This window comes from Carettochelys insculpta, chromosome 26, assembly GCF_033958435.1.
Source record: "Carettochelys insculpta isolate YL-2023 chromosome 26, ASM3395843v1, whole genome shotgun sequence".
Classification (NCBI taxonomy): Eukaryota; Metazoa; Chordata; order Testudines; family Carettochelyidae; genus Carettochelys; species Carettochelys insculpta.
The window spans coordinates 7,459,883-7,581,778 of NC_134162.1; the positions used below are offsets into that span (position 1 = coordinate 7,459,883).

The following is a 121,896-nucleotide window of genomic DNA, read 5'->3' on the forward strand; positions in this document are numbered from 1 at the left end:
AGGGCTGTGGGGCATCCCCTCTTTCTCTTCTATGATGGTTTACCTTCCCTCGATGGCAAATCTTTGACGTGTTGTATTTCTAGTTGCTTCAAACCAGGAGAGAGAAGGGGAGGAAAAGGGAGCCGCAGAGACCGAGATCAGTCACTAGTCAGATAACAAATTCACTGACACAAGGAACAATTTTTCCCTGATGCTGTCAATTCATTAATGACTTTGATGCTGAGGGCCTCAAAGGCAGGCGAACTTTGACTCTGCAAAAAAAAATCTCTGCCGAAGCAGAACTGTTTTATTTAAGGATACATCTGACGTATTTAAATATTAAAGGCTGAGCAATAATGGGTGATGTTGAAGTCTAGGTTGTTAGTGCCAGTCAGAGCCCTGGTTTACTGGAGGTTGTGAGCAGGCGTGTTTGATCTACTGCTATGGATAATGTGGGGGAATTTCTGAAGAACTCTGAGAGGAGTAACCTCAGTGCAGTTACTCCTGGTTTACATCGGTATAGTGCACAGCAGAATCTGACACATGCTATCGGGTCACTGATGCAAACTGACAGTGCTCCATTGATTTCAGTGCACATCTGACCTACCTTTATTACCACTTCTTTGTATACTGGCAATGCCGAAGGGCATCTTTCAGGTTTAAGGCCGCATTGTGCATGGTGTCTGCAACACATATTAGGAGACAGTCCCTGCTCTCACAGGCTTGCACCACCAATAAAAACATGCTGCCCACTGTGGGTGCCTGTGGGCTCTCTGCTAATTGCTGGGCAGCCGCCCAAGTACTCAGCTTAAAGGGAACACTGGTGGGAAGGGGAATGGAGGCTTGAGGCAGGGTCGCGTAGCAGTAACACCAGTGATAAAAAACCAAATCTTCTGCAGCCCAGTCCATTGCTCTGCCCACTAGACTATCTCACCTCTCTGCTTAAGTCTCTACCCAGCCCGACACAGTCAGAACATCCCCCGTGGAATGTGTTATAGAGTTCATCCTGTAATAGAACACGCTCATTGGCGTGCTAACATTTTGAATTTAGGAATAACCTGTGTGGCACCCACTGGCCACCTGGGATGGGAAGTCCAGCATCATGTGATGGATTCTCCCTTGGCTGGCTTTCCTCTTGCTTTAATGCAATGCTACTTCATTGACTTAGGTGGTGTCATTCCCGATTTGCCTCCAGATGGGTGAGAAGTGAACCCAGCTTCGCTGAGGTAGTCAGGAATAATGCTAGTGCAGTTCGCATGCATGGTGTTTTGCCAAGACAGAATTCCATTAATATAAGTGCATGATCCAGTTGATCAATAGCGCTGAAGTCCAGGGATGTTGCCCAGCTGCTGGGCACCTGACCCTGCCATGTGCTGAGTGCCTCCTGTGAGGACGAAAGCTTCTGAAACTTGTGCTGGCTTTGCTGGGAGATGAGGATGTTCGGCACCTTAGAGGAGTGGGCCCTTAGTCTGCACCTTCTCCTGGATCAAGTGAAACACGTCTGCCCCTGAAGTGACTTGGCTGAGCGGGAGAGAGATGGCCCCTTATGCTTCTCAGAACTGAGTGTTTTCTGAGACAAGCATGATCCACAGGCTGTCACAGACACAACAGCCAGTTGCCCCCCCCCCCCCCCCACCAAATCACTCTGGCCTCCTTTGCTTACACTGCTGGAAACAGCTCTCAGATGAGAGCATAGATGGTCTTTTATTTTTGGTGCTGGCTAGCCCCAAGAGGGTAACCCATGGGTCAGTGCATGCCATGTGTCTCTCTTTGTGCCTGATATAGAGAGGGTGTGATAGTATGTTCTCAGTATGCTAACCTGGCTCAGCCCTGGAGATGCCCAGTCTGTCTGCCAAGATGGCTGCAAGTCACCCTAAGAGAGCCCAAATGGGTGGCTAAGGCCAAGCACAGCTCCCCTGGAACCAGTCAGTGCTGCTCTAAGCATCGTCCAGTAGGAGGTGCTCAAGCTCAGCACTTCCCGAGGTGCCTTGCCTACATGTAACTGCCCACAGGCAGACTCGAACCTGGGACCAGTACTGCAGGAGCTGCTACAGTCGGCACTAAAAGCCAGCTGGCTCTCAGCTAAAGCTCTTGAGAAAGAATGAGTCTTCTCTGAGTAAGTGGTCTAGGTGCCACTGCGTGGGAAGTGAACCATACCCCTAGGGGTGTGTGTGTATTACATATGCACCTGTCTATGGCGAGTATATGAAGTAAAACTTGGGGCAGGACAGTTATTGAATCCTCAGGAAGGTCTGTTTCCCTCCCATCTTGGAGGGGAGAGGGGGACTATGGGGGACCCCCGGATCTCCTTTTCCATGATGCAGAAACCCCAGCTAAGGAATCAGACAGACACACCTCCCTTCTTTGTGCTGCTGGGTGGCTTTTTAATCCCTACGGTTCAACTTTATGAAGTCCTCATGCCAATACATGGATTCATATATAAAATACGTGCGGGAAAGCCCTGTGGGAGCTCTCACACCCTCTAGAGTAGGGCCACGCTCAGCAGCGAGGAGTGCCAGTGAAGGGTGTTCCTCTCCTTGGAGGGGAAGGATCGGGTTGAAAAACACATAACCATTTCCAAGTACACAAGCAAATATTTACAGGTTCTGAGACACAACATACATCTCCAGTGTCATGTCAAGGAGAGAGGGGAGAAGCAGTGCTCCATTTGTTATATTGATTTAGAAAGACTAAGTCTATTGATTTTTCACAGGCTGGGCCTCTGTTGAGGATGCACAGCTCTGACTTTCACCTGTGCTGGCAAGGGGTGGCAGAGACTGCTCTGGCCGCAAATATGGTGCTCCAAGTTGTGTAGAGTTATGGAACAGTACCTCTGAAATACCTCGCCCCCCCGACACCATCCAGAGTAAATGCCACACAAATAGGGAGTCCATTCCAGGTAAGGAAAAAAGTCCAGTCTGAGTGTTCCCCAAGACTGTGCAAGTTTTAATGCAAAGGAAGACTAGGGGATGTCTTTTCAGGTAAGAAGCTCAAAGGCAGATCTCTACTTTATTAGAAGCAAATAGGAGACCCTGGGCTGGATTTCTGTGCCTGCCTGGAATGGATGCATTTGGGGAATGCGCAAAAGTACTTCTAATGGGATTTGGCGGTCCGGATGGCTTGTTAGCATGGGATGCATTGAAATAGCCATGAATTAGCTAAGCAGAATGTGAGGTTAAAGGCTGTTCACTGACTCGGAACGCAATAAAAAATGCTTCTCTGAAACTAGATCCTGACGCCACTGCAAAATCCTCACTGATCTGAATGGGACAGGGATTTGTCCCCCTACGGCGTCAAGTTTGTGTTGAGGGTAACTCAGATTAAATCTACAGTTGGATAAAGTTTTCCCATTACTTTAGCCTGAACCACAATGGAAAATCATGCTCAGCTTGAGTCTGGATCTGGCTTAAACCCCGGAGCAGGGAAAGTTGCTGATTTATATCAGGTTCTGACCCACTGCATTGTATCTGTTCGACTCCATCCTGCTGGGAAGTAATGCAGAGATAGGTGTTGCTGCCCTGCATGCAACCCCTCCGGTCCTCATACAACAGCATGGGGTGCAGCCAAGCCAAGCAATTGGGTAGTGTTCCTCCTGGCCACTCTGAGTGCGAGGGCAGGAAAGATAGTAAGGAACAGAGAGGGGGAATTGCAGACCACCAAAACATGCTAGTGGACTGTTGTGCTGTGCGGCAGCTTCCAACCGAGGAGAGAGCATAATGCCAGTAACCAGGAGCTCTGGTGCAAATGCAAGGGAGAGATGTCTTCCTGTCCAGCAGCTGCTCACACCCACGCTTTCAGACCTGCAGGCATACACATGCTTGCACTTGTGTGTGCATGTACTCATACACTTGTACACACCTGCGGTGTTGGTCGGTGATCACACTTAATCCTATCTCTACTTACACTCAGTTCACACACATGCGCAAGCACTTTAGGCAGGGGGGAGGTGAAAGCTAGCCCAGAGTTTGCTCTTCTCATGCTCTTCCTACCAGGCTGTCTTCCAGGATCCACATGATTGCTGAGCTGTTCCCTCTTGCTTTGAATCATTGGTAGTGGTGCCTGGTGGTAAATACACCAAAAACTCCTGCAATTCCCTGACCAATGAGAGCTATACATGTTCAGATGCAGCTAGCATGGCTGTAGGGAAGCACGATACCCACAGCTGCTCCCACTGAATGGTCACGGGCCACTCTAGTGGGCTGAGAATGAGAATGGGAGCCAGGAACTCCTGACTCCTAATCCCAGCTCTGCTATGTGGCCTTGATCACATCATTTCACCTTTCCATCTTATCCTTTCTGCAATGGGCATAGTGATGTCACCCAAAGGGGAGTTATTGTAGAACTGGAGCAATAGCAGCAGCCATTGAGGATGGAAGCTGAGCTAGGAAATGTGCTGCTGCTGGCTTGTTCTGATTCTAAAAGCACCCATGTAGCACCCAAGTGCTGGACAGCTCCCTCTCCACCGATGTCCGTTACCACCAGTGCTATTTCCCGCATGACACAAGCTGCTTCACAGAGTGTGACCCACGTGCAGCACAGCTCTGGGGGTCGGGGGGGAGTAGCTTCTGGGGCCACTCCTCACCAAAACTCTTCAGCCCCTGCCAAACTAAATGATGCTTTCTTTCCTTATATATATGTGCACAGGGAGGCAGGAGGCGCTGAACAAGTCAGCGCAAAATTGACTGCACAAATTGATAGTGTCTTTGCGTGAGTGTGTGCAGCAGGGCATGCAAGGTCTTGTGTGAGAGGGCTCCAAATGCATTATTTGGTATTTGCACAGAGGCCTGCTTGCACAAGTGGTTTGCATATACACAAGTGAGCCTTTGCATAAGTGGGTTCTGTGTGTGTGCTGCTATTTGCAGGGAGGGGCCACATTCAGTACTGACAGCACTATGCTCACAGGGGAGGGCTCTTCTGCACACACCTGAGCAGGTGTAATATGTGATGACAGAGTACTAGGGCATGATGGCAGGAGATGAGACCAGCGGATAGGTGGGATGCATCAGTGTCTACTTCTTGATCCCTGAGTGCAGCAGGTCTCCCAAGTTCAAACTGTCCGTGCTCTATGCTGGCGACACTTGGCTGGAGGAGACGGAAGATACCTCGGTCTTGCTCTGGGATACAGTCGAGGAGACATCGTCGTCCCCAAAGGGGTTCTTGCCACAGCAGATCGTGGTGATCATGCAGTTACGGAACTGAAGGGAGAGAGAGAGCAGTGGCACCTTTGTATGGCACAAACATCTGTGGCGGAGCCGTCTCTGATCACGAGATAAATAGCACTTTGCCGAGCTATCTACAACACCTCGTCCACTATAGAGAGAGGGTCACTCAGCTGTTCTCGCTGCACAGGCAAAACTCCACAAATTAAGGCAGAAAGCAAAGGTACCAGATTCAGCTGTCCTTTGTCCTCAGAGCAATATGACAGTGGGAGCTTAGACAGGAGGGAGGTGATTTACAGCACAGTTGGAATAGCAAGAAGACTTAGATCAGGATCAGAGTGCATTGGCAGAGGTGAATGAGAGGGAGGAGTTAGACCATCAGGCAGTGGGGCGGGTCAGGACTGAAGTGCGTTGGCAGAGCAGAGGGAACTCAGAGCTGGAATGGCCAGGAGAAAGCTGCACATCAGGACTGAGGTGCATTAGCTGGGGGTGTAGCACTGCAAGAGCAGCAGGGGTGTGCTAGGCCAGGTTCAGGTTGTATGCCTGAGAGTTTCGGGGGAGACCTGGGACAGGAACAGCTTGGGCAGGGAAGGTTCCTCCGCTGGCCCTGGAAGTCTCACCTGTTTGTTCATGAGGACGTAGATGATGGGGTTGTAGAGAGAAGAGCTCTTGGAGAAGAAGGCAGGCACTGACATGAGTGTGGCGGAGAAGTCCGCTCCCTTGTTGGTGAAGATCCAGAATGCCACCACGGCGTAGGGTGTCCAGGCCAGGAGAAAGCCCAGAACCATGAGGATCACCATGCGGGTCACCTCCTTCTCGGCCTTCTGGGTGCTCGCTGACTCCTGTTGCTGTGCAGCGGCCTGTGGGAGTGGGAGAGGGCAGTAAGTTGAGAAGCAAACTGCAGGGCTGAGCTGTCTGTCCCCCACAGGCGAGCTGGGGAGAACGGGGTATCTGACAAGCAAAAGCCAGGGAACAGGCAGCGGGTCTGGGAGAGCTGAGCTCCCAGCCCAAGACATTTCAGTTCATGTGGTATCATGCCCAGAAGGGATCCAGCAGAACAGGGGCTGGGACAAGATCCTTTTCTCAGAGCCTGGACTAGCCCTGGAGCATGGACCATTTCCACAGCTCAGAACACATACTAGAGGCAAGGGCCTGGAGCAGATCCACAGCTCAGGATGTGGGCTGATACTGGAGCACAGCTTACATCTACACAGCACAGGCCATGGACTACCTCGTACCCAGACAGAACCCTCCCGGTTGTAAAGTGCAGCGGATAAGCTCTTACCCAGAGAAAGGAGGGGCTGAAAGGGATGTGTGCCTGGCCCTGGTGTGCGCTGATGGAGAGTCAGCCCTCCTTGAGATCCCTCTCTAAGGCACTAAGTCCCCGCAGCGCCTGCTTATAACTTATGGGTGGGAAATTTTACACCTCTTGCCTCTTTGCTAAGCCCCTTCCAGGCCTGTCTTCCAACGTGCTGGGGAAGGGAATCAAGAGAACACCAGGGGGCGAATCCTAGATTCCAAGGCGAGAAGAGACCACTGTGGTTGTCTCGTGTGACGTGGCCCAAAAGTGTTACGCTGATATGCCCAAGAGCCTGTTCTGCAGCTGTGGACCAACACCTCATGCTCCTTGCCCCTCTCAGCTCGACGCATACTGTACCTCTCGGACTTTGCATATGAGCCGCCCGTAGGAGAAGAAGATGACCACCACTGGGATGATGAAGTGACCCAAGAACATGTAGATGACGTAGGATTCATTGTGGTAGTCAGGACTGTGGGTGTAATAGTCCGGACCACAAGAGCACTGCATGCCCTCCGGAATGTATCTGCCAAACCAGAGCACAAGGGAAGCAGAAGAGTTAGGTAGCGCTTTTCGCAGCGGCTTCTGAGTGCAGCCTGTTGCCAGAACTGGGTGGAAACCAGGGATGGGGCCTAGAATCTTTTCAACAGGGGGATTTATCCATTGACTGAAGAGCCTGGGGCTAAACCAGCCTTCAATTGTGAGCTGAGCCCTGCAGGAGAGCACCCAGGTGCTTCCAGTGTGAAAGGCAGCAGGCTCCTGCAGGCAAGGTGCATTGACGAGAGTAGCTGGGGTTGCCAGAAGCAAGAGGAAGGCTGATGGGGGTAGCTGAGTACATGGGAGATTGTGTGGCACTGGAACTGGTGGAAGGAACCTCTTTGGAGAGTGTGTGTGTGAGAGAGAGAGAGAGAGAGAAATCTCTGGAGCCCAACCGAGTCGTTAGAGGGAGAGTAGGGGCAGAACAGCCACAGAGGCAAACCTAGCGCTGATAGGGCACTTGGCAGGCAGTCAGCAGGCACAATGCTGCATTACCAATTCCCTGAGCCTCTCAGAATTATAGCACCAGCCAGAGCCCTCGTGGCTGCGGCCAGGCATTGCGCAGGCTCCTTCCAAACTTCTCTGCCCATTCCCTTCAGTTCTGCTCTGCAGCTCCAACCCTACTATGTGCCCACATCCAGCTCTACCCACCTGCGCTGACACCCTCCTGCCATATAGGTGAGAAGCAGCAGTGAGTATTTCCGCATGGGGCTCTGCTGAGCCTTCCCTGGGTGATGGCAGCTGCAGTGAGGCACCATGCCCCAAGGCCAGGCAGAGTGGGAGAGGACCAGGCTGGGGCAGGGGTGCCTTCAGGAGAAGCCCCACACATGCCATTTGTTCTGGGATGACACGTTGCACTGGGGTGTGTAACAGTTTGTTGTGATGCACGTGCCTTCCTACAGGGCACAAGGTGTTTAGTCCCCTCCTTCTACAGCTGAGCCTTCAGCTGCCAGATGCCACCTGCTCTTGCTCCTGAGATGATGGGAAGCCTCCTATGGTTCGGGACAGGTAGGGGGATTTCCTGCCCATCTTGGCTGATAGTGTTAGTGCTTCTTTAACTTTTTACCTGTAGAATTCAATGCAGAATAAGATTCTTTCCATAGGGTTTTCATCACATTCTATAGAGCTCAAAAGAGAATCCTTTCCCTGCTCTAACACTCTGTAGGAAGGGCTTTTTTTCTAACTCAGCCAGGGGTCAGCAACCCCCAGCACAGGTGCCCAGAGTGGCATGCAAGCTGGTTTTCATTGGCATGCAAGGCTGGAGCTCAGCCCTGACCCTAGTACCCCATGCAGCCAGGAGCTTGCTCAAAGCCAGGCCACCTGTGGATTAAATATGGCAAAAGACCCACTCATGCTACCAACCAACGCCAGAACAGGAAAGCTCTGTGTCAGCATTTATTTATGACCGCAGCTGTTGTTGGTAAGACTATTCAGGACTTTAAAAAGTATCACCAGCACTGGGACCGTATAAAGAGGTCAAAAGGTCAAATTTTGGCCCTTTCTCAGAAAGGTTGCTGACCCCTGCACTAGAGCAACAGGATGGATCTCACTCTCTATGAACTTCCAGTGGGCTTCAAAGCAGCATCAGTTGTGGAGGGAGCTCCCTGGATCCTTCTGAGTGAAGGGTTAGAGACCTGATCCTGCACCAGCAGCTCACGTTCCTGTAGCATCCTATTGGTTTAATCTCTGGTCAGTTCTCTAGTCCTTTGCCATAAAGAGTGGAATTTAGGGGAAAGGACCCAAATGGAAAACCCCTCTGGTATTTCTTAGTTTGTCAGATTTGGGGTGCCTGTGACTCGGAAGCAACTTTGTTATTTTGATAGCTCATGTTCTGATCTTTGCAGTGCCATGTTAAGTAAGCAGGTAGACTTGCTGCCCGAGTCTTTTTTGGGATCAGGTGGCACTTTGCAGAAAGAGAGCTGCAGTCAGGACAGAAGCTTTGCCTGTGCTGGTGGGGAAATGACAAGTGAATGCACATGGAAGGCACCAGATTGACAGCCCCCCTTAATGCTCAAAACCCATGTTTACTTACAGAGCTTAAACTGTGCAAGCTTCCCATACTGTGCTTCAGTCCTGCCTGCCCAGTTCCCAACCAACGTGATATTTGGACTCAACTTGAAACGATAGTGTCTGCACCACTAGTGCTCCCTGTAAAATGAGCACTTGGGCAGCTGCTCTGGAGAGATTCAGGTGCTGCCTAGAGGATTAGCAGATCCCCCACAGCCAGCAGCCTGTGTTTCTATTGGAGGCGCACATCCACACATGCCTTGGTGTGCATAACCAAATGTATTCTGACCCTGGATGGAAAAAAATCAGAGGGAACTCTGCACAGCGCCTGTAATCTTCATCTTAATTAATTGGTTTCACTGGGATTTACTGTCCTAGGTAAGAGTTAACTGTGTAAGCTGCTGGTGCAGGCTCAGGTCCCTAACTCTTCACTCAGAATTCTGCTACAGCTGGGCTAGCCTGTATTCATTGCTGGAATGGGGACAAGCACGTGAGTGTCTGCCTCCCCGAAGGAGAATACAGCTGCTTGACCGAGCAAAGCAGGTGGTTATGGCACCTTATGAGCAGCCTGTGCTCCCTCCAAGCTCACAAGCAAATACAGAGACTTCTCTTTGCTTGGAGGGCCTGGGCTGCTGTTTTCCCTTCCTGCCCTGGTGATGCGCAAAGAGCATGTAGGCTTCTATTTGCCCTTGCCATGGTTAGTTCTTCACTCCCATGGTTCAGCTGATGCCCAGAGCTTTCTGGACTCGAATGGCTGGGAAAGGGGCTGCAGGTCGGGATTGCGGTGTCCCAGTAGAACTCTGTGGGACTCAGACCAGGTCCAGCAGAGCACACGTGGGGCCAAAATGAAATGTGTTGGTGGAGCTGGGGTGAAATCCAAGACTGGAATATCAGGAGTTGCTGAAGGTTAGGACTGAGGTGGTGCATTAGCCAGGCAGCGTTTAGGGAGTTTAGGAAAAGAATGACTGGAGGGAGGCTGTAGGGAAGGGTAAAGGAGCATTGGCTGGGCTGTGTAGGGAAGCGTGTCATACTCAGAGGTTACATTTTCAGGAAGGATCTCAAAGCCGAGTCTAATTCTGCTCTCGTGGCTGGTGTAAATCAGGAGTAAGTCTATTTAAGTCAAAGGCATTAGACCCGTATAAACCCAAGGTAAGCAGATCAAGGTAAGATCTACAACTACTCCCATGCATCAAGTGCTCCTGCATGGAGAGGACGCCTTGGTATTGGGATCTGAGCATTTAGACGATGGTCTTTGGCCAGGTATATGTAAACACTGTCCGGGTTTTGTATTACTCACCTGGACCAGCCAAACAAGGGTGGAGCAGCACAGGAAAGGGCCATTACCCAGGTAAAACTGATGCCCATCAAGGCATGGGTGGCAGAGAAGCGGAAGTTGCCCATGGGTTTGCAAACCACGATATAACGCTCTATGGCCAGGACGACCAGCGACCACAGGGCAACCTGACCTGGGGAGTAGGGAGAGAGCAAATGTAACATGAGCAATTGTACAAACTGTTCTTGAGTGAACAGAGGGGAAGTGTGGCCTGGTGAGTACAGCACAGGACCTGGGGCTGGGGTCACAGGCCTGAGTGGGAACTGATGCACTGGAGCGTCCCCATCTCAGTGTGAGCAGAGTCTGCTTGTAAAGTGCCTAAGAGCCTGCCCCCCAAATCACCATAGAAAGCACCCCAAAGCCCGTTTGAGTTGCTAAGTGTCTCACTTCGGGGCCTGGTCATTTGTCATCCCATGAAGTCACTGGGCCAAGCCTCGATCTGATGTAAGGAAACACAGCTGTGAACCCTCCCTTGCACCAGTTCTGAACCAGTCCCTAAGTACTGGGAAGGAGTGTTCCCACTGCAGGAGGATGAACCCAGGCAGGTGCTGGTGTGTTTATCTATCACAGGATAATCAAACTTCAGGGGATTATTATGGGTTAGCTTGTGCCGTAAGCCTGCTAATGCCCCTGGCATGTGCTTACCTGCTGATAGCTATGCCCCACACCCTTCCCTCTTAGGGTTTCGTGGAGAACTATAGCTCTTGTTGCTTCCTGTTAGCATAGGCTTTCTTTGCCCCCACCCAAAACACACACACGCACAGTTCAGACCCTCCTCCTCCTTTGCTGGGAGCAAAAGAGGAGCTTTGATCAGCCAGAGGGCCTGAAAGAGCGTGAAAGGTTAGAAGCTTTCATCAGGCACAGATATGGGGCCTTGCCACTGGAGGAATTAAAAATCACATTAATGGCCCTTAATAATATATATATATATATATATATAAAATATAAAAAGTTCCCTGCAGGAATCTGCTTTCTGAAGGGTGTTTGGTTGGCCAGATAAGTCACTGGGTATCATAGCCATTCGCTGGTTGGATGAGCACAGAGATGTACAATTATTTCATGCTGCTTGGAAATGGACTTTCTGACCAGCTGTTGTGCCACTGAGATTTGATCACCATCCTGTCTGCAGGAGTGAAACATCAAAGGGTTGCAAACATGGTCAGACCAGCTGGTTTTGAAAACTCTCTGCATGCTTTGCACAGCTCTGCTCAAATACGGTCTGAGCTCAGTTTCTGGTCCTTTGTACTGAACAAATCATCTTTCCTCTCACTGAGAGCTATCACACCTTCCTTCAGCTGACTGATACACTATTAACCCTCATTCTGCTCCCTGATTTCGCCCTTCCCTTTATGAGCATCAAACTTCTTCTCTCTAGCCTGGGGCGGACTCATTTCCCCTTCCCAAATATAGGTGGGATCATTCCGTCTTTCTCTGATACTGACTGGATATTCCTCCTCCCAAATACTGACCTGGCCCTTCTCTTGTATAAAAAACTGCCCTTGCTCCAAACTTCAGCATTGCAACTGTAAGATGAATTGCCTTAGCCCAGTGATTCCCAGCCTGGGATCCTCACACCCCTTGGTGTGGGAGGTATTGCAAGGGGTCCGTGAAAAAACGATAAATAAAAACGATAATAGAAAATAAGTTTTCAATAAATTGCAAAGTTACACTATTCTTAATTATTATTATTAAATTATCTTCCTCTAATGTTAATTGCTGTCTGAAATGCTATGCTGTGGTTTCCTAGTTCATTGAATGCAGTGGACGTAATGGCTAGAATTGGCTTTGATGGGGTTCTGCGAATGGTTTTGGGGTGATTGGGGGTCCGCACTAATGAAAAGGTTGGGAACCACTGCTTTGGACTGCTGGTTTTATATAAAACCTAGAGCACCTCCTGTGAGAACCTGGGACAAATTTATGTGCTCCAGGAGGTATCAAACTTTATTTTTTGCGTACCTTGTGACAGACTTGGAGGTGGGCGTCTTCCATTTCTCCATTGAATGTGGATGGTGAAGGGTAAGTTTCCTGTGCTAATAGAACCATCCTTTGGGAAACTCAGTCTTTTGGACCTTTTCGGTCCTTGCCCCTTCCGCTGAGGCTACCAACAAAGGGGCCCAGCTAATGTTGGTTGTGATGCTTACTGCTGGGGATAAAGACCCACCTACCCATTTGATGCAAGCCACTGACATGGTCTCCGATGAGGTATTAATGTCATGGTGTGATTAGCATAGCCCAGGCGGAAAAAGCCTCCATGTTAGAGAGCTCTATTCAAATCTGAGCAGCTGCATTCAGGTGCTGTGTTCTGTATGCCAGATGCCTCCAGGTCAGACCATGGGAGGAAGAGTCATTTTCACTCAAAAGTGACCTGCTGGGAAATAGCCCTATTCTGCACAATATTCAGCAAGGGTCATTTTCAACAGAGGTGGAGGCTATTTCAGAGACCATGGCAGGTTAATCTCAGGGTGTTCTTGCCTTTGCGTGGACCCAGGTGATGGGCTCACACCCAGAGCTTCCCAATTCAAACATGTAAATTTTGGATCCTTTGCTGCTTGGGCTGATTTCTTATCACTGCCCCTTTCTGACACTCTGGCATGGTTTCAGCCATTGTGGGCTTCCAGCAGAATTTTTAAAAGTCTATTTTTGGCATTGTAGTCTTGGCTTGCCACTGTGCCATACCAATGCATGAGGCTATAACACAGCCATTTCATTTCACTGCATGGTGCCTTTGCATTACAAAGCAAGCTAACCCTTCAGGGAGCAGCATAACATGCTGATGCCATGTATCTACACCACATTTGAGGTCTGTGATTAGAGTACACGTACATGAGCTCAAATCCAGCTGGCTCAGGTATCAAAACAGTGAAGTCACAGCAGCATGGGCCTGTACAAGCATGCCTGGGACTCCCAGTAATTACTTGCAGGTCTATTATCTATTACTGTGCTGAAATATGCACTGCCTTGGCTTCACTGCTTTGGTACCTAAGCGAGCTAGATTAAAGCGAGCTTCTGCTTGGCTTTGTCTACCTGGGTTGCAGCGCGGTCATACTCTGACAAAGCAGAGGAGTTTAGGAAGCAGCAGCCAACAGGTGCAGCCAAGAATGTTTCAATGGGGGAGAAACTCAGCCATTCCCATGGAATGGGTGTCATGCTTCCAACTGGAAATAAAGCCAGGGCAAATGCCGACTTTCTATCCTCTCCTCTGGCAAGGCAAGTGTGCATCATTTTCCTCCTTCCCTTCAAACCCTCCAGTACCTCCTGCCAAGCTCTTACCTCCCAGCGTGGCAAAGAAGCCTTCCACAGCACAGCCCGTGGGCCCAAAGACAAAGTAGCCATTCCAGGCTGTGTAGAAGGTGACGGTGAAGCCAAAGCAAGCCATGAAGAGATCAGCCACCGCCAGGTTGACCAGGATGTAGTTGAGCGGCTGCCTCAACTTCTTGTGCTTGAAGGTGACGAGGAGGGTAAGGAGGTTGATGGGGAGCCCAGTGAAGATGAGGAAGAAGATGTAGCAGCACACGATTCGGTACTTCCAGGGTTCGGCTAGGTAATACTGTGGGTACTCAAAGGGGCTCCGCACCAGCCCTGTTTTATTGGAGAACGGCACATAGAAATTGATACCTTCGGTCCCGTTCATCCTTCTGCTATTTTAGCAGCAGCTCTTTATTATTGAATTATTTCTTTTTCTTAAAAAAATTAATTTATTGTCAACCTCAGTAAAAATATAATAATAATCCCTCCCACCCCCCCAAAAAAAATCCTCCAGAAAATGCAGAGCTAGTGTGTCATCCCTCATCTACATCCCAGAGCCGGCAGCGGCAGGGTGCCATGGGGGTTTTTATATCCTTCGCCCACTTTGGCTGGAGTGGAGGAGGGAGTGAGGGTAGGAGGGGAGGATTAGGGTCTAGGCTAAGTTTGTATGACAAGGGCAACGGGATTGAGAGGGGCTGATGGTTTAAGCACCTTCTAAGCAGCTAGTTGGCCCCAAAACCTGCATTAAGGCGTATTAATTTCTATTAAGTGTTTAATATCTTGGAAGGAATTTGGTTTGTTTGGAAGTGAGGTGAAGCAGGAGCAGAGCGGTAAATTGGCAGGTGGTAACCATGAAAGAATGATATGTGGGTAGCACAATATAATAGAGAAAGGAGTGGTGGAGAAGGATTTCTGTACCCATTTGAATTTCACCCAAATGACATCCCTTGGGACTGGCCAGTAGCTAATAAGGTGAGCTGGTCAAATTATTTGAGAAAAAGGAGGGTCCAGTGGTTATTGCACTGGCTTTGGATTTGAAAGACCTAGGTAAAATTCCCACACCCTATGCAGTCTTGGCCATGTCACTTTAGTCTGTTTAGGCCTCAGTTTCCCATCTATGCAATGGATTCTCTTCCACCAGACTACTGACTTTATTTCTAGGCTGATCCCAGCTTTTGCAAACCTATTGCTAGTTTATAATCTTCAGCAAATAATTTGGAAAAGCAATTTCTACATCTGGGTTGTCTGTAATCTGCATCCTTGGACTGTGCCATATTGGGTCTTAGCTGTGTTGGGTTGGTTACTTGAGTCACATGGTGGGAGTTTTTCTGCTCCCTTACTAGCTGGCTGAAACTTCTTCAGACAGGGAACAATGAGATCTCATCCTTCCTATGGTCAGAGTAATTGTTCATGCTAAAATTTATGGAATTGTTGGGTTCCATGAACACTGGAAGACTCCAATGTGCAAGTCATTCTGTAATACTGAACTGTATTCAGAACAGTCAGGTTCTCCCACCACAGAGATGAACGAACCAGCAGCACTTGGATTTTGGATCAAAGCTGCAGAGATTGGCAAACCTGACCCTGCACCCAAACTGGGTCACAATGGAATGGTGTCTCTGTAGGTGCCTTAGAACAGTGCACCATTAAACATACATTTGTCACAACATCAGCCTGAGACAAGTCCATGTGTTAGGAACCAACCAGCTTTCTCCTTCTTTCTTGTCTTGGCCAGCCGCGCCTGCCCTTCAGGAAGAAGTTGTTTACTGTGTGTGTTGTGCTAGTGCCTAGAAGCCTTACTTAAGGCCCATGCCCCGGTGTGCTACAAACGGAACAAAATGGCTGTCCCTGCCCTCAAAGACTTTTCAGTTTAAATAAGTACTGGGATTTCTAGGCTGACGTCTCAACTGAATGACTTCATAAGCCAAAGGCTGTTGCAGTGCCAGGCTGTCAAGTGGAACTAGGAAAGTCTGGGTTCTGGGAAAAATGCAGATGGTTCTGCCAGGCTCTCCCATAACATCCTTTCTTGCAGCCCATGCTGCAGCTCAGCTGGGAGGTGGGCCACAGGGCCTCTTCGTTGCAGTTAGGTTTCTGAAGTGTGTAACTGAACAGCTGAACTGTCATGTGGAATACACTTGTGCATGGAAGCAACAGACTGACTGGAAAGCGTCTCTTCCTTCCACTTTGCCGGGTGGGTTGAATTTATAAGCCTGTCCCCTCATCCTCTTCCTGCCCTGCCTCAGGGATGTGCTTTTAAAAAAGAATGTCAGAGAGTCAACTCCATCAGCTCATTCCTTACAGACTCCTGGAGGAACAGTGAATATTAATTCCCGTGCCTGCTGGAGAGTTCATGAACCAGAACTCCTGGGTGCGTTCAGATCGGAATCTAAACGTGGTAGTGTGGGACCATCTCTTCAGAGGGATTTGAACTAGAATGGCCTTCTCCTATTTTACTGGCTTTGGGATGTGGCTAAAGCTCTAAGCATTTCACAACTGGGCTGAATTCAAATCAGAGATTTAGAAGCGAAAATCTCTCTAGGCTCTGCCATGTCATTTTGCCCTGGAGATTCTGAGCCCACCTCTCCAAAGAGACGCATGCCAACCAGCATGTGCCTGGTGAAAGCACAGAATCCCCAGCACCTCCAAGCCACAAGCATGCATTTGTGTGTGCTATTAAGAGGGTTGGTTTTTATGTTTAATCTCTATGAGCTAAACAGGCTGTAATGTGAACTTTGATAACAATGTTTCTGGTTTGTCATTGGTAGAAGGATTGGATTTTCCCAGGTCAGGAACAGGAAAGAGTTGTGAAGTCAGGTAAGTATCACTGTCCCCATTTTACAGATGAGCAAATCGGGGTGTATTGCATTATCACAGTGAGTTTTTATCAGAGGTGGGACTAGAGCCCAGGAATCCTAACTTCCATGCCTGGTCTCACCAGTAGCTCACATGTACTCCTAGCTATGGAAATAGAATGTAGAAGTCTCAAGTCCTAGTCTCATCAGGCTGTAACCCTAGAGGGCATTATTTAAATAGGTTTAGGCCAATGGGTTTCCACCTGTTTTCATTCGTGGGCCCCTAAAACATTTCGAATGGAGAGATGGATCCCTTTGGAAATCTTAGATCTAGTGTGTGGATCCACAGACCATAGGTTGGAAGCCACTGGCATAGGCAGTAGATAACAACTACTGTCATCTCAGACACACCCAACTGTCTCGATCCTGCTGGAAGTCAATGGTAAAAGACTCGTGGTCTGTAGTCAGTGACCCCAGCTCACCCCTGGGGGTGCAGTAAAGTCACTGGGTTTTTCAGTGGAGCCTCCTTTGGCTTCCCAATTCTGGAAGGGGGAGCAGAGCACAGGAAGGAATCAGTCTCTCAGCTTTGCAAGGACTGAATGACCAGAAAGTAGAACCAGGCAACATGGGGTAGATCACTCAATAAGTTGTCCTGTTCTGCTCTTTCCCTCTGAGGCATCTGGCACTGGCCCCATACAGCTGTTCATATGTTCAAGGAGGCTCCTTGGCCACAGCTCTAAAGCCAGCTTGACATCTTGCCATAATTTGTTCAAGACATGGCAACTGGAGAAGGGGAAAGCATTGTAGTTGCCTTGGGCATCCTGCATTCCTTCCCTGCCTGTCTCCTTTCCCTGGAGTGGCTCAAATCTTCACTTTCAGCAGTCGCTCGATAAGGAGTAGGACATCTTCATGTCCTACTCCTATTTATGGCGGCTGAGCTTGATTCTGGAGCTGCAGGTCTTATCACAGAAGGGGATGGGTCGGTAGCTGTTGGAAGGGCCAGAGGCAGTTTTTGCTGCTCTTTTCTTCTCCTCCACCTCTCCTTGTCTGCACTGCGGCAGGAACTCTCAAATTGTGCCACCGCATCACAGATGACAGCTCTCCACTGGGCATGGTCCTGGGCAAGGTTCTTCCAAGTGTTGACATGATGCTGCCGTTTTTCATCTGCCTTCTGCATAACCTTATATCACTTCTGCTGGCCCCCAATGCTCCTCCCTCCTTCCTTCAACTCAGAAAACAGAACCTGTTTTCAGAGGCACTGGTCAGATATCCAAACCACATTAGGTGTTGTATAAAATTCACTACAACCTACCAGCCAGTTAGGAGTCCTCCCATTTTTCTGGCTCTGGACTGCCCTGCAAGAACCTGTATGATCTCTGAATATGCCTTGGCAAGCCAAGCTGCTTGAATTAACCCATCTGGGCCTTTCCTGGCTTCTATGACTCATTCCAAAAACCCGAGATACAGTGGGTCAGCATTTAATTTTGCAGCAAGCTGGTACTTTTGTCTATCATACTATACATCTGTCTGTGTTCATTGCCATCGAGCAAAGCATGGGAAAACACGTCCCCAGATTTCACAGGAACCTGAATATCTCATTGTTTTATGTTCTGTTTTTCTTGGGCTATTGTCTGTATTTGCATTGGGGATGAAATATTGTGTGTGTGTCACCCAGATTTAGGAAGGGGTGAGTCTAAGTTCCACTTTAAGGTCTGGTCCATATAAGAGAAGGCATCTATTAGGGTGCGTTTTTACAGTAAAGTTATTTCAGAATAATGGCCGCTATTCAGAAATAACTTTGCGAGTATCTACACAGCAAAACTGCTATTTTGAAATAAATGATAACCCTGCTAGGCCTCTAATAGCTCAGTGGTTTGAGGATTGGCCTGCTAAACCCAGGGTTGTGAGCTGAGCCCGTGAGAGGGGTGCTTAGGGATCTGGGGCAAATAGATTATTTTAAAAAAAAAAAAAGGTCAGGGAGAGGGTGGGAATGATGCTTGGTCCTCCCAAGAGGGTAGGAGACTGGACTCAGTGACCTCCCAAGGTCCCTTCCAGTTCTATGAGATGTATATCTCCATATTGTAGACTCTATTTTGTGTGGAAGTGCTATTTCAAAATAGCTAAGCAAGATTTTGGTGCACATTTTGGTGCACATTTTGGCTACGTCTACACTACAGCAATCTTTTGAAAGTATTTTTTTTGGAAGATCTCATCTGAAAAATCTTCTTTTGAAAGACTACGTCCACACACACACAAAAGGATTGAAAGCTCAATCTGCTGTTGATAGTGTGTCCGCACAGTCCTCGCTCTTTCGAAACAATGGACAGGGATCAAAAAATCCGTCACTATGAGGACTGCTCTTTGGAAGAAAGGGCCCACAGAGCATCTACACATGCTTTTTTTTTTTAAAAAAAGAAGCTGTTGAAAGGAGGCATTCTTTATGATCTGGGTGTGGAAGATGGCTTCTGGAAGTAAAGCTGCTGTCTTTTTCAATGTGGGCTTGAAGGAGCATGTTTTGTGTGTGGACACTTTGCTTGCTCTTTCGGAAGAGGGCCTGATTTTCCAAAAGGACTTGCTAGTCTAATCATAGCCCTAGTGTGTAGATGTACTATCTTGAGAGAAGCTGTTCCAAAAAAATCTCTTCTGAAATAGCTTATTCCAAAATAATGCTTTCTAAAGGGGTTGTTCCTTTACCAGTAACAGCTTGTGTTCTTTAGAGCTGAAGGTCCAGGGTTCAAACCCCATTGTCCCCTCAAGCAGCATCGTTACATACATTTTAGTCTTAGGTTGGTGCCTTTGTGTAAAGTATTGCAGTAGGTGACAAGGGCCAGCTGTTACGTTATTTCAGTGCTGAGGGGGAGAAAAGCCATGTAGCTCCACAGCCAACCGAGGGTTCAGTAAGTAGACTGGGGCAGACCCAGTGTTTGAGTATCGTTGTTGTTTAACATTTATATTGCAGCACTGCCGAGAGCTGGGGTGGGCAATAAAATCCTGGCGGGCTGCTGCCATATTTTCCTGCACCTCTGCAGGTATCCAGGGCTGTCCTTAGGATTTATGGGGCTCTGTGCAGTCCTACTGAAACAGTGCCCTGTGGCAACTGGAACGCTCAGGGAGCGGGGAGGGAAATAGCAAATTTTTTAGAGATGCGATTTTAAAATCTTCAGCAACACACTATTGAAATATTTTTAAACAAATTTTAAACTAAGGTCCTGTCGACGAACCCATTAAATTTAGAAGCTGACCGTACATACCTGGGGTTGGCAAATGCCTCTTCAATAGGCTTCATTACCACTTGAATGGCTTTTTCCCAGCTTCCGCTAATAGCTCTGGCTGGCTTTTTTCACTTTTAAGTTAATTAGATCCTCTCCAGAGAAGCAGAGACACAGAACAGGGATAGGAAGAGGCAGGTGGTTGGAAATTAAGACTCATTGGTGCCCCACAGCATATAGGTAAGGATGGTTCTGCAGGTACCGGGCAATAGCAGCTCTCATTGTCTGTGAATTGCCATTTGCAGCTAATGGGAGCTGTGGGAAACAGTGTCCCAGTCCGCACCACTTCCGGCCACTTCCATTGGCCACGAACAGCGATATATAGATATAAATATAGAGGTGTGGGCCCACCAGCGGCTAATCTTGGTGGACTGGATCCAGCCCACAGGCCAGGGCAGCAACTTCCAAGAGGAAAAGCAGCTCAAAACAGCCCTGGTAATCAGGCATTGTGGGAGCAGCCAGGGAAGAGGCTGCCCTGAATCAGTTAGGGCCAGCTGGTCTCACTTGAGGCTGCCTTTTGAAAGTTTTCTCCCAGTAGGGCGGAGGGGCAGAGCTCAGGAGGAGTTTGGAGAGGAGTGTGGAGATTTAAACAAGCAAGAAGAGAGAGAGAGAGATGCAAACAACTAAGGTAACAGCAGAGGCGATGAGCAGCTCCTGCTGGTAACCAGGGGACTCAGCTTGACCACACCAGGGTGCTTTCACCCCGCTACCCTTTGAGTTCAGGGACTAAAAGTCAAACTTGGGCAAGGGCAACCAGGGACTGAGCAGAGGACTGGGGCCCAGAAGATACACGGACTCTGTCACAGCAGGTATTTACCCACCCTGGGCTAGAGGCATCAGCCAAGTTAGGGTTCCAATGTGCTGGGTGCTGTATGGGAATAGTTATTTATGGCCTGATTCTGGTTGGAAAGGGGAAAATACTGTGTTTGTACCAGCAGCCAAAATATCTATTGTCTTCAGTGACTGGAATATTAGTAAATGTCTTGCTTGGGCGCTAGGCAGAACTGTACCCAACCAAGGAGAAGGGACATCTCTGAAGCAGCAGCTGGAGAGGCTGGTGCATGATCTGCAGTGAGCAGGTGGCTGTTGAGGGGCAGAGAGGCTCTGGAGATGGTTTGAGAAAAATTGGCAAGGAAAAGTGTGACTGTTCCAGACTTCAACTGAGGAAGCAAGTGGGAAGGAAAGGACGGTGTCATGTCATCTCCTCAGCGATGAATTTGGGTCAAGGGGAGGTTACGTCACTCCATGAAATCCATCAGAATTGGGTCAGAACTAGCCTCGAACTCATGTGCTCATGTCTTTGTCTGAGCTCCTCCCTTCTAGTTCAGGATGCTGGACACTGCAAGAAGGGCCTAAGGCTTCTTAGCAGAGCTCTCCCACTAATCTGAGGCATATGGTGGCGTACGTGACCCTGATCTGTTAATACTGTAAGCCCCTGTCTCTTCCCCTCCCACCCGCTGCCCTCTTCAGAGATGAGGTGGATGGAAAATGTCAGTGTTGTCTCTCTGGAGAAACTAGATTGTCCCAAAAGCTGTGGACACGTTGGGCAGGGGCAGGGGGAGGTGTTAGTGGGGGCTGCAAGGCGGGAACAGAAGGCCACAGGGTAGAAAGAATAATATCTTTATCGCCAGCATGCTCTGATCCTCCAGCTTTGGACTGAGTAGGATGTGGCTGGCGGAGATCAGAATAATCAGGTCATTGAAGCAAGGAGTGCCCTGGGGAAAGGGTTCTGGCTCAGAAGGCTACCGTGGGAAGGGGGCTAATGTCATCTTGGTACACAAGTGAGCAGTGACTGTGGTGCATGAATGAACCCGCCTGATTCCTTTCTTCTCTCTGGGGTCTCCTCCGGCTGCTAGCTGATGAAACACAAACATCTCTTAGTTCCAGAGAGCTCCCTGGAAGATGCTCTTCCTTGAAGGTATTTTATAACCTCTCCTGAGGGAGGAGGGAGAGATTTTTAAATGCACCAAAACTAGATTCCCCCCCCACAATGAGCCTATTTCTGTTTGTGTGTTTCTGTAAACTTTGGTTTGCAAATAGCCAGGACCCCTCCAGCTATCAGCAATTGAGGGAGCAGCCAAAGGCAGCAGGTTCTTGGGTGGCTGATTTGGCCGAGCTGCTCGTCATCATAACAGTGTATGGTGTTGCAACCTGACATGTGGCATCATAATGTCATGCAGATTTTCCCTGTTCACCCAAGACATTAGGGAGGGGCAGCTGGGCCAAATCTGCCACTGTCGGCCTGTGACATGTGGGGCTGACACTGAAGTTTTGCCTGGGGTGGCAGATAGTCTCAAGCAGCCTCTGAAAATGTGGGCAGGGAATCTCATGGGAATGTGACTTTCCACCTTTAAGACTTATTTTCACGAGAAGAGCCACCCTGCCAGCATTTTTGTGCTTCCCTGTCCTCTGCTCGGAAGTGTAGAGGGACTCACAAAATGAAGAATAATTGGGGAAGTAGGAGAAACTAAACCAGATGGTTTTGGACCGCTAGGAAGATTCAGCTGGAGTTTGGAAAGAAAGCTGGAGTTCATCCAATGAAATCCACACACCCAGATTAGTGAACATGAAGGACGAGGTAGAAGTCCCTGAATTTACTTACGTTCCTCTTGACTTTTACTGTCTCAAACTGTATGTGGGTTTGAACTCAGGTCCTGTTATGCAAAAGATGAGGGTAGTATCTCAGGGTAGGTCTACACGGTAAAGTTATTTCAGAATAACTATCCTAGCATCTACACAATGCAACCAATATTTTGTAATAATTTCAAAATAGCGGTTGGCTAATTTCAAAATTGGTAAACTTCATTCTGTGAGGAATAGAATTTTCAAATGCACCCAAGTCTTATGGGCTTTCAGTAGCTCTCAGGCTCCTAAACCGCCAGGCATAAGTTACATATACGATGTCCAGGTGTTGATGAATTGGTGGGCTCTGTGCTTGCTGGCACCCAGAGATAAAGTCTCGGGGCCACAAACCCAGCCAATATAACTCAGAGAAGCCCCATCGACTTCTGTTCAGGCTCCAGACATGAGGCTGGCATACTTCTTTCCAGCATCATCATTCTTTCTGGGAACTCCATTTTCTCCCTTTGCAGCATCAGGTTATCATGGAGGGAGCAAAAGGCTCAAACTAGGTGCAGCAAGCTCTGGTCCTTGACTGACATGGCTTTAGAGTTCTCGTGAGGTCAGCAGCTGTCCGACTGATCTCTAAAGGCCTCAAGTCAACTCAGAGAAGGAAAATGATAGTGGTTGGATGGCCGTTTTCCCCCAGGGTGTGAACTCAGGTTCTCCCAACCAGAAATAACGAAAACAGAAAGTGAGAGCATTAATCCAGTGTCTGTTAGGGCAGGAAACCTCATATGACACCTCTTGGAGGGACCAATGTAATTTAATGAACAGGTCAGTGGTGAATTTGGGCTGTGATTTAAAGGATGCAGAGAGTTAATGGCTCCCTTTTTTGCCAATGCAGTTCCACTGCTGTTTGTCCTCAGTTAAAGGAAGGGGGTTGCCCCCTGTGCACATGCTGTAGTGTGCTCTTTGGGGCAGAACTTTTGTAGAGCATTCAGCACAAAGGGGCCCTGATCATGATTGTGGGTTATGGGTCAGCAATGGGCAGCCAAGGCTAGTGAGTGGACCACTAGTGGCTCTCTTCCGTCTCAGTGAGCCACATGATTGGCAGTGGTGAGCAACGTGCAGCAGATGGACCATTGAGGTTCCATGCATGGCCCGTGCGCCCACTGTCTGCCCCCTTCACTCAGGCGTCTCGTGTACTGGGGCACGGGAGCCCGTCACTTCCTACTCCTCCCTCTCTCTCCCAGAGCTGGAATGCCATGAAGAGCTGATTTGCAGCATTCCAGTTCCGGGTTGGAAGGGAACAGAGCAGAAATCGGGCAATTCACCTGCCCGGAAAGTGCTGGGAGGCAGGAAGAGAAGGAAGGAAATGTGAGGGTCTGGGGCCCTGGGGCAGGAGAGGCCTGCTCACGAGAGGGGAGCAGCTGGGGTCCGCGGGCTGCAGGTTGCACGCTACAAGTCTAACTCCATTGCTATGGATACTCATTTCCAGCGCTGAGGATCTGGCCCCATAGTTCTTCTTTTGCAGCCGAGTTTTCATCAGGCAAAAGCCCAAACTCTCCCAGAGTCTGAGTCACAGACAGCTCACAAGTCACGATTCCTAATTCTTATTTCTTCAGAGGCCAAGGGCATTGGAGGGAGATGCAATTCCAACTTCCCTGCCTTGTGCTAATCAGTACCCCAAATGCACCCTGTCCCTGTCTAAAAGGGTCACATGCCTTGGTGTAACGGACCCTCCTGAGCTGTCTCTCCACTTCTACCTTTGTGCTGAATGCTGGACCCTGATGTGGTTCGCTTGTGAACGTCAATGACCATCCCCTTCCCTGCTTACTAACAGCCTCGTGCTCTCAGCCCGGAGGGTAGCAGTTAACAAAGGGAGAATGATTTGGTGCTGTCAGAAAGGGAAAGGTGCTGATGGTAGCACAGCAAGGTCTGAAATGCCCATTGCTGCTCTCAGGGACACGCGAGAATAGCAGGAGGAGTTGTCGGGAATGATGAAACTCAGTTCCTGTTGACTCAGCTGCATGGAGGAAGGAGGCCTTTGTGTGCTAAGTGACAGGAAAAGTGATTTGTTAACTGTATGGAGGGAAGTTTCTTAGTGAACACACTGAGTCAAGCCAAAAGTGGTGTCTTCCCACTGGCTCCAGCACTTGGGTCTGATTCAGGGGCCTGGTCTGCAGTAGAAAATTGTCGGCTTAAAAACGTCACTTGGTATCAATACACACACACTCTCTCTCTCTCTCTGACCAAGTAACATTGTTAAAATTACCTCATCCCCTTTGAGTCCAGTGAGCTAGTAGTTCCTCTTGGGAAGGTGGATTACTTGCTCCAATGGGAGAACTGTACCACGATAGCAATTCAAGTCTAGGCATGACCCCAGTCAAAGTAAGGCCCCCGTAGGCTGCTGCCTGAGCATAAGGGGCCCTATAAGTGAGTGGATATGGCCCCATTAGGTTAACATCCTCCTCCCAACACAACTGAGAGGCGGGGCTCTTATCTCCAGAATATAGATGGGGAAGTGAGGCACAGAGAGCCTAAGTGGCTTGCCCCAGCTCACACAGGAAGTCTGTGGCAGAGCAGGGAATTGAATCCAAGACACTGAAGCCCCTGCCTAGCACCCGAATCACTAGCCTGTCCTGCTGATGTATGCAAAGAAATGAAACTTAAAAAAAGACTTTCTAAAACCCTTCGCCAGCCCATACAAGCCCTGGTCTCACAATGCCCCACCCCCCAGAACATAAACATTCCCCCCCGTTAGTACCTGTAACCCCCAACTTGACCCTCACCCTGCCCCCAGCAAAATCAGTCTGTTACAGTGGGTTAGTCTTGCACTAGAATGTATTGTGGTAGCCTCAGTAGAGGCATCTTCCTGCTATTCTAGCAGCTAGACCTTCCTAGCGATTGTCAACCACTGTAGGTCGTGTGGATAAATGTGAGTGGAATTATTCAGGGAGGGAGGAGGTGGGATGTACAAAATTCTGCCGTCAAAAACCAGAAGCCAGTGCTCCTGCGTTGGGCCAGATTTAGAAATAATACCCTGACCTGGATAGTGCTTTTCACAAAGGTTTATATACTCCTCCTGGGGAGGGAAAGAGCAAATCTGGAGCTGTAGCATGATTCCTTGGTACCCACTCCTTTAAAACAAGTGCCTTTCTCTGTGGCAAATAGGAGCTGTGCATAGCTGGCCTGTTGAGCAGCTTATCCCTGGCTTGAGAGCTCACCTGATGGGAAAGGGGTTAAAAGGAGATAAATCCAGCATGTTGTGGGGACCATATGGAAGGGGAAGAAAACCCTTGAGCCTGTAATTGGATTCATTCCCAGAAGCTCCCGGCGGAGGTGAGCCTGAGTGGAAGTGACAGGTCGTGATCTGCGAGCTTCTGTCAGCTGGGCTGCCCAAAGCAGGATGTGTTTGCACAAACCAGTAGATCAGTCCCTTAGGCTGGATCAAATAGATTTAAGTGTGACAGTGAGAAGTGGAGCACAGCTCTAGATTACGGTTCAGTTTGGTGGTTTCAAGTCAGGATTAACTCTGCTGCAGGCGACATCTCTAAGCAGAAGCTCCTGGCCCTCTTGTGGCTAGAGGGATGCCAGCGGTGGCAGGGTGCTGCACACTCTTTGTCTTTGGCCCAGGTGGTTTGTCCTGTGTGTCCATGCCACAGATACAGAATGGGAAGCGACTATCTAGCAAGGAGTACTTCAGACAGGGATCTAGGCATCATAATGGACCACAAGCTAAATATGAGTCACCAGTGTGATGCTGTTGCAAAACCAAACATGATTCTGGGATGTATTAACAGGAATGTGGTGAGAGCATTTTTCTGCTCTACTCTGGTTAGGTCTCAGCTGCAGAATTGGGTCCAGTTCTGGGCACCTGCTCAGCTCCTTCTCCAGGTTTCTGGCTGGGATGCGCGTGTTTGCAAGATACACAGCAAGAAGGCAAGAGCCCTAGAAAGATCAGTCAGCAGCATGTGATTTTATGTGGATTGAGTAGACCTCATTCCTGCTCCAAGGTTCCCTCTAATTTTTTCCATCCACAGGCAGCGTTATGGGCACTCAGGCATGTGCGGCTGTGCACCATCAATAGAAACACATGTTGCCCACTGCGGGTGGCCCTGGCTGTTCTGCTTATCAGCTGGGCGGCATCCGAATCTCTCTTAGGCAGCCGCCCAAGCACTCAGCTTACAGGGAACACTGCATCCCCTCCCGCGCCTGGGCCTCTCCTCTTACCACTGCCGTGCAACAGCATCTCCGTGACAGCCACAGTACTTGCTTACACGGAAAGGTAGGAATCTCTGGAACATGGTCATCTCCTGCCCACAGAATGAGGGATCCCAGAATGACTGCAGAATGTGTGTGGCACTGTCAGTGTTTTCTTTTAACAGACTAATGCGATATATTTTATAGGGATTGGAGGAAAATGTTTTGGGGGAATTTTTGTTCCTGTTTAATTTTGGAAGTTATCTTTTGTCTTATCTATATTAATGTGACCATTATGGGAGCAAATTCCTCTAACACAGGAATGGCCTCACTTAAAACAGACTTGGATCTTCCCCACCCCCAGAAAGTGAGAGCTACAGAATATGAAATGGTGTCTTCGGGCACTCATCCCAGTTTTAAAGAAGTGTAATTCCCTTACTGCTAATGGAACAACTCTTCATTTCAGTCTTGAATGCAAGGGGAGAACAAATGTTACCACCTCTTGCCATTATTTTTGTGAGTCTCATTACATTTGGTGGTGTTTCTTGAAGCCTCAACTCCTGTACTCATATGGTTGAGAACATCAGCTTTTATTGAAAAGAGATCAGTTTCAAGTCCTCGTGGTTTCAGAGAAAAGCTTGCAAATATCATCTGTAAAAGTTCAGGAGTAAGAGAGCAAATAAAAAGAACCCAGGATTCATTTTCATTTTTTTTTTAAATTGTGATTGTGTTAAGGTCCTGATTTTTGGACAGTTAGAGCTTCTTGGAGAATGCCAATTGTCTTTTCTGAGACATTTTGAAAAAAATAGTTTTGAAAAAAGTAGGCTTTTTCTTTTCAAAATATTCCAGGCACTTTTATTTTGCTTTTTTCCCCTCAAAAACTGAAACAAAAAAGGTTTCTGAAAAATATTTTGGTAATTAATTTTGCATTTACAAAAAAAACAAACAAACATTGTTTCAAAAACCAAATTACAAATATATGAATCAAAAATAGACCAGTAAACTTAAAACACTTCCCAAACTGTATTTACCAAACAATTAAGGGCAGGGAGGTCAGAAGTGTAACATTTCAACCAAAAAGCCATTTTTCATTGAAATGTTCCAGCCAACAAAAATATGACCGGGTCTAGTGACCATGCCAGGAGAAGCTGATCTAAATTACACAGAGGCTGGCATGAGAATAGGGACTGGAAGCTGCCTTCTGTTAAAAAGAATCAGGAAGCCTCTAATTTTGGAGGTGCCTTAAATATATATCCTTGTTTAAATGGGGGAGGAGCAAACCAAGCTTTTGTTTTGGACACTTTAATTTTGCCGCCTTTTCATTGCCCTTTTTTTTTTTTTTAAAGCCTGGCAAGGATGTACTCCAGACCACCTCCTGCACCTTCTCTCTCTGTCCTTTATCCTGTAATTGAATTCCTTCCTTCCTTTTGGCTCAACTTGGCCTCTTCTCTGTTCCTTTATGTAAGGGGCCTGACTCTCCACTGCCGTTATGTAGTCAATAGCAAAATGCTGCCACAAGTGGAAGAGAGCAATGGATTCTGATTTGGCAGCAGGTTTACCTACTTTGCATAGGTGGAAAAGGTGGCACACCCTTCCCCAGCCTATTATGCCTGACTCCTCTGCAACTGGGCTAGAGACAGCAGGTTAATACACCAAATGGAGCAGAAGCAGAAGGTAACAAGGAGACAGTTACCAACAGCATGATCATTCTTTCTCCCTGCCAATAGTTAGTTGTAATTCCGTAACTCTACTGTTTCACTTAATCATTTTGAGGTTGTTCATATGAACAAGGCCCTCCTATAATGGCTGCAGCCTGCAGTTCATTCCTGAGGCAAGCTTCCCCTTGATCTGAATGGGACTTTTCCCAGATTGGGGGCAGATCCTGCCATCGGCCTGTTGCACCCATTCAGTTCAGCCTGCTGGATCAGAGAGTGAACTCGCTGTCCCAGCAAAGCTGAGTGGGTGGGTTGCCATGGATGATTTCATGCAGGTTACAGCCCTACATTGCAGCCCTGGGTGATTCTTTCTGAGGAGATTCTTTGAATTCCACATTGCCCCACATTGTAACTGTCTATCCACCACATCTGAGCTAGATACTATTATTCTGGCTGTAATCTTGCCTCTTGGTCCCCCCTGCAGGAGTGTGTCTGGATTTTCCCATATCCCCCTTGGAACGAATTAATGCCCTGCCAGTGTGAAACAAGATAAAGAAGTAAACAGAGAATTATTTGCCCTCATTGCAGATAACCATGACGTTCACCACAAAAGGTTCCTGGAATGAAACAGGCCTGTCTCCATTGGAAGTGCTAATAAATCCTGTGCATTCAAAGCTGGCTTATTCTATCAGGAAAATCTCTAGGGACTCAGCAGCACTGAGAGCCGCTCTTTCTTGTCATGCTACAGTTCGCACATTGGCAGATAATCTCCTTGGGCCAGGCTGATACAACACTCAAGGCTGAGCCCCGGGGTTCTTTCCTCTGTGAATTGAGACTTGTTTCTCCCTCTGGGAAAACGTCCATTGGCTACTGGGAGGATTGTGCCCAAGGAATGACTTGGCCTGGAGTACAGTGATCTCAGTCTCCTACCAGCTAACCCAGACCTCACTTTGCATCCTTGGTGTGAGAGAGACTTGCAGATGATCTGGCCAATCCAGCTGTGCAAGAAGCCCGTGTGACTGAGCTATTTAATGCACTTCTCAGGGCCTTTGCATTTCATCTGGCTATGCTTAGCCTGATCTGTTGCTGCTCAGTATGGGAGCGAAGGACAGAAGGCAGGGAGGGAGAAGTAATAAGAAATAAAAGAGCAGAAGGTGCCTTGTGTGTTTGAAGGTTAAATTGCACCTCTGTGATATCTAATAAATGTAGGGAATGTGGCAGAAGGAATGCAGTGCTGCTGAAGGCTGGGAGGAATGAGTCTCCCAGAGGTCATCTGCATGAGAATGCAAAAGGTGTGCATGTGTGATACCTTTTCAGGCAAAGCCTAATGGGTAGCAAGTAAGCCATGAGATTTGGTCTATTGTAAACGTAGTTGTAAAATCACAATTTAAGCTGACATTTAAGGTGGGAGTTGTGAGATCTCACCCATGCTCTGGGTTGTTGTGGGGGACAGGGCAGTCGCCTTAGCTGTGTAAGACATTGATTACACAGGGCTCCCTGGTTTAAAGCATTGTGAGAGAGCAAGGGGAGGGGTATGGGTTGAGCCAGCTTGCTGAGTGCCTTGGCCCTGCCTATGCCTTGGCCATATAGCTATAAGCCTGGCTTGACTAACCCTCCCCACCTGTTAAAAAGATAGAGCTGGATACTAGGGTGTTTGGGAAACCCCACACTAGAGATACCAAGAGCTGAAATCACAGAGTGGCAGCTGAGGCCACACAGAGCTGAAATCACTGGGTTCTGCCTTAGGGCAATCCCAAGCAGTGGGGTTAGGACCGGCGGACAACAGCAGGACCAGCGGGCGGCCGGTAGGAGCGGTGGCGGTGGCGACCGGCGGGCGGCCGGTAGGAGCGGCGGCGGCGGCGACCGGCGGGCGGCTGGTGACAGCAAGGGGAGGCTACAGACAAGTGGACAGCTAGTATTGCCCTGGTGATGTATCTGTGGGCTTTGAGTTTGGGACTGCACCGCAGAGGGTACACCCTGTAACTGTGTGTGTGTGGAAAAGGGCCAAGAGACTGGGTTCTACTGCATATGGGGATGGTATCTGGGTAAAAGGGGTTTTGTCTCTTCTGTGCTGAGATATACTGCATCTGTCGCTGTAACCTTGGAGTAGGTTACGGTCATTAAACAAGCCATTTCTGTCTCAGACTCTGTGCTTGCGAGGGGGGGGAGAACCGCCTTACAGGCACCCAGCAAGGGGGTGAAATTGTCCCAGGCCACTGGGTGGGTTGATTGTATCCTTGATAGGGAAACCCCACAAGAGTTGAACCCGGCCCTTCTGGCAGGCATCTGGCGTTAACAGAAGGGTTACATAAATATTCACCGGCAGTGGAGAAATGAACTCTTTTCTGAAGCACTAAGGGACTTACCTTGCTCCTGGAATTATAGGAGAGGACTCAGATGGTCAAACAACACATGATGTTTTCTGTTTACGAGCCTTCCCCTTGCTGCCTGGGAAGGCTTTGCCCAGTCATCCATCACGTGTGACAGATATTTTGCAACCCTGAGCAGTATGGCTTGGAGGGCTTTTATAGTCAATTTAGGTCTAGCTGTGTTCTGTTCCAAGGGGTGGGGAAGAAGGAGAGTTACTACAGCTCTGTCAAGCACTAAAACACATGGGGGTTGGTTATGGTGAATCATGTAGGTGTTAAACTCTCAGAGTAGTTAACCCCAGGAGGTTTTTCCAGGAGCCAGCAGAGAAAATAGTTTTTCATTATACAGAGGCTGGATTTAAACTGACATGCAGCCTCTCTCTGATCCTGCAGACAGACAGGCCGTTCAGTCCTAGGGCTCAAGCTTTACAAAAGGGATCAGAAAAACTTTGGCCTGCTAAGTCCCCATGAGACTGGCAGGTAACCTCAGGTGAGCTTTTAGCAGCCCTATGGGATCTGTTGGTGGGTTTTTTGCATGGTTCCTCTGTAATATTTTTTACCTTAAGCATCAATGTGCTTGCTGAGAACAAACAGGTATAGTAACTGCTGGCTACAGACTGTGGATAGTCCTTGGGGAGAAAGCAATTACAGGCAGTCTGACGTGCTGAGGATCCCAGTGTAAGATAGGGAGCTGTGCAGCCTTGGGTAAGAGGGAGAGACAGGTCTCCACCCATGAGAGGTGATGGCTAGGAACCAGAAACCTTATGTGAGTGCCCTTGAGAGACCACAGAGGAGGAATACATCTGCAGTTATCCTGAAACACTGATAATGTGCCATGTGGCCTAATTCCTGCCACATCCTTGAAATTTTCAAAGCTACAGGGTTACAATGCATGTAGTAGAGGGGGTGCAAGGCACAGAATGGGATGGGACTTTGAAAAGTTATCAAGTCCAGTCCTGACCATTGGTGAGGAGGTGTGAATACTGAGAGAGGAAAAATTGCTTTTGCTATGAGCCAGCCATTCTCAGTCCCTATTCAAACCCAGATTAATAGTGTCAAATTTGCAGCTCTACAGTTTCACTATAAAGTCTGATTTTGAAATGTTGTTTGTAAAGGATGGCCACTTTTAAATCTCTTCCTGACTGTCCAGGGAGATTGAAGTGTTCTCCTACTGATTTTAGTATGTTACCATTCTTGATGTCTGATTTGTGTCCATTTATTGTTTTGCTTAGAGAAATCCGGCTTGTCTGATGTACACAGCAGAGGTGCATTGCTGGCACATAACACATTAGCAGGGTGGCTGGTTGAATGAGTCCCTGGTAGAGCAACAAGCTCTAGGTTTGTAATAACCTGGGAATACCAGGGCTGTAAGCAGTGTTCACTTTAAGCTGTGCAGTTGGGCAGCTGCCTAGGATAAATTCATAGGCCACTTAGCTAATTAGCAGAGCACCCACAGCCGGCAGTATGTGTTTCTATTGATGGTGCACAGACACATGACTAGGTGCACATAACAAAATGTATTCTGTGCATGGGAGCAATAGAGGGAACATTGTCTGTAAGGGTTAAACAGATTTCTGCTTTAAGCTGAAGCTGGGATTGCTGGCTTTAAAATGGATTTTCCACAGCCAGGTACTACGATGGCAGCTGATTCAAAATTACGCCCACTATTTCTTTTGGTATCCATTCATACGTAGCTTTGATTCAGCTGCTGTGGGAGCCCAATACACAGCTCACTGCAGTCAGTGGGGAAACTCCCAGTGATTAGGCTCTTGGCGTTCTGGATGTGGTATGTAAACCAGGGGAAGATGCTGTGGAGAGAGAGAGAGAAACCATGACAGATACACTGCCTGCTAATCTATGGTGTCACTGTTTGCTGCTAGAAGCAGAAGTGTGAAACGGTGTCTGAAATCAGCAGGAGTTTAATCCCACTATTGATTCTTTCTCCCATCCCTGCTATGCATCAGTGAATTAACATGAATTACATCACCTGACAAGTTGGAAGAAATTTAACCAGTGTACTTGGAGGGTTTGGGAACATGAGTTTAAGTCTGTGCTTTTAAAATATTTATGCCACAAATTAGCATGTGTTCTATGAATTTCAAATATTTATATAGCTCTAATATTAAGAAAACTTACTGAATTTTCCCATGGGCATTTTATATGTTAATAATCCTCCATGCTTGTAGATGACACTTCTGCTTGGTGATGCAGCCAAGTAAGAATCTGGAGAGCACAGGACAAACCAGGAGCATGAGTTGCCTAATGCAGGGGTCAGCAAACTTTCCAAGCTGGCCTGCTGAAGTTTGACCTTTTGATCTCTATGTACCGGCCTGAGTGCTGGTGATACTTTTTAAAGTCATTAACAGTCCTACTTACAACAGCTTCATTAATAAATAAACTAAGAGGCAGAGCTTCAGCATTAAAGTAGCATTAGCTGGTCTTTGTGAATCCAGGGGCGGCCTGGCTTTGAGCAAGCTCCTGGCTGCATGGGGTAGGAGAGGTGTGGCTGAGCTCCTGCCTCATGTGCTGCTCTTGGCACGCATGCCAGGGATTGCCGATCCCTGCTCTAATTCTATCAGACCGAGACTTTCAAACCTGGGTGCCTCAGAAGAAGCCCACTTCATCCCAGTCAATGGGCCTGACTTCCAAATGCTCTGAACTCCCATTGAAGGGGATGGGAGATGAAGCGAGTGCAGCGCTCTGAATGTCACACTGCTCATTCCGGTATCCAAAGATGGACTTAACTGACTCATTTTCTGCCACTTTAGGGGGCTTAAATTTTGGCCCACATCTTCCCCCAGTCTGGAGCGTTCTAGTAAAACCTATACAAACGTTACAGACAGATTGAGGATATCCAGTCACTGTAAATTCACATCCCACTGCAGTCAGATTGGGTCACTGCTTTTCCCTAAAGGTGAAATTCAAACAGCCCACAGCTGGCTTTTCCTGTCCTGTTTGTATGCAATTATCTTGCCATAAACACTCCAAGCACAACATGAAAAGGGCCTGGGTGGGAAAGGGGTGCAGAACTTTGCAACAAGAGTTCAGTGCTGCAGACCTGAGGAATTAATGTTGCCAGTATCGCTGGACATTACAGTTGAAATACATTTCCAGAGAGTGGACAGACACTGCCTGTTCTCTGCTAAAACCACCCCCACGATATGGTTAATTTTGAGCCTATTTTATCCACACAAGCAGTTTGGCATGTTTTTAGCTTCCAGTCCCTGTTGTCACTTTGCTCCCTGCAAGGAAGAGATCTTAGAGGGCGGGCAGCTTTTGAGTCATTGAAGCCCATAGCCTGGGTGGGTGTTTTCCTTTTTGCTTATACTTCTCCTGTAAGATGCTATAATACAGATCCTCAGCTGGAGACCACAGTCTTGGGGCAGAATTCTGTTGTGCTAGGTGCTGTACAAATATAGAACCCACTAACAGTCGCTGCCCCAAATCTAGGCAAAGGTTCTATTGAAGCCAAAAGAGTTGTCCCCTTATTTCTAAGTTCCGTATATGCAAGCACTGTTCCAGGTAGGGTTATGCACTCTGTTCTGAAACCTCTCTCTTCCTGTCTTCATGCCTATCTTTAGCCTTTCTAACTAGCTTAAAGGAGCACAGGTGCATCCATCTGAGGTGCCATCAACCTGCAATTTCAGAGGAGCTATATCTTGTTACATGGGTAAATGGGGCCTCATCCTCCAGATGAGAACCTGACTGCTAGTACCCACTTAATGCAAATCTAATTAATTCTATGGTCGTCTTGCCTATTTTAAAGGTTGTTCCTTTGAAGAAGGAAATCTCGTTGCTGATGAACTGGCCTGCTGACAAGCTGCCACGTTGTCCTGGTAAAAGGGCTTGAAGTGTGCACATTTGGCCCTTGGAAAGAGGGGCTTTTCTTGGTAATTACTTTGCCACTCCCCAACTTCCTCTGCAATTTCGTCAGCTGCATCCATCATCACCATCAAAAATGAAAATTCAATTGAAAGGAAAGCCAGTGTCAAATGGGTTCTCACCTATTATTTAGGAAGAAAAGAATGAGTGATAGCTTCCCTTGGCCCACAATGCACACATGGTCTCTGGGGAAAAAAGCTATTTGACCTCTCATGGAGTTTTACAGCTGCACCCTCATTGCTGGCCCCATGATAAGCTGTAATAAATACAGCGGGATCTTGGAAGCATCTTAACTACTGGCACATTTTTCCAGCAGTGTTTTGGACCAAATGGAGAGTTATTGATTGAGATGACAGCAGGGGACCTATTGTAAAACACAGGTGAGGCTCCAAAGTTTGTAGCTGTTGTATTGACCAGCTGTAGTGAGAACAGAAAAGGAAAAACATTTAATTAACTTGTTTCACGACTCCCTCCATTCTCTCACACACAGAGCTTGTACCTGGCAAATCGTGCTGGTGCTCAGTATGCAGAGAAAGGCAGGAATGCTACTTCAAACAACAGATGCAGCATGCTAGAAAGCCGTTAAACAGAGTAGGATTTAATGCATTTGCCTACTTGTTTATCCTTTTGTTTCAGTATCTTTTATTTTTGGGTTTCCTTGTAAGCTGTCAGCAGGCAGATGAGATGTGACAGCGAGGACCTGGCCAACACCGTGGAAGCTTCAGGAGAGCCACCGGCTTCCACCCAGTGACCCCAATCATATGACACTGGCCCCACAGTTGTGCCGTTCTGCAGGGCAAGATATTCTTCCAGTCTGGGCCTAAACTTTGTGCAGTGTGCCATGGAGGGCTGACCCAATGTCCACGGGAATCTTGATATTGACCACAGTGGGTTTGAGATCAGGCCCTAAAGAAGCTGATTTCTTTTTCCCCTAGATGCAGCCATATTTCAATGGTGGACGAAATGAGCCTTGTTTGGGATTTTATAAGCTGGCAAGGCAATTGACTGGCCTGCTTCTCTGTTGCTCGTCATCCTGTCCTCATTTACACCGGTGCATGGTGGGTGTAAAATGCCACAATTCTGGCCTGGTAGCATCTTACATTCACTTTGCATCTCCTTTGCACAGGAGTAAATGACAACACAAGGTGCTGCAGCATGACAGGATCTGAGTATGTGTAATGGAATCTAGAGAAGAAGGATGAGCCAGTGGTTAAGGCACTAGCCAAGGCTAGAGAGGGTTGTATTTGCATCCCTGCTCTGCCACAGACGCCCTGTGAGACGTTGGGCAAATCAGTTTCCTTGCCTCAGTTTCCGCAACTGTAAAATGGGGATATCAGAACTGCCCGACCACAAAGGAGTCTTGGAAGGTTAAATGTATTGTAGACTGGGAGTGACCCAAATATTTTGGCAACAGGAACCATATAGATAGATAGACAAACCTCCTGGACTACTTAAAAAGGTTCAAGCTGTCTGTTCAGTACTTTGGGATGAATGATGATGATAGATTAAATATGTAAAGCTTTACTTATTATTTTGATAATTAACTCTACTTTCTTCTAGGTCATTCATTACTTTAAATCTATGCATTTGTAACATTTTATCCTGAATTATATTTATTTCAGTGGTATCACTGTTATTGTTTGCATGTCGGTTTCATTGGCAGCCCCCAGTCAAGATCCAGAGTTCATTGTGCTAGGTGCTGTGCAGACACATACTCAGAGATAGCCCCCATTGCAAAGTGATCACATGATAAATGGACCAGATGAGCAAAAGGTGGGAGAAAGGAAGGCTCATTACCCCTCTTTTGCAGGTGGGGAAGCTGTGACACACAATGATTAAGCAACGTGGCCATGGTCACACAAGGAGTTTGTGGCAGAGCCTGGTATGTGTTCCAGGTGTCCCAAGTCCCAGTTCATTGCCGTAACCTTCCCTTTTGGCAAGAGGTATAGCTTGGCTCTGAATTGGACACACAGGGTCTTTTCATAGAACCAAATCCTCCAGCGAGAATGAAAGTTTTGCCATTGTCTTAGGTGGTCCAGGATTTCATTCATGCTGACCTCACACAAGCATTGCTTTCCTAGGTGATCAGAGGATGGGAGCCAGCCTAGGAGTAATCCTACCCATGCAGTGCAAAACAGTGCAGTGGGGTGTGTGGCTGTGCAAGTCGTTGAGATGGTTTTCTTACCAAGACCCCTGAGCTAAGATTACTACCCTGGTGAGGACAGCTCTCAGAGCAGCTGAGTCATTCTGACAACAGCCATTTGTCGGGGAAGGGAATGACTTTTCTTGGAAGCTGGGAACTCTCTTACAAAAAAAGCCTTGCAGAAGAAGTTGCTGCCTGCGCAACATAGCCGTTTCCACGCACCCCAAGTATCCAGGGACTGTCTCTGTGGAAGCCACAGGCAGCATCAGTTGTTAGTGATGTAACTGGGTGCTTGTGTTGGGGCTATAAAGGGCTAAGAGAGAGAGCAGGAGCACAGAGGACAGACCAGAAGGTCCTGAGTGGCCAGGGGAGGTTGCTTCACTGTGTAGGTAAGTGATGAGTGTCTTTGTGTCAGCTTGTGATAATGCTGCAATGGACTGTCAAAGCTCAGGGGTTTGAGAGGGGGCACTATCACTGTCAGGAGGATGGACCTTCCATTTCATAAAGGGTCTGGAGGTGTCCAAGCGTAGGTTCTTTCCCAATGGAAGCAGGAAATGAAATGTTTCACAGAATGCTCCGTGAAGGAAGATTCAGGGAGAGGGAGGTTTAGACTGAATCAAGTCCAGGGTCAGGCATTCTTTTCTAACTGAACCCCAAAATCATTTCAAAATGAAAAATCACATTTGTAAGATGGGGACAATGGAGTAAAGCACTTGGAAATCTTTGGAGCTTACATTCTAGGTCCGTAATACAAAGTGTTATATTAGACCTTTTTATTAATTATTAATTATCCAGCTAGCATCACCCCAGCATTCATCAAGTGCTGTATAGACGGCTTAAAGTGCAAAAAACTGGTGTTATGTCAAAACCTGCTTCTCGGACACAGGCACATAAACCGGAGTCTGTTGGAGGAGTTCTAGGCAGAGCTGTTGTGGAACCTTCCCTTTCACTGTCTAAAGGCAGGATTTCCCTTGTCCCCCATCCTTTTCTGTGGTCATCTGCCAGCTCCCAGCTCCTTGGGAGTCAAGAGGACCATGGCTTGAACTGCATAGAGGTGCTTGGAAGTGGTCCTGGCTCAGAAAATGAAGCTGCCTCCTTGTTGAGGAAGGCCCCAGTCCAGCAAGGGTCTTACACAGGCAAGGCGTCTCAGCAAAGTTAATGGTCCAATGAACAAGTGGGTCCCTTGCTGATGCAAAGCTTAAAACTGTTGCATTCTAGAGGCAGGAGTCCAGAAGACTAATCAGCTTCATGTCCCACCTATGAAGAAGATGGGGCTGCCGTCAGTCATAGCTGCTGCAGGTTCAGATGAGTTTTTGTGCCTTGTAGGATGATGCAGAGTCAAAGCAGCCTGTCAAAATCTGGCACAGTTCCAGACTCTGCTTGCCAAAAGGGAGATGGTACAGATGTCACAACCCTCTCAACGCGGGGAACTTAGTGGGTGTGGGCGCCTTGCCAGGATGTCATTCTAATTAGAAGCAATCCTGTTTTTCCCGTTGCTGTTCGCTGTAGAGCTTAAGTTTAGGAGAGTAGTAAGCAGAGGAAGACGCCTGTGCGTGACTTCTCTTAACGTGGGGGGACTGTTGCACTGCAGCCACCAGACAATCCTTGAGGCCCCGGTCCAATGGCATGGGATTCATGCTGACTTGGAGTCTCCTGTTGGCTGCAGCCTTCTTCCGCCTTCACAGCCCCTTGTAGCAATAGCCTTGCTGTCCTCTGCCTGCTCTGCAGCTTAGAGACTAACCATTGTATTTGGTCATGAGCTTTTGTGGGTAAAACCCATGTCATCAGAGGGAAATGGAGAGGAAAACAGAATCCAGGTTTATGTAGCAGGAGGAGCAGGGGGAAGATGAGAAGTAGCCTGTCACTAGTTGGACCGGTCAATGAAGCAAATTAAATTAGACACGTCTCCTGCAAATATCAAAGGTGGGGAAATTGTTCTTGTCATGCACAAGGGCCTTCTACTTAGAGACACGCAAATGCACACTTAACATTTCAGGGCAAGTTGTGCTGGCAGTTGTTCTAGACCGGGGGGGTCAGCAACCTTTCCGAGGCGGAGTGCTGAAATTTGAGCTTTTGACCTGTAAGTGCAGTCCGAGGCCAGAGACTTTTTAAAGTCACTCCTACTCCTACAAACAACAGCTTCATTAATAAATAAATTAAGATGCAGAGCTTTACCGGCCTGGCTTTGAGCAAGCTCCCAGCTGCACGTGGGAGAAGGGCAGGCTGAGCTCCCGCCTCATGTGCCAATGAAAATCTGCTCACGTGCCACTCTTGGCAGCCCTGCTGGGGGTTGCTGACCCCTGTTCTATACGTTTTTAAACCAAGATTTTTAAAAGCAGCTAGTGATTGCAGGTGCCCAGCACAAAGAGGGCTGACATGCAGGCAGTGCTGAGCCCACTGGAAACAAGCCCCTTTCAGTTGTCTCAGGTTGGGCCCCTGAAATCACCAGTCACTTCTGGGAATCTCAGCCCTAACCTTGAGACAATCATTTTGTTCCACAATGCAGGGTTCTGGGGACTCTGGGTGAAACATTCCTTCCAGATCACTTTCCAGCCGCAGGGCAGCTGCCAGGAGAGCACTCCCCCGTGCAAAATCTGAGTGAAAATGTTGAGACTCCAATGCCATTTTCACTTCTGTATAAACTGAGAGATGCTTCCCAGTCAATGCAAGTTTCCCAGCTCTGTCCTGTGCAAAGCAGATGTAAGCAAACCCAGAGATCTTTACCCAAGTGCTTCCTGGGAGCACTGTGCCTTTTGCCCCAGATAAGAATCCTCAGCTGCCAAATCTCCTAGTCTGGGGGTAGACCACATGTGGGTTGTGATTGCCAGATGTTTATCAGTCTTAACACCAGGCCATTAGCTGGAGGTCAGGTCCTGGAGGGGATGTTAGATCGTCACTCAATACCCCATGTCGGTGATGAGAACTTCTGGGAGAGGAATGATGAAGGCTATCGCTATTGATCAGGAATAAAGGCCAAAGAAAATTGCTTATTGAAGTCAAAGTTCTGGCCCAGAAAGGGTTGAACTATAACACATGGTTATTCCTGTCTAGGTGGGGTTCATTGGTCCGGACGTTGTTTGAACTGCTGTGCATTGCACTGACCTTCCCTCTCCTGTATTGCTCAGGCTTTTCCTACACCATGATGGTTTCAAGAAAGGTGGTGGCTTCTCTGCTGGTGGTGTATGTGGTGGCCATGCTGGCTGAACAGACTGAAGGCTACCTGGCTTTCTTCACTCGCAGTGACTTTGAGCGGATGCAGGTAACCCCCTGAGAACCATACCACAGTGGCTGGGTGCCCCGGCATGGTGCAGAAAGATGCACCCTTTTCATGCTCCCTCCAGTGCCAGGCTGATGCTGTACCAGCCCTTTGCACCCTCTGAGCAGAGTGTGTGCTGGTTTGATGGTTGCATGATGTTGACAGTCGGAGATTCATAGATGTAGATTGAGATGTAGTCTGACCACCTGTCAATCAGAGGCCACTATGCACAACCCAGTCACTTCCATGCCATTCCCAGCCACCAGAATTAGATCAAAGCATCACAGCCTTCATGGGACTAAACTAATCTGTGCCACAGGCAGAGGCCAGGAGGTACTGAGAGGTGCACTAATACCTGAGGCTCCTGCGGTGGGGGGGAATTAATTGAATGAGAATATATCCAGATGATACCTTTGTCATCCACAAAGGTTCTGACTGAGAGCAGCAGACCCATTTCTCTTATGCTTTGAGCCACCTGCTCTATGCACCCCAACCCCCCCCCATGCAACACCTATGTGGGTGGGAGGGCAACTTACAAAATTCTCAAAGTTGAGAGCACTTTATTCACTAATCCCACAGAGGCCTGTGCGTGATGGCCATTCCCCAAAGCTCAGGATTAGACTGCAAGAGCCAAAATCCTACTGAATGTAAAACAAGATAGTGGAAACAGAAGGCCAGTTTACAGTCATGGATATTCTTTAACATTTTTATTTTTACCGTTGCTACTGACTCTGTAGATCATGGAGAAGCTGCAGTCTCCTGTTATTTGGCTGTGCCTCTTTGTTCAAACAAATAATTAACTGTACACCAAATAGACTTCAGTTGTGGGGGAAAATCTTTTTTTCTTCTGATGTGAAACTGATGCTGCTGAAAAGGTGCCAAGCAGACAGCCCTGAAAACGCAGAACAGACAAGCTTCCCATATACTCTCCTGCCTGTTCTTCATCCTGGAAATACCAAGGGTCAAATCCCAGCCCCACTAACACTGTTAGCAATAGTTCTGTGGGACCAGCATGTTTCACCCTGTCTAAGAATGAGACGAGATGGCCTATTCCTCCCTGGGTGTCTCTGCTGAGTGACCATGCAGCTGCTTCTTGGGCAGAGCATGGCCATTCTGCACCATTATAAGAGGAACAGGAAAATTATGTGGATCCAGTTAAATAAGAAGACCAATTAATAAGAAATGGGAAGCAGCCATGAAAGCTTCCCTGCAGTGTCTCAGCACTGGCTTATACAATGAAAATGATGTGAACTTTTGCAATGTACTTGTCCATCTTGTCGCACTTGTCCATCAAAACTCAGGGTACCCTAAGGGCGAAAGGGGAGTCCTTATTTTTCATCCAAATCCATCCATCCAAAGTCTGGCTCACTCATTCTCAAAATCCCCCTTTTAAAATTCAGTGTAGCAGATAGAACATCACTATGTGTCCACCTCCCACAGACACCCTGCCCTGAGCAACACCCCCCCCCGACCACTGTGTATGTTCCCAACCCTATTATCCCTAAAACCTCTCAACCCCTCTTGATTCCTGCTGCTCTCCTGGGGTTTGGGTGGAAGAGAGATTTTACTGCATCTATCACAAAGGGACAACACGACGTGTCCCAGAAGGGCCTATTGACAACGCATGGCACAAATGAGGTGCCTGACATGGGCAAACAGGCTGGTTAGGCATAAGCTAATTAAATGTCATTGCCACTTCAGCAAGGCTGCTGAGTGCCCCTGTTTAGTCTACAGATGGGGAAATGGAAATATGGGAGCTGACAGGACTTCCTCAGGGTCACATGGGGTTAGGGTGCCAGCAGTGCCAAGTTTAAGAGTCAGAAATACCTAAATCCAAGCTCAATCCACTCAGCTTCTGTACTACTTTGGCCACCAGGACACATCCGAGTCTCTTAGCTGATCAAAGAGCTCACCTTTTACTGCAGCAGCGGGCAACCTGTGCTCCACAGATTGCATGCAGGGCCTATCGGGGTTCTATGTGTGGCCTGTAAGACATTTTATTCACCACTGCCTATGTGAAGGGTTGCCCTGTTCCATCGGTTTCCATCTCGTTTTTCCCTATCGGTATTAGTAAAGTGACATGCATGTAAAGCAAGGGCACGTGAAGGAAGGTGTGTGCTGATTGCTGAGCCGCACGGTCTCCCTACATCCAGTCAGAGTACTGCTATTAGCACACCCTGCAAATTCTAGGGACACAAGTGCAGTGTGGAAAACTTCCCTATCACGGGAGACCATCTTGGTTACTTGTCTCGGAGGGTTATCTGTGTTAGTCTGTAACTTAACAAAAAAAACTATTACAAGCAGTCCTGTAGTACCTTAAAGACTAGCAATTTTATTTATTAGGTAATGAGCTTTTATGGAAAAGAACCACTTCAGATTTGGAGCAAAAATTGGTGGGGGAAGGGGGAGCAAAGAGAGGAGGGGGAATCACTTCTCATTCATAGGACCTGTGGAAGAAGTACATTACGTGGGATGTGTGTGATTCTAGACAATATCAAAGCTGAGGAAATTGTCCATGTAATAAGTGAGATAATCAAGATCTCTGTTAAGCCCCATTTAAATATGTCAAACTTGCAAATGAATTCCAGTTCAGATGTCTCCCTCTGTAATCTTGAAGGCCACTGAGACAAAGGAGGGTGACTCATGTGGCCCATTCACTAGCCTGGGCTGCCCATTGTTGTTCTACAGTGTCACCTCATAAGGCCTTAAACTGTGAACTGAAAGGTTGACCTGAGCCCAGGGCCCACCCAAAGGTTACCTGCTCCTTGGCTCTTTGTCCTTGGAATATGGTCTTACCCAGTGGCCATTGACATCAATGGGAGCCTTTCCAATAGGCACTGGATCAGGACTGCAGGGAATAATCCAGTACTGGTTCCCAGGGGATGGACCAAGGATAACTCAGTAGGTTTCTCTGGTTTCTTTGGTTCAATGCCCTGGTCATTTTTGCAGCTCTTGTAGCTGAAGCATACACTAGCTGGCACCCTTCATCTACCAGGGGAGGGGCTTGATAACATGCCCATGTCCATGCAAAGACAGCTGGTGTCATGTCAGAGTGGCACCAGCCACAAGGACCGGGTGTCACCTGTAAAAGATAGTCAGTGCAAAGGGAGCAGGGGATTTGTAAGGAAGAGAATTCCTATTTGCAAACTCACACCCAAATCCTGCCCCTGGTGCTTACCCCAAGTAACTCAGCTTTGTGCTGGGGGGCTCTCCTCCCCGACCACCTCTCAGCCATGGAGCTGCTCCATTGACACTACTGCAAGGTGTTTCGCCTGTTGTTGAACAAGCAGCCATTCTTCCAGTGGCCCTTGGAACAGTGCCCTGATCCTGGGTGTTTGTCCTTTACTGTGCCTTGCCCCGTAGCTCCAGGAGAGAGAGAGGAACAAAGCGCAGAAGAAATCGCTGATGTTGCAGAAGCGATCGGAAGGGAGAGATGTTACTGAGCTCTCCACAGAGGATGTGGCCAACGGCGAGATCATCAAGGTGAGGAGAATGGTGCGGGGAACCTAAAGTCTTTGAGGAAACCGCACGGGCACAGTGGGATGCCCAATAACAATGTCCATTGACCAGATGCAAACAGATGAGGCTTTGCTTCATGTGTACGCTGTTGTTAGGTTCTGGTGGTTTCTGCAATAAGAGGACAATAAGCGAGTGCCACTAGCAGGCTCTCAGGAAGTGCAGGCTCTCAGGAAGATGCTATCCAAGGCTTATAAACTAGACCCAGATTTTGACCACATTTACTGCAGGGTGCACTGTAGCTTTCCAAAACTGTCTGGAAATTTAGTAGTTTTGCTCCTGAGTCAACTTACCCAGCCTGGCACACTGATGGTGAAAAATCTACTGGTATTTTATTTTCTAATGGTGCCTAACACTCAGTTCACTTTTTAACTGCTAGTGTGCATAGCGTGGATTTTTTCCGAGAAGTATCCACAATGATGCCAAGATTTCTCTTTTGAGTAGTAACAGCTAATTTAGCACCCTCTCATTTCATATGTATTGTAGAGATTGTTTCCAAATTGCATTTATCAACATTGAATTTCATCTGTCATTTTGTTAACCAATGATATCACCAAGTGCTATGAAATCCTTTTATAACTGTTTGCAGTCTGCTTTGCATGAAGCTAGCTTGAGTAATTATGTATCATCTACAAATGTTGTCACCTTGCTGTTAAGCCCTTTTTCCAGATCATTGGTTCCAGCACAGATCCCTGGGGCATATCTCTATTTACCTCTCTCCATTGTGAAAACTGACTGCTTGTTCCTGTCTTTTAAACCAGTTAGTTATTCACGAGGGGACCTTCCCTCTGATCCAATAACTGCTTAGTTTGCTTCAGAGCCTTTGGTGAGGAACCTTGAGCTGATCTGAGCTCTTGGAGGGATGCATGCTCAGTCACCCACATTAGAAAATTGGGCTCCTCAGTTACAGCCCCAGGATTGTTTCACCCATCAGTCAGTGCAGTCATTTCTAGGTTGGAAGCACGGCTATTCTTCACCACCGACAAAGAGAAAGGAGAAAGCATGTGGATCCAGGGTAAGTATACCTGGCAGGATATCAAGTCTAGCTGAGCTGGAATTGGGCCAGGACATGAACTAACATGCCTGCTTTTCCAAAACTGGGGTTTAAAAAAAATTAGTATTTGTGTCTAAACACTATGTATTCTCAATATTAAACATCAAATGCCAGGCGCATTCTGGTATGTGACACGCGCACCGCTACAGCCGTGGCCTGAGAAACACCAATTACGTGTACCAGAGGGGTAGTCATTTTAGTCTGTAGCTGCAAAAACAATGAGAAGTCCTCTGGCACCATATAGACTAACAGATCTATTGGCACATAAGCTTTCATGGGCAAAGACCCACGTCGTCACATGCTGGCAGTGGAAATTCCAGTTACTTGTGTCACATCCAAGGAATAGATGGCCTGAGGTGCTGGATGCAGAAATGTTCCTCATCTTACAGCTCTTACTCAGGCATTGGAGTCAATAGCATTAGTCTGAGGCAGAGTTGCAACATGGGGGCGTACGAAGATCAAGGATCACTGTCCCCTTCACGGCCTCTGACAATAGTGGAGGCTGTACACTGTTTGCTGCTAGGGTCCTATCCAGTGTTCCCTCTAACTTTTTCCATCCATAGGAAAATACATTTTGTTACGTGCACCAAGGGATGTGTAGATGTGCACCACCAGTAGAAATACTTGCTGCCAGCTGTGAGTTCTCTGCCAGTCATCTGGGGTGGCCTTTGAATCTCTCCTGAGTGGCCCCCCACATACTCATTTTACAGGGAACACTGGTCCCATCCAGCCTACATTTCCAAGCCAACATCTAGATGATCCAATGGATTAAAACTCCAGGAGACCTACTACCCCAAAGAGTGAATAAAGAGTTCAAGGACAGCCCTCATGACCACTGATCTCTTATGAAGACCGAGTCTATGTCAGTATCTACCATACTGAGAGTGCAGTCCCTCTTCCTCGTTGGTGGCAGTGGAGAAACACCCACTGATTTGATGGATGGAGGATCAAGCCCCAAAAAGGGGAACAGATCAGCCCAGCTTCATTCCACGTGACGGCATTTCCAGCTCATTCCTGATGCTACAGTGTTCAGTGGTTGGCTACGGAGTTGTCGGGGAAAACCCCAGCAAACAGTAGCACTTAATTCTGTGCAGAAGAGCTCTAGTTCTTCAACATCAGCAAAGTTGCCTCCCTTGCCCTTTGTTTTTCTTGTTTGTTAACTATCTTTTCCTTCCCAGCTGACTGCTCCTGAGGAAAGTGGAATTCGGCTCAGTGCTAGGCATTTGGAGAAGTACCAACATGTCCTGGAGGAACTGCTAACTGAGATGCTGCTGGACGCTCAAAATGGTATCATGAGGAACTTGACCTGTGCCTCTCTCCCTCCCTAAGTGATATTTGTATTCTGGGAATGGCTTTTATGTCGTGTGTTCTCCCTCACTCGTTTCTCCTCCACACCATGGACATGCTTTACCCTTAAGGGAGGTAAACGGCCTTCACATTGTCTGTCCCATCCCGTGGTGCGGCTCTTGATTGTTGCCGCAACACCACACTATTTCCAAGCAGTCACATGGGGCACCTCTCCCCATGTTCACATCCCTCCTCTGTGGCCAGGGAACAGGCTTGCAAACACATTGTTCCTGCTGTTTGAAAAGGGGTCAGCACAAATGCCAGATGGGGAGCTGCCTTTGAAGATTTGAGCTTTCTCTCTCCCGCATGCTGATCATGGAGACTATAAGAGGGATCACAATCCAACCCTTACTAGGGATACTAGGGCAGAGGTGATAGCAACCTCCGTCGGGCAATCAGTCCACCTCACAGGTGTGAGTGGAGCTTTGTCTCCACCCCAGAATACAATCAATGCAGTTGTGTCAGCATGTTGGGGACGTGCCCTGTGTATCAGGGATGGAGATGCTATGGATATCTTACTGTGTTACAGTGGTGGGCAACCTGCTGCTCATCAGGGTTATATGAGTGGCCCATGAGACATTTTGTTTACTGTTATCCATGAACAGGCAAATTTGCTCAGATCGGAACACTTCATGAGAGGTCCCACCCACTGGGAAGGCTTGCCTGTACTGGGCAGACTGGATTTGCTAGAGGCCAACAGACAAAGAAAAGACTTTGGGATAAATTGCCTGAGTTTAAAGCAACTCTGGTTCTACTTTCAGATCCATCAGTTTTACAGGACCTTCTGTCCCAGGGACACATCTGTCCTACCTGGAAAGGGTTGAAAGGACTTTTTCTATCCATGGGGGTTCTTGTTCTGAGCTTGTAACCAAAGGAAACCTGCTTGGTGGGACTGTAAAGGCTGATCCCTACCAGAGCCCTTCTTGGACATGGGAAAGGGCTGTGATCTCCAGTAGGCTCTTTAGCGAGGGTAGGTGCTGTCACTGTGTTGTGGTTTTCTCTGTAATGCTTTCACCTTAAGAAAAAATGCCCTTGTTTAGAAAGGGCTGTGTGGTAGCTCATACCTGTGATCAATGACCTTCCTCTTAGCCACTGTGGGGAAGCAAACGAGGCTTGCTCACTGTCTGACTTTCTGGGGAACTCGCAGTGTAGGCAGGAACTGTGCAGTCTGGTAAAACCCCGTCAGGAGGGGGAGACATGCAACTGCACCCAAGAAACGTGACAGCTCAGGAGTTAGGAGCCCAGAGTGGGTGCCTGTGCTAGACCACATGGGGGAAATTCAGGTGCAGTCGCCCTGAACTGTGAGACACTGCACCAGCCTGACACCTCATGCTCCTTCCTCCCCTGAGGATAGAGAAACAAGAGGCCACAATGCTAGGGGGTCACCAAATGAAATGGATGGGTAGCAAGTTTAAAGCTAACAAAAAGAAGTTTTTCTTCATGCAGCGCATGGTAGGCCAGTAGAACTCCTGGCCAGAAGCCATTGGGAAAAGCAGGACTTTAACAGAGTTCAAAAAAGAGCAAGATAAATTCATGGAGGTTGGGTGCATCATTGGCTGTTAGCTAGCATGGGTAGGAATGGTGTCCCTGGCCTCTGTTTGTCAGAAGCTGGGAGTGGATGACAGGAGAGGGATCACTCCATGACTGCTTGTTCTCTTCACTCCCTCTGGGGCATCTAGCATTGGGCACTGTTGGAAGACAGTATAGTGGGCTAGATGGACCTTTGGTCTGACCCAGTGTAGCCGTTCTTATGTTCACAGTCTGCTTCCCAGTCAACTGCTTGGGTAGCACAACTCAACACAATTTAGTCTTTCCTTTCTGTGCCAATACCCACTGAAGTAAAAAGGGAACTTTCCATTGTGTTCCACAGGCAATGGATCATACCAGTATAACAATTACACAGCAGGGTGTCTTCATCCTCTTCAGCACACACATTCTGTTTACAGGGGTGTAACAGAGCTCAGAATCAGGGATGAAGTTTTCCCAAATTGTAGGTATTTGGGGGAATGTTGCTGTGCACAGAAACTCTAGCCTTGAAATCAATGGGGTTTGTCTTAGCAAGGACATAGGGCCAGATTGTGGATCTCTTATTCACACTGTTGTCCCCATATGCAAGTTGCACCCCTGCTCACCCCAAAACCAATGGGACTACATGAGTAAAAGCACAGCAATATGCAAAAGGACTGCACAATCCAGCAAGTAAGCAAACAGTGAGCGACAACGAGGGACAAGATTTAAGATGAGATTTTCAGTAGAATCCAGCACCCATAATTTAGACCACATTGGCAAAATAGCTCAGCACCTCCCATCAGGGCCAGATTTTCTAAGGAGTTTGGTGCTGAGCTCTCTGTAAACCTGGCCTCTACTTAAGTGTCTGAATGAGAGCTGAACTCTAAAACTCAGACCCCAGTTGTGTTACTGAGCACTCAAAAACCTCGCTCTCAGCTCTCATGATATCCTGGCCCTTAGTCTGCCTAAATTAGAGGAGAAAATATGCTGTGACGGTAAGTTATTTAATCAATTTATGCATGCGCTGTTGGGCAGTAGTATGGGCTTGTTATCTACAGTGAATTATCTGGGGCTTTATCTAGTCTAGGTTTAAATAACCCTAGCAACAAGGCATCCAGCCTTTCTAACAGATTACTATGCCAGTTGAACTGAGCTGGTTTCATTCAGTGAGGGTAGGTGTTGAGGAGCCAGTAAAGGACTAGAAACTCTGTGGGGTTTATAAAAGATTGGTAATGGTATGTAAAGGACTGACTACTGTAGATGGGTCTTGTATAAGGCTTATAAAGAGCAGGACATTATATATAAAGGACTGGGCAATATATGTGTGGTTTATGAAGGGCTGGGAATATAATTAATATCCCAGAAACTTAAGAATGTTTGTTCTTTCCTCTTTTAGCAGTTAACTGATGTTCTCAGCATCAGAAGACCAGTGTGATGCTCCTTTCTTGACTACAAGTCTACACTTCTGAAATACTAAATCTGGAAAACATTTCAAAAGAGAAACAATCTGATGTGAGCTAATAAAATGTGCAATTGAATTAAATGATTGACTTGTTTCTTTACAACATCTTTAATAACTGATGATGAGCTCCAAGTGCATGAAAGACTCTAAATGGCTTTACATCATGATTCTTTCTAGTTATATAGAACAGCACCTTTTGTCTGAGAAACTCAAGACATAAGGCACATGCTACATAATTAGGCCTCGTTCACGTCAATGCAGATAAGTCTTTTCATCTCATTTTACAAATGGGGAAACTGAGGCAATGACTTGCTCAAGGTCAAACAGCCAAACCCCTGAGTCCCGCTGACTGACCATCCCTGGTGTAATCACTGGAGGATGTTGCTTTCAAGAGCTTGGACTAGGACCCTGGAATCCTTAACTGTCCGCTCCCTTGTCTGACCCCGTGGAAGACACACACTTCCATGGCTGGGAACAGAACTCAGAAGTTCTGACTTACTACAGAACACAAACTCCAGCTGGATCGCACATCATGGTAACACCATAACTATATGAAGATCCATCTTTCTGACAGGTGCACTTTACCCATAGCTACGACACTGAGTGTACACGACTTATGGTCCATGCTCACTTCTGCCTTGCGATAGCACAACAATCCCTGTGTATTTCTAGTTTGCAAACACATCTGAGTGTCAGTTGTCAATTCCACTTGAATGTAACATTAATTAGGATGCACTTAAATGCCTTTTGTTCAATTAAGAACAGTCATGAAATTCAACATCTGGAAGATGTTAAATAGTGGACACAAATGGTACAGCTGAGTGACAAGTATCCAATTCCAATCCAATCTTATCCTCCCAACTTAACACAAATTCTGCTATTGCTGTGGATCATTTAAATACCTGCTGTGTTAGTACCAAAATAACACATGTGCATTTGGAAGTGCTCTGTGCTTTGTGTTTTGAAAGCCAGTCCTGCCCTTAAGAGAAGTGAAATCTCTTCCCGCATAGCAGTACGTGTATCCATGAGTGCTTGCCAGCATTAACATGCAATTCAAACACACATTTCCATTCCACAGAATGATCAGCCTAATGTAGCTGGACGTTTGCAGGGATTGTTGCTGAAGAGCGAGTTATGCTAAGAAATCACCGGTAACTGAATCCGAGGAGGCAAGATAATAAATGTGGTGTGTTCAGCAAGGCTGAAATGAAAACAGCGCAGTCTCTCAGGGCCAACGCCTTGGCTAGTGTAAATCAGCTTTCAATGGAGACAGTTCAGTTTGCATAAGCTGAGGATCTGGCCAACTAACCTGCCAGATTTATAGCATGAGATCGGAGACCGACTTGTTCTTAATGGGGCGTTCTCTACCAACCGGAGAGCCTTCCCCACGCTGTTCCCTCCTATGACAGGAAACCCACACGAAAGGATAGGAGAACTGGGAGAGGTGCTTCCTGAACTCAGTCGTAGGACATTCTGTTCCCGAGCCCTGTAGATCTTAAATTTGTTCCAAGGGCACGGCTGCACCTGCCCGATTTCTAGACTTCTCCAGAGCTCCATGCCACACACGGACACTACAGAGTGCAGAGGAGGCTTCCCAAAGGAGTCACAGGCTCAGCATTCCCTGTAAGCTGAGCGCTTGGGTGGCCACCCAGGAGGGATTCAGGTACTGTCCAGCTGATTAGCAGAGCACCCACAATCGCCCACTGTGGGCAGCATGTATGGTGGTGAACACGTGCAGCATGTGTCTTGTTGCACCTAACAACGTTTATTCTGCCTATGGATGGAAGAGATTAGAAGGAACATTGCTCTGGCTGTACTAATTTACTTGAGCCTCGTCCTCAGGGTTGAAATGGGGCTGAGGCACAATCTCACTGTCCCAAGGGTGGAGCCCACAACCTGGGGAAACGTCCATGGAGACTGAGAGTGGCATCGTGATGGTGACTGAGGCATGAGTTCCAGAGCGGCTCTACGGTGTGCAAAACCCCACCTTCAGATTTTTACCTGGGCAGAAGATGGCTTCACCCATCAGGACTTAGCTCGTGACTCTTCAGCTGACACACAAACCAGAGGAGCACCCAGCTCCTTCTCCAATAGCTCTGCATGCTAAGAAGGAGCTAGACAGACAGAACATCCTTTTGTCCCTGTCTGGCTGATCTGGCTCCAGAGACACACACGAAGCAGGTCAGAGCAGTAAGAAGTGGGCATTTGTACAGTTAATTTTCAAACCCTTACCATCTGCAGGGTGTGGAGTCCTGTGGTACGTCAAAGATTAACAAATGTACATAGGCATCAACTTTTGTGGGCAAAGACCCACTCCGTCAAGGCACTGAATTAGCTATAAAGGCTTGTCATTTTCAGCACCAGTCCCTTTCTAGGCCTGATCTGTTTTGACAGGGACCTTTCAACTCTCCTTCCCCTTTCTGCGAGTGCTTGGTGCACAGAGTCACGTTTCCTTTCCCTTCAGGTGTCCTGCCTCTGATGTGCACCCATGTAATGAACCCAAACAGAAAGCCAGCTCCTGCACCCATCTGTATGCATAGCATCTCAGCCGGCTGCTTAGAAGTGTCGGGTCTTTTTTTTTTTTCCCCCTTTTCCTTCTATTGTCAGCATTCGATTACCACCATCAGCTCAAATAATTCTTTTCACTAGCAGCAGCTCATCCAGTTTCCAGGGCAGCAAACTCCATTACCACAAGCTGATACATGGGTAGCTGTGAACTCACCTCACAAGAAACTGAGCACATTTTCTCTGGCTAAGCTGCAGGGTGGTCAAAAGAAAAAGAGGAACTAAATGCTCCTCAGAAAGCCAGGCAGACTCAGGATATGTCACATGATCTGGCCAGAGATAAGAAAAGTTCCAGCCACACCTGTGCTATGTGCATCCATGATAGGGTGTCAGGAAGGCAAAATAATCTGCACGTATCCTGTGTTATTGAAGAGTAATTGTAATGAAGGATGATTGTTAAAATACCATGTAACCAGACAAGGTTGGATCAGGGTTGGGAGTTCCTGTTCTGCTTGTATTGGTGTGGGTTAATCTGCTAAACTCCTTTTCATGGTGTGATATGTTTTCTCTAGCCCCAGAATCCATGAGGTGCAAGGGGATGATGCAGCCATGAGACCACATCCATCGGCTCAGTCAGAACCTTCCTTTCCCTTCAGGTAAGGAGCATCAGAGAAGCAGCTCTAGCTGGGCTGATACCACAATCCAGACAGGTCTGGTGCAGTCAGGTTGGTGTGGAGGGAGTTACTCCTCCCTGTTCCCCCACATGGTTGTGTTAGTCTCAGGTATGGTCTGTCCTACAGTAACTGAAACATAGGTGTTCAAAGCTACCATGAGACTTGAAGGCCCAGTTTCTGTTCATTTTAATGGGAACGGAGTGTCCAAACTGAAGAGGCAGTTTGAGATGTTCAGAGCCCATTTCTGCAAACTACCCAGGCCCTGATTCTGCCATCTATTCTAATACTGGGTGGCACTTCGCTCTGCATGTTACCACATTGAAATCAGTGGGGCTACTCATGGACTATGGTATCCCACAATGCGTGCAGGAGTGACAGAAACAGGCCTGTAGAAATTACAGTTAGTGCCAACAGCCTCCATAACCTGCACTCTGGGTGAGTCATTGGGAATTAAGAGGCAGCTGCTTAGCTGCCAACGGTATATTGCCAGTCTACAGCCTCAGACACAAATAGCCATCTATCATTTTAGACTGTTCCCATCACCATGGTATCTGTGCACCTTTGGCAAGGGTAAGTGGACAGTCATGTCACTCCATGAGGCATGGCTTGGCCTAGTTTTCTTCAAGGAGAGATTGGGTTTCACTGAAGGGTACTGGGTGGCCTACACCAGGAATGGATGCCTCATCTTGCATAAGGTCAGGCTCCTGCATTCCTCATGTAGGCATTTTCATCCTCCCCTCTGTGTTAGGGGCAAAGTGACTGAGCCATAAATTGCCCCCGCCCTGCCGCCCCTTTCTCACCAGCCACTTCTGGGACCCTCTACTCACTGACGGAGATGGGTCAACTCAGCCAATAAGTAGCTATGTAATTATCTCACTATTGCTGCCATTCCACTGCCAAGAATAATTACCATGGAAATGGAACCTGTCTTAAGGGTTCACTCACAGGACCAAAAGAATCAGCAGCTTTAAAAAAAAATCATAGAATCATACATTACTTGAATTGGAAGAGTCCTTGAGTGGCCATCCAGTCCCCTGTACTCATGGCAGGATCAAGTAACATCTAGACCATCCCTGACAGAGGTTTGTCTTTAAAGATCTCCACTGATGGAGAACCTCCCTAGGCATTTTATCTCTGTGCTGAGCCATCCTGACAGGAAGCTTTTTCTAATGTCCAACCTAAACCTGCCTTATTGCAATTTAAGCCCTTTGCTTCTTGTCCGGCCCTCAGAGGATAAGGAGAATTTATTTTTCCCCTCCTCTTTGTTCACACCCTTTTAGGTACTTGAAAACTGTGATGACCCTTCTCAGGCTTCTCTTTTCTAGACTAAACAAACCCAGTTTTTATAACCTTCCCTTGTAACTGTTTTCTAGACCTTTAATCATTTTTGTTGCTTTGCTCTTGACCATCTCCAGTTTGTCCACACCTTATTCTAAATGTGGTGCCCAGAACTGGACACAATACTTCTGTTGAGTCCTAGTCAGCACAGAGTAGAGCAGCAGAATTACTTCTCGTGTCTTGTGTGCAACACTCCTGTTAATGCATCCATGAATGAGTTTGCTTTTTTTTTGCAACAGTGTCATGTTGTTGACTCATATTTAGCTTGTGGGCCATTATGCTCCCTAGAGCCGTTTCTACAGAACTCCTTCCTACACAGTCATTTCCCATTTTGTATGTGTGCAACTGATTGTAGTACTTTGCGTTTCTCCTTATTGGAGTTCGTTCAGTTTATCTCAGACCATTTCTCCATTTTGTGCAGAGCATTTTCAAATATGATCCTAAAACAGATGGAGGCAGGACTGCGGGTTGACCCCAGCAGTTGGCCTAATTCTGAGTTCACTTAAGTTAAAAATAACTTTGCTCTTACCATCTGAATCCTACCAGCATTAAAACTGATGTAAGGGTGATCAGAATAAAACCCAGCACGTTGTGTGCCAGACGTCAGACTAGATGATCATGATGGTCCCTTCTGGCCTTCAGGAATATGAGTTTGTATTTCAGGATGGTTTTTGAAGAGAGGCAGTCATCTGTTGAACTGTAAATGGTGAGCCACACTCATTCTTGGCATACTCCCCTGAGGTTCATGTAAGGTATGAATGTGGCTTGGTCTCTGAACTAGGGATGGGTGCCCTTAAAACAGCTGGCATTTGGGCAGGGTTTGCAGTCTGCATACATAGCCTCAGCTCATCCAAACAAGCTGAAACGCCTGATCCTGCAGAAATGGAATAACAGCAGAATGTTCTGGTTCTGTATTTACACAGCCTCAAATTATTAGCTGTTAACTGTGCTTTTCAGTTAGTGAATACAGGAGGTAAAGCTTAGCATCTCCAGACTTTTCAGCAAAATAGAGTGAGAGTCTTCACTGGGCCATCTGGCCATCTGTTAAGCAGCTGTTTGCATTTGTTAACTGGTTTAAGAAATTGTAGTTTATTTTGCAACCATCTTCTTCAATAAATCAGTAAGGTCTAGACAGCCTTGTTCTGAGGGCCTAAATTAGAATAAGTGATGAGAGCAAAATGAGTATCAAAGGTAACAGACGCATCCTGTACGGTTTCCGTGAGTGATTGAGCTTTACAAGAGAAAAAGTTGGTATGGTTGCAACTTCCAATCACACAATGTGAGTCTGAAGTGGTTCTGCAGGCTGTTCCATCCAACTGTGTTCACTGTAATCCTACAGAAGTATTGCATGCTTCAAAGGTCTCCTCTTAACTTGAAGAAGAACCTAAATTGTGTAACTGAGGGCAGGAGGAGGAGGATGTTTTTGTACTGATGGCATCAACCATGATAGGCTTTGACATACTAGCACCTCGTCAATGTCAAGCTAATGTCACCTAGAATACCTGTGAGGATGACAAGCTGGAGCACTGTACGTCTAAGGTCATTATGTTTGCCTGCAGAAAAGCATCATGTAATTACCATATTCATTTTACCCAGCTTGGCGGTCACTACTTGGTGGTTCTCCTAACTCTAATCATGAGAACTCCTAAGTAGTCACTGTGCATGTGTATTAGTCACAAGGTCCTCATTGCCTTTAAAAAACATTCCAATAAAACAATATTTCAGCCACTTTGATTACATTATTACATTCAACAGCAAAAAAGCAATTACTCGACATGACTGATGCCAAATTTAATTTTCAAGTCAAATCTGGGTTTTTATGCGTCAATCAATTCTCTCTCCTCCAACAACTGTGGGGGCTGGCCCCTGCTCTCATTAGCTTCAGTGGTGCAGGTTCATATAATAAATTAATGATGAGATTCAGAGGTAGCCATGTTAGTCTGCTTCAACTAAAAAAACACCTTAAAGACTAACTATTTTATTATGGACTAAGTGGACACAAACCAGACATCAAGAATGGTAACCCAAAAAACATTTTAATATCCCTGGACACGTAGTCTGCATCTACACTAGCAAAGTCTGTGGCAATATTTTTCGAAAGAAGGGGCTCTTTTGAAATATCCAATGGAGCATCTACACACACAAAGCATTCTTTCAAAATTAAATCAAAAGAACACAGTGCTCCATTTGAAAGTGCTCTTCCACTCCCATTTCAGAAAGAGCGCCTTCTTTAGAATGCTTTCAAAAGGAAACATCTGTAGGTGTTCAGGTTTTTTTTTCAAAAGAGCAGTCCTCTTGGTGCCTGATTTGATCCTTGGCCCATTCTTTTAAAAGACTCGGGGGGTCGGGGATGTATGCTCTCTATTGAAAGAACAGGTGACTATTTCAAGTCGCTTTTTTGTGTGTGGATGTACTCTTTTGAAAGAAGTTCTTCCAGAAGAGATCTTCCAGAAGGACTTCTGTCAAAAGATCGCTGTAGTGTAGACACAGCCATAGTTACAGATGTGAAAGTTTCACAAATAACAAGCAGTCCTGTGGCACCTGTTAGCAACTGACAAATTTATTAGGTCATGAGTTTTCATGGGTCTTTAGATGAAGAAGTGGGTTTTACCCACAAAAGCTTATGGCCTAATAAATCTGTTAGTCTCTAAGGTGCCACTGAAGTGCTTGTTGTTTGTGAAGCTACAAACTAATGCAGCTCTGAGACTTGAAAGTTGCCATCCTCAAGCAAAAACAAAAAAAAACCCACAAAACCATGGTGCAATGTGAAACTGCTGAACTGGACTTCATTTCCAAATTTGACAGCAGCAGATTGGATCTAAATGGAGATTTGGCATGGCTTGCTGATTACCATAAGTAATTTTCCACTTTAGGTATTCTCATCATCTTATCCACATCCACCCTGACTAAAATAGCTCTAATGTAACAATCCCATCTCTATATGCCTGTTATCTATGTCTTTTACTTTCCCTTCATGTGTCTGATGACAGGAGTTGCAACTTACAAAAGGTTATGCCATAATAAAATGGTAATCTGTAAGGTGCTAACAGACTCCTTGTTCTTTAAATTAATCCATCTACCTGCTGAGGAAAGCTGAAAGGGGGCTCAATAGGGAGAAAGGTAAGTGGGGCAGTGAGAATTGAGAAAGGACAGCTGGAGTTAAGAGGTGGGGCTCTTTCTCTTCATTACTGTCAAATATTGGCAGATTCCCCATTCTTTTCATTGTACTGCTAACATCCATTGTCAATGAACAGCAGCCGTGTCTACCCTAGCCCAAAACTTCGAAATGGCCATTTCGAAGTTTACTAATGAAGCACTGACATACATATTCAGCGCCTCATTAGCATGCAGGCGGCCGCAGCACTTTGAAATTGACGCGGCTTGCCGCCGCGTGGCTCATCCAGATGGGACTCCTTTTTGAAAGGACCTCGGCTACTTAAAAGTCCCCTTTTTCCCATCTGCTCCTAGGAATAAGGGGACTTGGGAGTAGCCGCGGTCCTTTCGAAAAGGAGCCCCGTCTGGACGAGCTGCGCCGCGGCGAGCTGTGGCGATTTCAAAGTGCTGCGGCCGCCTGCATGCTAATGAGGCGCTGAATATGTATGTCAGTGCTTCATTAGTAAACGTCGAAATGGCTATTTCGAAGTTTTGGGCTAGTGTAGACATAACCATAGTGACAGGTATGGGAAGGTGCACAGAGTTAGCAAGATTTTCTGGCTTCACTGATGTCATGATAGTTTCAGTCTGAAGGGCTCAAGTCTGGCTCTCCTGAAATGAGGGACATTCCTTTGCTACCTAGTTCACTGAGAAAATAAAACAGCAAAAAGAGTCTGTTTCTAAAGCAGAGGCATTTTAGACAGCTTGCAGTTTCTCAGAGGACAAACTGGGTTGCACCCGCGATTGCAGTGGTGACACCTCAAGCATATCAGCTTGCTGTTCTGAAATGTGGCATAAAAGAGTAATGTGGTCAGTAATGGCACAGGGTACAAAGAAGCTGTTGCATAATGATGTCAGGGAGCACAGCTGTCTCAGCCAGTCACCCAGTAGCAAAATCCACCTTCAATGTCACTCTGCAATCTGGTGCCAAAGCCCCACTTCCCATCATGATGGGCCTCCCACCAAAGCCCTTGGCCCGTGGCAATGCAACGTATCATTAGCCACCCTCTGCACTGCAATGGGGCAGCGCTCATGCTCTATGATGCCATGTGGAATTGCAATGCAACTTGGCATTGGTCATTATCTGTGATGCAACGAGGGCCTGGTCACCCTCTGCAATCCCATGTGGCCTTGGTCACCCACTGCCATCCTGCATGGCATTGCTCACGGTGTGATGCAGCGTGGCACCCATGGGCATCCAGAAGCACAGCCATGAGGGTGCGAGGCTCCACCAAGTAAAGGGCTACATTCCCCAGCTTTCCCTCCCCTCCCTGCGGCTCACTTCTCTCCTGTCAGGTGCAGAAAATTGCCACCTGGTGCTGCCCCTTCTTGGGAGCAAAGCTCTGACCTCCCCAGCATAGCATCCCTGGGGGGGGGGAGAAGCGGGTTTGACCTTCTCCAGATGGCGCGCACAGCCCTCCGGAAAAAGTCGTCGCAAGGGGTCTGTTTTCCAATCGACCTTCTCAAGGGGGAGGCCGCTCTTCCGCCTCTCCCAAGATGGCGGCGCTCGCGGCCCGCCTCTCCCAGAGCGCTTCCGGCCGGGGCCAAACAGTTCCGGGTATGGCCGGCCTGTCGGACGCGGAGCTCGTGAGGGAGCTGCGGGCCTTGGGCGTCCAGCCGGGGCCTGTCACGGACTCCACCCGGCAGCTCTACGCGAAGAAGCTGAGCCGCCTGCGGGCGGAGGGGGCGCCGAGGGGGCAGGTGGAGACGGCGGCGGCCAGCATGGCCGGCCTGTCGGACGCGGAGCTCGTGAGGGAGCTGCGGGCCCTGGGCTTCCAGCCGGGGCCTGTCACCGACTCCACCCGGCAGCTCTACGTGAAGAAGCTGAGCCGCCTGCGGGCGGAGGGGGCGGCCGGCCGGCGGAGCCGGGGCAGCGCCTCCCGGCCCGAGCAGGCCTCGCGCCGCACCCCCACCCCCCTGGCGCGCCGGGCCCACGGCCAGAGCCCCAGGCAGAGCGAGGAGGAGGATGAGGAGGGGGACTCGGAGGAGGGGGACCTGTTCCCCTGCAGGGAGCCAGCAGGGGGGTTAACCCCTCGGCTCCAGCTGGGGAAGGCGGCAGCCACCAGGGGGCGCGTCTCCAGCACCCAGTGGGGGGCAGAAAAAGAAGTGGTCCCCAGCACCCAGAAGAGAACAAGAGATGCGGGGCTAACCCCCAGCAGCCAGTGGGAGATTGGAAGGGGCGTAACCCCCAGCACTGACTGGGAGACTGGAAGAGAGCTGACCTCCAGCAGCACCCGGTGGGGGGTAGAAAAAGAAGTAACCCCCAGCACCCAGCGGAGGGCGAGAGATGTGGGGCTAACCCCCAGCAGCCAGTGGGAGACTGGAAGGGGCTTAACCCCCAGCACTGACTGGGAGACTGGAAGAGAGCTGACCTCCAGCACCCAGTGGGGGGCAGAAAAAGAAGTAACCCCTAGCACCCAGTGGAGAGCGAGAGATGTGGGGCTAACCCCCAGCAGCCAGTGGGAGACTGGAAGGGGGCTAACCCCCAGCACCCAGTGGAGAACCAGCGATGTGGGATTAACCCCTAGCAGTGAATGGGAGACTGGAAGAGGGCCAACCCACAGTAGCCAGTGGAGAACCAGAGATGTGGGGTTAACTCCCAGCAGCCCGTGGGAGACAGAAAGGGGATTAAACCCAAGCACCCAGTGGAGACAAAGAGATGTGGGGTTAACCCCTAGCAGCCAATGGGAGACAGAAAGGGTGATAACCCCCAGCACTCAATGGAGAACAAGAGATGGGGGATTAAACTCCAGAACCCAGTGGGAGATAGAGGGGGGTTTAACCCCTAGCACGCAGCAAGGGGTAGAAAGGGGATTAACCCCAAGCACTCAGTGGAGGATAAAAGATGTGGGTTTAAAGCCCAGCAACCAATGGGGGACTGAAAAAGGCTTAACCCCTGGTACCCAGTGGAGAACAAAAGATGGTGGCTTATCCACCAGCACACAGTGGAGGACAAGAGATGGGGGCTTAACCTCCAGCACCCAGGGGGGAACAGCAGCAACAGGAGTAGGGGGGTTAATCCGCAGAATCCCATGGAGGACTGGGGAACAAGGAGGGGTAACATCGATGAGTCAGTTGGCAGGGTCAGCTTCCAAGCAGGGGGCAGTAGGAAAAGGCAAAGGTCTGGAGTTCTACCTTTCCTGGTTCCTGTACCTGGCCACCCTGGTGTTGTTCCTGATTTTCCTGAGCATCCTTTGGGTGAAGATGATCGGGCCTGGCGGGCTTCTGGGGGCAGAAGAGAACCGTACGTGGGGATTAACCACTTCCTTAAATTGCTTCTCCCACTTCCTCTCCCCTTTCTTTTCAGTCCTCTCTTGTTTCCTTTCCCTTGGGTGTCCGTGTTCACGTTCACTGCATTTAATTTTCTCTTCCCTGTCCTTATATGTTGCCTTTGTCTATTGTCTCCCCAGTCCCTTTCAAACCTGGGGCACCTTGATAGTCATGGAAAAGTGTCTTGATATTGGGGGCTTTTTAATATTCTCCCCTGCCCTGGAGGGCTGTGCTCTCCCCGACAGGACTCTGAATCTCTGTGTACCACCTGCCCTAGTGGGACTTGGCCAGAGGTGTCACTGCCTTCACTCACTTAGTTTCCCTGGGGCTCCACAATAACCTTGACAAGGGCCAGACCTGGGGAAAGCCTAGGCTTTTTCCCCCAGAGCAACCCTATATTCACTTCCCCCCACCCCCCAAATCCAGGAGGGACATAAGAATAAGGTGCATTGTGGCATGCACCCCTACCCTAATGGCGTAATCTGAAATACTAAAATCAGTATCCTTACTGTTCAGGGGTCTGCCCTGCCAGTAGCAAATATTTGCTAAGTTACCAAGACCATCAATTTGCCTAAATCCAGGGCACTGTATAGTTTACCTTATACCCTCTATGGGCATTTCAGCAAACTACCCGCTTTAACCCCCCCCACCTTCCACTTGAATTTACATATAGTATTCACTAGCCACCCATGGGGCACTACTTGTATTCTGGGCAGCATGGGCTTATAGTATGCATGGGTCACCCCCATGGGATAAGCAATGTAACGTGGCAACGGGGCATGCAGTCAGTGCATTAGACTCCAGTGTCACATTATTGCAATGTAATGTCAGAGAGAGGTAGCTGTGTTTAGTCTTCACAAAGCAGAAAATGCAGTCCTGTAGCGCCTGAAAGACTAACAGATCTGAAGAAGTGAGTCTGCCCCACAAAAGCTTATCATCTAATAAATTATTTTTTTATTCTCTAAAGTGCTACAGGGCTGCTTTTTGTTTTGCAATTTAATGTGTACTCATCCTCACTTCACCCCCAAACACCTGCCACTGGATACCCTATCAACTTGAGTGCTGTTAAAACCTGTATTCTAAAGTTTATTTGCAAGCATTCTCTTAACTTGGCTTGAGAGTCTTCAAAACCATAGGTTTTATGGGGAGTTAAGTTATCATCTAATAATCAGAACATATTTTATGATCCTCCATCATAATGATTTACTGCCTGTATAAATGCCTATTATCTGTTTTTCTGCAAAGCATAGTCAGCCATTGTCTTTGATCTTGACCGCATCAGAAGTACAAGATGTGTTGTCTACTGCTGCTTACCTCTAAGAATATACCAAGTTTAAATATGTAAAAAAGGACATCCCTAGGGTAGCAGATAAATTCTCCTGCTGTGTTAAATTTGCAGGATTGTTCTGTTTGTCTGGTTCCAGGAGGAAAGAACAGGGTTTGAAGAAGGAGGTTGCAAGGTGTGATTGCTAAACCACAATGTGTGTGCACATAGTCCTGTTTTCTCAGTCACTGAGTACTGCAAGAGCATATAACTATCCTCTAGAATTATTTGTAAATGCTTGGGAAAGTCTATTGTATTTGCCTACTGAAAATTCCTAGTTTCTGCCCGAATAAGTCTGTTACTAATTTAGGCTTCAATAGGGCTTACCTTAGTTGTTAAATAGCACTGTTTGACTAGTAAGGTAATTACTAGTGGGATGAATCATAGAAGACTCAGATGCTTAACGAAGTAGTTATTTTTAATTGCTAGTTATTTTTCTATCAAGCTTTTATTTTACAGTTAACTCTTATTCTTTTTCTCAGTTAAACTGTTAACTGTGGATTGTGAGACAAGGACAGATGACGTAAGTGTAAATTTAAAGGGTCTTATTTTAAAATCCATGATGGAGGGGCAGGCATCTCACCAACGGTTAACTATTCATGCAAATTTTACAAGCTAGTAACTATCAATATCACTGCCAAATCGCCTTTATCGTTTTAGAGGTGGGAATTTGGTGGCTTGCCAAAGTTAGATTTAATAAGCTTTTTTGGCAGGCCAGGCTGGACTGTGACAAAGTAGAAGAATCAAAGTTCTAATTTTAAGTTATTGAGATCTGAATCACTTGGTGTTAGTTTCTTTAGTTAATGGTAACATAAGCAACTTTGGTTTGTGACAGAGACTTTACCTGTATAGTCAACTTTTCCAGTAGAAGTTCTAATAAAGCTTAAATGCCTAATCTCTCCTGGAATGTTTATGCACCCTTGATTTATTCCATAATGCCCTATTGAGAGAGAGAGACTTCTATGCCAGAGTGGTGGTGATGCTGGTAAACTGATAGTTGATCTCTTTTGATGTTCTGCGGAAGCATATCGTAAATCTCATATCAAAACAAAAAGCAGTCGAAAGCACGTGGCTCGGCGCAGCTACACGGGGGTCCTTTTTGAAAGGACGCCGCACCTTTTGAAATCCCCTTATCCCGATCAGTGAGCAGGACAAGGGGATTTTGAAAGGTGCAGCGTCCTTTTGAAAAGGACCCCTGTGTAGCCGCACCAAGCCACGTGCTTTTGAAAGCAGCACTTTCGAAGCGCCGCGGCCAGAAGCGTCCTAATGCTAATGAGGTGCTGAATATTCAATTCAGCGCCTCATTAGTAGTCTTCGAAATGGCCATTAGCATGGCTTTTTTGAAGATTTGTGCCCGTGTAGACACCCCCTTGGAATAGAAGGCTCTGGCATTAGAGAGTGGGAAACCCTTACGTTTCACAGATGAGGCTCTGCAATTGACATCATTATGCCCAGAGACATTTTGCCTTGGTAATCCTGTATTTTAATTTTTCCAGCTGAAGTATTGCATAACTGAACAATCACTTCTAATGCTGTTTTAATTTTTTTATATTGAATTCTGTTAATTTCTGCGTTGTTGCTGTTGATGCATTTATATTTATCTGTTTTTGAATTTCAGTTCTGTCAAGCTAAACGGAAGGACCTGTTAATGACTATGCTGTATGAATTATATAACTTCCTGGCAATACAAGCTGGTGAGTGCTGATTTTCAACATAAAGCACTTCAGAGTGTTCCGCAAACTGCATCTCTCAGCTGGTTGGACATTTTTAGCTTTATTTTGAAGAGAGTTGATCTTCTTGAGTCTTAAACTCTTAAGTACCTAAATCACTTTTGAAAATTATACTGGGTAACATAGTAGCCAGTATTTAATGTGTCCATTCAGGGTTCTTTTCAAGCTACATTTTCATGTTCTGGATTAGTGGACTTTCCTTCAACATTTGTCTTTGTTCTAGTAGAAGGTTGAAGTGGGGAGATACGGTCCACCATAACATTGCAACTAGATCAGTCAAGATCATCATAATACTGCACATTGATCATCGACCATCCCTGATGGAAAGTGTCTGTCATGCATTTGGCCAAACGTTTACTTCTGTGAAGTGAGATAACAGCATTCTTCCCATCTTCTGTGATGGGTAGACCATGCCTGAAGCAATAGATTTGATTGCCCTTATCTGAAACTATAAATAGCAGCTATAAATGTTATTAAAGATCATAAAACTATCTTGCTAAAATATCTTCTGTATAAGCATTTTGTCTAGAGCTAAAACCAATTTAAAAGAATAACCATTCCAGATGGTTCAGTGTATTTCCTGACTGTCCAAGGGTGGTTGTTATTTTTTTCCTCCCAGGATTATATCTATCTATTTTGACTTCTCTTCTAGGTAGTTTTGAGTGTGGAAACCCTGAGAACCTAAAAAGTAAATGCATTCTGGTTAGCGAAGCAAAGGATTATGTGGTGGTAAGTAGGACTGGAATGAGTGTTTAATTGTTGCATATGGTAGTTAATTTATTTCTATCTGTTATTTATTGCTTTATAAAACAATGTACCATCTGTTTCATTTCTTAATCCAGATCTGAGTCTTTCCAATCTTTTCAGCTGTTCCTAGCAGTTCTTTCAGAAAACAGTCTTCTATTCCATCTTTCTGACAATACTGATATGTGTTGTAAATATAACTAATGTTGTTCTTCCACCTTAGTTGTCAGTCTTTTAATACCAACCCTCCCTTCCCCTTCATATTGGGGACTGGCAGTGCTATGATTTTTTTTTTTTTTCCTGGACTCTCCTCAAAGTGATTGGAGGCAGGCAACTTTCATCTAATGTTCCACTTCTTCATAGAAAATTGTCAGCAAGATTGTGTGGTGTTCAGCAGTTAATCTCAGAAGTGTATGCACTGTATTGTTTTACAGTGTGTTTCATGTATGATACACCATATTTATAAAATTCTAGTCAAGATTCCTGGCTACTCTGTGGATTTGGTTTACCTTTCTACTGGTTTGCCAAATTAGTTAAATTGATTGTAAGAGGTCATCTAGAAAACCAATGCAGGTAGAGCAGTTTCTCCCATTACATTAAGGGAATAATATTATTCCACCTTCTCAAATGAATGCAGAACTAATCTTATGGATTCTTCCATATAGAATGTAACTGGCAGTTCCCCAGAGAAGTTTGAAGATGCCCTGCAATGGATAATGAACAATGACAATGATTTGGGGATTTGGTAAGTAATTGGCAGCACAAAGTGTTCAGAAGGTAATTTACAGCACGTGCTGATCTTGCATAATTTGGTACTCGGTATATATTGTCTTGGTGGTGTATCCCCTAATCTGTTGGACCTCACAGGCAAAATCAGGACTGGGGTGGTCAATACTTGGGTGGAACAATATCCAAATTCAACGTAATGCGCTGCAGGAACTTGGTGATGCAGTTTCTTGGGTCAACTTGCATTAGGAGGCATTGTGCTCGTGGGGCTCTTGTCTTTCAGGTGTTGAATACATCAGATGGCTTGGATTGTTAAGGTTGTTAAAGATCCCATGGCACTTTAAGTTTTAAGAGTGAGATAATACCTCTTATTGGACCAGCTTCCATTGGTGAAAGAGACAAGCTTTCAAGCATCAGAGAGCTCTGCTTCAGGTCTTTATAGCTTGGAAGCTTGTCTCTTTCACCAACAGAAGTTGATCCAGCAAAATTTACTACTTCACCCATTGTGTGATTTTTGATGTGTTAGTCCGGTGTCCTGCCTGTGCTCTAAATCTGTGTGGTTATAATCTGCCTTTTAAAATTCTCCCCAACTTTTGCTACTGGATACTGCATTCTTCAGTATTTCTACTGCAAATAGAGCTTTGGTGTTCTAACATACAGCTGCATTCCACCAGTGAGGTGACTGAATTTCTTGCGACTGATAGAATCCTGTTACTAAAGGATCCTGTTTGTGTTTAAAAAAAAAACAAAACAAAACCCACACTGAATGGCATCTTCATAGTGTATCAGAATCAGTATGTATTAGTAACAGTGGAAAGGCTCCCATTAGCATCACTGAATGCTATAGCAAAACAAAAAGCAGTCAAGTAGCACTTTAAAGACTAGCAAAATAGTTTATTAGGTGAGCTTTCACAGGACAGACCCACTTCTTCAGACCATAGCCAGACCAGAACAGACTCAATATTTAATGCACAGAGAACCAAAAACAGTAAGCAAGGAGGACAAATCAGAAAAAGATAGTCAAGGTGAGCAAATCAGAGAGTGGAGGGGTGGGGGGGAAGGTCAAGAATTAGATTGAGCCAGGTATGCAGACGAGTCCCTATAGTGACTCAGAAAGTTCCCATCACAGTTTAAACCATGTGTTAATGTGCCGAATTTGAATATAAAAGCCAGCTCGGCTGTTTCCCTTTCCAGAACGGTGCGATAATTCCTGAATGCTATATCTGAGACTGAGCACTTAATATTTTGCTTTATGAACAGCAACGGTTTTAACACTTCTGTGGGGTTGCAGGAGAATGTGTTTGGTCTTGAATTTTGTCTGGTTAGAAGTCATAGGGTGAAAATCTCCGTAAGGTTTTGATGAGCCTTTTGAAAAATATAGAACGCTATATAAGTGCTTACCATATATTTATGTAGGTTCTTCTGTCTGTCTCATTCAATTATTCTTGTGGACTGTGGACCACTCAGAACCGTTAACTTGCAGCAAGGATCCATTATATATGTAATTTAAAGTGCCAAAACACAGATCCATTATTTGAAAGCAAACTTGTGTTGGAGAGCTGTCAAGAAGTGAAAATACTAGCAGTCTGAAATTGCCCACTTTGCAGTTATTTAGAGATTAGCTCAAGTTAGCTGGTCTAATTATGCCGTACCAGTATGTGTCTCATGTTTCTGAAGGTTTTAATGATTCGGGGAAACAATATTAAGCCTGTAGCTGTTACAGTTGAATATATGTTCTGAAAGCAACCCAACGCAGCATTATCTTCTTGAGTCAGTGAACACACTAACACTCTTAAAGATGTGACCTGTCCCCATTCATTGTTAATTCTGGAGTCTAATAATGATAATGATAGTTAACTGTTTCCCTGCTCTTTGATTTATTTTGGCAGAAACACCAGAGTTGTGGATATAGCTTGAGTAGAATTCCGTCCCTTTTTTCTTCCTAATCTGCCCCATACAGTTACTGCTATAAGCTAATGTACCAGGTGTTTTCTTCTTCGTGATTCTTTGACTGTGAAGGCTCTAAAGAACTAAGCAATGTTCCTTTAGAGGGTGTGCTTGGACTGTAGGTGGGTTGGGATTCATTGCTTTCTAATCAATGTTTTTAACAGGAACACTGTTCAGGTCCTAAGCTTGCGACACGAAACATACTCTCAATTTTTATATTCACCATAATTAGCAATTCCCAGCAGGTCACCTAATCGATCCAGGGCTTGGCAGCTCATTAGGAAACTCAATACATGTCCAGTGTGCTAAAAACACTGTTGGCTTTTTTAACTGACATTAGGTAAAGTTATTTTGACTTTGCACTGCTAAAAGCTGAACTTAAGATTGTCGTGCTTGGTAATTCTGCTGCCAGTTCTATTCCTTTGTTTAAGATGTGGGCTATAAATTGGACAAAGTGGTTGTGAAACAGTTGGGTATCTTCAATTACGGCAAATTCAGTTAACCAGCTAACTGCCAGTGATTTGTTTCATGCATGTGGCTGAGCTTAAGGTTCAGGTTATTTTGACTGGCTATCCATGGTGGGCTGTTCATCACAATCCTGAAGTGAATTGTGAACTTGCGGAGGGATCTTGCTTCACCTCTTACAAATTGGAGCACTTGGTTGTATTTACCTAATGCCTACTGATTTAATAAAGCCAATAAGGAAGCAAGCCTAGACATAGATTGATCTATCTGGACTGTTAGTGCAAAGGTATCTGATTACACAGTAAGTAGATGAGTGAATTTGTTAATGCTGTGCTCTGCAACTGCTTCCCACAGTGGTGTCTGGTTTACTTTAGCCATGTTTGGTGTTACTTTTCCAGCTAACCTGTTTATGCACATCTGTAGCGAGTAAAGCAATGCGGCTTCCGCAGACACTCTCACTCTCTATGATGCTCTCGGCACAACTGCTGATGAGTGACTCAGTAAACATTTCCATTTCGCTGTGATGGGAGGCGGGAATCCAGTTTAGAGTTTAATCTTCTGCACACTGAGAAGTGCTTTCAAAGCATCTTCAAAGGGACACTTTGGTTTACCAGTGGCAGTTCTGATCCTGCTGCCTTTTCTAAAGCTACGTTCCTCCCTTCCAAAGCAGCCAGTGCTGACAAGTTCTGGAAAGACCATCACGGAGGTTAGTGTTAGCCACGTGGTCTCCTGAGAGTAACAGCTGCTGCAGTGTTTTGTTCATGTTCTGCTGATTGAGCTCTGTTGCTGGAGTCTAGGCTCTTCAAGGGTGGTTTTCTGCTTTTTCCCATCAGGTTAAAAGGGGAAGACTCATCAGAACCAGTTACCAATATAGACCAAGTGGTGTGCCTTGAATCCACTCGTCCTCGGATGGGACTGGGCTGTCGTTTCCGACGGGCTCTAAGTACTGCCATTATGAACCTTTTCATCTTCTTCTGGAGTAAGTCTCTAGCCTTAAGAGCTGACCTTTCCCATGCTTGCACACACTCCCACAATCACATTGAATTAGTGGTAAATGTTAAATTCTCTTGGTGACTTAATTTCTATCTAATTGACCTGTGATCTAGCAATAGAAGGAGACCTGTTAGACAGCCATTGTCCTGCAGTAACTGCTTTTCCTATAGTTCAAATTAGCAAGTACATCTGTTGTCTCACTGAAGTATTTCTTGAGCATTCATTGTGGTGGCCTGCAAGTTAGTCTATTAACCATCTGCCCAAAAATTGAGTTCTCATCTCTGTTAACGTTTTGCTCCCTCACCTGAGTGTGCCCTCCCCGGGCACCTCCAGCAGGCTACAGAACAGCTGATCTGCAGTGGGTAGGCTGTGCTGGAAGAAGTGGGGCGATCAGCACCCACCTTCCCCCCCCGCCGCTTTCTGAGTGCACCAGCTCCCAATCACCCATCTGTGTCCAGAAAACCTTTCCCATTGGAGTTTGACTCCAGGCATGGTTAGTTTCAGAATTCCTATGGGTTGTGGTTGCCACAATAAATATGGATCATACAGGTACAATTCCAGGCAGGTCTTGGATCGCAAAGAATAAAAACACTTTTCTGGTAACAGGGTAGGAAATACAGCAACTAACTTCCAAGAAGCACATGCATGTGAGTGCGCATGCTTCACCTTTTTTTTTTTTTTTTTTTTTATTCCACTTACAGGTCTGATTGCCCTTTGGGGTATCCTGATCTTCCTAAAGTATCGCTGGCGAAAGATGGAAGAGGAGGAACAGGCCATGTATGAAATGGTCAAGAAAATCATAGGTAGAGCCCCAACAGCTCTCTGGAAATCTAACTTAAAATGGTCTCTCTTCCAGACAATTTCACACCTGTTTACCCCATTCTATTCTTCATACAGATGTTGTCCAGGATCACTACAAAGAGTGGGAACAAAGGTTGGAGCGATACCCATATGTAGGCATCCTTCATGTTCGAGACACCCTCATCCCACCCCAAAACAGGTGAGCAAATTCTTTCCCCTCAGGAAGGGGATGCTCAGGTCATGGTGCACTCACTGGGTAACAGCTTGCAAGCAGACTTCTTGGGGTGTGAGGAGTTTGAGGAATGAGGCTGGCCTTTGGGGAAATGCAAAGTATTCTGCTGTAACCCAGATTGTTGCAGTGCTCTTGGGTTACATGTGATGGTCCCAGTGCTATGCAATATAACTTTAGTCACGTCAGTTCTAATGGAAAGAGAAGGTGGATGAAGTAATCTTTTACTGGACCAGCACGTTTTGGACAGAGAAGCAAATATTAGAGCCATGCGGAGCTCTTCTCCTAGTGTTGACATAGTGAACATTGACAAAGGTGTATTGTCATTGTCCTATCAAATAGAAATTGGCTTTTGTCTGCTTTTCTTGGGTGTTTGTGTGTTTCCTCATCTAAACTTGAATATGGTACTATCCTGAGCATCCCTATTGCTGTCATCTGGTCCAGAGGACAGCAGTGCTGTGCCTTTCAGAAAGAGGCATTCCATGTGTAGTCAGAGTACCGGTGTCACATTTTCATGAATTGTTTAGTGTATTGCCTGTAACAGGAGTCAGAGTAAGCTCCCTCATCAAATTCGGGTTTCCCAACAGCCAGAGCAAAGCAATTGCGAGGTAGGCTGCTGTAAGTGGGAGAGGCTATCCAGTTACAGGTGGATTGCTGGGTTTGTCACTTCTCAAGGAGGCAGTATGGTTGAGCAGGTGGATTGCAGGATGGGGAGTTAGTACACTGGGTCCTGTTTTTTCCATTGCTGCAGTGTGCCATTTGCTTCATCTCTAAATAAAATGGAGATCATCCACACACTGTAGCATACTTTGAGGTCCTTGCTGTTATGAAATAGAAATCCTTAATTGTGTTCATCCTTAATCAGGCACACTACTACCCATGGGGAAGAGATCTGATGTGGTTTGACCCAGTCAGAAAGGTTTGAGCTCATTTGCCTGTTTGGGATCCTGAACTGAAAGCTGGGAGCACAACTAGATACTGAACCAGCACTGGAGCAAGCTCCACTTTGTTCTGAAATCTCTCCAAACATTATTGTAAGATGTCCTTGAGGAAGTCCTTAATTGGGGTCTCCTTGCACCACTGGTCAGGAGTTCTGTGCAATCTCTAAGCTCCTTTGTATTGCCTGATGGGCTCACTTGCCACATTATTTCGAACCTTGTATAAAGAGTTTGTGCCTTGATGCCTTCGTTGCTGAACTAGTCCTGAATGGTAGTTCTGCTCTCCTTTACTCTGAATTGGGAGGAAGTTGAGAATCCCCTGGTAGGCTGTGTGAAGTGTGATAAGCGAGAGAGATCTCAGCAGAGATGATTATTCCTTTTTTCTGTTGCTTCCAGGAAAAAAATGAAGCGAGTCTGGAACAGAGCTGTGGACTTCCTGGCTTCGAACGAATCACGGATTCAGACAGAGTCACACAGGATAGCAGGAGAGGATATGCTGGTGTGGAGATGGACTCAGCCCTCTTATCTCTCTGATTCAGAGCACTAACCCAGAGAGTGGGGGAGCCGTCGGTTCAGTTTGTGCAAAGGGACAGTTCCCACTGGATCCGAGAAGGGATGGACAGGAGTTCTCACTGTCCCAATTGAGAATCTCCCTGACTTACTTGCCATCTATTTCTGAGACACACTTCACAGATTTGTTTTTTGAGGGCAATAATCTTAGCTTGTGAGAAGATAGACTTGAGCTAGAGGTGGAGCCAGCCGGACACCAAAGCTAGCTGTCCTGTGAGTGTTTGAGCTCCATGAGTAAACAAACGCACAAGCACTCTTGAATACCTAATAAAAAGGGGCAAGGGAACTCTTTGCCCTAGGGCTAGGGCGGTTAAAACTGACCTCTACTATGGGAAGACCAGCAAGTGGTTTTACCCATCAGCAAATGCTTTTTAAAAGAATTAATATTTCCCATGGAAACATCAGGAGTGGGAGTTACGATCCATTAGTTTAAAAATGCTTTTATTTCGTTAGCATACAAAAATCAAGCACTTAATTGACACTTCACAGGGAAGATCTCTGTATTTATTTTAATCTTACAAAGCATGGGTGGGATTGAGGGAGGACTTTCAAGTGCCTTGAGAGATTTGGAGTATGGGCTGCTGGAGGAGAGGTGGTGGTATCTTATGCTTTGTATGTCTGTTTTCACTGTGCTTTGTCATATACCAAGAACTGAGGAAGAGGTGAAAAATTACAGAACAGAGATGTATGTAAGGAGCATGCTCTTATGGCTTTAGTCAAAAATGACTGCTCCCTTGTAATCCCACCCCCCCCCAAAAAAAAAAAAAGAAAAAACGAAAAACAACAACAAAAAAGCCTATCTTGGGAATGAATATAGAGGGTGAATGTTTGTCTGTACTGGGCAGCTGCAATGTGTGTGTATTCTGTTGAAGGGCAGATACACAATGCCTACTGTGCTGATGGCAGGGATTGTTTGCAGGAGTTAATGCTGTGGCAATGCCACAACACTTAACGAGCAGAGTTCAATTCTCCATTAATGTTTGCAGGCATTGTATTTTGTATATACAGCTTTTTGGCGAAATAGGTTGGGTTTTATGTACACTTAAGAAGTGTTTGTTACAAAGAGAAAATAGCACCAGAGTGTAGGGATCTAGGTAGGACTGAGATGCTGTCAGGATCTCCAACATCATGAACTTTTTATCCCAATCTCCAGTAGTTTAGCCAAGACCAAATTCACTTCTGGTGTTAACTCCATTGGCCACCGCTTATAGCAGCAGTGATTTGATCTTGTGTAACCAGTGGTTTTTATTCCCATTAGTGTCCTAAATATCATACAGGTAGTCCATGTTCATAGAGAGCTGGTTCTTCAAGGTTCTGGGTCGACAGGCAAGCTTCACAAAACCATCCAATCTTCCACTATTCGTGGACCTGCATTGAGAAATAAGTTTATAAAGTACCCTGGTAGGTTTGACCTCATTTCTTAATGTATGGAAGTACATTCTAATAGTGAAGCTTGCATTTCTGCGTCCTTCACTGGCCACATTGAAAACTGAAGGATCACTGGGGCTTTTCCCCTGTATATTCTGCTGGCTTCCTCGAATTCATTATACATCCTGCTGGCTCATTAGAGAAACTCAATACAGAGGAGAAGTCTCCAGAAACAAAGCAATGGGAGGTCTTATTGGTTCAGTAGGAGAGATCCCATGTTGAGCTGAATTTTATCCTCCTCTTTTCCCTTTTATGGCTTAGGCAGGGTGTTTGAACAAGAGAGGAAACTCAGCAGCTGTGTCCAAGATGTGAACCAACTTTCCCCATGCCTTATTGATTAAAACCATTGATAAAACAAAGGCAGCCTTTATTGTGCTGGAATAAGATCTTCATATCCACTGGTATTTCTGAAAACTCCCATTGTGCCTCCTGTCTTTTTTTGTCTTTTTAAAATATATTTGGGTTTTGTAATTTTGTTTTTTAAAACCACCAGGTTTAGTGTGAAAAAGGCCAAATGCTGAACTAATCTTTTGTATTGTTGATGAAATTCTTTTTTTGTAGGGCGAATTTCATGGGGTTGGTGCTGTTTTTTACACATTTAGCTTGGGTCTGTACATTTAATTTCAGAATAAATTTTAATATTTATTAATATTTGTATTGTATTAGTCAAGGACCAGCATACAGGTGTGCTAAGCACTGTACAAACACAGAACAAAAAGATGGTCCCTGACCCAAAGAACCTACAGTCGCAGACAAGAGCCACCAGGCAAGCACAAGAACCAGAGACACTCTGCTGGTCAACATGACATGGCATACCAGGTGCCTAGCTGTTATCGAGTTCTTGGTGGGTAAGAGAGACTGATTTTTGTGAAAGGTGTAGGATGAGAAGGATTATTCCTGTGTGGACACTTGTGTAAAGGGACAGATTTATATGTAATGAAATATTACCAACATGAACTTCTAATAGCTGACTGAGCAACAGTTGGCCACAACACCAGGGGTTAAAGGTGCAGTCTTGGCAGCAAGGAGTTGGGTAACGTGTTTAAACGTGATTATTGACTTCAGGGTGCCATGCATTGAGGGTGTTATGTGCCCACACTCTGAAACCCAGATCCCTTAAAGGCAGCTCAGTTTGGGCATCCATAATCATTACTCTGTTCTGAAATTTGTGGTCATGAGTTCTATTCCAACTGTCATTGGTCCATGGCAGTGCCTTTTGACAAGTCACTTATGTGTCTCATTTAGGAGAGAGACGACGCTTGCCATCCCAAAGTGCTATGAGATCTTCAGTTGAAAAGTGCTATGCAAATGCCAAAAACTGTTGCAAGGAAAAGCTGGAAAGTAGGTATGTTGCTTAGTGAATGGGGTGCTAGGCTGGGACTCAGGAGGCCTGTGTTCTAGTCCCATCACTAGTCTGCTGGGAGACTCTGGACAAGTCACTTCTCCTTTCTGTACCTCTGTTTCTCCATCTTACAGATGATAACGATACTGACCTCCTTTTGTAAAGCACTCTCAGTTCTACTGTTGGTATGGCTATAAGTGGTAGGATGTACCCCGGTGTGGCTGATTTGTAGAAGACTCATGCCATACTAGATTGTCTGCCAAGGGAGAGAGAAGCTGTGACAAGGGTGAAAGGAAAAGATCAAAAATATCTGAGACTGCCTCTTAGATAACTGAGGGGCCATCCTTCAAAAGAGCCTGCCAGGTAGAAAGTGAATAGTTTCTAAATCTTCCAGGAACACTGGCAAGCTGGAATTAGTCCTCCTATGTTCCTGCTAGTTTCCATCCTCTTACATATTTGTACTGCATCTGTTGGCTGAGTACCTGTGGGTCAGTATGTATGTGGCTGCATCAGAAGCTGCTGGTGGGTTTCACTTTTAGCTTTCACAAGCAGACTCTTGAAACCAGAGCAGTTGAATCATCAACACTCAGCTCTAATGGCCAGAGCTGACGCATGGGCTCCGGGTTGGTGAGATATGTTTGTTTCTCTCATGAAGTGTGTCTGAGTGACAAGGAGCCAGATCGTCAGTGGTGCAAAAGAGTTCACTGCCCAATTTCCATTGAAAGCTGACAGGAATTGGGTACCTAACTCCTTTTGCTGGCTTGGAAAATATCCTTTGCAGTGTGTCTTTTGTTGCTCGGGTTTGCAAACAGAAAAGGGCGGAAAGAGGAGTGTTGCTTAATGAAAGGTTAAACCTCCCTTCTCCAAGAGTGTATTTTTGTTTAGATACAAGTGCCCAGCATAGGTTGCTAAGTTACAGCTGGGATATATTCAGCGTAGGAAATCATCTGGGGTTGGTGTACCTACCTGTGAAGAGGCTGTTTGCTCTGAATCTAACTGCTTAAATAATCCTCCATAGTGCTCCTCCTTGTGAGAACAGGCAAAGGGAAGCCTTGGTTAATAAGAATTTTTAAAGGCCTCTTCATTTCCTAAAGCTATGTAAGTGGTCTAAGGCTATCCTTCCACGCTGTCTCCACTGGGATCCCCAGTTCCTCCTTGCTCTGCAAAACTGTACAGACAATTCTAAAGGCCTGTACACACCTCTTTGTAGACACCAAAGTGCTTATACAAAAGGTGGAGAATTGGCCCTGTTTTCCAAGTGATTTAGTGGCTGAGTGACCAAATTCCCTGTTCAGTGCTGTCCTTGCTATTTGTACTGACTTCATCATTTTTAAAGTCTCCTCCGTTCTCTGTAATCATTAAGACACTGTGAATAAATCCTCTAATGGTGGGCTGATAAAGCCATCACATCCCCTTGTTGTCCAAAGAAATACATGTACCAGCAAGGAATCTAAAATAAAATTTGCCCTTTATCTTCTTATTTTCTTCTTCTGTTTAAAGGCTTTCATATTAAATGTTTGTCTCCTGCTGACATGACAGCTGATGCTGTGCTTTATTTATGGGAAGCACAGTTAGGGAGCGGTGCCAGTTCTGCTGGAAAGAGCAACATGAGCTAAAAAGTAAAAAGTGCATCCAGCGAAATCCGCCCAAAGGCGTCCACCTCCAAAGAGCTGCCCCCTTGTCTCAAGTGATCCCTCTCAAGCAGCCCTGGGGTGTCCGCTGCAACTTCGTTCTGACACTTGCACTTGTACAGTGCCTGTAGGACAGACATCACAAAAGGCTTTATGTGCTCTAATGAATTAAGCTTCATAACACCACAGGTGACAGGTGGAAAACAATTAGTGTAGGGCTCCACAGGTGGGCACAGAAGCCAGCTCCCGGGGTTTCCCATCCTATGCTTTAACCACTTGTCCATGTTTCTTCACAATCATCCGGTCTCTCTGCAGCGAATTTTTTTTATGGCAGTCTTCACTTGAGCAGCTGCATCTGGGACCATTCCTCTGTGGCTCAGATAGCGCCTAAGCCAAAGCCCATTGGTGCTGGTGAGGGTCTTTCCATTGATATAGTAGCTAGTGTTTATGTGCCTCCAGCTTTGTCCATTAGTCCTCAATTGGTGTTAAAAGATATTCCCTTCTTGTAGCTTGGTATACAAATGACACTTCATCTGCCAGCATCTAGGCTGTGTAGATCTCGCTCATCTGCTGTGCCACCGATGTCAGCATAAGACTTAACATCTTCATCCACCTCCTCCTATAGCAAGTGTTATTGACAACACCTATCATGGGCTAAGATCCCTGTGCCTAAAGCTGGAAGAAGTGTGTACCTTATCCCTCTGGACTTCTCAACCCTCCTAAAGGTCTATGAGAATTAAACAATGAGACCCTCCAGAGCTGGTATGATTTGGTGGGGTGTGACTTTGTCTTTGTGTTCAGATCCCAGAGCCAGGCCTCAGTGGTTAAGGAATGCACACCCAGCAGGGGTGTGTGAGAAACAGTGTAATCACTCCTAGGACATGGTTAGTTATAGCTTGTTTAGAAAGCACAGAATTTTTTTCTGTGGCCTGGATTCCTGTTCTCCCACTGCGGCGGGAGTAGTTCCCATGGGGATACGTAAATGTTCTCTTGCAAGTTTTGCTAGGAGCATACGAGTCTCACAGTACAGGTTGCACCTCTCAAGACAGCAGTATCTATTCTGGCAGTGAACTCCTGGAAACCTTGGTTAGAGTCAGGTGCTAGTACTGTAGGTAGTGCCAAGCCTGCAGAGAAACAACGTGAAATGTGTGCGAAGGGGACATTGGATGGTACAAAAAGGGGTGGTTTAATGGAGTGTTCAAGGAGACAGTGTGGATGATAGGGGAGCTGTTATCCCTCACCTTTTGGTTAAGCAGCTCCACGCTCAGAAGCAGCAAGTGTGGAAGATTTGCCCTGCTGGAAGCAAGTCTGTGGACATAATGATTGTTGGTTTGCATATGTATCTTTTTCCTTCCCCCCCGCCCCCAGGCATAAGGTCCCATGTATGCAAATTCTTGGGTAAGTGACAACATCAGAAAGACCCAGTTGGCCAATCAGAGTAAGGCTGAGGAGACAAAGAGTCAACCCCCAAACATATTAGTATTAACCCACACTGGGTGGGTAAAAGCCATGGCTGGCATCGAACTGACCCTGTGTTTCTGGGCTCATCAGAGGAGGCAAGACTAGCTGGGCCATAGAGGCTGAAATCTTGCTCCAGCTCTGGGGGCAAAATGCAGTGGCAGCATGGGCCTTGCCTGCATAACCCTTGCTTTTGCCATCTGGTAGGTAAATGAAGGATCTCCTGATCGTTCTCTTTGGGGCATGGATGTGTATGACTGTACACTGGCACAGGTCTGCATCCCTGGGTGCCAAGTCAGCACCACCCCCTGTCCTATGCTCCGACATAAAAAGAAAAGGCTTGTTCCCAGCAGGGTGGCCCAATCACAACATGGGAGTTACGTGAAGCTTCCTGTGTCGCTCTCCACAACATGCCGTCCAGTCTGCTGCTAATATGCTCTCAAGTGCCCTGCATAGTGCCGAAGATAGACTCTACCAGCTGAGCACGCAGGTCCAGAGCAGCAACATGGGACCCACCTGTGCATCCATATCAAACAACTAGGCACGTTCTGAGAAGTCTTGCGTCACAGACAGCTGAGCCTTGAGACATCTGCATGTGAGAGGAAAGGAGCAGGAACCACAGGTTGGCGTTTGCTCATGAATCACTCTGTCTGTAGAATCCCTAAAGGTTGTTTTGTGGGGTTTATGCCTCCTGGTCAAACTCTATGGAAATGCCAAATGCATGGGATACCTGGGATTATTTGGAAATGTCCCAGCCTACATTGCATTCCTTTATGAGAAGTAAAGGATGGAGCATGTGGAGTCAGTGGAGTATTTAAACACCTGCATGCTGCTGAACAGGGAGGGACTCACTAGAGAAAGCACCACCTACTGGTGGCGACTACAAAAAGCGGGTACATAATTCCAAGGGGCAGACATGCCAGTTGAAACTCGCTGCCATGGGAAACTGCACAGCATCAGATGCTCTGGGGAGATGGAGCAATACTGCACACTCCTGAATTTCTTTGGGTGGATAATCCTAGTGCAAAGAATGTTCTCACTGCATCCAGAGCCTGAGGAATCTTTCTGCTGTACTAAGGGCTTTAGGGTAGAGCTGAGCCAGTGCAAAGGGCTGTGCTTAGCCTAATAAATGCGGGGTCAGAGGCTCTGATTCACTCCTGGTGCACCTTCCACCATTGCTAGTTGCACTGATGGATAGGAACCTGCGAAACACATTTCATATCTGCAGGTATCAGCATCCACAGATTCTCATGCGCCTATCCACAGCTCGTTTCTGCAGCTACAGCTGTGGATGTGGATGCAAATTTTGTATCTAGAACTCTGCAGATTTGCAGATATCTGCTTTATATCCATGGGTATCTGCACCCACATATGCCAGTGATGACTGGTGACAGGAAGGATGGGAGAGGGCACCAGCCCTTTGTCTCCAAAGTTTGTTTCAATTGCTGTCTCTGTCGGAGTAGTGTGTTAGGGGTGCAGGGTCTCACCACTTGTAGGTGCTGGTTTGCTATGTGTGCAACTTAAGGGTACATCTGCACTACAGGGGAGATTGACCTGATTGTGGGGACGCACTAAATTGAATTAACAGGATACCCCTGATGACTGTGATACTTGTGCCCACATTAGGAGTAGGGTAGTTAACAGATGTGCAGACTCCCATAGACCTCTCTTAGGGGGAGACAGTGTGGAAGCCTAAATTAAGGTACCTCAAGTTCAGCTACATAATGGACATAGCTGAAATTGCAAACCTTAATATGACCTTCCTTAAGGCCATGTCTATGCTAGACCTTAAAGTCGATTGTAGATACACCGATCCAGCTGTGGCAATTGAGTAGCTGGAACTGACTTTATCTGGTTACCCTTACTGGGGGTGGGTGGGGGGGAGCAATAGGAGAGACTTTCCTGCTGACCTTCCTTATGCCTCACAACATTGATGAGTGGAGGGGTCAACTGTCGAATGAACATAGTTTGATTTCGCACATCCCTCCCAGGTGGATGAAACTGGGGTCAATCTTCTGGGTAGTGAAGATAATGCAAGACTAGCACGCAGGCAGGCCTCACCTTAGCACAATCTCCCCTTGGGGCTCTTGTGAGTCTGATTTCCTTTCAGTGTGATTTCCATCTCCAGCTAGCCCATCCCTGGCACATTTCCCCCCCCCTCCATTGCGTCTGGATTTGTCTGGATTTTTCCATCCACTCGCCCCCCTGTTGGGTCCCCAGATGTCTGAGCCATAGATCAGTCCTCTATTTTCAGTCCCGCTCCAGGCCAGAGATAAAATTAGTCCTTTAATATGAGAAGTAGCTGTGGCAGTTCATGTTGGGACAGGACATCACTGTCAACCTGTGTTTAGAGAACCTAGAAAAGCAGGGTTACATGAAGCGGGAGGGGATCCGTTCCTTGACTCCCCCCATACATGTAGCTTGCTTGATGTTCAGCACCTGCTTCGTATTTTATTAATAACTAAAGCAACCTAGAGGTGCCCCACATTCAGTAAACCCTTGGCAACAGAGTTCAATGGCACCTTATAAGAGCGTAAGATTTCAGATGCCATGTTTGCAGCCTCACACGTTTAAAGGGACACTGGCAAGGCAGTGGTGGAGGGAGTGGAGTGTCCTCTCTTTCCTGTCAGTTTGTACAAACAGGCTGTACCAATGGGCCTGTGTTTTCTTTGCTCAAACAAGCATTCCAATGATATAATCTCTTTAGTGACACCACTGCAATAAGGAAGCAGAGAGCATGCCGCAGCCCTGCCACGCCACCCTGCAAAAGCTGACCGGAGTACATGGCCCACCACTTACACGTAACCCTTTGAGAACAAATCAGTAGACACAGTTCTGATGAACATGCCTCTGTTACTAGTGCAACGTCCACAGCCCAGCCTTCATGAGCAACAGCGTGCAATGCCCAGAATGCTGAAACAAATCTGCATACCCTCTTTGGACAGGTGCACCCCCCTGCGATGTGTTAATAAGTTGGTATGTGGATCCCAGTGTTTCTATACAATCCTGCAACAACAAACCAGCCTATGTGTGGAGAATGCAAACTGGGAAGGGAACGACTGAGAACGGTTCCAACAAAAGTGAGTTGAAAATATCCATGTAAAGACTAAAAGAAATGCCTCAATCAAGCTCATCAGGCATGAGCCTATGTTTCTGTGGCAGGCCGCCACTTAGCACATACCGGACAAAGGTTAAAGGTACCAGGGATACACAAATTACAATTCTAGGAAGCTCCTCATTCAGCAACACAAGGTGCCAAGAGAGAGTCTGGCCAATCCAGGCTTGATCCGGCCAAGAGTAATAGGATATTGGTGCCCATAATTACTTCTTATTAGCATAGTTTTCATACAAGAAGGGGCTGATGTCCCCTTAGGCCACTTTGCTTTTAAGTACCTGAGAGAGTGCCTCTGGTGCTCTGTGGTCCTCTCAGCTAAGGTAATTGGCCCAGCTAGCTGCCACAGAGATCTAGCAAAGGTTCCAACCTCAGACAGTTTCAAAGGCTTCTCCCTAATGAGTCACAGCGTTCTTGTCTTAATGTCGTGTCTTGTCTGGGATATTGATGTCTGGTTCCTGGGGGTGTGGCTTACGTATTGTACTAGGATCAGTTCCCAGCTCTGAGCTAGCCTTTTCTTGTCGTTTGGGAACCATCCTCTTCATCAGTTGCCCATCTGTAAAATGGGACCAACACATTTTCCTTTGGCGTAGGGGGACATTTGTCTCGTGAAAACAAACAAAATCTTTATTTTTCATGTTCTAATCCTGCAGGGAGTCCTTCTAGCCTCCAATGGCTGGGAGCAGCTGTGGAGGTTATTAGGGTGATACCTGGGGTATGGTTTGAGTATTTGTGGGGGTTTAGTCAGGTGTGTTTGTCTGAAGTGACTCAAGCCAAGGGCCAGCACAATGTTGCCTTGTCCTTTGGGGAGACTGTTCCCACAGTCACTCGAAAGCAAGTTTTTCATGGTGATCTCTTGTCACGTATCCATGCCTGTGGGATTCCTTGATCACTCGGTGTTTGTAAGAGCCCTGCTGCTTTAGTCAGTGTCTGGTTCCGAGTTTGCCTGGGTATAACAAGAGCTACAATGTAGTCCACCCAGACTCTCTTCCTGGGACATTCAGCCCTTGGAGTCACAGACCTCTCTCTCCCACACCCCGTTACTAAAGTGCTCTCTTCCTCTGTCTCCCACCTCATCATCTCTCACAGTTCCTGGTGTGCTTGTCTCCCTGTGTGGGAAGTTGCTCGCAGCACTGGTCTGCTCTCTCATTGCCCCCCTCTTGCCTGTTAAATCTCCTTCCCAGGCCATGAGGTAGGTTAGCCAGCAGAGCCTGGGAAGGAACCATCACTCTCTTCTGCAACTGTCTCTCATGTCTGTGTGAAGATGACTACCACTGGTTTCACCTCTCAGATCAATCTCTCCTTAGGTGAAACATTTCAGTGCATTGCAAGGATCCCCCAGCATATGTTTCTCTTAGGGGTGCATGTCCGCATATGCTGCGGTGCACATAACTAGATTTGTTTTGCATATGGATGAAGAAAATGGAGAGAACAATGCCTGAGACCCTTTCCACTCGCCACCCTCGGGGTTAGGAGTAAAGGCACTGCCTCTAGCACCCTCTAGGCCAGGGGTCAGTAACCCCCGGCACGAGTGCCAAGAGCGGCACAGGAGCCGATTTTCAGCAGCATGCAAGGCAGGAGCTCAAGCCCTGCCCCCTTCTCCCCCATGCAGCCAGGAGCTTGCTCAAAGTCACGTCGCCTGTGGATTAACAAAAGACCAACTAATGCTACCAACCACCCCCTAAATGGTAAAGCGCTGCGTCTTTTATTTATTGATGAAGCTTTTGGAAGTAGGACTATTAGTGGCTCTAAAATGTATCACCGGCACTCGGCCCTTACGCAGAGGTCAAATTTCAGCTCTCTGCCTGGGAAAGGTTGCTGACCCCTGCGCTAGTCTGTTGCTAGCTCTGTCCCAGGAGAGCCCTCTGAAAGTGCTGTCTCAGCATCCTTTTCTGGAGCTGGCCCTTTAAATGTGGCCCAGTACAGCAACTGCAGTCCTCAGGGGCCATTTTAGGGAGGTTGCTGCTTCCTGCATTGATTGCTTTCTTTGCTAGTGGTAAGTTTTATGCTTTTCCTCCTGAGCTTCAGCCCCGGGCGCTTTGCACTGGCCGGGTGCACTGGCATGGGTGATGGGTAGCGTGGGCCAGGCTAAGCCTCCCTTGACCCAGGTGGTGGCCTTGCCTGTGTTGTGCCCCGAGGCCCTGCTCTTCCTGTGTGTCTGAAGGCGGCTGGGATTCACCTGCCGCAGGCTGTTCTGAGCTTTAGCCCGGGGCGGGGCTGGGGACACAGGTTAGGGCCAGCTCTGGGGTTGGCCTGATGTCTGGGGAGACCTGGTGCTTGGGGGACTAGCGGCTCAGCACTCGGGGGAAGGTTGGAGAGGGCTCAGGGCGTCGGTGAATGTGGGGTGGGACTTCAGGCAGATGGGACCGGGGTGGTGTCCCCTGTGCACATATGCGGCTGCTCAAGAGAGATTCCAGTTTTGCCCAGCTGATTAGCAGAGTGCTCATAGCTAGGGGTTTTTTGTTTCTCCTGGTGGTGGACATTCACATATACCTCGGTGTGCACTTGGATGGGAAAAATCTGCCAGTGGCTAGAAAAGATTAGAGGGAATATTGTACAGTGAGGCGTGGGTAGGTTAGCCACCCTCAAGAAGAAGGGGGTTCACCCAGTGCCTATGGTTGAGAGCCGAGTCTGCTGTACTGCCCCAAGGAGGCTGCGATGTCAGCCTCAAGCATTCAAGAATCTTCAAGCAGGTCCCTTGAAATCTTGGTTTTAAAAGCCCCAGGACTGTAAAATTTGGAGATTTTCTGCTTTGGCTCCTGGTGCTTGAGCCTTTTTTGAGCATGTGCAAGTGCTGTTTCAAGCTGCTTCTCTGAACTCCTGAGAGCTAGCTGCTTACCTTATTGGTAAAACGAAAGCTGAGTCTTCTGAAACTGCTGGGGCAGGGGCTTTATGAAAAAAAATATGTTGGGAGAACTGGCTGCTCTGAGTGAGTTGCCTGCTTTGGAGCGGGGTGAACCTCACTGACATTTTACTCTGATGTCCCGTGACATTCACCATTTTCATTGCTTCCCAACGTGACTGGAGAAGTATCTCTACAGCTTAGCCTGTGCAGGTAGAGGGTTATTATAGTGGAGAGGAAGGCTGGTCCAGTGGTTAAGTCATTAGCCTGGCCCTTAGGAAACCAGGGGTCAGTTTGCTTTTATGCAACTGACTTCTTATGGGACTTGGGCAAGTCACATAGTCTGGGCCAGATCAACACAAAAAATTTTTGCCTCCACACTTCCTTTGAGTCCAGTGGAAGTTAGGAGCCCACATACGTTTGTGTCTGTATGTCTTAGCTCCCTAGTTGTAACGTGGGGTTAATAGTCATGCTCTACTTTATGGTAGTGGTGGGAGAACACACACATGGAATATTGTGAGATGCCCGGCTACACTGTAAAGGGACTCGGATAAGTTTAGTTACTGGTGATCCCTCCAGTCCAGTATCCTGCCTCTTCCTATGGCCAATATCAGGCAGTGCGGAGGAAGCTTTAAACCAGGGGTTCTCAGCTTTTTCAGTTGTGCAGGCCCCCTTCAAAGCCAATTTTAGCTCTTATGTCAACTTCATTAAATGGAAAAGGAAATCGCAACATAGGTTTTCAGATGACAATTAATAACATTATTGGAACATACTTAATTTAAAAATGGGAATGGCTTGTAAGTTCGCAAATTATTTAAAATTTATTTCCGATGATCATTTTTAGTTATCTTTTATTTTTACACGTGCTCCCTGCAACACCCTCACAGACCCCCAGGGGTGCGCAGACCCTCTCTTGAGAACCACTGCTTTCACATGTTTTTCAGTGAGTATCTATCAAGTGAAATTCACCAGCGGGCCTTAGGAGCATCCTGTCAGTCTAGGTGCCAGAGTCCAGCGCTTCGGCATCACTATGTGCCACAAGCAGAGCTGCCTGGGGATAAAGTCGCAGGGTGGAGGGATATTTAATTAACAATATCTGAGGATGTGTATGCTGGAGCCTGCTTCGTATAACCCCCAAAGCCTTCAGAGGTTTTCCTAGCTTGCTTCTCTGGGCTGTGCTTTGAGCCGTTGTCTTTGCTTTGTCCCAGATCAGGGATTGGCAACCAAAATAGCAAAAAGAGCCATTTTCTGAATTTGTTAAAAACTCACTAATTCAAGAGCCGCAGTGCCTGTTGAGTACAAGACGGTCCTTAATAAATAATGTCAAACCGTACTTTTTGTAACCCCTATTTTAAGAACAACACACTCACAATGATTCGTAATGGGATGCATGTTTACTACAGGACTTTCACAAATATTTTACATGTTGTATTTCCTCACGCTTGAAGTGTGTGTTTGTACCACTGGCTTCCTGGCTTTCACTCCCGAACCCACTTTAATTATGCCAATTTTACTTCACGTTTCATTTTAGTTTTCTTCCTTAAAATGTGTGTTGCCCCTCACAGCAGGAATGCTGCAAGCTTCCTTTTCCTTTCAAAATCAAAACTTTAGTAGCAACACAATCAAAACACAGATACAGGATATATCCCACAATGCACTAGACATACTAAAGATGGGTGTTATCCAATGTTACGAGATCACTTATTGCTTGCAGTTTAGATATGAGTTGTTCGCTGTTGGGATTTTAGATGTTCACCACTTATCGAAAGTAATCAGAGCTTTTTTTACTTTGCAATTTTATAGCGTTGGGAGCCACAAAGAAGTCCTTAAAGAGCTGCAGGTTGCAGACCCCTGTCCGAGATGATCCACCTTTTGATGGAAGGCATCCCACAGTTGTTCTCCCACGAGTACAGGTATAAATTCTCAGCCCACAATAAGTAAGAAATATCAGCTGTCCAAGAATTTCCCTGACCTCCATCTTTTGTGGTGTCTGAGAGCAGGTTGGGAGCACCGTGCACACAAACCAGGTGACATCATTTGTTGTTAATAATAATCCTGTTTATTACAACAGTCCCCAAGAGCCAACTGAGAGTGGACCCCTATTGTGCTAGGTACTGTACACCCACAGTATAGACTATGGTCCCTGCCTCAAAGAGTTACAATCTGGATAGATAAGACAGATATAGCTGGGGGTGGGAGGGTTGCAGCAAAGGGCAACCTAGACTAGTGAGTGGGCTGCGTAAGTGGTCCTTCTTCATCTCAGTGGGCTGCAAGATTGTAGTAACCACAACAGTCTCCCAGGGTAGGGTCGTTTCGCTAACGATGCTTGTGTGCCTAGAATTTGCGGGGTGTGCCGATTGCACTGGAGCAACGCTGTGACTGGCCGCAGTGGAAGCACATGGCTCTTACAATCAGTTTGTGCAAAATCACTTCACGTGCCCTGGCTTTACGTGCGTCTCACTTTAGTTAAACTGGTGGGGGAAGAAATATGTGGGGAAGAAATACCAGTGGAATCTGGCAACTCCGTGCCTGGGCAGTGGTGAACAGACTGTCTGGTGGGAGACTTTAAACTCCCAATACCTGGTGTCTTCTGGGTCTGTAGTTCTCCAGCACCTGTGGAAGGTTGAGAGCCCTGTAGAGAAAGTGACTTGTGGAGAAAGAGCTTGGTTACTGACATTACATCGTGCGTGAAGGGTGCTGGTTCTTCAGTGTTCCTGAGCTAATGTCCAGTTGTTCAGCTGCTGTGGGGTCCATTCACCAGGTGGTTTCAGTCGGGCATAAGTTCCAGTCCTACATGGGCCAGAATGAGAAGATAGGTCTGTGCTGGTTTTATCAGCCATGGCTGCCTTGCTGCTGATCTTGTTTTCCTAATTTGCTTGGACCCTGGGGGTTCTCTGTGGTGAAAGTTGATGGGTGTAGTCCTCTCAACCAACTTGCTGTTAGAGCTGCTAACACTTAATGTCAAACAGCAGAGTAGAGATGTGGACTAATGCCCATGGCCACCTCTTAGAGCAGCCTTGTGGTTCCTTTGCACCAGAGGGGTTGTGCTGGGGGCATGAGAACTGAAGAGGCTGTTAAGCACCTTTCTGGCTCCCCGCCCCATGCCTCCCCTTGTACAGGTGCCGGGGTGGTGGCTTGACCTTTGCAGTGACTCTAGACCAGTGTTTTTCAAACTTTTTGGATCATGACCCACCCAACGCAATGCAAACCTTTCTGCAGACCACCAGGCGAGCCCTTAGAGAAAATGCGAGCCCCTCTCACCTCCATAGGCTTTTGACTCTAAAGATGAATTGCTTACCTGTGTCATTGAAAAACTTGAGGATTTCTGGGAGAGCTCATGCAGAAATTTACAGGTTGAACCTCTCTCGTCGAGCAGCATCCATAATCCAGCATGATTTTAATTAGCCAGATGACCATTTTCATGGGTGTGCCCATGTTTCCTGTTGTCCCATAAAGTTTGTTTATAGCCACCAGTCCTGGCTCTGTGTTCTGTGCTGTTATTTAGTTGTAATTTACCCCTAAATGTCTCCTAGGAACCCAGGAAGCAGTGGAAGTGTTGGTGAGACTGCTAGATGATACTGACCTCCTGTGGTCCAGCAAATTCTCTTGTCCATCACCTGTCAGATCCCAAGGATGCTGGACGAGAGAGATTCAATGAATAGTAGATTGAAGGAGCAGGCTGAGGGTAAGAAATCCCCAGAGATGCTGGCCAAACTGTCCCTCTGATTTGTCTTGTCTGTCTCTCTTGAGCTAAATATATAGGCCAGAATTTTCAGTGGGTCAAAGCACTTGCAAAACGAGGCCAGTTTTTCGAAGAGGATAGGCATGCTGGGCGCTGAGGTCACTTGAAAACCTGTCCCTGATTGTGGAGCTCAGGCACTTGAAAATCTGCTCCTGAGTTCTTTGGTAAACCTGACCGATGTGGTACGTCTGCTTCAGCTGACTGCTGAGTTGTTTCTGAAAGTGGACTATACAGGTAGAGGGGTCAGTTTTGCTGCTTAGAATCAGTGGAACGTCACAAAGCAGCCAGATCAGCAATCCGGCCATGCAAGAGCAGGTACTTTTGGTCAGTGTCTCACACATTTGTCCATTAACTTAGTGCCTGTCCAGTGCATCTGTCTTTGCTGCTACTCTGGGGACTTTCAGAACAACCAGTTATTGCAAAAAGAAGGGATTTAGCCATATGCTTGTTTGACTTATGTGGAGCACAGGACATCTACAAATCTCCTCCACTTCACTCTGTCTTGGGACAAAACTTCTAGTTGGCCCCAGGAGTACCCCAGTTGTTGTCCTTCAGGCTCAGTAGATTTTCTCCACGTTGCCTGAGGTCTTCCCCTTTTGCATTTTCCTTGCGGGTTCCATGTGAGAGCTTGACGAACTGTGCTGGAGGATGGTTTTCTGGGATTGTGGCCCAGTCATTACCACTGTCTTCTCTTGATTTGAACGTCAAGCGGTTCTTGTCCTGCTCTGTTCCAAAGCTCCTTGTTTGTGACCAAGTCTCGCCATTTGACATGAAGGGTGTACCTCGGGCATCTGTTTGAGTGGCTGTAGCTTGTGATTTGAAGACTTTTTAGTACACTAGGTCTTGCATCCATACAAGCTTGTTTGCTCAAGCCCTAATGTGACTAGATGGTTCTTCACAGAGGGAAAACAATTAGATTAGATTTCTGTTCCCTCTTCCTCAGACAAAGCAAAAGAAGAATTATGCTTTTTCATCTGCTGTGTTGGAGGTAGAATGAGCCTGTTTCCAGAGCACTGACTTTCAGTAACAAAGAGCTAATGGCACTCTTGCTGTCTGAGCATAAGAGCTCGTAGTCTCCTCTGCCGGCTTAGGTGAGATTGACTGAAAGAAGCCATTCTTTATAGCTGTAATTTATAACCCACTGGGAATGCAGTTATTTCGCAGCCCGTGGTGTGACTCCACGGGAGCGAAAGAAGAGCAGTTATCTCTTGACCTTTCCGCCAGATGCTTGGCTGTTTTTCCCGGGGTAGAGGGGAGATGTGATCGGGCTGTTGAGTTAATCTGTAATTAGAGGTGGGGGCGGGTGGGGGGGCTGATGAGCTAGAGGAGGCACTGATGAGGAGATGGTTCTATGGGCTGGGAGTGAACTTCTGGTATTAATTTTGGTAATTCACACCCCAGAGTCGTCATAAAGAGCGGTGTTAGGGCTGTCTGGTCAGCTACTCTCTGCAATTTACTTCCTCCTATGTCACTAAATCCAGGCAGTCTTGGTGTGGCAGTGGCATGTCTGGCTTCACTGCAGAAGTCGATGGGGTGATTGGCCCCTGGGTGTGAGTAGCCTCAGTGCTTGAGTCACTCTGTCCTCACTGGTGCTGCGTTCCTGGCCCTGCTGGCCCCCAACAAGGGGTCCGTCGCAGACCCCTCTTGAGCTCCGCTGTTGTGTTGGAAAAGCAGTGGTGAGCTCACATCACACTGTCTGGGGCAAAGCTGAACCAGGAGAGTGTGGGGGAGCCCACGTCATGTCCCACAGCCACTTTGGGCACCCACCTGCAATCCAGGAGGGTCCTAAGATGGTGGCCCAAGATGCACCATCCCCTAGTAAGTCTTTAGCTGAGTGCTTCTTACAGATGGTTTCCTCAGGCCACCAGCTCCTTTGTCCTGTACCTAGTCCTGGGTGGGGGACCCCTCTGAGTTCACAGCCACCAACAATGGTGCCACCCTCCCCACTCAACGATGTGCCCTGTCCTGCTCATTGGCCAACTGCAGCCACCTTGAGCCCTGGGTGTGGGAGATGCCTGAGACCTGCACAGCTGCCACAGGAAGCTCTGCCCCCTTGTGGCCTTGGAGTGCTTAGGGGGGCTTCCCAGGAGAGGTTCAGGTGCTGCCCAGCTGATCAACAGTTCCTGCAGCCACCCCCAGCAGGCAGCAGGTGTTTCTCTTGGTGGTGCATATCCACACGCATCTTGGTGCACATAACATTTATTCTGCCCATAGATGGAAAGAAGTAGAGGGAACCGTGTTTGCAACCCCAATTTCTCTATGGACTTTTTCCTTTAGGCTCATTCCCCTTTGCCAGTCTAATGCAACAGCTGCTGGCATGTGGGACTCCCTTTTTATTTCCTTCCTTGCACGCCAACAGCTTCAGTTATATCACTGCAAGATTGCTGGCAGCCCCGGGATTAGCCTGTCTGTCCAGCCAGGGAATCTGGGGAGGTCCTGTGGCAAAGGGTACAGGTGTGGGAGGGACATTCTTCTGTGATGAAGGAGAGCAAGCCGAGAGGTGAGGTGAGGTCAAGCTGTATCTGGGGCAAGAGCCCTGCAGAGAGCTCTTGTATGAAGTGAGCCTCGTCTCTGGAATGGAAGGTGACACTAGATCCACCTTCTACTCCAACTGCTCCCTTCAAAGCCTAGGACTGGATCTGGAGGGTATGAAGGACTGGAAAACTTTGACCGAGACTTGGCACCTTTCCCTGGATTCTGTACGCAGCCCTGGAAAGCTGCTGAGAACATGGGAGCAGGGCAGAGGGGAACAGATGCGGCTTACTGGGCAAATACCATCATTCTGGTCAGCGAGTTCTACAAAGAGATTTCTAGCCTTTAGAAAAGGACAAAGTGGCGAGGCAGGGGGGAGGCTCGATCTATCCCAGCCTGCACAGTTCTCCATCCCCATCTGTGTGAAGAGGGTGTGAAACTCAGACATTCTCACAGGGACAGGGACGGCTTTTACCTCCCCCGCCACACCCTGTACAGCTGTACATCACAGGGTAAGATGCAACGCAGGGGCAGGGTGGATTTTCTTTTCACTGGGCTTGATTCTGCATTCCAGTGCTTGGGGCAGAGATGGGAAGGTGTGGGGGGGCATGCTTTAGGTCTCCTCTGCACCCCTTGTGCACTTGCATCTCTTTAACCTAGCCACCTTGCGAAATAGGAGAGTCTGGATTAAGGAAGTTTTCAGCCCATGGAGGGTGCTGGAGCAGGATCTGGGGGTTAGGGATGGTGCGTGAGGGAGTTGAGGGTGGGGTACTTACCTGGCTCCTTGCCTCCTACTGCCCTTAGGCACTGCCCCCTGACATAGCAGTGATGGGGAAAAGCCCCCAGACCAGCCCTTTGTTGCACTGCCGTTCCCCTAGTTGAGCGGGGAGGAGGCACAGCATCATGCAGAGTTGCTCCCTCCTCCCCCGCCAGGTCTGAACCATGGGTGTTCCCGGATCAGGGACCCGCAGATTACAGAGGTTCAGGTGTGTTAGAAGGCCATTCAGGTACAGGGTCTACTTCCCATCCCAAGTGTAAATTAGAGCAACTTTCAGGCTACTCTGCCTTACAATCTGCTTTCTGTAGCCCCCCTGGGCTTGGAGGGTCAGAGAGCAGTAACAGATTAGTGTATTCTGGCCCCATCCTGATACGGGGGGCCTGACATGGAGGCCAGTTCAGATCCTGGGTGGCAGCTGCCAGAGGCAACTAAGGGAAAAGTGTCCACCCCCTTTCAGGTCAGAGCAACATAAAAGGGCCAGACAATATCTGTGAATCAGATCCAATCAGTGCCTTGATAAGAAGAGGATAAGCATCTTAGAACTACCCTACAAAGATCAGAGAAGGCAGGTTCCCATTTCTGGCCCAGGCAATAACTCCAGAAGTCATTTCACTGATGTCAGTGGAGCTACTCCAGATTTAAATGGGCATCACAGAGAGCTGCATTCTGTCGCCAGCCTCTGAGGAACCTTTTTCATTTGGCTTGCCTGACTCCTCAGAATCACTTAAAGCAAGAGAGGAGCTGCCCCTCTCTAGCCTAAGGAAAAGTTATTCAAAGCGAGCTCTCAAAAAACCACAGAACATCAATGTTTAAAAAGTAATTGATAAGCTAGTTGTTAGACTAAAGAAAGAGATCAGAAATGACATTTTGGCGAGGGGGGCTCCTCGGGCAATGCAGACAGAAAGGAAAAGGGCAGGGTTTGATCAGTTTTCCCGTGGAATGAACAAGGCACCCTAATTGAAAAATCCTCTTGCATTTTCAGCATCTGCTTTAGCGCTGACCTTTCTTTCTCACCTGCAAGCCATCTCCTTTCAGAACGGAGGGGACTGACTCATGGCTGCTTGCGTGCCAGCTCTGCTCTGCGGGAGTGACTTCAATTTTACACCTGTGCAACACACTGGGCTTTCATACATTATACTACTGTCGTGACCACGGTACAACCCTCCTAACGCAGGTGGAGCTGTACCAGTATACATGTTCACAGCGGAAAGCTATTCCGCTGCAGTAAGGGAAATATGTCAGACTGGTATAACTGCATCCACTCTAGTGGATGAACCATACTGGTAAATAATTACAGGTTGAACTTCTAATCTGGAACTCTGTCATCTGGCAACATCTGTAATCCGGCATGATTTTAGTTAGCCGGACAACCACTTATCATGGTTAGTCTGAGTTTCCTGTGGTCCCATAAAGTTTGTTTTCAGCCATCAGCCCTGGCTCTGTGTTCTGTGCTGTTATTTAGCTCTAATTTACCCCTAAATGTCTTCTAAGAGACCAGCAAGCAAGGAAAGTGTTGGTAATGTGTGAGACTGTATTGACCTCACCCCTGGGCAAATTCTCTCATCCAGCACCAGTCAGGTCCTGAGGGTGCTGGACGAGAGACGTTCAACCTGTATTATACGTGTGCAAAGACTGTGTGGGGAGCAGCCCTAAATCAGATGAGCATCTGGTCCTTTGCTTCATCTTCCTGATTCGGTGAATCCCTGCCAGATTCTTAATCTCAGCTGCAGCCCCAGACCATCGATGCTATTTTTAGTGTTCTATGGTCCTGTCTTTCCCTGTCAATAAGAGGGAATTATATCAATAGACTGTTATCTCAACACCAAGATTTTCCTGTCAAACCTCTGCTATTTTCATCCAAAGCTTTCCAACTCCTGATCCTCCACCATCGTTGTGGCATTAATTGTGGTCAGCAATGCCTGAAAGCTCATGGCCAAATAAATTTGTTAGTGTTTAAGATGCCACAGGACTGCTTGTTATTTTAGTATCCCCTGAGTTTGGTGAGTCGGAGCCTAGGCTCTCGTGGGGGTGGAGACGAAAGCAGACAAGCCTTGTCCATCCTCTCTTGGGATCCAATGGCGACATTTGCTTTGCTCTCCGTTCTGCCCATCAGAACCTCGTGTGCTGACTACATGGTGAATGCAAAAGAAATGTTTCTTTGCTCTTTTCACAGTGCCTCCCCCTGCCCTCCGCCCCTCCAGCACTCGATGAGACGCACATACCTAACATCCGTGAGGGAAACGCGAGGACCACCAGAGACTGCCAGACTAGAGAGAGAACAATTTTGTACAGTGCAGGCTGCTGAGAGCCACTGAATCAAAGTGTAACCCCCACGTCCAGTGATGACTGGTGAGAGACCTTCAGGGGTTTCACTGGCCACATGCCCCCATCCACCCCATGCCCTGCCCCCCCCGCCTCCTCCCCACCCTTACTCTGCCCCGTCACTCCAGGGGAAGGGCAGGACCACCCTCACACTTGCTGGAAGTGGTGAGGCGCTGACAGTTAGTGTGGTGGGAGGAGGTGGGGTCTGGGCACTGTGAGTGCCTGTGACCGCTTGTGCACCCCCACAGGTCACCTCTGCCTGTGCCTGATGAAAGCTGCTTTAAAACCAGCCCTGATGCAGGCCACCAAACTTCCCCCAGAATGATTCCTACCACAGCTCTGTTAGAGAAACATCCCCTCATGAATTAAAAATTGTCAGTGATGGAGAATCCACCACGACCCCTTGGCAAATCATTCTCAGGGCTAATTACTCTCTCTGTTAAAAACACAGGCTTTATTTCCCGGCAGAGATACAGCCATCCAGCTCCATTGTTAATTGTCAGCGAAAGGAAAGTTAGGGACTAGTTTACCATCCTCACGTGCACTGTATGGAGCCACATTCTGTTGCATGTCTCGTGCTGGCATCAGGCACACCACAGGGAGATTGTGCAGGTCTGGATTCAATGCAGAGCGAAGATGTGAGTGTAACAGGTGCCAACTGTAGCTTTTATCTAGTCAGCATGGCAGAACAGACTAGCAACTTGAATCTACAGATTGAACCTCTCTAGTCCAGCACTCGCTGGTCTGGCAGCATCCATGGTCTAGCATGATTTTTGTTAGCCAGATGACTGCTTATCAGGGGTATGGCCAAGCTTCCTGCAGTCCCATAAACTTTGTTTCCAGCCACCACTTCTGGCTCTCAGTGTTCTGTGCTGTGATTTTGTGTGCTTTAGCTGCAATGTACCCCTAAATTTCTCCTAAGAGCCCAAAACAAACAAGCAGTTCTGTAGTACTTTAAAGACGAACAAAATAATTTACTAGGTGATGAGGTTTCGTGGGCAGACCCACCTCTTCAGATCTGGACAATTCTGATAAATGAAAACTGAGATGAAGAGAATTTAACAGAAAGATTTAAAAAAAAAAAAAAAAGGGCGGGGGGGGGGGCAGGGCGGGAAGTAAAGTGAAATAAAGCCTTCCTAATAGCCCAGTAAGCAGTGGAAGTGTTGGTAATGCCAGGGGTCTGCAACCTGCAGCTCTGGAGCCACATGTGGCTCTTTAAGGACTGTTTCGTGGCTCCGGATGCAATAATCGCAAAGTTTAAAGAAGCACTCCTGATTATTTTCGATTAAGCAGTGAGGCCATGTCTACGTGGGCACAAATCTTCAAAACAGCCATATTTGGAAGATTACTAAGGAGGCAATGAATTGAATATTCAGCTCCTCATTAGCATTAGGACGCTTACGGCCGCAGTGCTTTGAAAGCGTGTGGCTTGGCACAGCTGCAGGGGGGTCCTTTTCGAAAGGACCTGCACCTTTCGAAATCCCCTTGTCCTGCTCACTGATCGGAATAAGGGGATTTCGAAAGGTGCAGGGTCCTTTCGAAAAGGACCCTTGTGTAGCCACACCAAGCTGCACACTTTCGAAAGTGGCGCTTTCAAAGCGCCACGGCCGGAAGAGTCCTAATGCTAATGGGGTGCTGAATATTCAAGACAGCGCCTCACTAGTAATCTTTGAAATGGCAATTAGCATGGCTATTTCGAAGATTTGTGCCTGTGTAGACACACTGAATATCTAAAGGCCCAAAAACTCAGATCTAAATAACAAATGATCTGTGATCTCAAAATGTTGGATAACTCCCCCCTAGCATCCTCTAGAGAGAGAAAGAGAGAGAAGGCTCAGGAGTGAAAGTCAGGAAGACAGTGGTACATGTAAAGTGTGAGGAAATAGAATATGTAAAACGTTTGTGATCATCCTGCAGTAAACACACATCACATAACAAATCATTGCATGTGTGCTGTTCTTAAAACAGGGGTTACAAAATGTACAGCTTGACGTTGTTAAGGCTGCCTCCTATTCACATGCAAAATGGCTTTTGAATTTTTTTTTTTTTTTACTGAATTGGCAAAAATGTGTCATCTTGTTTTTTGTTTACCAACCTCTGGGCTAGCAAATATTGATCTCCCATGGGCTGGCAAATTCTCTGACTCAGCACCATTTAGGTCCCAAGGGTGCCAGACTAGAGAGGTTCAGCGTGTACTCGCAAGGTTCCCAGCAGGCTTGTTTTTGGGTTGCTAGCTCCTTCAGGCACCTCACTGCTACTGCTTCCCTATTGTGCTACAAACTTACCCTCATTTTAAAATAAAGGTGTCCTGTGTCCATTTTCTCTTTAGCCAGATGTACCAATCGCCTTTCAACAGTGAGGTCTAGTGTAGTGGTTCCCAGCTAGGGGTACGTGTTCCCCTGGAGGCATGCAGAGCTCTTCCGGGGAGGTTGTCAACTCAGTCAGAGATCTACCTAGTTTTACAGCAGGCTACATAAAAAGCACTGGTGAGGTCAATACAAATTAACATTTCATACAGACGGTGACTTGTTTATATGACTCTGTAAACAATACACTGACATAGAAGTGCAATGTTTCTGTTCCAGTTGATTTATTATGTAATTGTATGGTAAAGATGAGAAAGTAGCAATTTTTCAATAATAGCCTGCTGAGACGCTTTTGTGTGTTTATGGCTGATCTTGTGAGCAAGTGGTGTAAATGAGGAGAAACTTAGGGGTACGTGAGACAAATCAAACTCCTGCTGATCTAGTGGTTAGGGCCCTGGACAGGGAGTCAAGAGACTTGAGAGTCGAGTTCATGTTCTGCCACTGACTTGCTGAGTCGCCTTGGTTGAATCATTTTCCCTTTTGGAGGGTCAGTTTTCTCCTATCTGTACAGCTTTTCTTTGCAAGTGCTTTGAGATCTACAGCTGAAAAGTGCTATGTGAGGGCTAACTGGGGCTGGCTTTGTCTTCGGGTGTGTGTACCTCCTGCATTTTGCTTTCCAGAGCTGATATTCACAAACGTCAGGTGTCTCAAAGTGAAAGCCCATTGTCTCTCTGAGCCAGCCTCACTCCAGCATACTAGTATGCACACATTCATCTGTCCAGGCTAATAGGACAAATGGATCAGAAGGGATTTTTTAGAGCCATCCGGCTGTCTGTGAAGTTGGCTAGCCAAGATCTGTCCCCAAATACCTGCTGAGTTTCACAGCCAGCGACAGGGAAGGAAATGGAAGTCCTATCCCCCTCTTGATTGCAGTTGGCTTTGCAAAGGCCAAAACTATCCCAGCAAAAGAGCCTTTTAAAGAGGAAGCGGGGGGCAGGAAAAAACCAATAAATGAGTGAAGCTGTTATGAAATATGATGTCAAAAATAAACGAGGGGGAAGCATGGTTGTTTTTCTTGGAGAGCTGATTGCAAAACCGAGCAGGAGCAATTCCAGCTAGCCAAGAAATGGAACACGATGCTCGCTCGTCACAGAGGGTGTCACACGCAGCCAACTTAAAGGTATAATTTTTGTTTCCCTTAATACTGTTTGTGTTTTCTTTTTCCTTTAACCCTCCCCTGCACCCCCACCCTGCCCAGACATACACACTTGCCTCAGCTGTCAGCTGTATATAAACCATGCATGCCAGGAACTTCCAGTAAAGTCAGGTGACTCCCCTTGGCTGTCAGCTCTCTGCCCTGCCCTGCCCTGCCCAATTCCACGTACCGGAGCTGGGCTCTCGAACCTAGACTGCCATTGTAGGGAGTCAGCCAGGCTGAACAGCACTGTGACAGACTGGGACGCTCCTACGAAAGCTCACTGCTGAGGTAAATGCTGTACGGAAAGGCGGGCTCTGACGGGTGAGTGTTTGTGATGAAGTGGATGTCATGCACTCGGTACCGCCTCCTTTAGATCAGGGCTCATAATAGCTTCTTGCTTTAGCAAACAGGGGCTGGGAGATGAGTAATAGGTCTTGGAGCCTGACCTGCCTGGGCAGTGTGGATGGGCAAGTGGCAAAAGGACTGAGCTGAGCTGGAATCTGGGAAGTGTATTAGAAGGTTAGTCTGTATCTGCCAAAACAATGAGAAGTCTTTTAGTACCGTATAGACTAACAGATTTTTTTGGAGCTTAAGCTTTCTGAGGAAAAGACCTGCTTTGTCAAATGCATCTGTTAGTCTGTAAGGTGCCATAGGACTTCTTATTGTTTTGGGGAAATGAAAATTCAAACTAGGCACATTAGGCTGTGCAAAGATGAGGCTAATTTGTTCCAATCTCCATTGCCTTTCTGGAATCCCTGGAAATTCTGGGGCCGACTGTCATGATTCTGATTTATTATTCATTACGCATTTCCATCATTAGACACAGCCCCTCTGTGCAAGAATCTGGACAAACAGACAGACCTAGCTCCAAAGAGCGTGCAGTTTAATTCTAAGACGAAGGCAAGAGACGGTCAGTGGATGTAGAGGGACAGCAGGGCAGAAGTGTTGTGACCAGAGGACACCTGGCTGTTGAACGGTAGTGTGCATTTGAGGAGGGAGGCGTGTTTGAGCAGGCTAAATGCCAGAGATGGGAAGAACCAACGCTATGCGGGGCTCTCCTAGATTTTGCTGATTGGGCATTTGCTTTTCAAAACCAGAGTCTGTACTGAGCCAGATTTCGATTTATGCAGAGTTCAGTGGTGATGTTGCAGAGTGCAGGTTAGACAACTATTTTGAAGCCAGTGGAATGCTGCTGGTTTATACCAGTTGAGAAGCAAGAGGCCAGCCTGGGTCCGTTTCTGAGGAGCGCTGCCTGGACCAAAGCGAATTTTTTCCTTGGGTTGAAGAGCTGCCAAGCAGAATCCCTTTTGGTGCTCACCCGTTTCAGCCATGACGCCTGTGGAAATACCTGGCTCAATGGATGGGGGCAGTCAAAATGAGCCTGCTCTGACTGACTCTCTCCCCTTAACGCTGGGCTGTGTGAAATCCAGCTCTTGCTCAGACCGTGGTAGATTGGGGCCCCCTCTGCGCCATCTCGTTGTCCATCGATCTGTGCCTCCGCTCTAGGTGGTGGTCACCGAGCTGCTCAATGAGAGGGGTTTTGGGGGTCTACTTGAAAGTGCTCCTGGGGGAGTCTGAGGGGAGGAAGGGACCATCCGCGCCTCTGACTTAGAGTGTTTTCCTGGCGACCGTGGAGCAGATTCCTCTGGTGGTCATGTTGGTCTAAAACCAGAGGAAGGGCCATGGTGTCAGTGAACGAACTCTGGATTGATGCTGAAGTCAGCTAAATCCTAGTCTGCCTAACGCATGGAACTAAGGCAGGAGCAATAGGGGAGCTCTAGCAGAAGCCAGAGCCTTCTCCTTCGAGAACAGTAGCCTGTCCCACGTCCAGCCCAGGCTACGAGCTTCACTGTAAAGAGGATAGGCCTAGCACTGGGGTCAGCAACCCCCGGCACAGGTTACAAGGTCAAGTTTTGGCACACCGCCTCAGAAAGGTTGCTGACCCCTGGCCTAGCAGAATGAGACCCTCTGCTGCAGCAGATTTCCTTTGGCTAAGGGAGCCTCAGCCCAGAATGGTGGGCAGTGTTCCCTGTCAGCTGAGCCCTTAGGCATCTGCCCAGGAGAGATTCAGGTGCTTAGCAGAGCGCCCACAACCAGCAGCATGTTTCTGTGGTGGCGCACGTGCTTTGGTGCACATAACAAAATTTATTCTGCCATGGAAGGGGGAAGTTAGAGGGACCACTGACGGTGAGTACGATGAGGCATCCCTGTGAGCTCAACCAACACGAAAAGGTTAAAAGAGACAGGTGTTTTCGCTGAGTTTCAGGCACTTAAGCAAGGGGTAATGCAAGGGCAGGGCATTTATTATCCCAGCCACCAAGGTGCTGCCGTATGCCCCAATGAATCTCATGTTGCAGTGCTGCACGGGCTGGGGAGTATTGCTGACGCATGCAGAACACTTACCAGCCCTCCGAAAGTCACTCTTGCTTTGTACTTCACTCCAAACAGCCAGGCAGAGGCAATCAGGTATCTAGCTGCCTATCAATCCAGGCTAATGCAATTTCTACCCTTCCCCTCTATGTCCTGCTGCGGCACAAAGAAGCTGAACAAATCTTCTGGTGCATCGCCCTCCAACTTTGCCTCATGTTCAGAAGGGCCATTGGCATCAGCTGTAAACTTGGTGAACATCAGATGCTTGCAGGGAGGGCAATCCAAGATAAAAGATCTTGAGGCTTCTGTGCCTACAGGGGATGGCTAGATCTGGTCTCCTTGGGATTCAGCCCCCCTCCCCCCATACACTGCTATTCTTTCCCCATTCGGCTGCAGCCGAGGATGAACAGAAAAAGCAGACTTAAAAATTCGTTGAGCGCTAATGTGGCAGCTGTTTGGCTGTGCTGAGAACTTCTGGGTGGAAATGCAGCCAGGGCCAAATCTCAAGTCCAGGAGAAGGCTTGCATGGACTCAGATGAACACTGACTCCAGCCTGAAAGTAGACGCCAGCCTGCTTTCCTTGTTGGAAGGTAACAGCTAAGCCTGCATGCACTGTAGCCCTCTGCTGGCTGTAACTTTTCTGTGCTTTGGGCAATATTGTCCATTTGTCAGACTAATTATCTTAGCTGTGTCTGGATTTTATGGTTTTTTAAATGATGGAGGTTTTCCCCCTTCTAGTAATTACGTGGGAGAAGTTACTTGTGGGAAGTGCAAATCACCAGCTCACACCCAAATGTAGTTCTGTATCATCATCTGAGCGGGCTGGGAGTTTTTGAACCTTTTGAAGAAAAATGGTTTTTATTTTATTTATTTATTTTTTTTTTTTCCAAACCAGCAAAATTTTAAGAAAAAGTCCATGGGTTTTGACAAGAAAAATGGGGAGAAAAAATCATGAAAAATATTGCTATTTTCAGAGGAGCAAAAATTTCAAACATGTTGAGATTTTTGTCAAAAAATGAGGGGGAGGATTCTAAAAGTATTTCCCACTCCTTATTTTTGGACACTGTCTTATTTCTAACTAGAGAGTCACTGTTGGCTACTTGGATGGCATCCAGTGTTCCCTTGTAAACTGAGGGCTTGGATGACCACCCAGGAGAGATTTAGGCATGGCTCAGTGATTAGAAAAGGCCCCAGAGTCAGCAGCATGTGTTTCTACTGGCGGCGCACATCTGCACATCTTTGGTGCACATAACAAAATTTATTCTGTGCATGGATGGAAAAAGTGAGAGGAAACACTTCTGGTATCTCGCCTTCTTGAGAGGCAAAATAAATCCCTGCAATGTCAAAGGAGAAAATTAGGACTGAAACTGATTTGTAACTCTGTTTTTTTTTTTTTTTTGTGGAAGGGTGACCTAAATATCTTTCATCCCTTGGGATAACTTAAGTTTGGAGGGGCTTGTGGGGTTGACTTCAAGACTCCCTTACTTGAGACAAGCTGAAACATTCAACAGGTGACTCTCTGGGGGTTCACTGTGCCATATATGTGGTCAGGATGAGCTGCTTCAGAATGTCAGCAAATGAAAACAGCCCCTTTCTCTCTGCGCAGCTCTTGTTCCGAGTTCTGTTGAAGTGTCAACACTAACAGCCTGAGGTTGTTTTTTCCTGCCACGCACTGGGATGTGAAGGTTGCTAGGACGGTAAGCCCATTGTATCAATTGTTTTCCAGCCTTGGAATGTCGCCAAAGTAATACAGTCTGGATTGAAGTCATGTTTTGTTCTCCAGCTTGAAAGGCAAGATATGATAAATCTATTAACAAACAAACAAAAACCGCTTTAAAGAGCAAAATAATGTGTGAAAGTTGATGCAACTCAGAAGTGATAAATGCTTTTGTTTGTTCGTTCTAGATTGGCTCTAAAGATACACATTCATCCTAGCTTGAAATTCGCTCATGTAAATGGCTCAGAATTGTGTTTTCAGGAAGTAATGTTCGTAGAGACTGTATCTCTGAAAGTGGATGGCAAAAATCCTATTCTGTGGCATGGGCGATGATAAAATTGGCAGGGGGAAAGAAGTCATGGGAAACGTTTTAGTTTAAGCACCTCAATTTGGGCAGAATAGATGGGAATAAATTTTCCCCATAGAGGACTTGTTCTTAAAACTTTCCATCTCATGCACTCATCCCCAGGAAGGAAAATTCCCTTAGTTCAGTTCACTGAACTCAAATAAGTCTTCTGTGCAAAACCCAGGCACCTATGCTCAAGCTCTCAGTTATTCAGGAACTTAATTATCAATGGGAGAACAGGAGAAAAGTGTCCAAGGTTATGTCTACACTTAGGGGAAGATTGACCCACTGGCTGTCAATCTTCTGGGGTTCGATTTAGTGCACGCTAAATTAAATGGTCATGGTACCACCGTCAACCCCAATACTCCTGGCAATCACGAGGAGTAAGGGAAGTTGACGGGAGAGTTTCTGCCGTTGACCTCTCGTTAGTGGCAAAAGTCAATTTTAGATACGGCCACTCCAACTACACAATTCTCATAACTGGATTTGAGGATCTAAAGTGGATTTTACCTCCTAGTGTAGACCTGGCCTAAGCTTTGACTCACCGAGTATTTTCAAGCTGGAGAACTTGTTAGATTGGGAATCCATCGCCACTGGAAGCAAAGCAGAGCAGGCGAGGGTCATTTCCAGTTTAATGCCACATGCAAAGAGAGAGTGGCCCAGTGGTTAGATCCATTCTGGGAGCTGGGAGGCTGTCTTCAATAATTGTCTCCTCCAAAGGCTTCGTGTGCGATCCTGTGTGAGCCACACACCTTATAGGTATGCTGTACTTTCCCATGACCCTGACACCACTTACCCAGCAAGCCTTTGCAGCCTTAGTTACTAGCCAGCTGGCTTTTAGCTCATGTGGTAGACGCTTACATAGCTCCAGAGGTTCTGTGTTCAATTGACCAAAACTGTGGTCTCTGACAGTATTACACTTTGACAAGTCATTTAAATGCGCGAGGCCAGTGTTTCTCAACTAGGGGTATGTGTCACCTTGGGGGTACACTGAGGTCTTCCAGGGGGTGCCTCCACTCATCTAAATAGTTGCCTAGTTTTACAACAGGCTATGTAAAAAGCACTAGTCAAGTCAGTACAATCGAAAAGTTCATTCACACAGTGACTTGTTTCAACCTCTTCATATATTTCACACTGAAATGTAAGCACAGTATTTCTATTCCAACTCCTTTATTGGTTAATAAGATGGTAGAAATTCAGCAAGTTTTCAGCAGTCATCTTGATATTTTTGCTTGTTTTTGTAAATAAGTAGTTTTTAAGTGAGGTGTAACTTTGTGGCGCAAAATAAATCTGACTCCTTGAAAGTGTACAGTCATCTGGACAGGTTGAATGGCACTTGTTTCAAGACCTGAGGTTGCTTTAGGGCCATTTCTCTCAGCCCGCTAAGGGTATGCGAGAGAAGTCTGGGGATAGTTTATCTAAAAGGTTGAGAACCACTGCAGTAGCACTCCAGAGCTCCTGTGTTTGATTCTGCCCACAGACAACTGGTGCCTCAATTGGCGTTAGACTTGGACAAGTCATTTAATCTCCAGGCCTCTATTCTCCATCTGCAAGCCTGGCAGAACAGCACTTTCCTCCTTCACAGGGATATTTGTGGGGGAAGTCCATCAAAGATAGCCGTGTACTCGGAGGCAGGGCTGATGGGACTGTATGAGTACTTATGATAGTACGACAGCTGAATAGTATCATACACCTTGCATACAGTGACATGTCTTGTACACTCAGGTGCTAAACAATGTAGGATAAGGCCTCAAAATCCTTTGTCTCGGGCTGGGAGGAAAGGAAGGGCAACGCAAAGGGATTTCCCCAATCTCTTTCAGGGCCCTCTTTGAACTGAAATGATCAAGTAACGGCAGGTTACTGGAAGACCAGCTCATCATCCCAGAGTGTCTCTCCCGGCCTGTGCTTGTTTATGTGTCTAGCGTCCCACTTCAGTTGCCAATGCAGCATTGATAAGAACATACCTCCCTCTGTGTTAGTCATCTGGGTGGAGGTTGAGGGATTGCGAGGAAACTGCTCCTTTAGGTATGCTGGCTTCATACAGCCAAACTTGTCTGCAGTTCAGCTCCAATGCAACCAAGGGGCATTCTGCAGCAAGGGGCTCTCTAGGCCTCCAGATCTTCACAGGTGGAGCGCTTCTGGCACTAGAAGTCCTGTCCTTGTATTCAGCTGCCCTGGGACAGAGTGAATCCGGCCCATATTATTGTCTTCATTAACTGAGTCCCGTCTTGCTCCAAATGAAGTCCAATGGCAGTTTGGCCAGGGACTGCAATAGAAATGGGATGAGCAGGCCACGAGGACAAATAAAGACAGGTGAGGGTTTTTTCTAGTTGATTACTCTAGGGCCAAGTCAATGGAAGCCCACGGAGAGCTCCTGTGGGGTCAAGATCCCTCCCTTTGGTGTAGTGCATGTATGAGCTATGGATTTCCTTTTGTTTAACCCCAGAATGGAGTATATCTTGGTGAGATGGGCGGGGGGTGGGATTTGGAGTAGGAGCTGTTTATCAGCTTTTGCTGTACATTGTTGTCTGTGTGAATGTCACTACTGTTCCATCCTGAGCTAGAATATCCTGACCCATGCCTCCTTTAGGAAAGGAGGGAGGGAAACCTTTACTGCTACCCCAGTGTTAATGACAAGGAATGTTCTTGTCTGAGGTTTCTCTAGGGGTAGGAGGTGGAGAAGCTTCCTGAGGGGTGAGCTTCGCTGACATCTTTGTGTGAGAATGTCCTTCCCAGAGTACACTTTATTAATAGCCCCGCCAGCAGAGAATGTCCTAATCTTGAGACAATTTGGGAAAAGGTTGGAAACACCATCAACCATGTGGCTTTCAAAAGATTGGGATTATTACCCTAATATCAGGTTACCTTCAGGCAGGGAAAGGAGCATCATGTTGACAGCCTGGTGTTAGCTGGGAGAAAGAATGCCCTGAGCTAGCTCATCTAAGGGGGAGCCACCTTAACAGGAGAGGGCTCCTAAATTTCCCTTCCCAGCGTTTTTTTGGCCCGCACCAGATTTAAATTGCCATGTGCATGTACAGAGCTTGCCTGACAAGGGTGAGACTTGCATGTGTCTTCAATGTATAACTCTTCCCATTTGTACAGGCTTCTCTTGGATGATATATACAGTAACTTTGGGGGAGCCATTGCGAGAGGGCACCACTGAATAGTAGGAAGGGGTTCAGGAGCGACTTGCCCATTTACTGTCACTCTCTATGTATCTTGCTGTTTGCAGAGGTGTTCCCTATGGTACACGAAGAAGCCAGAAGACCACTACGTGGTGGAGCAGCAAAGATCTTGGCTCAGAGTTGGCTCCACTGGTGCTGACAAACTCCAACCTATCTTCTGGTTGCTTTCCTGCAACACGCTCCGGTTCACTGCTGCTAAAAGGAGGAGGGCACTTCCTTCCAGGAACGTGGTTAGTCTCGGCCCAACCGTGAGTTGGACGCCAAGTCTCCGGACAGCATGGTGGTACAGAATAATCTGGACACCGGGGACCCCCGGAAAGGGGTGGTCTTGGAGCCATTCATCCATCAGGTTGGAGGCCACATGAGCATGATGAAATATGATGAGCACACCATCTGCAAGCCCCTTGTCTCCCAGGAGCAGTGGTTCTACGAGTCGCTCCCCACGGCCATGAAGCAGTTCACGCCTCAGTACAAAGGTAAGGAGGAGCTGGGAGATCCAGTAGAGAAATGGGGGTCAGGGGAGAGGCGGGGGCTTTACTTATGGTCGTCATGATCATTGTTCCCCGTAAACTGTTGGCTTGGGCGGCTGCCTAGGAGAGGTTCAGGTGCTGCCCAGCTGATTTGCAAATGCCCACAGCTGGCAGCCTGTGTTTCTACTGGTGGAGCCAATCAGGGTTGATCTTCCCCGGTTCAATTTTGTGCACCTAGTAGGGACATGTGAAATCAAACTATCTGGGGTCAGCAGCTAACCCCTCCACTCCTCAATATTGTGAGGAGTAAGAGAGAGGTCGACAGGAGAGTTTCTCCCATTGACCTCCCTCTGTGAGGATGGCCAGGTAAGTCAATTGGCAGATAAATCAATCCTAGCTATGCAGTTGCCATAGTTAGTGCTGCGTATTTACAATTGACTTTATTGTCTAGTGTAGACCTGGCCTCAGTAAGAGCATCACCGGTGTGCATCAGCTGGCTTAATGTGGCAAGAACCATGATCACCTCCTGAAGCATAAAGCCATCTGCCCCGTCCACTTAGGTGCCTCTCTGCTGATTATGGGCCTGAAAGAGATCTCTGTTACACTGGTGGAATGCCATGGGCTTCAGCTGATCTCAGGGTTTACATGGTGTAAGACAAGGAGAATTGGGCCCTACACTTACAGTGAACAAAGGGCTTGTCGCAACACGCACACAGCTAAAGATGCCAGGTTAAACTGATTCAGCTTTGGCCGGATTCACACTGCAGCTTTGGGTTGGGTAAAGCAACGTGTGTCACTCGACCTAACTCTAAGTGTCGACAGTAAAATGACCAGCATGAGTTGTCTATTGCATCTAACTCCACCTCTGCGGGTGGCCTAGCACTAAGGCAGCACAGTGTCAGTGTAGGTCCTGTGTTGCTCTGTTCAACTGCTGATGCCTTTCAGAAGTCACCCCACACTAGTAGAAAAATCACTGCAAGGGCTGCTCCCGAGGAACATGCGCTGCTGACATGAGGAGCATAGTGTGGATGTCTGAAATCCATTTGGTTACTGTGTTGGTACAGCAATGTAAGTTGGGCCAACTGAATGTGGTAGTTTGATCTGTCCTTTGTGTGTGGAGACTCGACACCTGCTTAAACTTGTGTTCTGTGGGTGAATTAGGAGGTGCAAGTGGAACTCACACACCTATGGGGTGTGGTTCACTGTCCCACATAATGGCACCTAGACCACTTAAATGGAGAAAGCATGAGTCTTTTACAGCCTTAGTTGAGTGCCAGCTGGTTTCTAGCTCAAGCTGTAGAGGCTCCTGCACTAAGCACCAGAAGTCTCAGGTTCAAGTCCGCCTGTTGGTGGTTACACAAGCCAGGCTGATGTGAGCCAAGATTAAACTGATATAAGAGTGTCCATGCACATTAAATTGTTCCAGTTTAACTGGGTGGGGGTAGTCTCCTATCTTTGGTTAAAGAGATCCTTGCTTTGAGTAGACCAGACTCAATAGGAGCAGCTCAAGGGATTACAAGTGTTAGTGGCAGGTGTCATGTTATCAGCTTCAGCCCATGTGAGCGTCAGGGTTCTGGACCAAGGTCTGTGCGGCGGCGGCGGCAGCAGGGCAGCTGGGAGGAGGGTCAGGCTACTGAATTATGATCCAGGAAGAGGCAGAGGAGTAGGCGTTGCAAAACGAGTGGAGGGCTCCTGATCTTTTCCAAAGACACAGGAAAAGGGGGCCTGGGAGACACTCATTGGCATGTGACGGTGACAGGAGCCTGCAAAGTCATCCCCGTTTCACGTGCGGGACCTTTCCCCACCTGACGCTTCCAGTCTGCTTTCGTAATGCGAGCCTGAGTCACTGCAAGCCCGGCGTGTGCAGTATCATGTTAGCACTCCAGTGCCACCCGCCAGACAAGGTGCCAGTGACTACCCTGGGAGGAACCATCCTCCTTGCTGGGCATCAGCCAGCGAAGCAAATGGCTGCCTCTCAGAACAGCAAATAGTCCTTCGACCAGCAAGCTTCCTCCTCGCAAATTTCTTCTGGAGCCTTTTATTTGGGCTGCAACATGAGCAACGGCTGGCTGAGGAGTGCTTCTGTTTCAGAGACCTCCTGCTGCTTCTCCTTCCCAAGCAGCTGCTTTTATAGTTCCTTGGATTTCCTCCGGGTGAACGTCACTCCTGTGCTAAGAGCCCAGCACAAGCGCTTGCCATTCCTAAGAAGTTATAAGAGGGTGCGTGTGGAATATGGGAGAGCGATGTTAAACTGGTAAGCCTCAGCCTAAACAGATGAGACTTACCAGCTCCAGATACCCAGCAGAGGCTGGAGCAGCACCCCCAACTGTTGTGGGCAGGGAGCTGCTCCAGCTCTGCAGGGCCTGCCGCAGTGTGGCCAGAGCAGCCCTCATCCGTAGCAGCCCAGGGTGTGCCGTGGGCAGGGGTGCTTGAGCTTCCTGGGAGTGCAGTGGGTGGGGAGCACTCCAGCCTGGCTGGAGCAGTCCTCATCCATGGCAGGGAGGCATTCCTCTTCCTACCCTCCTCCCCATTTAATTGGTTAACCTTAACCTTTAACTGTTTCACTAATTAAACAGGATTTTATACTCCTCGTATGTGGCCATACAAGGATTGAGCAGGGGTATTGGCCTTCTGCTGGCACATATGCCTTGTAATTTCTCCCCGACGCACCTTGCCCTCTTTTTCCCCCTTTGAAATCTACTCAGCTTTCCATGCACCGCTGCTTTGTCCCCTGGCCTGCAGCCGGGTTAAGGTCTTCCATGCTGGGAAGCGAGTGGAGCTGCGGTTAGCTCAAGGACCCTGCCCCGTCGTTCTCCTCCTGAACTGCTGCAGAGCTTAAGGCGAACTGATGTGCTGGCATCAAGCTTGGCAGCAGGCATTTCCCCTGGGGCGGGGACCAATCGTAACTCTGAGCCTGGGGTGGGAGGTTGAGAGTGAGGAGAGTTCATAGTGCCACGGGAGCATCAGTACAGGAACGTTTATGCCTATCAGTGTGCTTCTGTCTCTTGCTGGAACAGTCCATCCTGGTGCTCCCCCTGTATCTGCCTTCTGTTGGCTAACAGAGCTAAGCACATGCATGTGCCAGGTGTGCACAGCCACTGGCGTGTCACCGGTTGTATGCCAGCAGTATGAGTCACGGGTCTCCTGCTTCATTGCCAGCAAGCTACAGAAGACAGGGGTGCTGGTATGGTAAAGAAATGAGTCTGATCCAGCTGGCATGAGGCTGTCCATACCCCTACCCACATGACTGTTTCAGTGCCTATCATACTATACATGGACCCTTTTACTTACACACACACACACACACACACACACACACACACACACACACACACACACACACACACACACACACACACACACACACACACACACACACACACATTTTCCATTGGCTTTCATTGCATGTTCTGTGGGCACTGAAGCCTCAACAACATCATAACCAAGCCAAAAAAAAAATGGAAGCTCCTTCATGTCTGACCTAGGGCTCGGTACCTGTGTGATTCGCCTGATCAGGAATAACAAGTTCTGACACGCCTCATTAGCAGAAAATAAGAGAAAAATATGTAAAAAGTTGAAGACCTCCGAGTCAAATGGTGCTTTGTATCTGTGACAGTATAGTAGGGAAAAAAACCACATCACCTATCCTATATTGACTTCTGTTTTGGAAGATTCCAAAGCACAGAGAACCAATGAGAAGCATCTATCTCTGGGGAGGAGCTGTCAACCAGGTGAATGGGCCAGCCTGTAATGCAACGGTTTCCTTGCTGAGAGGATGGCCTTTTGTTTCTTCATGGGTGTGAGCCTTTGAAATAGACCTTTCTTCATAGGCAGGTAGCATTTCATTATTCCACATTAGGAAATGACTGAGGCTGGCCTGTAAGCTGTCGTTCTCTCACTCAGGAATAACCTGACCTTTTGTTAATGAGACTCTGCCATGCATTGCAGAGCATAACTAGCCCAGGGCCCCTGGGACAATGGGGAGAGAACAGGTATGTGGCTGTCAGACCCTGCAGCCTGGCCAGACTCACACAGATAAGGAAAGTGATTTTTTTTTTCAAGGCTACTTTTGATTAATAGTCTCAATTAAATTCTTAAATGCTAGAGTCTTGTAACCTTTTCAGTAGGAGTCAGGATATGTGAACTGATTTTGCTACATCTGTGTTAACTTTACCCAGAAGATTGACCTGCTCAGGGTTGAGCTTCCAGGGTTCAAATTCGTGCACCTGGTGGAGATGTGTGAAAGTAACCTCCAGAAATCGACCAGCTATTGCCAGGAGTGAGGGTGGTCCATGGGAGAAACTCTCCCATCAGCCTTCCTTGTGAGGACAGCTAGGTAAGTTGATCGCAGATAAGTTGATTCTAGTGACAGAATTGCAGTAGCTGCAGTTGCATCTCTGCAGTTGACTTACCTGCCTAGTGTAGACCAACCCTAAGAGTTGTGGCTCAGGGCTTCTGTAAACTGTGATGTTTTGCTGTAGCCCACCAGAGGTCTTTATATATGGGGGTTTCTGGAGCAGAATATGTTTGGGCCATACCCTCTCCTGACCCAATACACCCCCTCTACTTGGGCCCAGCATGATGGAAAGAGAAGAGGCTTGCACAGCGCTGGCTGTAAAATAGGTACGGATTCCTCCATGCCTGATCTTCACAGATGACGACAAGTAATTTAACATCCTTTGAAGTCAGCAGAGATGGTGGGTTTTCAGCACCCAGCATAAAAGAGAATTATAAAAGAAATCAGATTATCCCTGAAAAAAGGTGTTTAAATTAGCTTTGTAAAACCAAAGGATAATAGTGACATTTTGCAAAACTTCCACAAGGCTTATCCCTTCCTGCTTATCCCTTATCGTTGTTGCTGAGTGACTTGCAAGAGATAACAGAGCTGGTCCTTCGCCTGACAGGGAAGGGAACATTCCATCTCCGTTTTCCTCATGGGGAACCAAGACAAAGAGCGATTGCGTGGTTTGGCCGAAGTTGCACAGTGAGTCTGGAGCAATCAAATCCAGATCTCCAAAGTCAGAATCCAAAGACATTACCACCTTCCTATTATTGGTGCTTTAGTCCCCTTCAGGACTGGCTCATTAGTAACCTTCCCAGAAGACACCTGACTTCAGGACCTTGGCCTGGTGGATTTATGTGACCCTATTACTTCTGCCTCAGGGAAAGGTCACCTGCCTTGTAAGCATTTTTCTGACCATGGGTTTGTCCTGGAACTGTTCAGGGTTGCCTGGAGTAGTTAAGGCACCAAATGCCTGAGGATCCCGAGATGGCCTTGTTGTTTTGTTTTTTCCGTTTTGCCTTTGAAGTCTCAATGAGCTTTGCAGGGAAAGCAGCAATGAACCTGTGATAGTTCTCTAGTGATGCAGGAATACATCTCCAATCTATTGTGTGAGCACAAGTACCTTTTGTCTCTTCCCGCTGAACAAGCCAGCAATGGGAGAGACAAGGCCATGCAAATTAGAAAGAGGTGAACCATTTTAGGAAAGGAAAGGGGAAATGTCATATGGAATATTCTTGAGCTCTCTGCCACTGATTTAAGTACATAGCTGTCCCCTCTCTCTATTGTTAGCCCCTCTCGGAGCTTAGGGACTATTCTGTAATGATGACATTGTGCACAATACCGTTCGAATGTCATCATTTAAATCCAACACCACATTAGTGTTGAGCATCTGCACAGACTTGGCAGCTCAGTTATCCATTTTCAGCTCAGTTATCCATTAGATGACCTTGAGACAAGATTTCACTCTCCCCTCCACTTCTCTGTCTCTCAGTGCTGTCTAATTTTGAGCTGGCTGTGGGATTATAGATTTCTTTTTCAGGCCCGCTCCTGTTCAGATTCATACTGCACAGCGCAGTAAATAAACAGACCTTTAAATTTACAAAATAAATGCACGAGAGCAGAGGTAGCAAGCTACATAGCAAAACCGCTCCTGCAAATTGTAGAGATGCCTTTTGCATGCAGATAGCTTCTGTAAATACACTCTGTCTGGCTAGCTTGCTTTGGGTAGAACGAGGGAGAATTTTTCGGGGGGCTAAAAGGAAAAGAAAAGGAAAGCACTTAAATGCAGTACAGCTTTGCTTTCAGATTATAAAGCCGCAGTTGGAATAAAAGAGAAACCCAGTAGAAGCCAATGCCCTTAAACCGTGTTTTATATATTTGTTTTGTTAGTGTTGAGTCAGTTAAGCGATAAAGGCAAAACTAGTCCAGTCCCATAGTGCTGTGGAGCATGAAACAAAATATATTTATTAAAACTGCATTTTTCAAATGTGTCCATATTACACGGAAATTTTAAAGTCTCACTGCCCCTACCACCTTTGAAAAATGTCCATGTTAAAGACCTATCAGCAGTGCTTTTTTTGTTCCAGTACTTGCTGGTGCTGAGTACCTGCCACTTTGGAATCCCCAGAAGTGGGAATCCCGGGGGTGGGGGCGTGCAGGGAGTGGGCTGAGTACGAGCTCCCTTTTTCTTATTTTTTTTAAGCAAGAAAAAAGAACTGCTTATGAGTGCTATGCTATATAGTATGTAGAGGGCAAAATCATGGTGACTTACGCCATCTGATGATACGTAATCGGGACAGCTTTGCATGTTGCATGCAGCATTTGAGCAATAGCTACAATATACTGGATGAGAAACATACTCAGAAAGCAGCCTCTAGAGTTGACATTCAGGAGTCTTATGTTTGTCTCAGAATGATTGCATATCCTCAGCTTAGATAAGGCTGTCGTCTTAGCTGCTGGTTCTGCAAACCCGAATTGGGAATCTGAGACTCACCCTGGATGTGTTTCTCATTCTTAGGTAACTCACACATGTAGGGGTGTGGTTCCCTGTCCCATGTCACTTACGTGGAGAAGGAATGAGCCTCCTCTACAGCCTTGGCTGAGAGCTGGTTGAATTTTAGCTTAGCCTGTCGAGGCCTCTGCACTGAGCTGCAGAGGTCCCAGGTTCAAGGCTGTCTGTGGGCCATTACACTTGCGTATTCAGAGCTAATGTAGAGTTTGTAACTGCAGAGTTTGTAGACTCTAGCTCCCTCTCTTCAAATCACACTGGTATTGCAGTCAGGCCTGAGGACAGGCAGGGCAAAGGGGGTAATTGCTCAGGGGCCCAGTTTTCGAAGGGGACCTGGAACTCCAGGTCACTGCTACTGCGTCAGCAGTGGTGGCTGCAGCACCAGGCCACTTTGAACTGCCACTGGAGAGCCCGAGTGCTGCTCCATGCAGCTTTCAGGACTAACTACAGCTGACCATGCCCCTTCCACCTGAAGCTCCGTGTCTTCCAGGATTGCAGTAGATGCCCAGTTTACATGGGGGTTGTGTTCTCGCATCCCCTGCGTAAGTCAAATTTCCCACCGAACATGGGGGAGCCAAGAAACTGATGATGATACTAGCTCATGTCAGTTTCCTGGCTCCAGCAAGTGGTGGGGAGCCGGGGACTGGAGACCTTTTGATATGCACCAAACATGTGTTCATGCGAGTTAAGCACAGATCGAAATCGTGCATTCTGGGGGATTACTGTACGGAGCCAGGTTCCCTCCAGACCTTGCCCCTGGGCCTGGTGGATGTCTGCTCCACTGGTTGCAATGCTAGCACAGAGTGTGGGGAAGGAGATAAGGTCAAGATTTTCTGAAATGCTGGGCATCCATGACTCCATCTGAAATGGATGCCCAGCACTTCTGTAATTCAGGCCTTGAAGGCTCGTTTGAGTCAGCAACATTGACAGCAGTTCAGCGGAGTAAAAAGCTGTCATTTTCATAGTCCTTGCTAACCGTATTCTCTCTTTAAATAAAAAGAAGGGTACAACAGCTTTATTTTTTTCATCATATTTCCTTTGGAAAACACAATTTCCTTGTTTCTAAGTTGCAAATATACCTCTCTCTCCAAAGACTAACAGGGGTTTCTGGATAGGAAAAGCAGGTCTGTTGGCCAAGTTGTGGGGTTCTTGCTGTTGGTGGTTTTTGTCGGTCCCTGAAGTCATTGTTATAAGCTGCTTCTGGACTATGATTAGCACGGTGAGAGTTGACAGTGAGATGGCTGGAATCTTGTCTTAATAACCAAAGGGCCATGCTCTGAAAATTCATGCACTGCTGGACTCTGAGCTGGCACTGCTGGGAGGATGTTCACGGTATGGGAATGATTGACAGAGAAGTTCTCACTATCAAATCAGTGCAGTCTATCTTAGCAAAGGGACCACTGCACTCAACTCTTCCTTGAAAGGTCATAGCTGCCCCATGTACGAGCCATGCCCATGAGTCATCTGTCATATGAGGCACTGCAGCAAGGGTCCAGGTTGCTAAAACTTTGCTAGGAGAGGACGGTAAATATGTAAAAAAGTTGTGTGGCCTTGCAACCGTGTGATGCCCATTAAAGTCAGTGGAACCTACACAGCTAAAATACCGGGGGACGGGATGTGTGGAATATTTAAAGATGTTGCCTAATGGTTTGCATTCCAAGCTTTCATCTAGAGATGTCACCGTCCACCCCCATAAATCACACAAGAAGGGTATCTATCCAATAGCATTCTCTTCTGTGACCCCGCAGTGGAGGATTAGAGTGGTTGCAGAAACAGTCTTCCATTCCTGGTGGGCTTTAGCTGTTAGAGAAAACCCAGTACAGTGCATTGCAAGGCCAAACCTTTGCCAGTGTAGTGATTCATATACATACAAAGAGGTGGGTCTCTCCCACGAAAGCTCACCACCTAATAAATTATTTTGTTAGTCTTTAAAGTGCCACTGGACTGCTTTTTTGTTTTGATAGTATATAGACAAGCGTGGCTATCTCTCTGTTACTGTTCATACAAAGGTAATTACTGTAGGCCACGTGTGTTTTTTGGAGATCTGGCCCTATGTGTCTCTCTTGGTTTGCAATTTGAACCCTGCTCTCCACCTTGGGCATTATCGGCTAACTCCAATGCCACTGATAGATTGCATGCTGCTGCCCACAAAAATACCCCTCATCTGGAATTTGAAGGCTCTAAGTCACCAGGCTATCGTTTTACTTCAGCAGTCCACTTGTTGCAGTGCAAAGTGTAATAAAATAGGTCAGGCCATGAAGATACTGTTACGCTTGTTCTTGTGTCTAAAATAATTTGATAAACTATTCAAGATGGGCTTCCTCGGCAGTCTGTCTCCCTCTGTATTTTCCAATGGTAGTTTTTTCTTCAGCCTGCAGTTGTTAAAAATGCCTTCAGCTGCTTATAAGAAATCTGAAGATAGACTTCAATGGAGTTACATGAGAGGTGACTGCAGCTCAGAATAATGGGAGAAGCTGCAGAAAAGAGCAAGAGACAGAGAGTTGGCAAACAAAGCAGACTGGATACGTAATGTATTCGTGGGTGGCTATGCAGGGCATTTGGATAGGACTTTGCATTGGCAGAGATCACTGTGCTTTAGAAGAGTGTTTTGTTGCTGTGTGAGGAAGCTGTAGCATGGGGGAGTGGGATTCAACAACAGGTGAGGGGCTCAACCTTCCTTGATATCAAGCCCAAGATGTCTCAAATTGGGCTTCCCCCAAAATGAGGTGTTCAGATGAAAGGCTACCAATGACATTGAGTCGGAGCAGTACTGGGACTGGAGCTTCAGTCTCCCAGCCCAGACAGGATGTTAGACCTGATCCGCATTCCCTGTAAGTTGAGCACTTGAGCAGCCACCCATGAGAGAGTCAGGCGCTGCCCAGCTGATTAGCAGAGTACCCACAGCCAGTAGCATGTCTTTCTGTGGGTGGTGCACATCTGTACATGCCTCGATGCATGTAACAAAATTTATTCTGCTCATGGATGGAAAAAAATTAAAGCTAATGATGGACCTGATCAGATGCAACTGTCTTGGAGACCAACAAAACCTAATGCTGGTACAGGCATTGCCTCTGGTTCAGTGCACAAGACCTATTATGCTGGAGCGGAAATTCCTTACTTCTGTCCATGTTAATGAACATGAAGTCCCAAGTGGCCATGGAATGAGTACAATAGACCCTTCCGTCCCTCTGCCTTTACTGAAACTCCTGGGCAATGCAGCAAATTGCGTGAATCTCTTCTAAGCTTTCATGTTCTCATTGATGACAGGCGCCTTATGTGTACACTTACCTTTGCTTTCAAGCATTCCCCCTCCCTTTCCACCCTCACTTTGTTCCCTGCTGCTGGAAAACAGCTCAATAGTGAGACCCCAGTGGCTCCTTGTAAGTGATCCAAGTCCTGTATAGAGTCCTTCATCAGGGTTGATTCAGCAGTTGCATAGCTTGGAAAGAATGAGTGTCTGGAGTGGAGAGAAGAATGCAAGAACAGGATGTACAGGATAGCTTCCATGTGAGGCAGGGGGTGGAGTGGGATGGGAGAACATGGGCAGGAGAAGGGAGCATCCAAAATACCTGCAGCTCTTTTCCAGAGGCTCAGGGACTGCTTGCATTTGCAAGGTGGAGGATCTGCTTTCAGCTGTTGATATAACACTAAGCTAAATACACTGCTAAGTACCAACCTTCTGAGGCAAACACTGTGAACATAGTAGGATGATACCTGGCTAATAATGCATACAATGACTGGTCTTTAATGGCTCTGTGCAGGTTAATTTGTTGCCTATGAGGGAAATTTTTGCCACATGCTCATGATCATTCCTCCTGTCATTATTTCATAGGTATTATCTCGGTGTGCCTCAGAAGAGACAGCCTAGGCAACCTAGACCTGGTAGCCAACCCCAGCCTGCCGACAAGCAACTGTGGTTCTTTGGATAAGGAGCCTTCGCTGATGCTATGGCAGGAGATCAAGCGAACGTCCACCACCAGCAGTGAGCACTTGTTGGTCAAATGGAGTCATGCTCCGCTCACAAAGACCATCAAGGAGAGGTGAGTGCCCCAAGCAAGCAAGAAGTGGCTGGGTGAGTCAAGGGCTCTGCAGGAGCAGCAGCTCCACCCACCATCCAAGCTGAATATGGACCAACAGTGTTCATAGTTTGTGCCTTTAGATACCAAGCCCATTTGGAAGTAGGACGGGTGTTCAGTGTAGGAATGGTTCCCCCCCGCAAAAAATCAGAGACCAGCATTGGATCTCACTGTGGTTTGCCAGCGTAATTCCATTGACTTCAGAGGCAGCATTCCTGATTTACTGTGGTGTAAATGGGATCAGAATCCAGCTTCAATGGCCTTTTCTTCTCACAGTCCTCCAAAGCAATGGGCAAGATTCTGATCTTGTTTACACAGGTGTCAGTCTGGAGCAAGTGGAGTCACTCCAGATGGACACCTAGAGGATTTGGGCCTTTTTCTGCCAGCACCTGGTATTTGTTCTCCACTGGCTCTTGGGCAGAATTGCGGCCTCTGAATTCTGGACAGCTCAGGGGTGATGCTTTTCAACTTCTCTGCAGGTTGCCAGGTGCCCCAAAGTGGCAGGGAGGGTGCAAGGCCATGGCTGGGCCGCCTGTAACCCAATCACTGCACCCAGGACACCCAGAGCTGCACCCTGTAAAAGGCTAGGAAGGGTTCATATGCAGCCTTCACGCTACTCAGAAGACCTCTTGAGAGTCTCCTTACATGGGGCAGCTCTGGGCCGCCTCTAATGCTGGCTTATGTCTACAACACTCAATAGAGCCCTGGACGGTCACTCTGCTGGAACTGCAGAAGAGACCCACCTTGACCTTTTAAATTCTTAAATACTTTTCAGGAGATGCAGGATCATTTGCTCTGAGTGGTTCAAAACAGACCCAGCTTAGCTATTATTTCGGGTTGCGATCCAGCTCCCATTAAGGCCAGTGGGCATCTTGCCACTGACCTCAACGAGATAGGAATTGTGCCCTTAGGTTGACTGACACCAAAGGCTGAACATACAGGAAGGATGAATCCACTGTCCCCTTACTCTTTCCCACCTGCGAGCTCTAGCCTAGAGATAAGGTACCTTGGTAGCAGGGCTGTTAAAAGGTTAACCGGTAAGCATAAGGCTTAGTGGAACTCTTACTGGTTAACTAGCCCTTGCCGGGGAGCTCTGCCAGCAGGCAGCCAGGCTGAGCCAATGCAGCCACAGCCATGGAGGGGCTGGTGATCTCTTACACCCATGGTGCAACTGATGGCAGGAGCTCATGGCTGCAGCTGTGATGGAGTGGCAGGTCCGTAGTTAAAATGGTTAACCAGTTTGAACACCCGTAATTTGTAACATCCCTGTGCTGCTCGTGTTAGCTGAACACAAGAATGGCCAGACTGGGTTACCCATCTAACTCAGTAATTGTCCCCCAGCAGTGGCCAATGATGGGTGTCCCAGAGGGAATGAACAGGGCACGTGATCAAGTGATCTTTCCCATTCCCAGCTTCTGACAAAGAGAAACTAGGGTCACCATAGGAGGATAAATGCACGTTTCCAGGCTTTAGTGAATCTGGGCTCCTTAACAGTGGCAAAACTCCCTTTGAAATTGCAATGAATAAATATTGGCACCAAGCAACAGGCTGACTTCCTGAGAATGACTTTGACTTGGGAACAAAGAATCCCTGCAAGTTAGCCAGGAAGAATACATATTTCCTGGAGTGCCCCTAAAAATTTCCCTTATCAGGTTTTGTACCCTTCAAAAAGGAGGGGAGCAGGGCAGAAACCATCTTGCTCACCAGATTTCCTTCCTTTCCATATTTTGTCCAGCTGCCCAGGGAGGGCGATCTTTAGGACAGAACTTCAGTACCATACGGACGTCTCTTCTCTCATGGAGGATACAAATGGGAACCAGCCAGAAAGACAGACTTACAACCCCTGGGGACTTCACTGCCACCAGCTGCACCTGAACCGCATGTCCTCCAAACCTAACGAGAACAAACTACATCGTATCCTTCTCTTCCCCAACCGTTCTTGTTGCACTTTGCTTATTCCTTATGTCAATGTGGTGATGCTGAGGGGAAAACTTATAGTGTAGGGAAAATTCATAGCATTTATATTGAATGTTAATAATGGATAACTGTCATAATCAATGAAACATTGTTAGGTGTTGGTTATACCAGGCCCCAAACCCTATGGGCATCAACACAACATGCTTAATTGTGTTAATTTCTGGAGACTCTGTGCACGTAAAAGACACTCCCTATCCAAAGCCAAAGGAGCCCTTCACATCGATTTCAAAACATAATTTAGGAATCACAAAACATACAGGGATCAAAGAGCAATAGCTCTACTGCTCCTCATTTGGTCACAGGTTATGTGATTAACTCTGCCACCAGCAAACTTGAGTGACTTGGTGTTGCTAAAAGATGTTGGATTGACAGTCTGGGCTGTCTCCACACAAGAGAACAGAGAGCAGGTAATTTAATCGAAGATAAAATGGCTGAAATTGGTAGCAAGGGTCCAGTAGTCCCAACAAATGATGGTAAATGTGAACTGCAAAGTCTCAGTTACAACTGTGAATGATTATGGTGAACTTCAGAGGATGCCGAGTCACCTCTGATTTAGACCTGTTTCGACCATACATTAATACCAAGTCTCCCTTAACTCATGCCTCCAGAGTTTCTGTTGCTTGAAAATGTGGTGTCAAAGTACCAGTATCCCTGCATTCTGGACTTAAAGATGGGCACCAGGCAGCATGGAGATGATGCATCAGAAGAGAAGAAAGCCCGCCACATAAAAAAGTGTGAACAGAGCACTTCTGGCTCTCTTGGCGTTCGCATCTGCGGAATGCAGGTACGAAGGACTCCTGGCCTTCTGACCCCTTCAGTATTTCTGTTCTTCACCACAACCCGAGGAGTTACTACTCAGTCATTTCTAAGGGCCAGATTCTCAGCTGGTATAAACTGCCAAAGCGTTGTGCTTCATCTCAGTTGAGCCATCCTGTTTTACACCAGCTACAAATCTGGCCCTCAATGCATATGTTGTCCTGAATCTCCACGTACACTCTTGCTTGTTAGGACTGAAACCTAGAAGAAAGAACAGTAAACCTTTCATGCTCATTCATTTCTTGGAGCTGTCTAGTCTAGTCAGTGTAAATACCAGACACCTTTTTTGTGCTGAATATTATGGCTTATCATGTTTGAAATTGTTCACCCTTCCTGCTAGGCACTGAAACCATAAATTTGTTTCACTTTCTGCCTTTGAAACACTTTAGAACATTGCTCTGCTGTATCTGCAGAAGGATAATTATTATGATTAAAATATATATAGCACTGTAAATAGTTAGCGTCAAGTAGATCCCTCTCCTGTCTTCAGTGTTCTGGTGCTGAACTGATTATCCATTAAATTACATATGGCATGTAAGCTAATTCTGTATCCACGCCCAGATCTTGGGTATCCCTGTCTAGATTTTCTTGCCATTCTTTATTTCTGTGCATTGGAAAATAAGACTATGGTACTGTGTGTTACCAGCTGAAGCAGAGTACTGCCCCTTTATTAAGGTCTTGTCCACAATGGCTGTTTAATCCAGTTTCAGGCACTGATTTTGCTGCACTAGTTCAGTCCTTTAGTGTAGATGGGTGTAAGCGCCTATAAATCACTATCTTCATCCCTTCATTTTATACTGGTTTCAAGCAGGGGTAAATTGCACCATTGCAAATTGCGGATCATAGTCTGTCTACGTTAGGAATTGACACGAGCGCAGCAGTCCATTTCATCAATACAAACTGGGAAATGACTGTCTAGGAAGGAGTACTGCAGCAAGGGATCTGGGGATCACAATGGGCCATAGTCTAAATATGGAATGTATTAACAGGAGTGTGGTAAGCGAGAGACGAGAAGTAATTCTACTCTACTCGGAGCTGATTAGGCCACAACTGGAGTAGTGTATCCAGTTCTGGGTTCCACATTTCCCGAAAGAGGTGGAGATTTGAGAGAAGTTCTGGAGGAGAGCAGCAGAAATTATAGAGTTTAGAAACCGTGACGTGGCGGATGATTGAGAGAATTGTCTTTGTTTAGTCTGGAGAAGAGAAGACTGAGAAAGGACATAACATCTTGCAAGCACCTAAAAGTGTGCTACAAGGAGGAGGGAGAACAATAATTATAGGCTTAATGTATATTCCTATTCCTGTTGTCTTTTACCCCAAAAAATTCCCACTGGCACCCACCCAGGTTTACACTAGTATGCACTGATTGACTGAGGAATGTACACTCCACTATATGCATGATTTCATTAAACTAAAGAGGATGCTGCTGCCACTAAAGATTTAAACTAAAGAGGGAACCAGCTATCTCACATGCACACAAACCTTCATTCATCCTCTCATTCACACACATTTATTACTGCCCTCAGGCACTCCACAAACTTATGCAAGCCTATGGAGCTGGTTCTGGAGGGGCTGTGTGCTAATCATGGCAGGGAAGAAACTGACTGCAAGAGGAGCTTCACAGAAAGAGAGCTACTGCCACGTGCTCTCTCCTTTTATTGCCTCTGTACAACTCCTATGACTCCTCCACATTCCTCACGAAGGAGCATGCCCAGACTTCTTTGATCCAGCAGAGCTGCAGTCTCCTTTGTTTGCTCAGCCTTGATTGGGTTGATGGCTCCATAGGCTCAGCTTTGCAGTTTCTAATCCCAAATGTTCGATAGTTTTCACTCACACACGCACACATTCATATCTGAGGGGAGAACGCAGTTTAGAGCAAGTCACAAGCAGAGCGGATGGAGGTTACAAAAAAGGTGACAAAGTTGCATGGCTCAACAATCAGGAAGCTGACAGTAAGTTTCTAAATTTATAAAGCAAATTAGCTGAGAGTTACAAGGTCACAAGGTTTTACATAGATTACAGAGTTGCAAGTTAAGATTTCAACCAGTTGCAGAGTTCAAAAGGCAACGCAGCAGAAACAATTACTAAGCTTCAAAGAGAATCATTTAGGGATCAGCAGTAATGAAGTGACTTAGAAGACAACGGCCCTGCCCTGCCAGCAGTGCAGTCAGCGGGAGGTTTTTGTCAGTCTCTAAGTCATGTGTTGGCAGGACCTTACAGTTTAGCGTATTTTCAGCAAATCCACGGGTAAAAGCAAGTAACAGCTCAGGCGGAGGCTTTTATGCAATAATGTCCATTCAGGTGCAATAATCTGACACACAATGCGGGTGATTAAAACAAAAAGCAGGCAAGTAGCACTTTAAAGACGAGCAAAATGGTTTATTAGGTGAGCTTTCGTGGGACAGACCCACTTCTTCAGACCATAGGCAGACCAGAACCGACTCAATATTGAGTCGGTTCTGGTCTGCCTATGGTCTGAAGAAGTGGGTCTGTTCCACGAAAGCTCACCTAATAAACCATTTTGCTCGTCTTTAAAGTGCTACTTGCCTGCTTTTTGTCTTGATAGTGTATAGACGAGCACGGCTTCCTCTTTGTTACTATTCAATGTGGATGATTGTTCTTTTTATTCAAGGTTTACCAAGCAGATACTGGTCAATATCTGTGCAAAGACAAGTATTATGGAAGGAAACTGTCACCCGATGGCTTCAGACGAGCCCTCTACCAATTCCTTCACAACGGCAAGCGCCTCAGAACAGACCTTTTGGAACCCATTGTGTCACAGTTAAAGGTCCTGCTTTCAGTCATCCAAAAACAGTGCTCGTACCGATTCTACTCCAGCTCACTTCTCATCATCTACGATGGGCAGGAGCATACAGAGAACAAAGAAACCTTGGACAACCATCCTCAGGGGTGTTTTCAGACCATAAATTGTACCATGCCACTTGGGACTGGTCAGCCCAAAGTGGATGTGCGCATGATAGATTTTGCTCACACCACTTACAAAGGTGCAAAGTATAATCACACCGTCTATGACGGGCCTGACCCTGGCTATATTTTTGGTTTAGAAAATCTTGTCAAAATTCTCCAAAATACCCAAGAGGGAGTATGACAAATGCTGTGACATAGCGTGGACTTCGCAGTGATAGAGATCCCAGGAAGGGCCTGCCTGTGCTTTTGGCCAACTGTATGGAACCCCCCCCCGGCTTTTGAACGTCACGTGCACTTTTTGGAATGAGATCACTGGCAACTTGCTAGGAGTGTGCAGAAGATGCTACGTGCCATTACCAAAGCAAAACTTAAAGGCAAAGGATTGAAAACAAAGTATCCTGTTTGTGATCTGTCAAGAAGTTTTTTTTTCTTGTTTTACTGCTATCCTTGCTTTGCTTGCAAGCAAGAGGAAAGCATTACTTGGAAGAGTCTTAAGGTGAATGCAGGGCCGGTTCCCCTCCATATGCAACTGCAAAGCCAAGAAAGCTGTGCAGTGGAGAGAGAGGAAGTGTTGGCAAGCCTTAACAGATTGCAGTATTACTTTCAACCCACACTTGACATGATGGGCCCAGGCCATTCAGTGACACAGACAGAACAAAATTGCACTTTCGGAGCCTCACACTCTATACACCTGGCACTTTTAAGACAGTGATTTAATATAGCAAGCCCACAACACAGTGCCACCATATATATGGTGCTATATAAGATGCAAAGAGCCAAATGTTGAGGAGGTCCTTGTTGTAAACATTTACAGTCCAAAGGCATGAGTGAGGATGTTAGCAAGCACAGACAGAATCATACAGGTGCTTAATATCCCTGGACTAATAAAGGGACAGACTTCTGAAGTTGGATGGAAAGGCGCCAAGTATATCAGCAAGCACTGAGTCTGTCAGATGATGGTCATGAAAGGATTCTCATCAAGGCTTTTTAGTTCGGAAGACAGTGTGTGATGTAAGGCTTGTCTGTACCACGAAAGTTATTCCAGAGTAAAGCAAGGGTGCAAATTCAAAGGGGAACAGCTCTTCTGAAATAACTCCACTTGTGGATGCTTATATTCTGGAATAAGAGTACCTTTTTCTGGTTTAGCTTAATCTGCTTCCAAAGTGAATTACTCCAGATTAAAAGTCTGCACACATAGTTATTCCAGTATTTGTACTCTGGTGTAACTCCTCCATCTTTGGACAGGCCCTGAGTCAGAAACTTGACATTCAGTGGTCCTCTGTATTTTTTTTTCTTATGTAAAACTGTGTGTGTGTTTATGTTTAGAGGAGACAAAAATGGGAAATGTTAACCCAATGTTTACAATATTTGTGGACAGATAAGAATATGGAGCAACCAATATAACCAATTCCTTCCTGTGCAATATGGGAAATGGGTTAGAATATCTTTAAGTTGATAAAAGGGATAATACAAAGTCCAATTACTGGGGAGCTGAAGTGTAAATAAAATAGCCCAGGTCATGATTGCTTATTGTTATGTGCTCATTTCTCACTTCCTGTGCACCCTGGAGGTAGGGTTGTGTTTAGCACTGATTGCTTTAAAAAAGTCATTTGTCCCCCATTTTCAATGTCCCCTCAAGGGAGACTCTTCCATGTGTACTTTATTGCATGCAGCAGGTGAATACTTAAAATTACGGCTGGCAAATTAAATTCTCTGCCCAGCTTGTGTGTTTTATGCAGGTAAGGAGAAATCAAGTTCTCTAAAGGAAGTTGTTCTCAATGCTTCCTCTTTCTAGCCTATGGTGCTGTCTCCGATGACCACAAAGAGCCACAGCAGCAGGCAAGGTACCAACCACATTTGCCCTAATTGTACAGCTGTGATTCTAGCCCCACCCTTCTGGTTTTGCCTAGATACTGCTGTTTTTTAAGATGTGCATCTGCTCTTTTTTTGCTGAGTCTCTTCATTTTGCCAGTATTGACATATAACCCTCCAAAAATGGTAATAGTCCCACCTTGCTTATTGTTTTCCTAGATGGAGCAATACAACCATGTGCTGGTCTTCTTCACCCCACCACTGTAGTTGGGGTGACTGGTTCCTGGGGGGGAGAGGAGGAGCTGGGACAGTCACTCAGTGGGGCAGTGGAATATGTGGGGGTACCCCATTTGGCAATGAAAATGTTGGCAGAGGTGCAGGGAGGCAGTGAACCTCCTTGAGTGCAACCACAAGTTACCTGTGGCTGCAGCATGAGGAAGCAAACTCCAGCCTTGTGTCCTGTCCTGCTTTGCAGATGAGGGAGGGGAATAGGGAAGGGCCAAGGGCTAACTTCAGCAGTGATGTTTGGTTTTGCCTCTGAAAAGGAGTGTGTCCCCGATAGCTTGCAGCTCTGAAGGGGTGCAAGAAGGGTGGAGACCATAAGCAGCACAGAGGCAACCTGTGGAGCATAGGGACTTCTTCCTCTGGATGTTCCCTAAATGCAGAGGAAGGCAGAGCTGTATCCTAGCTTTCCACTGCATTGCGGTGCTTGCTTATGCAGTGTTTGCATGTTGTGAACAGGGCTCCACTAGGACCGGTGAACACGCCATGGTAGTGGCAGCCGCTGCATTCG

The 121,896-nt window shown here is 47.0% G+C and overlaps 4 protein-coding genes across 17 annotated transcripts; 3 read left to right on the forward strand and 1 right to left on the reverse strand.

The window, feature by feature from the left end:
- Positions 1-5,042: 5,042 nt before the first annotated feature.
- LOC142001823 (green-sensitive opsin) lies at positions 5,043-13,943 on the reverse strand. Its single transcript, XM_074977417.1, has 5 exons — positions 13,583-13,943; positions 10,277-10,445; positions 6,796-6,961; positions 5,759-5,998; positions 5,043-5,174 (listed from the first exon to the last, which is right to left on the reverse strand). Exons 1-5 carry the CDS (start codon positions 13,941-13,943, stop codon positions 5,043-5,045), a joined length of 1,068 nt encoding a protein of 355 aa, XP_074833518.1.
- Positions 13,944-39,566: 25,623 nt separating this feature from the next.
- Positions 39,567-45,587, forward strand: MLN (motilin). The gene is made up of 3 exons (XM_074977252.1): positions 39,567-39,692; positions 43,059-43,172; positions 45,438-45,587. The coding sequence occupies exons 1-3, from the start codon at positions 39,573-39,575 to the stop codon at positions 45,585-45,587; spliced, it is 384 nt and encodes a 127-aa protein (XP_074833353.1). The 5' UTR covers positions 39,567-39,572.
- Positions 45,588-57,817: 12,230 nt separating this feature from the next.
- Positions 57,818-74,268, forward strand: LEMD2 (LEM domain nuclear envelope protein 2). 2 transcript variants are annotated; one of them, XR_012642582.1, is made up of 10 exons: positions 57,835-59,491; positions 61,324-61,364; positions 62,460-62,535; positions 63,224-63,300; positions 63,981-64,060; positions 67,287-67,432; positions 68,148-68,249; positions 68,344-68,446; positions 69,811-72,231; positions 72,658-74,268. XR_012642582.1 is itself a non-coding variant. In XM_074977526.1 (9 exons), exons 1-9 carry the CDS (start codon positions 57,970-57,972, stop codon positions 69,959-69,961), a joined length of 2,298 nt encoding a protein of 765 aa, XP_074833627.1. In that variant the 5' UTR covers positions 57,818-57,969; the 3' UTR covers positions 69,962-74,268. The 2 variants fall into 2 exon arrangements, 1 of the variants encoding a protein (XP_074833627.1); XM_074977526.1 differs by having other exon boundaries at positions 57,818-59,491; positions 69,811-74,268.
- Positions 74,269-83,600: 9,332 nt separating this feature from the next.
- On the forward strand, positions 83,601-120,814 carry IP6K3 (inositol hexakisphosphate kinase 3). 13 transcript variants are annotated; one of them, XM_074977772.1, is made up of 8 exons: positions 83,601-83,710; positions 85,331-85,482; positions 98,592-98,682; positions 102,281-102,709; positions 113,327-113,534; positions 115,306-115,484; positions 116,156-116,331; positions 118,996-120,814. In XM_074977772.1, the coding sequence occupies exons 4-8, from the start codon at positions 102,511-102,513 to the stop codon at positions 119,470-119,472; spliced, it is 1,239 nt and encodes a 412-aa protein (XP_074833873.1). In that variant the 5' UTR covers positions 83,601-83,710; positions 85,331-85,482; positions 98,592-98,682; positions 102,281-102,510; the 3' UTR covers positions 119,473-120,814. The 13 variants fall into 13 exon arrangements, with proteins under 13 accessions (XP_074833873.1, XP_074833880.1, XP_074833874.1 ...); XM_074977779.1 differs by lacking the exon at positions 98,592-98,682; XM_074977773.1 differs by lacking the exon at positions 85,331-85,482.
- Positions 120,815-121,896: the final 1,082 nt, after the last annotated feature.

Coding starts and splice junctions, on each gene's coding strand:
- LOC142001823 (XM_074977417.1), bottom strand. CDS start 13,943: ATGAACGGGACCGAAGGTATCAATTTCTATGTGCCGTTCTCCAATAAA. Junction 6,962..10,276: donor CCCTTGTTTGGCTGGTCCAG/GTGAGTAATACA, acceptor CTGGTTTGGCAG/ATACATTCCGGAGGGCATGC. Junction 5,175..5,758: donor ACGTCCTCATGAACAAACAG/GTGAGACTTCCA, acceptor CTCTCCCTTCAG/TTCCGTAACTGCATGATCAC.
- MLN (XM_074977252.1), top strand. CDS start 39,573: ATGATGGTTTCAAGAAAGGTGGTGGCTTCTCTGCTGGTGGTGTATGTG. Junction 39,693..43,058: donor GTGACTTTGAGCGGATGCAG/GTAACCCCCTGA, acceptor CCGTAGCTCCAG/GAGAGAGAGAGGAACAAAGC. Junction 43,173..45,437: donor CCAACGGCGAGATCATCAAG/GTGAGGAGAATG, acceptor TTTCCTTCCCAG/CTGACTGCTCCTGAGGAAAG.
- LEMD2 (XM_074977526.1), top strand. CDS start 57,970: ATGGCCGGCCTGTCGGACGCGGAGCTCGTGAGGGAGCTGCGGGCCCTG. Junction 63,301..63,980: donor AAGCAAAGGATTATGTGGTG/GTAAGTAGGACT, acceptor TCTTCCATATAG/AATGTAACTGGCAGTTCCCC. Junction 68,250..68,343: donor AATGGTCAAGAAAATCATAG/GTAGAGCCCCAA, acceptor TTCTTCATACAG/ATGTTGTCCAGGATCACTAC.
- IP6K3 (XM_074977772.1), top strand. CDS start 102,511: ATGGTGGTACAGAATAATCTGGACACCGGGGACCCCCGGAAAGGGGTG. Junction 102,710..113,326: donor GTTCACGCCTCAGTACAAAG/GTAAGGAGGAGC, acceptor ATTATTTCATAG/GTATTATCTCGGTGTGCCTC. Junction 116,332..118,995: donor TTCGCATCTGCGGAATGCAG/GTACGAAGGACT, acceptor TTTTTATTCAAG/GTTTACCAAGCAGATACTGG.